This window comes from Lygodium microphyllum, chromosome 23 (assembly GCF_053477565.2).
Source record: "Lygodium microphyllum isolate KBCC chromosome 23, Lygodium_microphyllum_v1.1.10, whole genome shotgun sequence".
NCBI lineage: Eukaryota > Viridiplantae > Streptophyta > Polypodiopsida > Schizaeales > Lygodiaceae > Lygodium > Lygodium microphyllum.
Window position 1 is genome coordinate 11,429,498 of NC_141157.1, and position 141,963 is coordinate 11,571,460.

General features: G+C 40.8%; 1 protein-coding gene across 2 annotated transcripts; it reads left to right on the forward strand.

Annotated features, from left to right (window-relative positions):
- The first annotated feature begins 54,892 nt into the window (after positions 1 to 54,892).
- On the forward strand, positions 54,893 to 121,607 carry LOC148015881 (vacuolar protein sorting-associated protein 35B-like). Of its 2 annotated transcripts, XM_087664673.1 has the most exons (22): positions 54,893 to 55,215; positions 94,051 to 94,147; positions 94,239 to 94,362; positions 94,642 to 94,827; positions 110,852 to 110,939; positions 111,183 to 111,239; positions 111,455 to 111,544; positions 111,641 to 111,763; positions 111,909 to 111,983; positions 112,148 to 112,207; positions 112,927 to 113,043; positions 113,152 to 113,391; positions 113,483 to 113,551; positions 114,755 to 114,844; positions 115,220 to 115,309; positions 115,395 to 115,478; positions 116,007 to 116,075; positions 116,189 to 116,269; positions 116,813 to 116,920; positions 117,005 to 117,108; positions 120,917 to 121,030; positions 121,179 to 121,607. In XM_087664673.1, the coding sequence occupies exons 1-22, from the start codon at positions 55,102 to 55,104 to the stop codon at positions 121,387 to 121,389; spliced, it is 2,391 nt and encodes a 796-aa protein (XP_087520799.1). In that variant the 5' UTR covers positions 54,893 to 55,101; the 3' UTR covers positions 121,390 to 121,607. The 2 variants fall into 2 exon arrangements, with proteins under 2 accessions (XP_087520799.1, XP_087520800.1); XM_087664674.1 differs by lacking the exons at positions 54,893 to 55,215; positions 94,051 to 94,147; positions 94,239 to 94,362 and having other exon boundaries at positions 94,814 to 94,832.
- The last annotated feature ends 20,356 nt before the right edge of the window (positions 121,608 to 141,963 follow it).

Below are 141,963 nucleotides of genomic sequence, written 5' to 3' on the forward strand. Positions count from 1 at the left end.
CCTACCGCGGTACTCGTACTGGGCGTGCTCGTCGTAAATGCTCACCAGCTGTGCTGAATAGCATCTGGGAATACGTTCAAATCGAGCTCCTCATTAGACCGATGGTCTGAGCTCTCTTCAGTCATGGTCGAGTTCTCGCGCTCCACTAAGCTGTCAATCAGATTGAATAGACTTGACAGATCCACGTCGTTGGCTCCCCTTGCTTGGTCCTACTTTGCGCTTTGATGGTTTGTCTATGTCTTAGTTCGCTCTTGCTCCTTGAGTGGTTTTATCTGAGTGAGTTCCTTGACTTATTGAATACAGTCCTCAATTTATGATCACTCAGTGTGTGTCGTTCTCGTGCACTTGTGGTCAATCAGGCTTTCAGCTTTCTTATGTGTACTTCAAGTGCGGAATTCAATGTGAGTGCATCAAACAATCTCTATATGCTTACGCCCTCTTGTCTCGTCTCAGGCCTGATAAGCTTCGTCGCTCAAGTCCTGGCCGTTCTAGCGGATTCTAGGGTCTGCGCTGCTTCTTGCTGTTTACTCGGGGGTCGATCACAGGTCCTATGATTGGATTTCCGTTCTCAACATGTCAGGTCGCTGGAGAGTGCTCTAGCATTGTCCCACTATCCCTTGGTCGTGACTCCTATGTCAAGAACTGCCTACAAGGCGTTCGCTATGTTGTCCTGGAGCGGGTTGCACTTCTAGTCGATCGCGGGGGTCAATTTTTGATGTTTTATTTTTTCTGCCTAAGGGAGTGTCCGATTCTGAGAATTGGATGTCCGATTTACCAGTGGTCCGATTCTCAGAATGGACCAGGTGGGTCCGATTTTGAGCTGTCCGATTCTCAGAATCGGATAGGGGTCAAGTGTCCGATTTTCAAAAATTGGACAGGGATCAAGTGTCCGATTTTGAGCTGTCCCATTCTCAGAATCGGACAGGGGTCAGGTGGGTGGTCCGATTGCTGACGTGTCCTAATCCGTGGGTCCGATTCTACGAATCGGACAGGGGTGGTCCGATTTCCTATGGTCTGATTTCCAAAATCAGACAGGTTGGTCCGGGTAAGTTTGACCCTAAGATAGGCAAGAGGTGTTATCTCATCAACTTCTAATTCTAGATGTATAACCCCAACCTTTAAAGTGCAAATGTTTGAAATCTTAGGTGCACCATCAAACACAATTTAAGGTCATTCATGCAATGTTATTGTTATCACATTCAAGGTCAGGATTATTGAGTTGATTCATACTTGTGTTGCTCTTTTAATGGTGTTGCATTCTATTTAGACTAAGTGCAATATGAATACAATGTGTAGGTGTTTCTATGTGCCCTAGTTCCCCTAGATGGCTAGGGTGGCCCCTTTGTGTTCTATGGTCTCTATTTTTAGCTATCATATGTGGGCTTCCTTTGTATTGGAATGTTCATTAGCCATTTGCATTCTGTCTATGCAATTAGACCTATCTCTAGGTTTGTTTTCTTTCCAATCTAGTCATTAGAAGTTCTCTTGTTCAGCTTGTTCTCCTTGCATATTCTTGATAGTGCCTTAGTCTCTCATATGGGTTTTAACATAGTTGTTATTTCATTATTGTTGTTTTGTAGTTGTGACTCCTATTTTTCCTTGTTTTTTTTATTTGATGTGGTGACACATTGTTTTCAATCACTTGTGCATTTGACGTGTTGACACATTGTTTTCAATCACTTGTGCATTGTGCACAAGTAAGTCTTATGCAATGTTGTCTCCATACTCAATTCTAAGCACAATGCTCCCTTAGTTTGAGTATGGTTCCTTTGGCTGTAGTTGAGTAGTCTTCATGATAGTGCAACTTCCCTAGGCCTAATCATGGTTAGTTAAGAAAATGACGCTTGGTCAGAAGCATTTTGAAGGTGCTATTATGGCCTAGGGTTTTTGGAGTGTTTGTTGGCATGCAAGTCATTATAGGTTTCTAGTCACCCCAAGAAGTTTGGCTTTGAATATGGCTCTCAACAAGTCACAAGGGTTTGCTTGATGCATACAAATTTCAATTTGAAAATAGTCCATGTGACTATGTAAACTCTCTCTTTGTCGATAATGTGGCTACAATTAGTTCCCTTGCTCCTAGGTTCTTGATCCTAGAGCTCCTTTTAGTGGCATATGCTCTCCCTCAGGAAGGTGTGTTATATGCTCATGCTTAACCTCTCTAGGTGTAGAAGTAGCTATGTAGTGCTCCTTGGAACATTGCTAAGTTTGTCTTGTCCCTTTGTCCTAAAACACAAGATTGAAACAATTGACCCTTTTCTTGTTCCAAGTTCTACCCCTTGGGTGTGGCTTGTGCATAGTTCTAGGGTTAATGGTTTTACTTTCTTAGAGTTCTACAAGGGGGCAAGTGTGGGGCAAGTGTCCTACTAGATTTTTGGTTGCAAAGTAGTTTCTAGGTCTAAGATGATACTCCTTGTTAGATGGATTCTTTCATAAGGTTGTAGTGTTTCCTCCCCTTATGTTCCCACCAAGAGTCAGTGTATACACAATAAATATTATCCTCAATGTCCTGACTGCAATTCCAATGCCTTAAGTGTATGTGGCAACTAGATTTCCAAATCCTCCTATTGGTACTAAGGCTTTGTAGGTCTTGCAATTCATGATGATCTCTTTTGTTGTTCTTGAACCTTGTGACAATGGGTTATACCAACATGCCTTTAGAGTTTTTGCATGGCTTAAGTTGTTTTCTTTTGCCTTGTCTAATTTGCAATCCCATGGTTCATAGAGTGCCCTTAACACATAAATATCTTGAGGGTTTAGTTGGATTATAGTATCTTCTACCATTCCTTTATATGTGGGTTCTGTCCTCTTTAGATCATTAGGTTTAGTAGATAGGTTTTTATTGTGTTTGATTCTAGACACTTCTTCATACCTTAGGTATAATATCTTTCACTAAGCACAATTACTCCCCCAATTATTTGTGTTATGTTGTTGGTTCTTGTACTAGATTCTAGTATGGTTCACACTCACTAGCTCATTTGGCCCTTTGACTTTAATCTGTACTCACTGATTGTGGTATGCTCATTACGATGCATTGGATTCCTCAAGTGATGCCTATTCAACCCTTGATAGACCTACTAGCCTAGTGTTTGATGTGGCCTCTTGAGAGTTTAGTGTATTTAGTTACTCTTACATTCATGTCCTCAATGACTCATGGTCCTCGATTGGATCTTTTGATCAATCCACATGGGGCCTAGGTGCATTCAATTTCACAATGATTTTCACATGAAGGCCATAGTCTAAGAGGTTGAGGTGTTATGTGTGATGACAACCAAGTTCTTTATGTGGAGGATTTTTATTTTGGCTTTTAATCTAGATTAAGCCCCTTAAACTAAGGTCTTGTGATTATTAGCTCAATCATTGGGCACCATCAAAATGATACTTGGTGATTAGAGCAAGTTGATGTATTGGTCTTATGGAAACAAGTTGAGCTTGTGGGAGTGCCTTTATCCCAACATCTCTTTTCAAGCTTGAATGAGTTATGACACTCCTAGGAATGCAAGGTGTTCCAATTGCATGAGCACCAATTCTTCACTAAGTGAAAGGGATCTTGTAGCAATAAGATGTCCCTTGGGGTAATCCTACAAGTGTTCTCTGTTGAGTGTTGAAATGACTTGTTTTTTGGCTGATTTTTGTTGTTTTTGAGAGCTGAATGGTTGATTTTATGGGATGATTGATTGATTTGGAAGTGGTTTGAGAGTGTTTTAGATGATAATGATTGTGTTTTGGAAGTTCATGATGTTTGTTGGTGGTTCTGTGATGTTCTGATAGGTTCTAAATGGTTCTGTATACCTTTTGTTTTGTTCTGATTGTCTTCTGTAAGGAGGGAAGGAGTATTCATTGATGAAGAATGAGATATTGTGAAAGCTTATTGAATGGTTTGTGAGAGTTTGGAATGATTTGAGAGTGAGTTATGAGGTTTTGATAACCTTCTGTAGGTCTTCTGTAGAGCTTCTGTAGACTGTTCTGTACTGTAGATGTTCTGGTACTGTTCTGTAGACTGTTCTGTATGCTTCTGTAAGTGTTCTGTGAAATGTATGTGTGACTTTGGGAAAGTTTTCTAGCCTTGGAAAGAGGTGAATACAAGTGCAAAAGAGCTGAAGGAAGTGGAAGAAGTAGCTGCTGAAGACTCAAGAGACGACTAGAGTGAAGTGACAGTAGTGAGCTGTGAAGAGACACTGTAGTGGCTCTGGTGACTCTTCATATCAGACATACCTCTTGGGAGGGGTATCCACGACCTAAGAGTGATTATTGAGAGTGATTTTTGAGAGATTGTAGTGAGGATATGATGTATTATTGATAGAGTGAGATAGAAAGAGTCAGAGATAGCCAATTCTACTCAAATAGAGTGATTGTATATGAGAGATTGAGAGAAAAGACTATGAAGATATTGAAGATGAATACTATGTGATGTATTTCCATTCTAAGATGGTGTATTCCTTTGCTTTCTTTGTTCTATTGATGGATTTTGTGAAGATATTGAAGAATATGGTTGATTCTATTAAAAACCGTGGGAGATTTACATGATGCTGCATGAAGATTTGTTGTGCCTGGTATTCTTTTCTTCATTGTGATCATATGAAACATGATAAACAAGCTTGTTGATGTTACAAGATAGATTTTCTTGCAAGAGAATTCCTTTTTCTTTGGTGTTCCTCTTGGGGCTCCATGTTTTTGGTGCGCAGCCGAGGAATCTTGGCATCAACAAGCACCAGAAGAGGCTGAAAATGAAGGAAATGGCGTTGCCAAGAAGAGAAGAATTCAATGGATGTTTGTAAAATTCCTTCTTACATTGAAGAGTTGGAATTTCTCATAATCAAAGCCACTTTCCACAAGAAGTTCATCCCACAATGGCGGAAACACATCACCATCATGATGCATGCTCTAGGTGGTGGACAGTTTCCTCTTCCTGTTGAAGCAGCAGAAACTTGCATCTTGGTGGCAAACTGTTTGGGAACAAACTGAAGAGCAGAAACAGAGAGAATGAACATCCATGGAAGATTTGGCATTCATTGAGAAGTTTCCAGACAACATCAAGTGGGAGATTGTGAAGAAGCTTCAGGAGTCTTGGTCTGTAGAGGTTCACAAAGACAAGAAGGAAAAGAGTTGGAATTTGTTTGTGGATGCTCAACAGCAAGATACATGGGATGCTTGGTGTACTGATAATCTTCTGTTTGTTCAATTAGCAACCCACTGGAAGTTGGTAGACAGAGTGTTTTTCACAACCTACACTGTTGAAACCATCAGAAGCTGGCATTACTATGATGATGGCACCACCACCATGCTCAGACGTATGCATTTTGACACCTTCAGAACCGAATACCTTCCTCTGTGCAGTGGCATGAAAGTAGAATTCAGGGACGTTGAAAAGAAAGAAGTAGAAGAAATGTTGGCAAGAGAGTCCTACAGAGACTGAGGCCTTCTGTTAACCCTCTGTGGAGCACTAACAACATAGTGGAGCCAACCCCCTGATGAATGATGCAATAAAAAGGCAAGCGTTAGAACGAGTCCAGAGGTACGTGAGAAGAGAAAAAGCAAAAATCAAGGCTGAGAACGAGCTAGCAGCAGAAGCCGCCTTTGACGCCCTTGCGGAACTCTTTACAAAAGTCCCAATGGCACATCAAGCCCTTCCTCCTCCTGTTGGAGGTCCACTTCCAAGCCAGATCCGTCCTGGAAATATTGATGACAGACCAGCAAATGTAGTCCCATTGCCAGTCTTTAAGAGAGAGTACAATGAAGACCCCGATCTTCATGTAGCAGAGTTTATGGTAGCGTGTGTGGCTAACAATGCCAGAACCCCTGAGCATTGGTTAGCAATATTCCCCGCCACTTTCAAGGGCGCCGCATTTCAGTGGTATGAGAGACAAGCAGCAGGAACTTTTGGCACATGGGACGACCTGAAGTTGGCCTTCCTCACTAAATTCAGGCGTGAAGGTTTTGAAGAGCGGATGAGAGAGGAATTTATGAACCTAAGTCAATCCTCTGGAGAAAGAGCAGAAGCTTATGTCTCACGAATGGAATCCATCCTGAAGAGATGGACTAACCATAATCTAGATGATGGCATTCAGAAGGGAGTATTTCTCAGAGGATTACAACCAGAAGTCCGTAAGTTTGTGGAGCTGCAAAGACCAGCCACCCTACAAGCTGCAACAGAAGGTGCAAGACTGTACGATGAAGTGGAAGCTCGATTAGCAATGAATACAGGAAGAGGAGTCCTACCTCCTCTGATGCCAGGAATAATGTACCCACCAAATGCAGTCCCAGGGACTGTTCCCTACCCCTACCAACAGATGCCCTCGGTATCACAGTACAGTGCACCAAATCCACAGTGGCCACAATCCATGCCTCAAATGATGGCTCAACCACAACAACAATGGTCCCAACCAATTTCCTCAATGACAAATCAACAGCAACAGTGGAATCCTACCAACTGGAGCCAACAGCCAACAGTTCAAACAGGAGCTCTGAATCAGAACCAGAACAGAGACCCCTCTGTACCAGCCCAACCCGTTTATGCAGTAATTACAGAGACTCCTCAAAACCCTCCTGCCAGTACATCCGGAGGAGAAAGCTTGAAGGATTATTTATCCAACTCAGTTGCAAACATTAAAAAGGAGTTGATGGATGTGATTACAGGGCAACTACAGACATTGAAAGTGAACACAGCGAGTATATCCAACGTTGCAGGAGCAGGAAGAGATGTGATGTGGTCAAACACTTGGTGTGGTAAGTGTCATCAAGCAGGCCATTTAGCCACTGAATGTACACGAAAACCAACTATTCTTGGAGCCTTCTGTTCCTACTATTTGCGGAAGAACCATACAAAGGACATTTGCTCTCTGAAGGAGATGCATGATAGGAGAAGGAAGGAGGAAGACACAAGATTCAACCTGCTGGAATCCAAAATGACAACACAAGATATTGGACCCAAGCCTAGAGAGTTTGGTCCTAATTTCAGACCCAGAAGATTTCCCTCCCAAAGTTACAGAGGAAGACAGTCTGGCGGTAGTCAGAGATCAGAAGTGGAGTGTTACAGATGCGGAGAAAGGGGACACATCTCACCAAATTGTCCAAATCCTCGAAGGTCAATGGATTACAAGCCCTTATGCAGTCGATGCAAAGGAGAAGGCCACACTGCAAAAGACTGTCCAAGCCCAGCCCCAGTGAAAAACAGTGCTACTGATAGTCCGGCCAAGGCCCAAGAGCCTACCTCCAATTTGGTGGAATTGGAAGTTGCTGCTATCACGCGTGCAAAGCAGAAGGAACCACCTGTCCAGAAAGAGAATAACCCTCCTGCCAGAACAGTGAAGTTCAATCTTCCACCAGAAGAACAGAACAGAACAGAGCCTAACAGTGCCGTACAGAGCCCTACAGTGCCACAGAGAGTTACAGAGACAGTTACAGAGACAGGACCAGAGGTCCAAGATACAGAAGAGGAGGAAGTGCCACAAGTGGCAAAAGAAGCTCCTGTAATTCCTCTGATGGAAGAAAGAGGGAAAATGAAAATGGGTGTTGCCCCATTCCCTAACCGATTAGAGAAGCCAGTGGATCCTATTAAGGAATACGATCTAGTTAGAGATCTAGATACCTTTAGACCAAACCTCACATTTCGACAATTATTGATGTTGTCTCCCAATTGCTGGAAAAGATTCAAAAGTATACTGACAAAAAGACGTGGTTTAAGGATTGCTCCCTCAACAGTGACAAAGTCCAACAAGGCTCCAGAGCCTGTAAAAGAAGTGGATGTGGCTAATGCTTTCCTAGATCCAGGTACTCCAGAGACTGGCGTATGGATAGAAGGCTGCTTCATTGCAAACGCACTGATTGATGGTGGTTCATCAGTAAACATTATGACGGATGTGACAATGAAGGATCTAGGCCTACAAGGTGTGCAACCCACCCAATGGCTCATCAGACTGGCGGATCAGAGTAGAATCAAGCCTTTGGGCATTCTCCCATATGTGAAGACTACAATGGCTGGAAAAGATTATTGGCTAACCTATCTGGTGGTGAAGCCAAACTCTTATGGTACATCCTATCCCTTGTTACTGGGCAGACCATGGCTTTTTGAAGCCCGAGCAAGGACGGATTGGTTTAAAGGAACTTTGACCTTGGGTAGAGGACCCAACAAAGTGGTGCTGAAACTGTATGGTTCTCAAAAAGGATATGGATCCACCTCCTTGGAATTCTCTTCTGATTCCCCTAACGAGGCTATAGATGGAACGTCAGCAGACGAAGATGCTGTCAAACAGATCCTTCCCAAGAAAACAGTGGCACATTCCTTAACAGTGGAAACTGTAAGCCGACTTCCAAAAGATGCAAAGCCATTATCAATGGGTGAATACTTCCTGCCTGAACCAGAAATGACTTCGGAAATCACTTCTGACAGTGAGATAGAAGCATGGATGTACTGCTCTCCCTGTTACATGGCCATAGCGGAAACAGAGACAGAGACAGGAGAGGAACCAGAGAATCTATTCTTCGGTTACAGAGCTCCTACAGAAACAGAAGCAGAAACAGAGACAGAAACAGAAGCAGAAACAGAGACAGAAACAGAAGAGGTTGGGTTTGATATGGACGAAGAAGGTTATGAAAGTGATCCGGAAGAATCTATTCCACCTGAAGAGGATACATTTGAGGAAGAAGTTCCAGAAGCATCAGAAGCCGATGAGCTCATGCTATGGGACAGAATGGCGATGGTACCATTCGGTCTGGTAAATGGATCTGCTCATATGCAAAACCTTTATAAGAAATGGATTAAGAAGAACAAGCCGTCTTTTGAGAGTGGCTCCTGCCGTCCTAACCTATCCTTGCCAAAGAAAGATGATGATGATGCACCGTGCCAACAAGCACCAGTCCCACAAACCCAACAGGCATCAAAGGGCCCCTGTTATGTGACGTTCTTGGATGTGTCATCTTCAGAAGAGGAGTCTTCAAGCCAAGAGGTAATTAGTTTTGAAACCAAACCCGAAACAGCTCTAATCCCATTTCAACATCTCAAAGAGCAACCTAGGTCTCCACCAAAAGAAGAAGTGGGTTCTAATGGGACATCAGAAGAGGACACCACTCCCTTGAAGGAGTCGGATCTCTACCCAGAAGCAGTCCGCGGGACCTTCATCCGTGAAGTAGAAGGTGAAAGGCAGTTAACCTTTGTGGATGCAGAAGGCACTGAACGCCACTTGAAGGTGGGTAGCAGCCTCCCAGAAGAGGAGTTGTCAACCTTGTACAACTTGTTGAAAGAAAATTTGGACGTGTTTGCATGGTCCTACAAAGACCTAAAGGGGATTGATCCCACAATATGTCAACATCATATTGACTTGGAGCCTGATGCCAAGCCAGTACGACAACGACAGAGGCAAATGAACCCGAATTATTCCACATTGGTGAAAGCGGAGCTGCTGAAGCTTCTAGAAGCCGAGTTCATTTATCCAGTGGCAAATAGTGAATGGGTTTCGCCCATCGTGGTTGTACCCAAGAAGAATGGCAAATTGCGAATATGTGTGGATTTTCAAAAGCTTAATTCCAAGACGAAGAAGGATCATTTTCCTATCCCTTTCACAGACCAACTGTTGGACACAGTGGCAGGACATGAACTTTATTCTCTTTTGGATGGATTCAGTGGATACAACCAAGTCCAAATCGCAGAAGTAGACCAGTCCAAAACAACCTTCACCACAGAATGGGGGACCTACGCTTACCGAGTGATGCCATTTGGGCTCTGCAATGCCCCTGCTACTTTCCAAGGAGTCATGATGGCTGCATTTCAAAATCATCTGCATGACTTTATTGAGGTATATTTAGATGACTTCTGTGTCTATAGCTTGATCAGTGAACACTGGGGACATTTGGAACAATGCTTTGATCGATGCCGGGAGTATGGGATTTCCCTCAACCCCGACAAATGCATCTTTGGGGTCTCTTCTGGAGTTCTGTTGGGCCACATTGTCTCTGCACAAGGGATATCAACAGACCCTGCAAAGATCGAAAAGATTGCAGCTTTGCAAGCACCCACCAACCTCAAACAGTTGAGGGGATTCCTAGGCCATGTGGGTTACTACAGAAGGTTTATAGCCCATTTTGCGACAAAGGCAACTTCCTTGCACAAGCTCCTGAGGAAAGATGCAGAGTTTACTTGGACAGAAGAATGTGACAAAGCCTTCCACACTCTGAAGCAGTGTCTGATTGAGGCACCCATTCTGCAACCTCCTGATTGGACGAAACAGTTCCATGTACACACTGATGCATCAATTGAAGGTTTAGGTGCTGTCCTCTGCCAAAAGGGCTCCTCGAAGTTGGATCAATCGATCTATTATGCAAGCCGAAAAGTCACTGATAGGGAACGGAACTATACAGTGACCGAGCTGGAGTGCTTGGCAATGGTGTTTGCCCTGGAGAAGTTTCGCCATTACCTCCTATCTACCCATTTTAAATTTTATGTGGATCATGAGGCCCTGTCCTTCTTGATGAACAAAGCAGATGTGAAAGGACGAATTATGAGATGGCTCCTTTTATTCCAGGAGTTCGACTTTGAGGTGATTACTAAGCCTGGTCGTTCCCATGTTCTGGCTGATCATCTGTCGCGTATCCCACAAACTGCAGATGAGGAGCAGGATGATCCAGACCTCCCTGATGCTTCCCTATTCTTGGTAGAAACTGTCACTCCCTGGTATGCAGACATTGCCAATCTGCTGGCAACCCAACAGTACCCGCCTGGTATTTCTAGTCGGGAAAGGAAGAAGCTCATGCTAGAATCAGCTCCCTACACCCTGCTAGGCGGTGCACTGTACAAGAAAGGCAAAGATGAAGTGCTCAGAAGATTTGTTGCAGGAGATGAGATTGGGATTGTTCTGAAGGCTTGCCACGACGAGCCATGTGGAGGTCACTTTGCAGGAGAAGCTACAGCCAGGAAGGCTCTGCTAGCAGGATATTGGTGGCCTACCATCCACAAAGATTCCTATGATTACTGTAAAAGATGTGATGCTTGTCAAAGAATGGGGAAACCCACGAGGACAAGTGCCATGCCACTGCAACCTATCCTTCCCTTAAAGCCGTTTGAGAAGTGGGGCATTGACTTCGTAGGTCCGATCGACCCTCCCACCAGAAGGAAACAGAACCGATACATCCTCGTATGTACGGATTATGTCACAAAGTGGTGTGAAGCTAAAGCCCTTAAGCGGGACGATGGTAACAGCGTGGCCCTGTTCATGTACGAGAATATTATCACCCGTTTTGGTAGTCCCTTAGAGCTGGTAAGTGACAGAGGCACTCATTTCCTCAACAAAGTCATGGAAGAGTTGACAGAGTTGTATAAGATCCGCCATCACAAGTCCACTCCTTATTACCCCAGAGCCAACGGCCAAGTCGCAGTCACGAATCGCATCCTGTGCTCGATTCTGACAAGAACGATTGCCGCACATCGTCGTGATTGGGACAATCGACTTACAGAGGCCCTCTGGGCGTACAGAACCTCCCATAAAGCAGCAACGGGACAGACACCTTTCCAGTTGGTGTATGGTACAGAAGTAGTTTTTCCTGTTGAACTGGAACTACCCTCTTTGAGAGTGGCTATCAAAGAGTGTTTGGGGAACGATGATTCACTGCAACGCCGTCTTCTGCACTTGGAATGTTTGGACGAAATTCACAGGATGGCTCTACAGTGCATGGAAGCCACGCAAGCTTGACGTAAGGCTTACCATGACAGTTTCATCAAGCACAAGGAGTTCAAAGAAGGTGATTTGGTCCTAGCCTATGATTCACGCTTTGGCAAGTTTCCTGGCAAGCTTCAACAGCGGTGGATGGGCCCCTATAAGGTACTTGCAGTCAACCCTAATGGCTCTATCCAAGTACAGACCGTTGATGCCTCTGATGATCCCTTTCTGATCAATGGATATCGCCTGAAGAAGTACTTCCCTCCTTGGGGATCTTGACAATTACGAATACTTGATCCTTTCCCTCGTTGGCGCGGCACTGTACTTCTTATGATGCTACTTCTGATAGCCGTTCTTCAGTCACTCCTGATGAAGTGGACGCAACCCTCTGTCCCCTTAAACCCCCCTTCCAGCCTTGATCTCTTATCCTCTATTTTCCACCAGCGACAGTGGCGAGGTTGGTTTTGACACATGGTTTTTCTACCATTCCCTTGCTCAATATTGAAAAAAAAACAAAACATATCGGTCATGGGAGAAAAGGACTTAGGTCCCTGTCATGCCGACCTATTCTTCGAGAAAAGGTGGAAACACCCTCGGGAATAGGGGAAAATAAGAAAAAGAAAAAAACAAAGAAGAAGAAAAAAAGAAAAACAAATCTGTTATGAGAGAAAAGGAAGCAATTCCCTATCATAGCAGGCCTCGTTCCAAGAAAAGGTGATAAACACCCTTGGGCGAGAAGCTGGCTGTGGAAAAGGTGGTAACACCCAGCAGTCCAGAAAGGGATTCATTAATTGATATCCCTAGGATCCAATTCCGAAGCTGCCTCCCTTGGTACGCTGTGTCCTGGGCCTCTCTGTAAAGTGACTACCTGTCCTCTAGCAGATGACATGTCCTATTCAACACAATGTTCGATTTGATGGCTACCTCCCTGGGTACGCCTCTTCAACAACTGATGACGCGATCTTCATCGACAAACAATCGAGTGTTGTGAGCTTTCATCCTAACCGGATGGGGATGTGAGTATGGGTTGCCCTCTTATAACTATCAACAGAGAGTGAGACAGAGGGTGGGGTGAGAGACCAGTCTTTTCCCTTCAAATCAAATGAGAGGTGAGAAGTGTGAATGAAGTGTTGCACGCACGGGATGGGCCTCTCAAAGTACGAAGCACAATTTGTTTCTGTGCACTGCACCATAAGGCTCCCTTGCCTTCCTTCTTGCACCGTATGCCGGCACAGGGCGGGATGCACAGTTGCACCATCAAACGCGCACAAGGCATACAACCTTTACACAAGCGACTGTGAGGATTACATCAATGGGTTTCAGGAAAAGGCTGCTCTCCTGTATTTATCAATAGAGCGTGAGACAGAGGGTGGGTTGAGTTTGACTGGAGTTTCTTCAATCACTTACCGAGAGGTGAGATTGAGGGACGTTACGACACTTGGAGTCAGGTATGTTCCCGTTTCCCTGTGCACCCACGAGATGGGTTTTTGCCGTCATCACAAGACACATCACCCTGTTCTGTACACTGCACTGTAAGGCTCCCTTGCCTTCCTTCTTGCACTTATGCCAGACGGGTTGGATGCACTACTGCACCATCAACTGTGCACCTTGGCATACTCCTTTTGCACCATTCCCCCTTGTCGATTCCTCAACCGGGTATGCGATATGGGTTTTAATCATTCTTCCGCGAGTGATATTAGTCATGGGGCGAGTGACTGTTCTTTCATTTCATTTGAGTGACTGTGAGTTGAGTGTAGTATCCCTCATCATCGACGAATTTCCTGTGATTCCTTCCATCAGCTACCTCCCTGGGTGCTGCCGTGTGGTCCCTGCCATGACGGACATGTGCCGAGAAGATGTCTTGGTCCCTCCAGCACCGACAACAACACTGGACGTGCCATCGATACTCAACCTTGATTCTTGACGAAACGGGCCAAGTTTTTCTAACCCTACACTTTGGTTTCTTCATGCCGGTCATGTTTTAAGTGTGGGAAAGTTAGTGGATGGTCTGTGGCGTGGTCCTAGGTCCCTGTTGTTCGGGTAACCCTATCCATTAAGGTTTTAAGTGTGGGGACGCGTCCCTGCGCGTCTCCCGGACATACTTTTCTGCATCTGCCTTAACATGTTCATGCATGAACGCCTTGCCTTGCTTTTACCCTAATGAGATCCCTTCCCACCCTTCCGGTTATGTTCCACCCACCCTTGGGGCTGTTCCCCTGCAGTTTTCCTTCATTCCTTGATTTTGAGGTCCTGCCATGTGAATGTACCCTACGTTTACCAAAATCCAAATCCAACCTTATAGCCCTGTTCCTCCCATTGAACGGTCCATTTTTCCTTTTTACCTACCCTTATTCCGGTGCACGGTTTTTGAGTTATTAAATTTTGAAGCATTTTACGCAATTTAGACAGTTTTCCATGTGAACGCACTTTTCTTGCTTCGAAACCGTGATCTGATGTCCTAGCCCTGACCACCACTTTTCCCCTGATATTTTTCCTTTTTATTCTGCATCATTCCGATACACGGTTTGTCCAATATTAATTTTCCGGGTTTTTAAGACTTTTTCATGCGTATTTTTGACATTTTTCCATGTGAACCTGCCCTATTTGTATCGGAATTCCAATTTGATTTGACAGCCGTGTCCCCTGTGCCTTCCCCTCCCTTTTTCCTTTTTCCTCTACCCTTTTTCGACTTTCATATTTTTACTTATTCATTTTTAAATGAGTTTTCGAGAGTATTTTTGGAGTTTTTCACATGTGAACCCCTCTTACTCCCACCGGAACTGCGGTTTAACATGATAACCATGTGCCACCCCTTCCTTCAGACATTTTTCCTTCTCACTGCATGTCATTCCGGTGAACGGTTCGTCCGATATTAATTTCTGCTCCCATTTTTGGGTTTGTTTTTTGGGTTTTTCCCATGTGAACACGTCTTATCTCAGTCGGAATCCTGTTTTGATGTGATAGGATTGTCGGGCACATCTTTCTGCACAGTTTTTCTTTTTTTTGCACGTCATTCCGATGCACGGATCTTTCGATATTAATTTTTAATTGTGTTTTTTAGTTTATTTTTTGTGTTTTTTGCACGTGACCGCCCTTTACCCCTCCCGGAACCCCCGTCCCATATTTTCCTTGTTTTCCCCCTGTTGTCCTGCCCACTTTTTGTTTTTACGCTATTTCGTTTTGATGTCCGGATTGGGAGTTATTAATTTTTCTTTATTTTTACGTTTTTTCTCGCGCCCGTTTTGCGCGTGCACGCGCCCTTTTTCGCTTTTCCGAGTCTCCACGCGCCCCGGTCGTGTCCGCGTCACCCGTCCTGTCATCCCAGCGCCATTTCACTCCCGTCACGGCAAATTTTTTTACCCCGCCCCGCACACGAGCACGGAACGGGGGTACGCGCCCTTGCCCCCCACCCCTTCCCCCCACCTGCCCATCCCCACGGCCCCCCCATGGGCCCCCACCCCTTTCCCCTAACTGCCCACCCCTTCCCCCCAACCGCCCGTTTCTTTCTCTCTCTCTCTCTCTCTTTCTTTCTCTCCTCTCTCTCTCTCTCCTTCCTCCCCCCCCGACGTCCGTGCTTCTCCTTCCCTCCTTTCTTCTCTTCTCCACCTCCTCCCTCCTGCGTGCCCAGCCCCTCCTTCTCCACCTCCTCCCTCCTGCGTGCCCAGCCTCTCCTTCTCCCCTCCTCCTCCTGCCTACGCCCTCCCGCAGTCCCTTCTTCCCCCCCCGCCATCTCCTGCCAGCGCCCTCCCGCAGCCCCTTCTTCCCCCCCCGCCATCTCCTGCCAGCGCCCTCCCGCAGCCCCTTCTTCCCCCCCCCCCCGCCATCTCCCGCCTTCCTCCTCTTCGCCCCTTCTCCCCCCAGCCCGCCGCCCGCCAGCCCCCCGACCCCCCGTCGTTTCCTTCCCTACCCCCCCCCGGCGGCGTGTCCTCCCCCCCTGCCATCTCCCGCCTTCCTCCTCTTCGCTCCTTCTCCCCCCAGCCCGCCACCCGCCAACCCCCCGACCCCCCGCTGTTTCCTTCCCTACCCCCCCCCCCCCCCCTCGGCGGCGTGTCCTCCCCCCCTTGCCATCTCCCGCCTTCCTCCTCTTCGCCCCTTCTCCCCCCAGCCCGCCGCCCGCCAGCCCCCCGACCCCCCGCCGTTTCCTTCCCTACCCCCCCCCCCCCCCGGTGGCGTGTCCTCCTCCCCCCGCCATCTCCGTCTCCTCCTTCCCCAGCCCGCCTTTTTCCCTCCCTCCTCCTCCTCCTCCTCCTTCCTTTCTTTTCCCCTCCTCCTCGTAGCCGCCGCCACTGGACGGAGTCGCCGCCGTAGCCATCGGACATCGCCACCCTGCTGCCAGGAGTCGCTTCGCCGCCGCCGCATCTGCCACCTCCACCACCTCCTCTCCCCACCACCACCACTACCCTTAACTGCCTCCACTAACCCTATTCTAGTTAGTACACTAACCCTAGTTAGTTTCAACCTAACTAACCTAACTAAGAACACTAATCCTAGTTAGTTTCAACCTAACTAACCTAACTAAGAACACTAACCCTAGTTAGTTCAAACCTAACTAACCTAACCTAACTTAGTTGACTAACCTAACTTAGTTGACTAACCCCAACCTAGTTAACTTAACTTAGTTAACTAACCTAACTTAGTTGACTAACCTAGCCTAGTTGACTAACCTAAGCAACCTTGACTAACTTGACTTGACTTGGGCAGACTAACATGACTTCCCCTCACTAACCAGACTTAACTGACTTATGCCTCACTGACTTATCTGATTAATGTGATTTAGGTGGCTTTATTAATCACTACATTACTTTTTCCATAAAAAAATTTCAGAAAAATTTCTAAAATTTCCTTTTGCCTTTTGCCAATTTTTGGGAATTTGTCTGCTGGACATTACCCACCCCACAATTTCTGAAAATTAAATATTTCCTCATTTAACCCCCAAATTGCCAATAAATGTAAAAAATTCATTTAAAAATAGTTAAAAATTCTTAAAAAATTCTCAAAAATTCCCCTCACCTCCCTTCATCATTTTCCATTTATTCCACCATAAATAATCACACCTTAACACAAAATAAAAAATATAAATATATAAAATAAAAAATAAAAAATAAATAAAAAATAAAAAATAAAAAACTAACAAGTATAAAATTAAAATAAACAACCAACACCAACCAAATCCACACATCCGCTAAGGTGTTGTCATTGTTGTTTCATCAGTGATCTTTACTTTTCCTTTACTGGATTCACTTCTTTTGGTGGACTCTTCCGTGCGCATTTCTGCATTACATACACACCCCTTCCAGGTATTTATTTTATGTGCTTTATTTATTTTTATTTTCCCCCTTAATCACAAATTAATTGTTAAAATGAACCCTTTAATTCACCCACAGTTTCCACGCACATTCGCGCTAAACACACATACTTTTTAAATTAAAAATAACCAGCCGTTCACTTAGCACGCGCTACGTGCGCTACAGATGCACTATAAATTTTTTAATTCAAATAAACCAGCCGTCACATGAGCACGCGCTGGCAAAAAAGCGCTCCACATCACCTTAATTTGTAAATAATGAATTGCATTTAGAGACCCAGTCGGAAATCGAATAACTGCACCGCTTCACCTAATAATTGGTAATTTAAATTTATAATAAGGAACCGCCGTTTTCTTGTTAAGGTTTATCACCTAATAAAAATTCACCCATTTTTAATAATTGATTAAAATCAACCCTTTATTAAATTAATTCCCCCTCACTGCACTTAATTCCCCTTTTTAATGAAGCATTTCGTGGGATGGGTTTGCGCAGTCCTTAGAGTTATTTTCCATGGTTCAGTCTTGATTTATCACAGATATAGTCTTGATATGTGTAGGATGTGGTTTTATTTTGGTTTCCTGTCTTAGTTACGGTTACGGGTACGGTATGCAGTTTTTTTCTTTTGTTGCCTGATACGGGGTTCAGGGTGTTTGTCTGATGCATCGCATGAAGCTTTCGGTCGCATTTGTCTCAAGGTCATGTCAAATTTTTTCTAGGATGTGGTTTGCTTGGGGTTAGTAGGTCGAGTCACGTTTTATTGGTAATTCTCTTATCCTTGGTTTTTTGTCTGTTGCTTTGCAGGCATTCTCCTTGATTGTCTGTGTTTGTGGTGTGTGTGTAACCATCTGAATGGCGCCTTCTCATGCTCCTCCCCCTATCCAGTACGTCCCATTAGTTAGTAGGGATTACTCTTCCCTACTTACTTTTGAGCCTCTCACGAAGGCGGGACTTGCTGCTTTTGTGGCCACTCCTTTTCCATTGCTTCCAGAGGATCCGTCGTTATGTGATGAGTTCCTGGCCTCTTACAACAAGAAGACAGGACTAGTCCAAGGCATGTCTATGACTTTGACATCTCGAGGCTTAGGGAAGGCTCTATCTTTACCCTTCAAAGGAGAACCTTTTGTGACCACTCGTCAGCTCTTCTCTAATGAAGAGATTCTCAAGCTGTTGCAGAAGCAGACAAGGGAAATCCTTGATGTTAAGAAGGTGATAAACTCTTCAGGAGTTTCCTTTTCTATGATCACTGATCCCGTATGGAAGACGATGTGTCAGTTCCTTCAGGACAGGTTTATGCCTGCCAAAATGCCATCCCACTATTTGTCCAAAGAGCTTTTCACAGCTTCCAGGATGGTGTTGAAAGGAGTTGCTATTGATTGGAGCACTTACCTCCTTACTAAAATGGATCAGCATTTTGTTAAAGTCACGAGAGGTAATGTTACCAATGTTACATACGGATCATATTTGTCTGCCTTCTTGACCTATTCAGGTTTACAGAAGACTGTGCCTCCACCTCCTCCATCAGATCCAGTATCTCCTCCTCCACCTTCAGAAGAGTCAGCACCCATTGACATTGAGGATGATGATTCTCCGCCTCCCCTGGTCATACAACGCAAACGCTTGAAGAGGGTAGCGGATAAAGCCCCTGTTGTACTTCCCTCAGTGCCTATCCCTGCTACTTCTGGCAGTGAACTCCCTGGGTATCTCACTTGCAATAACCTGTTCAGAGCACATCGCGAAGGATCCTTGGAGATCTCAGTTCCTTCCCTGAACAGTCTCGTTTCAGGAGATGCCATTCCTTTCCTCTGCAAGGATATTCAAAGTTCCATTGAGTTGTCAGTGACAGCCTGTGTTCAACAGCTGTACGCATCTTTCTATGAAGAGCTCATGAAGTCCAAAGACCAGTTGCATAAGGCAACATCTGAGTTAGCTTCTGCTAAGGATACCCTAGCAGATTTATTTAAGCAAATGGAACAACAAACCCAACTGGTTGCCACTCAAAGCGATGAGATTTCTTCATTGAAGACCCAGTTACTAGAGGCTCAATCATAGGTTACTAGCCTTTCAGAGGAGAAGGAGAGGATGTCCAGCGAAGCAAAAGAATTCCAAGTTCTTTTAGATGACAAACTGTTAGCTTTACAGATGGCTAATGACACAGTGGCCAACCAAGCCTCCCAAATCCAGCAGTTGCAAGATCAGCTTGCAAAGTCCCGCTATGTTCCTCCAAGCCCTCCTGTTCCATTAATTCCTTCTCTTTCACAGCAGGACTCGGCTGCCCTACAGAGATAGGCTACTTTGTGCCCTCTATTCCAAGATAAAGTGGAAAGATTGCAGTCCAGAATGGACTTGTTATGGTCTACCTTTGAACAGTTTCAGGAATATGTCTTACCTGACCATTCTTTCTTTGTCCACTACCACTTACAGAAGTTGGTTTTCTATATGAAGCTTTCCACGATGGATTTACCTTTTCCAGAGGATGGCTGGAGTGGGGCTTGGTCTGCTGAGTTGTTGACAGAGGTAGTCAGAATGGTCTTTGAAGATTCTGTCACGTCAGATACCATGTTGATGTCATACATGTATCTCCGAGGAGATTTGTTAATTCCAGATGAGGTAGATATGGCATGGTATGTGGGGGGATGTGGTCTTATAGGCTGTTTTATATGTCAATCATTTGGAGTTGCGCATAGCTGATATGTTCCAGAGTTATTCCTCCAAAGTAGCTGATTGTCAGGATAATTCGTGGCATCCCATGATTGATTCGGTGGTCCTAAATCAAAGACAAAACACAGCTCCTACCTTTGTCCAGAGTACTAACCAACTGAGGATGGATCTCTTAACCTATCTTTCCAAACATAATCCATTTGATGCTACCTTCTTTGATGCCTATCATAGACGATCTCTTTTAGGACCTTCTGTTCCTACCCTCCTCTATTACCAACAAATGGCTCACCGCTATGCTATATATTTTTCCCTTTGTCAATCTAATTCCACAATTATTTTACCTCTTCTTTTCCAACCTTCAAATTTCCCTCAAATTCCTATTTTCACTTACTGTTCCTTTATTGAGGATAGGGTATTTTCCCCTTCTCCACCCTGTTCTTCACCCCTCATTAATGTACCCTCCACATTTCCTATTTATCAGTTAACACCGTTCCTTAGTGATTCCTTACAAATTTCTGCAACTCCTTCTTTAACCTTTTCTTCCTTTTATGATTTTTCCTATCCTTCCCTTCATCCACTTTCCCTTATTCCATTACCCTCTCCTAGCTCTTCCATATCTCAACCACCTCAGTTGGTTAGTGACTGTGACGGGTTTGATAATCAGATTTCCAGAAGAAGGGGATGGAGTTTGGATGATTGCCTTACAGGACCACAGATTAATTGGCCCATAATTCCAGGAGAATGGACAGCTTCTAGTCAAGCTTATCAAAACTATGTTCATTTTGCCCAACAGTATTCACAGTCTGCAGATCCCTCAGTGAGATTAACTGCTCACTTTGCTTGGTACCTGGCGTATATGCATAGGCACTCTCATACTGATTTAAAGCCTATTCCAAAGTTGTGCATGAATGTCAATGTTAGCATTGATTCCCAGCAGCTGGAGATACTGTATTTTCATGCCCTCTGTTTGCCTAGCAGATACCTGGTCCTGTTGGAAAGGATGTGCTGTCTCCAATTTTTTCAAAATCCTCCTAAAAACTTTATAGATGAATCCTTATCTATGGATCGATTCCGACAACATCAATCTTTTAAGAGGGATCATCTTCATTGATACCTTTCCAATGTATCGTGGAAGCTTTTTAATGAAAAACTCTCTTTTTGAAGGAGTCATTCAGATGGTTGTGTTGTGTATTAGTGTTTGTGTTGTGAGTTCCTTTATGTCAAACGAACGTGGTGGTTTCCTATTGGATTTTGTGTACGAGCTATGTTTTGGAGATTTGTAGAGATGGGGTCGTGGTTGGAGGGTTGAAGCTGATGCTGATGAAGAAGAAGAAAACTTTTATATCCTTTACAAATTTGTTGTGATTTTTTTAGTTTGATAAGAGGTGTTAATGTATAAAGAGTTTCCTTTCTTTGTATTTTTTATATCAGAAACAGGTTATAAGTTGGGGTCGTGGTGGATGGATTATTTTTGAGAAGATATTGAAGATCAAAGTTGAGCTTTTCCATGAACTTGTATTCCCTTTTTCCTGGGTCGCGAGGACGCTTCCTTATTAAGTGTGGGGATATGTTGAGTGTTGAAATGACTTGTTTTTTGGCTGATTTTTGTTGTTTTTGAGAGCTGAATGGTTGATTTTATGGGATGATTGATTGATTTGGAAGTGGTTTGAGAGTGTTTTAGATGATAATGATTGTGTTTTGGAAGTTCATGATGTTTGTTGGTGGTTCTATGATGTTCTGATAGGTTCTGAATGGTTCTGTATACCTTCTGTTTTGTTCTGTTTTGGTCTGTTTTGTTCTGATTGTCTTCTGTAAGGAGGGAAGGAGTATTCATTAATGAAGAATGAGATATTGTGAAAGCTTATTGAATGGTTTGTGAGAGTTTGGAATGATTTGAGAGTGAGTTATGAGGTTTTGATAACCTTCTGTAGGTCTTCTGTAGAGCTTCTGTAGACTGTTCTGTCTCTGTTCTGTTCTGTACTGTAGATGTTCTGGTACTGTTCTGTAAACTGTTCTGTATGCTTCTGTAAGTGTTCTATGGAATGTATGTGTGACTTTGGGAAAGTTTTCTAGCCTTGGAAAGAGGTGAATACAAGTGCAAAAGAGCTGAAGGAAGTGGAAGAAGTAGCTGTTGAAGACTCAAGAGAAGACTAGAGTGAAGTGACAGTAGTGAGCTGTGAAGAGACATTGTAGTGGCTCTGGTGACTCTTCATATCAGACATACCTCTTGGGAGGGGTATCCACGACCTAAGAGTGATTATTGAGAGTGATTTTTGAGAGATTGTAGTGAGGATATGATGTATTATTGATAGAGTGAGATAGAGAGAGTCAGAGATAGCCAATTCTACTCAAACAGAGTGATTGTATATGAGAGATTGAGAGAAAAGACTATGAAGATATTGAAGATGAATACTATGTGATGTATTTCCATTCTAAGATGGTGTATTCCTTTGCTTTCTTTGTTCTATTGATGGATTTTGTGAAGATATTGAAGAATATGGTTGATTCTATTAAAAACCGTGGGAGATTTACATGATGCTGCATGAAGATTTGTTGTGCCTGGTATTCTTTTCTTCATTGTGATCATATGAAACATGATAAACAAGCTTGTTGATGTTACAAGATAGATTTTCTTGCAAGAGAATTCCTTTTTCTTTGGTGTTCCTCTCGGGGCTCCATTCTCATTACTAACTTCTTGAGAGCTTGAACCCAAGAGTACATGGCCTTTCCAAGTACAAAGTTTTTAGTCCAAGAAAGTACTCTTATAGTTCTAGTGTGGTGAGATTTTCTAGTGGCCTTCCAAATGGTGCAGGGCCAAGAATCCTAGAAAATGTAGGGCAAGATAAAATGATCCTTGGAGTATTGCACAAGCAATATCCTAAGTGATTGCAAATCAAGCCATGGTAGCCTTTATCTTGGCTAGATCAAGGCTAATGCTCTTTTTTTAAGCTAGACTACTCATGTGAAGCAACAAGACATTCCACTTGTGCGTGGAGAGTTGGGTTCCTAGTTTGATGTCCTTAGTGTGGAAATACATCATTTAGTACCCTTGATGGTTTGGACAATGTCTCTCAAGGGCTATGGGAGCTCTCGCTCTACCGCCAAGACCCACTAACCACTTATTGTTTCATGCATTTCAAGCGAAGTGCAATGGCTACCTCTCACATAGCCGTGCACATTCTCACACCTAGAAGTGTTGTGAGCTTACCTTCATGCCCAATCGAGTTGCCTCCTCCCATGAGATCTCTGATAGCTCCACGATCCAAGGTACAAGCTCCAAGCTCCAAGCTCCATTGCCATGTACAAGACAAGACAAGAGAATAGAAGAGAAGACGAAGAGAGGAGAAGGTGGAGAGCTTCTCCACTACGATCCCTCACCCTCATACACTCACTCTCTCACACTCCCAAGCACAAGCAAGAATAAGAAGAATAAGCAGATGAGAGCTAGTTTTGGCCACACACAAGAATGAGCTTCTTCATTCAGTTTTTGCTTTTCTTATATGCCCTACTCCTCTTGGACACCCATCCCTTTTTTACATGACCGACCATTTTAGCCTAGGTCCTCTTTCCCTATTCCCTTCCTATTTACATTGTTCCTTCACCCATGGCCATCTAGATTTACAAATTGTGTAGGGGGAGCTTGGCACTCTTTTACAAAAACTTAGGGTGCACTTTTATATTTAAGATACGTATTTCCCCTTTTTTTCTTGCCCTAGACTTTTAAATTTATTTCTTGTGCTTTTGACCCTTTTCCTCCTATTTTTCCATTGGGTCGCCCTTTTCTGCTTTGTCCTACCTCTTTTTGATTTTCTTTTGCTTTCTTTTCACTTTCTTTACACTGGGTTAACATTACCCCCCTCCTAGTCGAGTCCAGTCCAATAGCACTTATTGGTGAGAGCTTGGGTGGTTGAAGGGTTGCCAAGTGGGTTGAGGATGGGGCTCGGTGGAGATTGGTCATGGAAATCAAGCGTAAAAAAATGGATGAGAGGTTGCAGCATCCCCGAGGATAAATTGAGTGGGTGATGGGGGCTTCCGAGGTCAGTGGTTGATCATGGTTGTCAAATGTGCCTGAAAAGTAAAAGGAAGTATGTTACCTAGGGATGTGTCAACCTCACTATGTAGTGTATGGTGTCCATGACAGTGAAGCTGAGTGTTGGATCGATGAACCTTAGGCAAGTCCATGGTGTTATCCCACACTTGAGGGCCCAATTCATGTACAAGAGGAGGTACTATGGGTGTGACTTAGGGAGACAAGTCTAACCTTAGGTGACTGTAAACTTCGTAGGTGTGTCTTGCCCTTGATATGCCTTGAGTGTGAAGTGGGGCAAGGGGTTAGGGATATAATTGTCTCTAGGTGGAATGTCTGTGGATGTCTAATGGTATTTGAGAATTTCATTTCTTCCTCTTTCTGTGCTTTGTCATTTGTCCTTTTTTTTGCTTTCTTTCTTTCTTTTTCTCTTCTCTTTTCTCTATTTTTTAAATTTTTTGTTTAATTATTTTTTAACATTTAATACATTAGAAGGGATCACTCTAGACATCATCCCTATGCTCTTCAGGAGCTACACTATGAGGGGGCCTAAGGGACTTGGTAAGAAAGGGCCTACTCTGCAAGTAGCCTTTTATGTTAATACATACATTTAGGGGTGTCATTGATAGGAAGGGGTGGCTGTACTTGTTGAGGCGGTTGTCGTTCATATCTTCAAGGATGGCCATACAAAAGGAAGGTAGGAGAGCAGTCCTCATCATGAGGTGGGCCATCATGCATCTATCAATTCCTACAATTAGATTTAAAAAATAGTGGTGGTATAAGGCCCCTTCCATTATGGGCTTTTGCTTGAGAAAAATCCTAAGTGCCCTAAGATAGTTACATGTAGTAATAAAGGTGGGGTCGGGATAGGATGAAAACTTGTTGAGGAAGTACGTGATAGATGGGCAAATGTCCCATGCGGTAAAGTTTAGACACTCCTTTGGGCTCCCTGCATTTACATTATAGATCCTTGGGAAATCATACCTACCATGCACGTACGGATTATAATCTACCCCTATTCTCTGCAAATATAGCATGTAGGTGGGATCATTGTGCTCTCCTGATATGTTATTGCAAAAGGCCATCCAAGAATCAAGGTTGGAGTCCTAGATACATCGCTGCCATTTTGATTGGGCTTCGTATCCACTGACGGTCTTTGGAATCTCCCAAGCCTTGTCTTGCCAATAGTCCACAGGCTCTCTCTGTCTCCTTGTACAATGTCTTCCTCTTTCCTCTATCCATCTGTTCCCTAGTCGTTAGGTGAGCCTGATCACCTACTCCACCACTCTTAGAGACAAGACTCTATCTATGGAGCAAGGGTAATGGAATGAGAATTTGAATGGTTGGCGTTTGTTCTCCCATTGCTCCCAAATAGACAGTTTTTTGGCCTAGTTTATAGGATAACATTCCTCTCTTTGTGGGATTTGGACCTTAGGAACTTGTTATGGCTTTGCTTGGATTATCCTTTTTGCTAGCTCCACCTACTCTCTTCACTTGTGCTTCCTTTTCACAATCCTCTTAGGGGTGGCCTCCTCACCCTGCTCTTCTATTTGTGCTTACACTTACTATGATGGGCTCAGCTCACATGGTTTCTCTTCTTCATCTTGGCCTTGCTCGAAGTCTACCCTTCTTTTCTTGGTGATTCCATTGGAGCTACAATGGTGGATGGTTGAGCTTGTTGTTCTAGCTCTCCAAATCCTAATTCTTCTAGCTCCTTTGTCGAGAGCTCGTATTGTCGTTATTACTCTGTGCTTAAGCTAGTACTCTCTTTTGTGCCTTTTCATAGAGACCGTATCTCAAGGCTCTCCTTATGATTTCCAACTTCCTTCTCAGCCCTTATATTGTACCCTTGCCTTTGGCCTAGGTCACATGCAAGACCATATACAAGAAGGCTTGTTGTTGGACTTCCAGACCTACATCCACTGCTTCTGACCTTACCAATGCCATGATTCGTTCACTTTCTACCAAGACAAGGCATTTAGCAAGGTCCTTGAGCCTTCCAGCGGACTTTTCCTTCCAAGCCCTAGCCTTTTCCTCCATCCTTTCTATGCCCTAATTATGGCATTGTGACAGTGTCACTACCACCTATTCCTGCTCCTTCCAAATCCCAAACATATCCTCTTTTTGTTGTTTGAGGTGGTTCAGTTGCTCTGCCATTCGTTCTTGCTCTAGGAGGGCCACATGGAGTTAGTTTTTCACATTTATGAGCCTTTTGGCTGACACCTCATCACTCTGTGCCTTGGCCTCTTGTAGTTCTTTAAGCAGCCGTTCCTTTTGTCGCTTCTCCTTACGAAACTCTGCATAGGCCTTGGTCCTTCCTCTTTTCAGCTACTTTGCGGGCTCATCTCCGATTTTCTTCAATTGTTTGAGGTACTCTTACATCTCCTTGTTCTATTGCAAGAGGACTAAAAAGTCCTCCTCCAACATCATCTATTCTTCCCTTTCCTCACCTTTTGGGCTCTTTTACATCCTTCTCCTCCTCTGTCCTTTCCAATCGCTTTTTGGCTTCAAACTCCTTCCTTAGGTCACTTCCCTTCCTCTACTAGGGGCGACGATTTGTCATATTTTTTTGAGTTAGTAATGAGAGAATGCTTCTCTTTGTATTTCCAACTCTGCCATTGATGCCTTCCTCTCTTCCTTCACTCTCTCAAATTATAGCCCAATAGCTCCTGGATATATTCATCATACTATGCCAACCCTAGCATGGCCGAGGGTATGGATATAATTAAGGCTTATACTTTGGCGTTCTTCGGGTCTTTTCTTGATTCTACGTCCACAAGGGCAGGTCTCTTCATCCCTAGCACTAGGAGTCCTCCTTGTGTTTCTTCTTTCTTCACACTTCCTCCGACCTTCTTTATTCTTCTCTTGTCTTTTTCGCACGTATTCCTCCTCTTCTTCCTACTTCTTCTTTTGTTTCTCCTCTAGCTCTTGATTTCTTCTGCAGAACTTCTAAGGCTTTGCCATCTTTTGTTTTAGTTTCCTTCTTCTTGCCCGAGATTTTGAACATGATTTTTCCCTTCTCCCCCTAGCTCGATGGGACTGAACCCTCCTCACCTTGCTCATTAATTGTCCTTTCACTTGAACCCTTTTGTTGCCACTATACTTGGAGTTGAGCTCCTTCTTCATTGCACCTCACTCTATTTTTTTCTTTCTATGGCTTGCTAGCTTCTTCCTCTCCCACATTTCTCACTTTTGGAGACTTTGACAGGATTTTTGTGACTGGGGAGAGGTGCTACTCTTGAATTGAGATCTCTCCAGTGTCTCCCCTACTTCTTCTTCCCTTTCGATCTCTCCCAAATCTTCTTGGATTATGAACATCGGTACCCCTCCAAAGCTTATCATGGATGCTTTCAATGCAGGTATTTTTACATCTAATTTAATCATTGTGGCTAGCGACTCATCTCTTTTGCAGGTCTTTGGCTCGATGACAATGCCTTGGTTGACAATTCAATCATTTTACAGATTATATTGTATCGGTGACTAGAGAAAAGGGCATGCATCATCTTTACTTGTAACTAGATGGTGAGAGGTCAGGGATGTCTGCTAACTAATCCCATCATTGGTATGCACCTTTGTCTTCAACATCTTCAACATGCCATAAACATCCCTCTTCAATCTCTTTCCCTATGTGTTTGCCAAACCTAATGCCTTCTGCACTAGTTCAGGGCTAAGTGCAACTTCTATCCTTTTGAGTGAGCCTCCTTGCCTAACAGTTACTATACCATTGTTCTTTCTTGCATTGAAAGTTCTCAGGAACTCAGTGCATGTGTTGTAGTCAACTTTTTGGCCGCTCTTCTCTATGTATGTGTGGATATTGCATTGATCGACTATTTGCTTCACTATGCCTTCCTTGGTCTCCAGCTCTTCCAAATTGTTGATGATGTAGTATTTTAGCTAGTTGTAGGCTTGTGTCTCAATAGCCAATCGGTACCTATTGTGCTCTTCCTCCAAGAATGGAAGTTATCCTACCACCTCGAGTTCCTGTTATGGCACAACAACTTACAATTAGCTCATTTGAGAGTACCTTTTGCATTTTTAAAAAATATATTAAGAACAAACACTATGGAATGGCATGATGTTCTAGTATGGAATGATAATTTTTGTTTTGCTTCAAGCAGTCCACACATTTCAAGCACAAATTCCATAAAAAAATTTCATGAAGTACAAGTGCACTTTATCCATCCTTTTTTTGCTTTTGAAGTTTGGTTTGAAGTTCTTAAGTTCAAGTCATGTTTTCTTTTCCACCTTACCCCCTCTCCCCTGGGAACGATGAAGATCCTTCCTAGGATTGGAGGATCAAGGATTAAGAATGTTAAGCACCTACTTGTTGTGCGATATTTCTTCATGAGCTAACCATAGAACTATGGATTATACTCTAAGTGGGTGTGGCGGTAAATTTTTTAGGTCTAGTGCCTATGTGTGTAATGTAGGTCAAAACATCAGTTAGGAAGTCACCAAAGTTCATCCTACTAGCGATGTGCAGTTCTTCCTCAATCAAGAGTCGATCCAAATAGGGATGGGCCATAACATGCTCTTCTAAAGGTTGATTATGCATGATGGCCAATACTCTAAATGAGGTAGGAGCCACATAGGTTGGATCATACTTGGAGGCTTTGATTACACATCTCTCCTCGGCATTGGTCATAATTTGGCAGCCTTCTTGCTCCCATTGGAGATGGAGAGCATACCATTTGCAAAAAGGAAGAGTGAGAGTCATCTTACTATCTTAGCTCTTCTAGTTTCTGGGTTGTTGTAGAGACTTTGCTTTTGCTATAGAAGGTGAGCAATCAATGTGTTTATGAGAGCTTGCTCTCGAGAGATCTCATTTGGCAATTAGGTCCTCCACCACCTCGAGAATCTTGACAAACATGAATTCATATTCCTCTGAAGTGCATGGCAAGGAGTGTACTTCTATTGCTAATGGCTTGTCAAGGAGGTCTAAATCCAATCATTCATAGCTCTTAGCAAACATGGTGAAGGTGCCATCCAAGCATTTGATGTAGGTGACCAGGTCCTCCCCCATATTCAAAGCTAGGTCTGAGGCCAAAGTAAGGATAGATCTCCACTTATAGGGGGTCTAAGCACCTACAAGGGGTTGGGGTTTAGTTGGACTAGGTAACTTAGCTATTGATGACTGCTTCATGGGCTAGTCTCAGTGGGGTATCTACGAGTAGCCACTTGTGCAATGGGTTGGACTTGTGGCTTAGGCAATGTGCTACTTTTTGCTTGTGGAGCAATTGGGATAGTAGAAGTGTCAGGTTGAGTCAGTCCAAATGCAACAAGTTGCAATTTTGGTCAGTAGACCTATTGAGGCTCAATGGATTTGGTTCCTTTTGGGTCGGTTCGTTTCTCATACCTAGCAGGCTTGCAGTCTCATGGAGATGTACTGGAAGGCAGCTGCGGCTGAGGGACATGTGTGCCACTTGTGGTCTTGGGTAACCAACTCCAATTATTACCTTCATAGTAGCCTTGAGCATGCAATAGAACTTTGGGCGCCCATCACGAGGCTTGACCATTAGTCGACTTCTATAGCGCTAACTTGGTCTCCTAAGACTAGGGGGTGAGGTTTTGGGATTATGAGTTCGTGCGGGTTGGGTTCTAGGTGACTGCAATTGCCATTTGGGTACCCATTTCAGCTGCTACTCAGTGGACTTGGATGCATTTATTGGTGGTTGTGGCCGGTTTGTTATGGTGGGTTAGCATAAGTCACGAACCCCCTCCTTAGGCTTGGTACTAAGTTGCTCTATTATTGGCACTACGGCCTTAGATAGAGCCATGTTGCCCTTGTTGAAAGCCATCAGTAGTAGCCGAACATTACTAATGGTAAGGTGAATACACTATGAGTAATAGTCGACATTGCTGTGTGCATGTTTCTTGAATGCACGTCCTAATAGCGATTCCTTACTAGCAGTCTTGGTGTTAGACAACACATAGAAGATCATTGGTAGGATTTTAGTCTCAATGGGAACCACTACCTTGTACTTTCCCAACTATGAATAAGACTACCCCCCAAATGGGCTAAGTTTAGCATTAGTAGGTTGCAATTGGGGCTGGCCAATGAGGGTCCAATGATTGTGTGTAAGGATATTACAGTCAAGTCCCTCATCAATGAGCGCATCAAAGGCATGTGTCCTATGGCTAGTGATCAATATACTCAAGTATGCAGGTGCTAGTGCTTCCTCATCCTCATCCTCTATCTTAGTGATGGTGGCTACTCATACGCTCACAGGTGGGTCCAGCATCAGAGGCTTGTGTAATGGGTATGTTGGAGGGTAGTACGAGGTGACTGCCATTAAAGAAGCTTATGCTCTCTCTCTCTAGAGTCTCGAGCTCTACATTGCTAGTTTGACTAATGTTGCAAACCTTGAAAGGTCCCAATCCCCTGAAGTTCATCTTTTGCTAATGGCCCTTCATAGAGTACATGAGCACTAGGTAACCCTACTCGAAGTTGCATTGTTTGACATGTTTGTCAAACTAGCTATTATGTCTTTCCTTTTTGCAGATCAGTGCATGGGTTGCCAAGAGTTAGGTTTTAGAGAGGTGTTCTAATTCCACCAAGAGTTCCATCCATGCTTCTTTTCCATCCCATCTCTCTTGTATTGCCACTGTCAAGCTTGGAACAAAGAACTCTACTGGCAAGATTACTTTGATCCTGTATGTCAACTTGAATAGTGTCTGCCCTCCTACGACCGTCTTATAAGATGTCCTATAAAGCCATAGTGCTGCCATGAGCTTATTGTCCCAATCAATGCGCAAGGTGGAGGCTATCTTAGTCAAGACATTTACTAGGATTGTAATCGTAGATTTCGCTTGACCGTTAGCTTTAGGATTATATGGCGAGAATTTCCTATGGATGATCAAGAAGGTGGATAGTAAATGGGCAATCACTTCATTAATAAAGTGTGTGCCTTGAGCACTAACTAATTCGATGGTGCAATCAAATCGCGAGATCACCTGCTCCCAAAGGAACCTCGCCACCACAATTATGTACTTCGCCTATGAGTACTACACTGTAGGACTAATCAACCCAATGAAATCGATCCCCCACTTTTCAAAGGGTTGATCATGCTAGTACCTAGGTCAACTCCATCTTATCCATATGAATGGGGACTATGGTTCTCTGGCACTTATCGCAATGCTTCACGAACTTAGGTTCATTACGGAATAGGGTGGGCCATCACAGCTAAGATTGCAACACCTTACATGCTATAATGTCTCCACTGAAGTGCCCTCTAGTAGCAATGCCACATGCACTTCAGCAAGTACATCATGTATCTTGTGCTTACACATGCATCTTCGTAATAACCCATCCTTTCCTAGTCTATAGAGCTAGCTGACTATTAACCAATAGGGCTGAACCTTAAGGATAAGGCAGTTTAGTCTACCCTTCTCTATAGGTCTCTCAGGCAATCCATGCTCTAGGATTTTGACTATATCATTTGCCCAATGTGGTGTTAGATCGGCCCTAAACAGGTCTCTCTCAATAGACATGCTAAAAAGGTGTGCATTTGGTCGGTCGTCTACAATGCCTTGGTCAACAACTTTTCCTGTGGATATGCAAGATATATGGTTTGCCATGTGGTGTGGCTTACCCTTGCATACAACCACAAAGAAGTCAAACTCTAGAAGCAAAAGTAGCCATCTAGCTATGTGTCCTGTGTTGAGAAATAGACAAATGATGTATGCTCCAGGAAGAGCTTCCCTGAATCCCATATGCATAATGAGGAAAGTGGAACAACCCAAACTCTATAAAGCATTGTACTTGACTATCACTTTCATATGAAATGAATACAATGTCATGATGCTTTGTACTTTCGGTTAAGTGTCTTGACATTGTCAATCCTACACAAGATTGTGTTTATGAGTCCAAGCTTCCATCTTGGAACCTAATTCACTTGTGTAACAATTTGTCTCTACTTGTCCATGTCATTATGAGTTTGGTCTTCATCTTTCATCCACCATAGCTTGTGTCATGCTCTAGATCCGCATCTTGTCACATGGTATCAAAGCCCAGTCAAGCATGGATTAGCTTATCTCCATCTATTCCCGGCTTAGGTTGAGTGTTGGATCTCATCTCCAACTTCATTTGCAATTCTACCTTCAATAAAGCTTCCATGGTAGCCATAGCCAACATTACCCTATCAAATTGAAGCTTTTATATCTCTCTCCACATGCCAAATTTCTCTGGACTTCCTTCTAGAGAAGTGTTTTCTTGCTTCTAGAGCTCCTCCCTTGCACCTCAATCATTGACATTGGACAACTACTACCTCAGCATTGTCTATTTTTGAAGTTACTGCCATATTTGTATCTGTGGACAGCAACACCCACCTGACTTGGAGGAGTTGTATCTCCACATAGAGGCCATATCTCTCCAAGGTCTCTTATAGGAAAACCTCTGTGAACTCCAGGCACTTCTACATGGCACATTACAATGAGACATTGGCCCCCCAACTACTCAGCATTGCAAAAATTAGACGACGTTGACTGATCTGCGCTTGCCTGGTTTCGTTCAAACAATCGACTCTCCTTCCACGCAATGCGATTTTCTCCAAGATCATAGGGCTTCTATAGAGCTTGAAGAGAGCTACATTTCCATTAAAAAACTTTTAGAAATGATCCACTGTAGCTCATAGGGCTTCTTGGATTAGGAGTTGTATCATTTGCTAGTTAACTGAAGTTTAGCAACATGGCAGAGCTTGAGCAAATAGCTAAATTTAATGGTGAAGGATTTCATGCCTAGAAGGAAAAGACCATGTATCACTTGATGTGAAAGGGCTTATGGGACCTGTTTGAAGATGATGCAAATAGCAAGGGGGAAGATGATGAAGACGGGTTCATTGAAGAAGACCAGCTCAAAACCAAAGAATGGAAGAAAATGAATAATAAGGCACTAGGCATCATTGCCTGGGGACAAAGTGATTATGTACTACTTCATATATCTGGCATTAGAAATGCTAGAACCGCTTGGGAGGAATTTGACAGAATGTTTGGTACCCAAGCAAAGAACTCAAAAGTAAAATTACTCATGCAGTTTTATAAACTAGACATCAAAGATAGTGCTTTTATGACCACACACATTAACAAGTTCAAGAGCTTGAAAACCCAACTTGCAACTCTTAAGAAGAATATTGATGAATATGAAGCAATAGCCGTACTGCTTGCAAGTGTAAACAAGGATCCATGAGAATCTTGTGTCCACTCTAAGTAATGTTTCTAGTCTCTCACTCAAAGATATAGAACACTCACTGCATGATGGAGAAAGCAAATTTAGAAGCAAATATGTAAAAGAGACTAGCTCAAGGGAAAATCTTCTATACACCAAAGGAGCTACTAGACCCAAAGGAAGAGGTCGAGGATTCAACACCAGCAACAGAAGTCGAATGCAATGTCATTATTGTGGTAAGATTGGCCATATTCCCAGTGAGTGTTTTCACGAAAAAAGAGCACAACATATGCAGAATGACCACCACCAAGGTCAATTCATGAATGAAGAATAAGAAAAAGATACTTCCGCTACCATCAACAACTCTAACAGATTGTTCTAAGGAATTTGGTTCCCATAGTGGATGTTAAAACCCTACCAAGATACAAAGTTTCAAGTCTTAACCTGATTGGGCTGCCAAAGACCTAGTCTTCTGGTCCATGTACACATGCAGGGGGGTAAAAGCCAACAAGGGTAGAGACTCATCATTTGAGGGGGGGTGTTGAGAAATAGACAAATGATGTATACTCCAAGAAGAGCTACCCTGAATCCCATATGCACAATGAAGAAAGTGGAACAACACCAAACTCTATAAAGCATTGTACTTGACTATCACTTTCATATGAAATGAATACAATGTCATGATGCTTTGTACTTTCAGTTAAGTGTCTTGTCATTGTCAATCCTACACAAGATTGTGTTTATGAGTCCAAGCTTCCATCTTGGAACCTAATTCACTTGTGTAACAATTTGTCTCTACTTGTCCATGTCATTATGAGTTTGGTCTTCATATGTCATCCACCATAGCTTGTTTCATGCTCTAGATCCGCATCTTGTCACATCCTGTAGCTCAAGGCTTGTTTACTAAAAAAAGTAAAGCTTGATGGTCAACGAAGAAGGTAAAGGTTGTAACTAAAAGATAGTGATAGAGCTTCTTCACTGTGAATACCATAAGAGCCTTCTTTAGTTCATCATAAGTGTGTTGGAATTCCTCGATCTACTCAAATACAATCAACAATTTATAAAGGGATCTAACAATCAATACGTAGTTTAGAATGAATCGCCAATATAGTACCCTATGTGCCCCAGGAAATACTTAATTCCCTTATAGTTTGTGGGTCGTGGTAAATCGATAATGACTCTGACTTTGGAGAAGTAAGTGGCAATGCCATTCTTAGACATCATGTGCCCTAGAATACATCCATGTTTTACCCAGAACTGGCACTTTAGGGGATTCAAGGAGAGATTACATAGCCTATATTTCTTAAAGATTGCATGAAGTTTATCTAGGTATTCCCTCCAATTGGAGTGGACACATACATCGTCAATGAATACCTCTGATTCTCGCCTAAGCACGTGTTTGAAGATGGTGCACATGAGGCATTGAAAGATAGCTGGTGCATTTGTCAACCCAAATGGCATGACTAATATGCTCCATTCAGTTGCAAATGTTGTCTTATGTCTGTCATCAAGGTGTACCTGCACCTAGTTGTAGATTGAGAAGCCATCTAGGAAACTGTAGGCTTCCTTTCCCGCTACTCTTTCAAGCATGTGTTTTGTGTAGGGCAATGGATAATTGTCCCTCTTAGTCACATCATTGATCTTTTTATAATTCACACACACTCGAATCTTCCCATTCTTCTTCGGGACAATCACTATAGGTGACACCCAATCCATGTACTCAATTTTGTTGATGAATCTAGCCATCTCAACAACTTATCTATCTCCTCACTAATGGCATGTGTATGCTTCGGATTCATCGAGTATGGTCGTCGCTTAACTGGCGTTGCATTAGGAGTCATAGGGATATTATGAGTCAACCCTCAGATCTACTCCTTTTAGTTCATTTAAGGACCAAGCAAATGCATCTATATACTCTCATAGGAGAGCAACGAGATCAGCTTCCTCTTGCTTAGTTAGGTCCTTGGCTATGAATATGGGTCAAGGCTTTTCACCTTCCCTTGCTAAGTTGGCCTCTTTAACCTTAATGGGCCCTTCTATCGGTTCATTTGTCTATCTTTGTCTCTTTAACTCCTAGCAATATCACTACTATGTCAACCTATTTGAACTTCGTGAAGCACTTTGGTAGATCCTAGGGCTTCCTTTGCTCTTCGACTTCTCACCCCTTTGATTGCCTCTTCTTTCCTCCTTCAACCGCTTGTGCCTTAGATGGACCGATAGGTCTCCTTTGGTGTGTTTGGTCTTAGGTGGTCGAGGTATCTCTAGATCACTCTTGGAGCTCACTTTCAATTTCAATTTAGACTCACAACCCTCATTAGAAGAAGGAGATTCCCCTAGTCGAGGTATCTCTAGATCACTCTTGGAGCTCACTTTCAATTTCAATTTAGACTCACAACCCTCACTAGAAGAAGGAGATTCCTCTGGTGGTCACAGCTTCGAGGCCTATTCAATTCTAAATAGTGATGTAGTACTTGGTTAAACTAATCCTACTTGCTCATAGTCTATTACAGTTCATATCTGCTCAATCACACAGTTGACCATATCATACTCTATTATATCAGTCTATTTCTTACTTTCCTCATTCGTAGAGTAGCAGTCTTCATACTCGTTGTCCAAATCATCATATTCTGACTGCTCATCATCTCCTAAGCTTCTTCTCTCATCCTTCTTTTTATCCATGAATAGTGTCCAATTGTATAATAGGTTCAAGTCATGCACTTTGGTCCATTGCCACTTCGACTCATCCATGAGGTCCTTGAGGGGTTTGAGGTTGGCATCTAGGTTACTAGCTAGCTCTCTCATCAAGTATTCAAGAATTCCCTAGAGTTCGAGTCTGTTAGATGAGACGCGAAAGGGCACATGCATTGATTGACTACTAGAGCTCCTAGCCATCATGCAGATTGGTACTAATGGTGAGATCCTACTCTTCAATAAAGCTGAGATGGTGTGACTTTGTGGGACTCGCCGGCTGCTTTGGTAGCTTACTTATAACCCTCCTCATCATCTGAGAATGGAAAATTGATGATCGCTAGCACATACATCCAATCCTGCTCATCCTTGGGGTAAGGGATATACTTTGTTAGTGGCTCGTATAAATTGTTGACTTGTGAGTCTCCTTTCAAGATAGTGGAGATGGCATCTAGGTCAACCAGCATGGTCTACCAAGTGTCAATCTCGACTCTTATATCTTTCGATATGTTGCCCAAGAATATTAGACCATTGCTCCAATCTTCTATCACTCATGTGCCTTGCATCTAGGGTCGACCTAGCAAGATATCATAGTCCACTCCCTTCATGACTCTGAAGTTCACTGAAATATGGACTCCAACTATCTTCAAGGGCCAGTATTTTAGTACTTCAAATGGTCTAACCTTCATTCCATTAGCCAGTGTGACATTAACCTAGCGTTCTCCATAGATGGATTACTCCAAGCCTACAGAACTGTATGGCTAAGCACACTAACTTCAAGTCCTGTATCTATAATTTGCTTCCTTATAGCATCTCCTAATGCATTGACATGTAAAACCTCATACATTTCTATGCCTTTCCAAAATGCATTCACGTGCAAAGACTTAGGCACTGAGTTTAGGGTTAAGCTCAATATGTGTGTTACTGTATTGCGGTCATGCAAGTTGGTCACTCTAAGCTTCTTAAGTCTTTCTACCCATAGCTTCAACACTTGTAATAATGTGGTTTTTGCCTAAATATCTCTCCCAAAGGTAGAATCACAAGGGGGCTGATATCAATATCATGAGCAGGTTGCCAACCACTTACTTCTTATTAGGCTCTATGCCCTTTTTCTAATGATCTCGACCAGTCTGCCTACCTGTGGCATCTAGGCTTCATTTATGCAGTGCTACATGGGGTAAGGATGCGTCTCTCAATCTTAGCCATGTTGGTGAGACTAGTATGCTCACGCTAGAGAGCTCATCGATCTCATCTTCTATGATAGGTTCAATATCTTTGAGGTGCTCTTAGGCTTCTCTCACCCTTTCCTTGACCTTATCCACTACTTCCAACTAGTGCCTTCGGTTGGGACACTCCCCAATCTTAGCCTCCCCTTTTCTATCATCTTAGGAGTAGATGTTTTTGTTTTTGCATCCATGACTTGCTTCCAATTGGGTAATATGGTGGCACTATCTATATCTGTCTTAAGCATTTTCTTCATCTCATCCCTCTTTCTCCTATGGCTCTTCTTCCCTATTGAAGCTGCGTCAATGTTGCTAGGTCTGGGTAATGAGATACCAGCCTGCTTCATTTGTGCTCGGATCATGATGTTCAATGGAACCAAGGTTGCCTCATCATGAAGTGTCTCGACTCTAAACAGCCCCAAGGGTACCAATGGCACGATTGCTGAACTAGTGGAAGGTTTTCACCTAGAGCACTTGGCATAGAAGTGTGTGATCTCACACTCTAGACATCTCAAATCAGCTTTATCTCAATTGGCTTACTCCCTTTCGAGGCAACGAAATGAGATATGTCCTAGGTAACCACAAGTCCAACACACGATGGATTCTTGGTGTTGTCCTCCTAGGCCTCTACCTCTTCCCTTGCCTAACGCCATCACCGGCATTGATCTAAAATCCATAAAGATGGGGCTACCCTCTTCATCGTACGAGACATGAGGGTTCACATATACTTCATCTCATTTGGCTCCTCTATGTAATGTATCGGAGCGTCGCTTGGTGGATGGGTCACGATGGATCCAAGTGATCTAGGTATCCCTATAGGGTTGTGTCCATCCTAGGGACAGCTAGCTTTGAGTCATTGGGTACTGGGAGAGCTAATGGAGCTCCCCTTCCAAAGTTCAGTGGCCTATTCCCTAGGTAATATAGCTAATTATACTATTGTGGGTATGGAAATCCTCTTGGCAAATTGGAACACATCGCATCATGTCCAAAGCTATCGCAATTAGAGCATGGTCTTGACCTATAATACAAGCACTCAGCTAGGAGGTGAATTTCTCCACAATGTATGCATTGTGGGGTCGTGTGGGCCTCTTAATCATCTCTTGAAGCTTAGCCAACTCTAGCTTCATGTTTGCCAACTCCAATTGGCTCTAGTCGACACTCTTTCCCTTGTCTTGTGTGCTCTTGCTAGATCTCTTGCTAATGGTTGTAGCTCTCTCTAAGGATCTAGAGGCAGTTCCATCTTGGATCGTAATTCTTGAGCTTCTCTCCTTGAGCAGGTTATCCACACACATGGCTTCTTCAAAGACCCTAGCTAGCCCATCCCTTTACATGACATGCCATTTTAGCCTAGGTTCTCTTTCTATATTCCCTTCCTATATACATTGTTCTTTCACCCATACGCGTCTACATTTACAATTTGCACAGGAGGGATCCTGGTGCTCTTTTACAATAATTTAGGATGTGCTTTTATATCTAAGATGCATCTTTTCCCTTTTGCACTTGCCCTGGACTTTTAAATTTGCTTCTTGCACTATTGGCCCTTTTCCTCCTGTTTTTTTGTTGGGCTGCCCTTTTTCGCTTTGCCCTACATCTTTTTTATTTTCTTTTGCTTTTTTTGCACTGGGGTTAACAAGGGCTTGGACATTGCTACTTCTTCCTTAGCCCCAATATCACTAGTTCTAAAGATAGATTTGGGGTCAAGTAATACATTGCATGTGGGGTTACAAAACAAGGCATACCCACCCTAAATGAATTATTTGTGTCATTTCTCCTAGGAGTTCTCTACCAAGCTATGAGGGCCTCCATGTCAAACTTAGAGAGATAATCTCAGCTCTTTTAATCTCAAAATGACTATCATGTCAAGTCAAGGGTCTCGAAGCACTACGCTCAAGTGATTGTAGTGCCTAAGAATGTAATTAAGAGTGTCTTTTGTTCTTGTTGTCGACCTTTTGAGCCCGATGAGTCTTGTAGCTCTTTTACTTACTAGATTGATAGCTTGTAGTCATAAGCTCTAAGTAGGACTCCTCCAATGAGTGCTAATCTTAATGGCAACAAGCTATCCAGAGCACTATGTGCTAGGTCAAAATGCCTAAAGGTTGAGTGGGGGCCTTATATGTGCCATGGGTAATAGGTCACTACTTTAGCCTCTTGCTCATGCCCATGGGATGCTCATCCATGAGTCTTATGTTTAAATCTCCTTGTCCCCGTCCCAACAAGTCCAATGTCAATTTGTGTGAAAGTGTTAGATTATCAAGTCATTCTAGTGCAAGCCTTGTCTAGCTATAATCAACCTTGTTTATGTCTCTCCTTAGGAATTAGGACTTGCCCATGTGACATTTTGCTACGTTACCCCTTTAATTATATTGTCGTAGCTTCTAGATGCTCATGTTTCCTTAATTCAAGCACGGTTTTCCTTTTCCCACCTATTGCACTGGTAATCCCAACTATAATGAAACCTCCCCAAGGCCTAAATGCAGCTTAGTTGAGACATTGATTAAGTGCAATGTCTAGGATGTGAGTGTGACCTAGGGTTTCCTAATGATGTGTAACTAAGTGAAAATTAAAATGGCTCCAAGTGGTCATCTTCAAAGCCCCATGGCTCCTAGTAGGGCTCTTTATAAGGTAGTTGGAGGCAATATGATTCCACATTATATGCTTTAGCAATAGTTCATGGTTTTAAGAATGAACTTGAGCTTCCACATGTAAATTTAGACATTAATAGCCTATAGTCCCCACTAGGCTCCTTTTGCAACCAATAGTGTGATTTAGTGGGAGCCCCATGAGATGTTGGTTTCTTGTATTTGGATAGTGAAAGAATTTATAGTCCAGCATCGGAAGCAAGGGTTAAGTGTGTTATATGATGGTCCTCGAGAGACTTACTTCTATTTGGCTCTTGATTCATGCATAAATGTTTAGACTGCATCAACTATCATGAAAGTGAATGAAAGCTAGTGCACATGCCCTTGTTGAGCTATGAGTTTTTCTTACCAATAGAAGATGTTACAAGTTGCATGGGTCTTGCACCCAATTCTAAAAATAATATTGCAATCAGTTGCATGACTACCGACATTGACAAAAAATTATTGTGTGCCTTGTGCCTTTTACTTAATTTGCACTTCCCTTGCTTTTTCTACCTTTGTTCATCTTTGCCAATTTACTCTACCATTTTTTTACCTTTCTACCTTTCCGTTTTATGATTAATAGGTTGTATGCCAACATTGTTTAGGTCAAGATATCGATTAGAAAATCACCTAAACCTATTCTATCAGCAATGTGAAGCTCTTTATCACTAATGATATAGTCCAAATGAGGGTGGAGCATAATGTTCTCCTCCAAGTTTGGGTCAAGGTAAGTACCCAAAGTGATATAAGGCGACATAGTTTGAGTCATATTCTATAGTTTTGATAGCACAACATTGTTCAACATTAGTCATAATTAGAAAATCAACCCTTTCCATTGTACATGTAATGTGAAACATTTCTACAAGAAAGTGAACTGGGATTTTACAAGACAATCTAGATTGGCAAGACCTTTTGGTATCATTTCTATGCAACTACATTTAAAGGAGGTTATGAGGTGACTTGTAATAGCTTATTCCCATGATATTTGAGTAGCGATTAACTCTTTGAGAACTAAGGGTTTCTTGATGAAGATGGACTCAAATTCCTCACATGAGGAGGATAAGAGACCTCACAACCTCGCCCTTATTTTGATCTAGGAGGCCTAAATTAAGCCTATCATCACTACAATCAAACAAGGTGAAGGTGTTGTCAATGTGCCTAATGCTTATGATGATATACTCACCTCTATTGATGGCTATGTCAACCATTAGTTACAGAATGGTTGGCCTCTCGTGAGAGGGTTTGAAGACAAGAGGCACATCTGGTTAGGTGTGCCTGATTTGGTTTATGTGAGTAGTTGAGTTGGTAATGGGAAAAAATGACATTGTCATGTGGCAAAGGTGGCTTTTCACCACTAGGGGAAACAATGGGATGTGAAGGCTCAGGTAGTGTCTCACTATTCTCATAGTGCATAACATGATATGTTGGTTTTATAAAGCTTTATACTCGAGTCTATGATTTGTGTTTTTGTCAAGCTTTCTTATGGGCTATCTATTGCAGGTGTAGTGGTGAGGTTAGGTATTTTGATAGATGGTTTCTTCCACTGTATCAACTCATGTTGAGTGGGTGGAGCCTTATGCTTTCGTGATTGTTTCTTTGACCTTTTTGTGGTTTTCGCAATGGTTGGCTCTGTGATTGATATCCATTATTTGTAGGTAATGGTGTCATTATAGCCTTTGTGGGGACCAATGACTATGGTAACTTTGGCAATCATAGGCAAAAATTACATACATAATGGCCTGGCATATGTAGCAATGCCTTTGGGATCCATCTACCTTGGGAATGGTTACAAATATGACACTTCTTATTTGAACAATGGGAGGAAAATTTCCTTGGTCATTTACCTTGAGTGTTAACTTTATGAATTTGGATTCATCCTTGGGAACCCACTTGATTATTCTTATTTAGTTTAGCCACTATGCTAATATGTGGTGGTTTGCTTACACTTGGAGTAGTTGAATGAGTAGGGTTTTACCCCCTCTCCCCTTAAGGGTTGTGCTACGTTAGATTAAGCTTGTCACCTACTCCAAAGAAACAAGCGTGCCCTTGCTGCAAGCCATGATGACTTTTACATTGGGAAGCTCTAGGTGTATGCATTGCATATCATAATCAACTATGGACTCGGCTTGTGATTATCACTTTTCCAACTTTTCCACAATAGGAAATACATAAAAGATGGTGGGTACGCTTTCAATCTTGATAGTCAACAACACTTTTCATTTTCCCAATGAAGTGTAAGGAGTATCCCCATATGGATTGACATTGGTAGTAGTTGCATGATGAGCTGAGGTCATTTGATATTGATATAATCATCATATGTCATGACATCACAATCAACACCCTTGTTAATCAAGGCACCAATCATGTCTTCTTTCTTTGTTATGAGCTTGACCCTAAGTTAGTTTGCTAGTATAGGGTCAACATCTTTAGGATCAAGTTTTGTAATTTTCAAAGCACTTACAACAATAGATGGTAGCATCATTGGAGGTTCAGGTAATAGATGTGCGTGTGGATAATACTTTTTAATGCAACTACATTGAGAAAGTTGACATCTTCTCCCTCGAGAGTCTCAAGCTCCACATTGTTGATTTTACTAATTTGGCATACTTAGAAGGGGCCGAGACCTTTGAATTTCATCTTCTATTTATGGCATGTAATGGAATAGAGCAACATTAGGTCACCCTTTTCAAAGTCCCTCTATTCGATGTTATTATCAAACTAGACTTTTTGTTTGGCCTTTGTGTAGATAAGGGCATGTGTTTCCAATAGCTATGTTTTAGATAGTCATTCAAGTTTCATCAAGCGGCTAGTCTAAGCTTCTCGACCATCTCATTATTCTTACACAACCACCCTTAAGCTCAAGACAAAGGATTCCATTGGCATTATGGCATCGATACCATATGTTAATTTGAATTGGGTTTTGACTAGTTGTCATTTTGTAAGTTTTTTTAGAGGCCCACACTGCTATTATAAGCTCGTTGTCTCTATCCTTCAAGATCTTACAATTGTTTTCATTGGCATGCTAATTAGGAACTTGTTCATTGCTTCTTGTTGGCCATTTCAAGCAATGATTTTTGGTGAATGACCATGAATGTGGACAATAAATGCGAAATCAATTCATTGATAAAATGTGTGCCCTAGTCACTCATTCACTATCTCAAAGTGATAGCCAAATCTAGAGATTACCTACTCCCACAATAACTTCATTGTTGTCCTGGTATGATTCTTGTGAGTGGCCCTTGTCTCGGCCCATTTTGTTAAGTAATCAGTGGCTACAATGATATACTTAGCTTATGAGTACTAGGCTACAAGACTTATAGGCCCCATAAAATTGATTCCCCACTTCCAAAGGTCATCAGGCTATCATTGGTATGAGCTTCATTATTTTATCCTTATGCATTGGCACTTTCATGTGGTGGCATTCATCTAAATGTTTCATTAAATTTTGTAACATTGTGAAAGAGGGTGGGCCATCATAAGTCAAACTTAAAGATTTTGTGAGTTGTATAGTCTCCATCAAAGTGTCCTCTTGTGACTCTAAAATGTTATCCTATCAAAAGTTTGTGCATCTCATGCTCACAAACACATCTTTTTGACAAGTTGTATTGGCCTAGCTGGTACAATTAATTACCTAGCAATTAGTCTCAATAGGGTTACACTTTGAGAATAAGGTGATGAAGGTGAGCCTTCTCTTTTGGGCAATTCTATATTCCTTTTTCGAGAACTTCTATTATGTTATCTACCTAATACAAGGGTAAGATTGCTTTATATGGATCTTCTTCTTGAGAGATTTTAAATGTGTATATTGAGAAAATCATTTGTAATACCATTTTTTGTTGATTCTCAATCAGGTACTCGAGATAAGTGATGGGCCATATAGTGCTATTTTCCTTTTCTCATAATCAGTAAGAAATCAAATTCAAGCAATAGTAATAGCCATTAGGCTATGCATCCAAATGCACAAGGCTTGTTTATCAAGCAAGGCAAAGCCTAATGATCGATGAAAAATGTGAATGGTATCACTAGTAAGTAGTGGCAAAACTTCTTCAACAATCACCATTGCCAAGCCCTCTCACTTAGTAGTGGAGTAGTTCATTTCCATGTCTATGAGCTATCCATTGGTGAAGCTCATTACGGATAGTCCAATTTATGTTCTTCATGCTAGCATAGTATATCTACCGCAATAAACTTCCATGCATCAATGTGCACATAAAAGGTTACATTCCTTTGAGGCTCATAAAATTGGAGATGATGTTAGAGCCTCTTCAATATCTTATAAGCAAGTTGGGATTCTTAAGTGCACTTGAAAACAATCAATAACTTACATAGTGGTTGAGTGATTAGTGCATAATTCAATAGAAATTGTCGATAGTATCCCACATGAACAAGAAACCATTGAACTCCCTTCTATTTCATTGGTGGTGACCTATCAATGATAACCTTGACTTTGCTCTCATCTAGAAGGGCCCAATTGTGTTAAAATTTTAGGTCATATACCTTGTTCCACTTTTATTTTCACGAGTCCAAGAGTTCCTCGAGAAGTTTCAAGTTTGCATTAGAATTGTCTTGCAATTCTCTCTTCAAAAACTCTAAGATTCTCATCAACTCTAGTTTGTTTGTAGGCACTCAATAGGTCAAGCAAGGCATTATGTTTGCATTTCATGCCAACATGTAGATCAAGACTGATGACAGGAAGTGTTTGAGTTATCCACCTCCCTCTCTTGCTTTCTTGCATTGCTTATCAATCAATTGCTTGTTTATAGTCATCCTCATTATTTGAGAAGGGCAAGTCAATGGTTGTAAGGATGTGCATCTAATCTCACCCACCATTTGGAAAGGGATCTACTTTGTGAGCAGTCCATAATTTGGCATGGTTTTAGAATCACCCTTCAGCATAGCCAAGATGGCATCTAGGTCAACAGCTGAGGTCTTTCATGTATCCATCTCAACTCTAACTACCTTTCTTCAACTGCCAATGAACATCAAGCCATTGCCCCAATCCTCAATTGTGTGTGCGTTCCTCATCCATGGTCTACCCTTAATCAACTCCCTCCATGACTATAAAGTTCGTTGAGAATTGGATACTCGTGATCTTAATTGGCCAATCCTTCGGTACCTCAAAAGGTTTAACTTTCATTTTGTTGGACAATGTGAGATTAAAGCAAGCCATTTTCACAAGCAAGTTATCCCAAGCCTAAAAACAACACAGTTGAGGATGTTAACCCCTATCCCAATGTCAATAATTCCCTTTCTAGTTGTGTTGCCCAATTCTACAAGAGGGAGGACTACATGCATATCTATTCCTTCCTAAAAGTCATTAATTTATAGAGTTCCTGATGTGGGGTTTAGGTTTAGGCCTAGTGTATATGTTTCAATATTGTGTTCTTGACTTCTATTTCTAGTTGCACTAGTCCTTCTATCCATTCCTTCAACACTTTCCAAAGCACAGGGCTCTATTTCAATAGTAATTGTCTGAGTGGTAGGGAGACAAATATTGAGGTTAGTGTGGCAAGTAGGTTAACATCAAACCATTCATTCCTACCCCTTCTAATGATCTATCTCTATTACCCAAAACCTGATCGTCGATATGGAGTTGTACCACCGCTTGGCTCTTGCTCAAGTTCTTTAGGCATTTGATTTTTCTTGATCCAATGTTGATCCAATGTGTGTGAGGGATGAAGGTAGGCTCATACTCAAGAGCTCATGTAGTTCATTTTCCATTATGGTTTCTGCATTGTAGAGATGTGCTTGCGCTTCTCTCACTCAACTTCTAATAGTGTCTACTATTTCCAATTGTTGTTTCAAGTTAGGATACTCTCTAACCTTCGCATTCCCTTTTTCTTCATCTTTGGAGCAAATGTTTCTACCTCCACATCATGGAACTTTTTTCACTTAATGTTGTGGCATTGTCTATTTTGACGATGGATTTTGCTTTAGCTCTCTTATTCTTCTTCTTCTTATTCTTCTTCCCTATCAATTATATGTTTTTGGTCCTAGCACTTAGATGTTGGCTAGCCTTGCTTGGGCTTTAGTCATTACATTCAGAGGTATTGGGGTGGTATCATCTTGTGCTTCCACACTGAAAAGTCTAAGTGGCACTGAAGGCACAAGTACTCAACTAGTGGAGGGTTTTTGTCTAGGATAATTAGTGTATAAATGCACTACACCACAATCTAGACATTTTAAATCTGTCTCGACTTTGCTAGTTCCTTCTTTCTTTGGAGAACTTTATGAAATATGTCCTTGTTGGCCACAATTCTAACATGTGAGAGGTTCCTAGGCTCCCTCATCCCTCAACCTTTTCCTCTGCCCAAATTCATCAAATCAATGAGATGAGAGGTTCCTGGGCTACCCTTGTCCCTCAACCTTTTCCTCTACCCAAAGCTATCATCAGAACTAGTCTAAAATCCATGAGGAGAGGATACTCTTCTTTGTCATAAGTGACATACAAGTTCATGTAAGGTTCTTCTTCCAGTGGCTCTTCCACAGAGTGTATGGGTGCATCACTAGATGGATGGGTGATGATGGGCCCACCAATTTGGCTTTGAGCATACCGTGGTTGTTCGTTAGCGAGGACAAAGTAGACCCTTCTAATACAATGTAAGTGACATTCTAGAACCTTACAAGTCATCACATTTAATTAGTTGTGCCCCAAGAGATATAATAGGACTGAATAATATCCCTCAAGGTGTTTATTTTGCTACTATCCTAAAAGGAGCCTAACACGCATGCATGGAAGGGATTTATTTAGAAAGCATGGTAAAAACTTGGACGGTTAGATTTAAGATGCTCAATGATGTTACTTCCAACCTCTCGTCAAGTTTCAAGTGCTATTTCTATGTATCATAGGCTTTAGAGCTTTGAATATCTAAAGTTCTTCTATATGGCAATGTCTTGAAAGCACAACCTTGTGAGTATAGTTGTCTCCTCTTGAGTTTAAATGCCATTAGACTCAGGTACTTGGTTGTTGGTGATTAGGGCAAGGGTGAGATAGATAGAGGATACCCTTAAGATGGGAAACCCTATTTGGTACCAAGATAAGCCTTACAAATAGGTTATGGATGCGTTGGTTCTCAATGTCCAATGAGAGAAAAGCCATTGATCCCATTCCCAATGTTTATGTACATGCTTTTAATTGAGTTAACTATCAAGATACTCGATTGACTCTTGGCTTTTCTCCATCGATCCCAATTAATAATCAAGTTGCCTCTTGTAGTCTCTTATAAGTCTTCCCTACTTTCAACACTCTTCCCATGGGAGTATGGTGTAGGCCAAGCTTCAAGATCAGGGTAGTCATCCCGTCTAGGTGCAAGTGCATTTGAACCTTTAGGGCTCCAATGTGATAAGGTGTGTGGTGCATGGGCTATGAGTACAAGGGTTGTGGTGAGTGTATGTGTCTCTTTGTGCCTAGCCATGGAAGCTTAGGTGGGTACATGTGCACTTGAGGGCATAGGGCCCAAGTGAGTGATTGTCATGTAATGAGGTGGTATTGTGGAGGATAATTGATCAACTAGCCAACTCAAAGAGTCATGTGCATTTCTAACCTATGTTCGATCAATATTAAATGTGAGTAGAGAGGTGGGCCATCCAATGAAAAAAGCCAACAATAAAGAGTATGCCAATACACACCACTCCTACTGGCCCAAGCATGTGCTCTATGTGAGTGTCTGGGGACAAAGGACACCTAGTGTGCAAGGGCCTTGTGGTACGAGAGGAGTGAGGCATGATGATTGTCCAAGTAGTGGGCTAAGCCTTTTATGGCAAGGTCCCTTGGTTAATGATCTAATCCTTTTTTTCCATGGTCATGATGTCCACATGCTCACTTGTGATCCTATCTAAGATCTAATATAAGTTTGGGGTGCCCAACTTGAAACATAGGCCATGTGTTGACCATCTAAGTAAGTGCAACCAATCAACATTTGATGTGACCAATATTAATCCACCACTAAGTACTTAATGGGTATAATTTCTTAGGTAAGTGACTTAATTATGCTTCATTTGTAACTTTCCTCTAAAGTGTCCATTCAATTGTTCCTTAAGCTTTTGATCAAATGATCCTCAAGGCCAAGAATCAATTCCAAAACTTGTTATGATGTTAATTGAACTGAATATTTTACAAATGCTTAAAGAGCTCCTTGGGCCCATTAAACTCATCCAATACTGTAAGAAATTCTACAAGAGGTTACCCCAACTTCTAACCCTCAAGGATTGCCTACTACAAAACCTATTCATTGCTTTAGGACACATTCTTGGAATTCTTTAGGTATCATTGCTTTTCCTTACTTTTGTATCCTACTTTTATTAGGGCTCTTATTATTGTTGATGCTCTCATTTTCTCATGACAATTTTCAACAATTGTCTAGTTAGAACAATCACATTATCATGCATTTCTAGAACAACCTCACCCCTTTTGAAATGAAAATTCACATCTTTAGGTGACACGCACACTAATGGTCATAGTGGAAAAGCTCCTTATTGACCCTTGCCTTGATACTTGGATTGATTCCATGTTAGTCTATCAAGAAACCTCTTGGGTCCCCAAAATCCGCTACGTGCCAAATTTAATTATGACATGACGAACCATTGCTGCGAACCATTGTTGGTTATTGCATTCTATAGGTGGTTGCATAACACATGCAAGTTGAGCACCTCAAACGTTTTGGTTATAGCAACAACTAATTGTCTCTTGACATGTTTATCATAAGTCTGGAAAAATTTTCCCTTCTTTCTTGCATTTGACACTCCCATATCCCTCAACTTGTCCATGATCTATTTATCCAACTTACAAGTCTCCTTCTTCTTTGAATGTTACTTTTGACTTGAAAGTTTTATGCTTGATCTTTCAACTTTTTGCCTTTTTATTTTTCTTCTTTTTATCCTCATCATTTGAATCCTTAGAATCCTCGTTTAACTTGGAATATGAATCGTCACTATCATCCTTTATGTCATCCTCAAAATCAAAATCAATATTGAACTTCTAGAGTTAACACAAATATAGATGTGGGTTTGTCGATGCAAATATAATATAGAAGCAGTCATAAGTCTTTTTCATAGTTCATAAATATGTCTACTTTACCAACTACTAGCCTAATCCCTTGTATTCTATAACAAATATTGGTTAGTACTTACACGAGTCAATTATTAAAGAAACAATTGATTGAAAATGCCCTTACGTAGAATATGATTGCATTATGGTACTATAATAAGTTATCCATTGTAGAACTAATTTAGCTTCCATCATCAATATATATAATCAACCTAAACATAATTCGATATTTTAACTTACAACTCCTCAGCTCCTGCCAATACACATTGTATCCAACATAGGCAACATGCTAGATATTAGTTGTAAGTTTTTTTAATCAAAAGTATTAGGCAAATATCAACTTGAGGGAGAGTCATGGGATAGATATCCACTATTGATGCTATTCATGTACTGACTATTGGTCAAATATAAACCTAAGATGCTAGATACACAACATCATTAGCCATAAGTAAGAGAGGCAATATGAAAGTAACGATAGTCTCTTCCATAGAAGCATCGTGAGAAACTAATTTGAAATAAATGATAAAAGCCATATATACACCACATGGCTTCCAAATTAAAACTGCATGAGTTGAATACATACAAAACAAATTCTAACCCTTTCACATGATACAAGTATTAGGAATTCAGTAATCACAACAACATCTTTCCACTACCATATTCCCCAAGAAAGTAGGATCACAAGTACAAACTAGTTCGCTTAATCTCATAGAAATTTTCTTCAAGTTGATGTGATCATAAGCAAAGGATAAAGAACTAATTCAATTCAATATCATTGCCTTTTTTTCTTGAAATTCTAGAGGAATCTATAGCCAATATCACAAAATAATATCAAACAATGTGCAACACATTGGACATAAAACAATAAGGAAAGGCAAGGGAATATCTGAAAGGGAAACTTCACCAATATTGGTATTGTAGATGAGTGCAACTTTAGGGCAACTTTATTATAGTACATGCAAGACAATCAAAAGCACTTGCACATATCAAAAGATCAAAGAATATAAGTAATTAGCTTCTTCAAGGCTTGGATTGCTCACAAAACCTAGATGAGCACATACGAAAGACTTTTCATACGGTTGAGCTATATGTTTTCCAAACTAGATATTTCATATGACTATTTCTATCATTGCATGTACATGGCTTTGTGGAGAGAGAGAGAGAGAGAGAGAGAGAGAGAGAGAGAGAGAGAGAGCTACACATATCAAAAAATCAAAGAATATAAGTAATTAGCTTCATCAAGGCTTGGATTGCTTTCAAAACCTTGCTGAGCACATATGAAAAACTTTTCATATGGTTGAGCTATATGTTTTCCAAACTAGATATTCAATATGACTATATTGTATCATTGCATTTACATGGCTTTGTGGATGGAGAGAGAGAGAGAGAGAGAGAGAGAGAGAGAGAGAGAGAGAGAGAGAGAGAGAGAGAGAGAGAGAGAATGTGTGTGTGTGTGCGTGTGTGTGTGTGCACGTGTAGGGAAGAGAGTGGGTGTTAAAAACATGTAAGGAAAATTATAGATGTATAATAATAGGAACCCTTATTATAGAAATTCTAAAATTGACATGGATGGAAACAAAATTCACCAAAATGCTCCTAATTTTTGAGAGATTTTGCAAAGTACCCCTCAATTTTCAAAATTAACAAAGATACCCCCTTATTTGGTCAAAATTCCAAATATCCTCGTCAAAATTTGCAATATTCTCAACCTACCAATTTGCTTAATACCACATATTTTGCAACTTTTAATGAGGATAATATTGTTTCATTAAAAAAAAGACTATAACATGATGGCTTTTAATGGTCTTTTACATAAATAGGTATAAAAGGCTTATGTTTTATGGAGATAATTGTCATTATTCTCAAGCTCATTCAATGATGATTATTGTATGAGACACTCAATAATAGGTTATGCATGACCCTCTTACATGTGGCATAATAGGCATCAAGACTCCTCGTGGTGAGCTACTAGGCTAGATAGGATATATCTTGACAATGGAGCACGGTGGCTTGGACTTTTCTTCATTTTTACAAATGAATAACAGTTTCAAAGGCAAACATGACTCTATATGAGGTACCCATAACACAAATACTACTACCTAGAATCTATAAAAATCCAATAATATAAATTTATCTAACCACATCAAACTATGTAGGTAGATGTTCAAGCTATATATTCAAAACTACATGAACACATAATATCAAATCGACCACTATTCCATTGATCCACAACATCACATGTACCTAATAACAAACTAGATAGAATGGCAAATCTCATTGGGCAAAGACCATCAACATACATTGATTGCTTATACCTCTTGGGACAAGTACTCAAACATTAACCTAAGAAAAAAAACTATCTCTAATGATAGCAACATTCCTTAAAGAAGAGCAAAGTCTAGCAAACCAACAAGATTTCAAACTTCTAATAATACTAAAGCACCAATCTTAGCCACTACGAATGCTGCCACCAGCATAAGCACAACTATATCATTAAGCACCAACTCCAAGTGACACCTACCAACATATTCAAAAGCGACAACACAAATAAATAAGACCAAGCACTTTATCTACAACATTAGATGCAAAGAAAGATGAAAAGGTCCACATAGGCCATACGATGAATATTAAAAGAAAACTCTAGCAGCACATACAAAACTTGTTAGAAAAATTAAAAAAGACATCCAAACCTACCAACCATTGGAAGATATTTTTGTGGTCAATATTGAGACACAACCAGTAGCATAGAGAAGGGTAGGAACTTAGAGCAAGATACGATCTTGAAAAAGAATGCAACTACTATAGGCTATCACAACCTATATGGATACCCAACAAGATGTAAAAAATATTACTTTTGGAAGAGAAGACACTTGATTTAGCATAGTAATACATTGTACACGATCTATTTTATACTTTCCAATGCCAATTTTATAAGTATAATTCTTCCACTTTCTACATGATCCATGCCTTCAAAAAATACATTTTTAAGTAGATTCATCATTTATTGAGCTCCAATCAAATATTCAATAACCTTTAACAAAATTGCTAATTTTTCAACATCCATTAACAAAATACCCTACCTTCATTTGATGTTAACTATTTTATAGAAGTTTCATAATTCCAAAACATATGTTTCTATTCACCTTGTATTTCTTAGCAACAAAAAGAAAAGTGCTCTTTTCCAAATGATTCAAAACCAAACATGTGGTTGCCCGTGCCAACCTAGTTTTTCCAATTGCATACAAGTAGTGAATCTCTTTATTTCTCTCTAGCTACAAAATCCAACTTTCCCAAATAAGTGGAAAAAGAAAATGCTAAAACTATAAGTTGGAGAGGAGAGTTGAGAAGTGAGATGAGACTTTCTTTTTTAATAGAGTTTGGCGACCAATGGATTTACAAACCTCCCTACTCTCCCAAGCACTATGAGTGCTTCCTCTAGCATTTCACCATCCTTCTCCCATTCAACAAGCTAACCAGGTGAAAGTGCATACTCTTGAATGGAAATGGGAAGTATCAATGCCTACAACACTCGAGAGGGGGTGGCCTAGGTGACATTGTAGCATTGGTGTCATGGCAAGGTAGCCATAACCAAGCAGCGTGGTCGAAGGGTGATGACTCAGGTGCACAATGTGAGGAGGGGAGGTATCAAGTGAGGGTAGATGAGTGGGGGCAGCTAAGGTGATATTGAGGCACACACATGGATAGTGACTGATGGCTAGGATGACAACATAGAAGTCACAATGAGAGATGATTGAGAGTCAAGAGGAGATTTGAGAATCAAATTAGACACAAGACAATAGTCAAGAAGTCGAGATAATAATTGTGGCATCCAAGTGAGTTGATTTTATTTATGCTTGTTAGTCATTCCATTCAATTAGCCATTATAAGGCTCATTGGTTGTTCTTCATTTTTAAAAATTTTGCGCCATTCAATGAGCCTTTGTAGGGCTTATTTATCATAAAATAATATTGTTTGATTAGCCTTCATAAGGTCCATTAGTCATTCAATTAGCCTTAGATTTCCCTTGAGCCACTTTGTGTGTGTGCGTGTGTGCGTGCGTGCGTGCAAGCATTAACACCAACAAATACTTACATTAACATTAGTAAATGAATGGCTAGACACTGATGCTATGAGCATACTTAGTCATTCGATTAATCTTTATAAGGGTTATTCATTCTGTTTGTTTAGCCTTTATAAGGCTTACTAGTAAATTTTTAAAAATTTGCAATATATTTTTAAATGAATTGCTAAATGATTGTCCAATTAGCCTTTACAAGGCATATTAATCATAACATAAAACTATAGACTTATTAGGCATCTTTAAAAGTTTTGTGAATTAAATTACCTTTATTTCTAAACGATCATTCTCATTTTTATTTATCTTTTTTCTCATTGATTTCCAATATACATATATTTTTCCTAATTAAAGCTTAGAGGATAAGAAAAAAACACAATGCTTTTGTTTTAAAAAACAATACGATGAGGTTTAGGAGTGTCCATCATGGAAGAGCATATATGGCCACCCATCATCGATGGAGGAGGTTGAAGACTAGATGTATCACCAAGTGAAATCCCTTCGTCGACTCATAGCTTACTCCACTACATCTTTATTAGCTCCAATCTCCATCTAAGAAATAGTTATTTTGTATATGCAGTTGCTCATTAGAAGAGCCAAACATACTATGTGCTCTCATATGCTCGTCATCAAAGAGGGGCATTAGACCTTGAGATGGATTGTCATTTGCCATGTTAATTAGATCGTTGTCTACCATGTTATTTAGATTATTGATAAGTACACCTCTTCACAAAATGGATAATTATAAAAATTAGTTAGCTAGTAATTTGTTATGTATACAATGGCATCATGCATTATTGTACCTTCACATTAATAGAGGTTTTCTTCGGCTTAGACCAATGATGTGGCAAAGCACACCCAACCATCCCACCTCGGGTTAGAGTTCATGGAGATGTTTGTGAGGGTGAGAAACGTCGTAGGCGCACACGTGTTCAAGAGGGCTAGGGAGAAGGAAACATCTGTTGTGTTCGTAGATGAGATAGACATCATGGGCCATCAATACGCCACTAGCATTTTGAGGGTCAACCTTGAGAGAGAGTAGACCCTCAATCAACCACTCTCTGATATAGATGTGTTCACATGCAACATGACATGCACGAGAATGGATCCGACGATAGATTTACCATGTGACGCAACTTTAATGCCATGGGATAACATGTTGACCATGGACAAAAGTGAGTTAGACTAACCACATAATGTGCTTGGATGTCATGAGACAACGATGTGTGACAGCATGGTGAAAGTAGCATGGTATATTGAGCAAACTTGGTATGGATGCTTTTTGGCTTTTTGGGGATGCCTATCCCTTTGGTTAATGGCAAAGTGAGGGATGTGAGACAATGGTATGGTTGCTCTCACCATTAGATGACAACATAGATGCTTTTGATGCCTTTTGGTTGATGATGAGATGGAATGAATACCTTCATGTGAAAGTTTTGGTTAAATATCACAAACATTGAGTCAAAAAAACTAGTTATACTTCATCTTCTAGGGTAGGGCACACGAGACATGAGCACTCAAGTGGCCCTTAGTAGGTAGGTGTAGTCCACAACAATAATGATGTTCTTGTGGGCTAGTTATTAAATACGTTTCATTGGTTGTTAAATATGTAATTATCTAATTGCCTAGTTATTTATCATTGATTAATTTGTTTTTAAATTATTAGTTGTTATTTAATCACTTCACAGTTATTTAGTTATAGTTGAATATTGATTAGAGTTATTCTTAAGCAATAGTTATAATTATTAATTAAGTAGCTATTTAATTATAGTTGGATATTGGTTAGAGGTGTTCTTAGGTACTAGTTAGTTATAATAATTAATGGATTATTTACTAATAGTTTAAGACGTGAAATAATGATTTTTGAGCTTAGAACTAATTTGGTTTGGTTGTTAGGTTTTGTGTCATTGTTTTAGGCTTGACTGCAGTAATGCAAACTGCAATTTTCATAAATACAATCTTTCACAAGGTTAGTATCTACTTTTTTTTTTGGAAAAATTAATAGTAAAAAAGTACAAAGACGGGGAATGGAACCTTCCCCCATAATTATGAAACAACAAAAATACTTGTGCTAGCTCTTCAATATGTTGCTTGCATAGCATATTCGTATGCTTTTTTGTATTATTGCTATGCTTTTATGAAGTTATAAGTGAATGCTTAATGATAAAAATAGTCAAATATCAAAGCCAATGCATCTATGAACTTTCTAAGTTTTGGTTTCATGTTGTGTAAGGTTCTCTTCATCAATATGACGCTTAAGTATCTTGAGCCTCATTGCACTTGTCAACCTAGTTTTGCCGTCAGCAATATGACGCTTAAGTAGCTTGAGCCTCATTGCATGTGTCAACCTAGTTTAGTAGCATATGCCCTAATGGCGATGCTAGTGACCTATGGGCAGGGCAAAAAGGAAGTCAGTGGGAAGAACGTGAGCGTACTGCGGGTGTTCACATGGAGAGCTGACGTAAGCGAGGGCTGTCCTTAGCGTTGCGGCGATTCCGAACGCTCTTTTTCCTTTGCTTCCTTCCTTTTCTTGTTTACAGTTCACACGAGAGGCGTCTTGCCCTTTCGAGGGTCTAGATCGGAGAGAGGAGTCCGAAGGGGAAACCCTACCTCTGTCTGTGCAGTTATTCTGAACCTTCAGAGCTGACCATGCAAAGCTCCGCTATCATGGATGGGGTCACCACTGCAGAGGAGCAGGAGAAATGGCTTGCCGATGCCTTAGCGTTGGTTCAACATCACGCTTTTTACATGCATCGTGCTCTGGTATGCGCAAATCCTCGTCTCGGTACACAATAATTAAGAGGGTTTAGGATCACCATGTAATTAGCTGTGACAATCTGAAATATCTGTCAGATGCATGATCTGTTCCATATTGAAGGTTCGCGATAGTGACCGCTCAATTGATTTGGGGAAGTGTCCGATCGCTCACTGCGGGTAGACTTAGTTTCCCACTTCACACTATTTTTACACTTGGATTCCGTGTGCTATCATCCACTGCACTGTAGGGTCTGGAAGGCGGCCATTAGGATGTATTGTACTCCGATGCTGTTAGAATTGTGATCGAGCTGCAAGCTGCGATCATTTGATTGCCATGAACTCTGACATGTCGTGGTACTGGTTGTGAAAGATATTATATAATGCTCCATTCTTCTCCTGTTGGCATCATTGGTGTTGTCAGGTCGGCAAGCTACATGTGTGCTATCTAAAACAGGTGGGCTGTTATATTGGACATACTGTTTTATATATGAGAGTCAAACTTTCAATATAAGCCGTTACTCATACCTCCATGTTTTTGGGATCTCTATAATCCTATTAGGTAGCTAGTCACATCTATACAAGGCCAAGTCAGGTGGGGTCCATGAAATACACTGTTTGGTGTGGTTAAAGTGACATTGTTCGCTTACTCTTGTCTATTTGAGTGGCACACATGCTAAAAGTAGCACTTATTGCCTTGTATGGCACAAACCTCCACAACAAATGATACAAAACACCTTGAGGGTTACACATCCAGTGTACTGCATGCTCCCTTGGGTTTGTAGCTTACAGTCAGATAGGACTGGACACCCCGGTTCTGCAGATGAGACAAGGAAAGTTTCGTTATGTCAGTAGGAGGAACTTCCTTGTTCCTTTCTGGCAGCCTACCCATCTCATAGTGGATGCATCAAGGGTTTCATGTTCAAATTTGCATACATTTTCACTCTCCCATCCAATGTTATAACAAGATGCAATGCTGCCAATGTGACAAGAGCACTGGCTTAAATAGAAAGTAGCAGGCTGTGCTAGATGCCCTTATGATGCAGCTATTCATCATAAGTGTTTGGTATATGTTGTTTAATAGTTGAATTGTTGTTAGGGGCCCTAGTTAAGGCTTTGGCATGTCCAAGGGTCTTGTGCTGTTCAACTCTTATGTGAGTTGTCTTTCCATTTCCTTGCCAATTGGCATACATAAATGTGCTGGGATTTGCAAATTAGTTTTTGAAAATGGAAGCAAGCTCAAATGTTTAAATTATTAAAGGGACTTATTGACGTTAAGGCCTTTCTATTGTTTTAGAGACTTGCTGAACAAAGTTGCCAGTTTTTTTTGGAATTATGTAGATTTATATCCCTAGTTGTGAGTACTACTTAGAGTCAATGTAAAGTTTTAGGCAAAGGAATTAGATCACATAGGCTTATATTTGAAAACTATAAAATACAATATGAATCAATGTTACATAGACTTTTTGCAAATTACAAGCTAGGGTTAGGATTTAGCAATCCTATGCTAAAGTGCTATTTTGTACAAGAACATTGGGGGGGTAAAAGTAACATGTGGCAAAGCCAATGATGATCATGGTGATGGCAATGTAGTGTGAAAAGTGTGATAATGGGAGTTGAGGGAGTGACTGGCCATGATTCCCATGTACAGATTTTTGAGTTAGTTTTCCCACCAAAGTTTTGAAATCTTGTCCTTTTCAATTATTTTCTAAGTACGTGTTTTGGGGTTTTTATGATATGCAAAGAAATTAACTAGGAATATGTGATTTACTTGGGCTAAAATCTTTGGTAGCTTAATACCCCCTCTTAGGCTCAAATGAGAATCCAAGGGGAGAAAGAAGCAATCTCTTTGCTTGGTGGAACATGTCCCACCCCAAAGAGACCAAGGCATTGGATAAAGGATGTTGAAATGGATTGTCCTAAGCTTTAATGTGATCATGAAAGGCCATGATTATCATCTTTTGGGTCTTCTTTTCTTGTTCTTTTCCTTTGATGGATCATATAGAAGGAAGAATGGTGGTTGTTCGAGATGTGTTGTGAGCAGATTGCCCACACGTCTTCGTGCAATGAGCTAAACGGATAGATGCCTGCGTTTTCAATCACTTGGAGGACTTATGTTGGTATTCATTCTTTGAAGTGATCAAATCACACAAACACAATGCTAACACTAATGCTATCACGGGGATGTGAATTTTTTGATGCTTTGCTTAGGATTTGATTTAGTTATTAATTAAAATGTGTAGATGTGAGGTACTCATGTGTTGTGCAAGACAACGAATTCACAATGATGGGCCAAGGACTCTGAGATATCAATTGGTGTCAAAGGCAAAAGTTGTCAATTATATTGGATATGTACTAAGTGGTGCATGGTGTCAATTTTGACCTAGGACATTATTTTGACCAATATGTGTTAGTGGTGACACCAAGAACTATACATTAATTGATAAATTAATACTAGTTCAAGGGTCAATTCATACACAGGACCACTTGGGAGTCTAAATGAACTAACCAATTTAATTGTGGATTAGTGTTGCTAATTTTCTGGGTAGGGACAAAGAGTGGTTAAGCTAAAAATACTTTACACTCTGATTAGCTCTTTATAACAGACCCAAACCATGCAAATTACCAAAAATACCATTAAATGGGGAGCAATACTAGAGAATTTGCGTCCTATATGCAAAACCCTAATTTGTGAGGATTCTTCCATATCTATAATTGGATAGGTTGCCCATGATTTAGCTTGAATTTGTGTGTAGGTTTTTCACTCCCGCATGTAGATTTCAGCCATCAGCCTTCCATTCAAGCGCTATCCAGCACAAGTGGTTGCTACCATGTGATCACCATCTTCTCCAGTACTTGGTGTCTCCATCCTTGCTATTGCTTTGCTGCTTGGGAGCCTCACATTGCTGTGTTTTCTGCTGCCAATTGTTGCTTGTAGTTTCCTCGTCATCGACACGTGGATCAACTTGCATTTACAACTCCAAACTTGGAAATAGACAGATCTCCACTTGGCGATTGTATCAACTTGCGATTTTGTTGCTATTGTAGCCTCCTGCATCATTGTTCACTTTCTTTGCTATCCTCTAGGTCTTCTATTGCCTTGGTGATTAGTGTTTTGTAGTTTCTCTCTTTGATATCTTCGACTAGTGGTTACAGCACTCGGGATCCGTCTTTGGTGGACGTCACACTCAAAACACTTTTCCACTTTGCCCTTCAACATTTTGTACACTCCCATATTCATTTACAACATTCATTCACTTCAAAGTTCTCTTTTCTCTCTCTTTCTCTATTTGTGTTTACTCTTGTGTTTGAGTTTTGAGTTTTGCGTTTAGGGTTTGAGTCTTGCATTTCATTGTCTAATTTTTTTAATGTCAGTTGTGGTCGTACTTTTTGCGTTTTCTCAATGCAAACCCTTGTATAGCTAAATTAACTTTTAGAATTATTAATTCTGAAAAATTAATTAAATGGTTGAGAAATGCATTTAGAAGATTGTAGCTTGAAAATACTTGCCCATTGAAATGAGGGAAAGGTCGTTAGAGGCTGGTGGAGCTTTACGTCAACATTGGAAAAGCCGAAGGGAGGGGGGGAAGAGGCTAAACTATTGCAAATGCCTATTGTAGAAGATGTTCCAGCCATTGGTGGTTGTTGAAGAGCTGCCCTTAGTTGATTAGGAGGCCATTGGAGGTAGCTGACAACCCTTGAGGTGACTAATTTTTGGGCCCACAGGGGTAGGTGTTTGCATGTGGGGCTTCTATTGATGGTGGGCTATAGTCACTCAGCCATTCATAGTAGGACAACATTAAATTTCGGCCAAATTTTTGCGATAAAACTTCAAAATTTCCCTTTCTCTTCAGTTTCCTCTCTATTTTTTTAGGCAATTTAGAGCTTTCCTAAAGAGATCTTAGCTATATTCAGTGTCACGGGGACATGAAATTTGAATGCTTTGCTTAGTATTTGATTAATTTAACAATCGAATGTGTAAATGTGAGATGCACATTTGATGTGCAAGCAAGTTATTTCATGGTAGTGGGCAAGCCAACACCAAAGGCGAAATTTGTAACAAGTAGTGTTTGTCAGGTTCTAGGTGGTTTTTGGTGGGCTAGAACACTTTAATTAGCCATTAGTGTTCGTGGTGACATTGGAGACTTGGCAGTAATTAACTAATTAATGCCAATGTAAGGCTAATAAGTGCTTCGAGATACTTGGTGGAAAATCGGCTCAACTAATTTAATTGTTGGCTGATTAGATTAGCTTTTTAGACACATAAATAATTAATTTAATGGGTTGGATGATGTTGGAAATTTAGTTTAGAAGGCTGCCACTTTGCAAAACTTGCCCATGCAAGATTGGAAAAGCTGAATCAGGGTTGAAGGGAGAATGAAATCTCGCTTTTGCATTTTGGAGCTCTTGGGAAGAGGCGTTGGACTATTGTTGCTTGCTTTGGGTCCATTTCCTAGCCATAGGAGACCATTTTGGTGAAGGTGATTGCATATTCTTGACTAGGGAAAGTTGGTGATTGTGGTTGATGCACATTCTCTCGAAGATTATAGCCTTTGATACTCCCTTTGCTATTGGTGAATGTGTTTGGGATTGGAAAATCGGGTCAATAGCTCAATTTCATCAAATTCTCGTGACAAATCTTTGAATTTTCTCTCTCTTTCTCTAGCCATCTCCTAGCTTTGCCCCAAGTTTTACAACAATTAGCCATTGAAGGTGGAGATTTTGATGAATCTCTACTGTAAATACTAATTTATAGCAGAAATTAGGGTTTGACAGCCACCTAAGGAGGCCTGCCCAGATTTGAAGGCTTTGGACTTGAATTTTCCAAGTTGAAATCAATGTATTTCAGCAGGATTCAAGAGGCCAGCCAGCTAGCATTGAGTTTAGGGCTAATTTTCTGAAGGAGCACAAGTGAAGACTAATTCCCTTGCAAATCAAGGGGCAAATTGATTTGAAGGCTTGTTGGTCATTTATGACAACAAGAGGCACTTGGATTAGTGGAGGAGTTTAAAGAACCTCAGTTATACTACATCCCATTTGCTATATAAGTTAAAAAGTACCGCAAGGGACACCAAGTTTTGGGACTATGTCGGTTGTCCAAAATTAAGTGGTAAAGTGTCCTTGCTAGGATTAAGTGTTAATTAGGTGATTACCACCATTTCGAAGGAACGTTGGTTTCATTTGGTCATAGGAGGGTGCAATTGAAGAATGTCTATTGTTAGACCCTAATAGGGTTTACCAACCACCTTGGGAAGAGTGTGCTTCTACTTTAGTAATACAAATTAATAAAATATTGCAAGAGGCACCTGTTTTTGGGGTCAATAGGGTGTCCATTATTTAAGATTAAGTGGCAAAGTGTTTGTTTTCAGATTTGTTTATTTTATATTTTGTTATAATTAGTGCTTAAGTAGGTTATTTATCACTCTTGCCAAGAAGGAAGGTTGGTTTCATGGTTCCATTATCGAGATATCATCAATTCCCTTGAATTGGTGGGCATGTGGCACTTGATTGGAAGTCAGAAGCCATGCTTTAGTGTTGAATTTATAATCAACTGGGCATTATAGCAAGAATTTCGTTCCATTATCGAGATATCATCAATTCCTTTGAATTGGTGGGCATGTGGCACTTGATTGGAAGTCAGAAGCCATGCTTTAGTGTTAAATTTATAATCAACTGAGCATTATAGCAAGAATTTCTTGATACAATGAGATGGAAACAAGCAGTGGTGATGCCTCTTAGTTTGAAAATTTGAAAAATGTAGGGGAAATGTGTTAGAGATTTGTCATCCCCTGGACATGCATTTTTCTTAGTTAGACTGTGTACATACGTATTTTTCCAGCCGGGCAGTCATTTGAGAGTGTTTTGGGTGTGCAAAGTAGGTTTACCATTTGTCAGTGCCACATTAGCAGTCTGATAGGTAGGGTGCAGTCGGACTGCCTCGTGACAGTCCAGTCGGACTGCAGTACAGTTGGCTAGTTTTGCAGTCGGCTGCATTTAATGGAGCCGACCTAACAGTTTTTTTTCGTATTTTCAACAGGCTATAAATAGCTTGACACCAACACACTCCTATACTTGCAGGTGCAGGTTTTAGGGCAGAGATCGAGCAGATTGTAGTAGACTTTGAGGTGTCTAGCAGGGAGACATTGTGGAGGTCGATATACGTAGACATATGGATTGCACTCGTGTATATATTTGCATTCCTTTGTATTTAACATACTTCGTACAACGAATCTTCTTGTTTTAGGGCAGAGATCGAGCGGATTGCAACAGACTTTGAGGTGTCTAGTAGGGAGACATTGTGGAGGTCGAGATACGTAGAGATATGGATTGTACTCATGTATATATCTGCATTCCCTCTCTCTCTCTCTCTCTCTCTCTCTTTTCTCTCCTCTTTGTGTTCACCCTACTCTCTTAGTCTTGGTCCCACACTCTTGCATTGCTACACTTTGACAAAATGCAATGCCTAATCTTGGACAAGACACTTAGTATGGGCAGCAAGCTGCAAAAGCTGGTGCAGGCTAAAATATGGGTCCTTCTAGGCGTGTTGAAGCTGATGACTAGTAAGAGGAAGAGGAATTTGATGACCGATTTAAGGATTGGCTAAGGATAGTAGTCGAAATATTTGTGCAATTGGCAAACGATCCTCAATTTATGCGCTTTTTGAATGGGCAGCAAAGGCAAGAAGAAGGAATCATTTTCAAGAGCTTCGGAAAAACAAGATGCACCGAAGGAAGAGCCAATGCAACAACATGATGTTTTAAATGTGGGTAATGAGCATTAGCAAAGGATGCTAGTGGAGTGATTGATGCATATGCAAGGACAACTTGGAACTACTAATCCTATGCTTTTTGGATAGTAAGGTATTCATGCTAATGTGGGTCACTTGGGGTACTTTGGTGGTGGTTCGGATTTTCCAAGCAATGGTTGGTAACACTTCAGCCATGGGAATGCAAGGACCAACTCTATTTGGTATTCAGCTACCTATGCATGGTATGCAAGGGGTTATGGCAAGTGGAATGAAAAACCCAATGTATAGCAATGTTGGCATGATGCCGGGGCACGAAGTGGACATGTTTACAATACATGGGATACATAGAATGTACATTTGCAAGGCATGTATGGGACACATGGATGATATGCGGTGTATATTTTCAAGTCATGCAAGAGAAGTACATTTGCCTAAGATACATGTGCTTTGCAATGGATGCATGTATCGGGTGGTACATTATTGCTATGAGGCATTGTTTATGCTAAGTTTATGCATTACTTTGCCTTGGTGGTTAGAACAATGTTGGATTTTCGTATGTGAATGTAGCCATTCAGGTTCTTATAGTAGTTGTGTGGTTCATTTGTGTGAATTGTAAGTAGTGAGACTAGAATTTCAGACATGTAGAGGATATGAGCATGATCAAGTAATAGGTGCACATGTTGTTTGATTATGATGCCATCATGTATTTCTAGTAGTAGCAATGGACACTTTTGACAAATTGTAGTGCAATCAAGGGCGATTGTAAGGATTTCAAGGCGAGGTGTATCATGGGGATGTGAAATTTTTGATGCTTTGCTTAATATTTCATTTGGTTGTTAATTAAATGTGTAGATATGAGATACATGTGTGTCGTGCATGACAATTAAATCACAATGTGGGCCAATTAATTACCTTGAGATATTTAGTTGGTGTTAAAGGCAAAAGTTTCCAGTAAGTTATACTACATAGGTACTAGATGGTGCCTCGTATTAGTTTTAGCCTAGGGCATTTATTTGACTAATAAATGTTAGTGGTGATTGTAATGATCCCTTGGGATCCAACCTACATGTGAGACATGATGCAAGCTAAACTCACAATGAAAGGGATTGGATATTTGAATCACCTTCTAGCCATAGAGCCAAACAGGCTCACCCTTAAGCTTGGGAGCTAGCAACACTCCAGGTTATGACCACATCCCAAGGGTTGGTGTCCCATACCAATAGCCCATACCGTCGCGGTGTATGGATGAATTTGCCAACGGGCCAAGAGTCCAAGAGTGGCGATCACACATTGAATGTGGACAATAGGGCTTTGTGTCCTATAAATAGGACTTGGATGTTCTAACACTGGTGTCCTTAGTGCATTTGCACTAAGTCACTTTATAACCATTGTGACCAATGCTACTAGGGTCCATGTGGATGTACAATTATAATATATTTTGTTCTTGAGTCAATATATTTTAGGAAATGGAGAAAACAATTACTTAAGTTGAATATGACAAATTTTCAATAAATTACAGCCATGGAATGTAAAAGTAATAGAGACAAGATTAAGGGTTGAAGATGGAGAACCTCCCTAGAAGGAACGTATTTTACTCAATCCAAGTCCTTTAGGGAAGAACTTAGCTATAATCAACTAGAGAGTGAGTTGAAGTAGTTATCACTCTCACAAGATTATGTAAGATGTATATGCATACATACATCACTTATTATGCAATAAAAACAAGTGATTTCTTTATAAGATGAGAATAGAAAGAGGAAAAATTAGCCTTTCTCTATCAATGAACAACAACACATCGATATAAAATGAAAGAAGAGCTTGAGAAGGAAGGAATGTAATGAATTTACAAGTATGCTGTCTTGTAAAAAAGTAGTTAAAGGAGGGATTACAGAGGTATTCAATGATGGAAGAGTAGAGGATGATGATGTAGATAGATGGGGCCAACTCTAGGCTATCTTTAGCTATTTTGCAAGAGTGTACAACCAAGAAAATTGACTTAGAATGGGAAAAAAGAAGCTCTCTTTATAGGAGAAAGGGGAGAGCTAGTGCCAAAAAGGGAAGTGGAGTAGCACAAGACAAGTGTCCAACCACATTTCATGAGGTGTGACAAGTGGTAGGATACTTGGAAGCTTGTGTGGTGTGTGTGTGTGTGACAAGCATCTTGACGCTTGTCTCTTCTGTATGGTATTTCTTTTTGGGCTAAGTACGGCCAAGAATAAAAACAACTAAATTTAGTAAGTATTGCCATAACACAAAACTTAGTATTTTTTAAATATCATACTTATTTTTTAGGACGAGCATTTTTTGACTAATTTGAGAGTCTTAAAATTTAGGGGTCTCTTAATTTCCTAAAATTTAGGGATCCCCTAGTATGGGCATCATATGAAAGCTCTTTACGAGTATATTAGAAAAATAGTGCGAAGATTTTCATATGAGTTTTCTATGCAAAGATATGTACACTTCAAGCTTTTAGACTTTATATGCACCTTGTACAAACATTTCGTGATTATGCCATCTTGCTGATTGTAGCTGTTTTTTCACTTCAATGAAGTAATCATTTCTGTGTGTGAGCTTGACCCGAATATGCTGAGTTCTAGTCGCAAGTGCCCAATCAGATCACATAGGTGAAAGTATGTACTATCTTTTCTTTAATCCACTATATGGGTCCCACCATAACCCGTGACTACTTGTCAGTGCCTAACTCTAATACACTTTTCTTTATATCTAGAAAAAGCAAAAAAATTTAACAAACAAGTAAATATGAAAAATAATAAAAAGGATATGAATTCTTTTTCTATTGTGTTATAATAACTTTTCACAAACCTTAGTTAGAGATATTAAATCTTTTAATTTTCTTACACCTCCTGTCATTCATCACTTACATTGTTCTAGAGCAGGACTTGTTGGAGACAGGGAGCTAGTACTAGTGCCCACATAGCCTATGACTTATTGTTGTATTTGACTGTCTCATGTCTTAGATTCCATTTCCCAAGCTTTCTTTTGAGTTATTCTTTGCAGTGTTTCTCTTTTCTTTTGTAGTCTTTCTTCTTTCTTATGTCATGTAGTCTATTATAGTAGATTCTCATGCTTCCGTTGGTGCGCCCACTTCTGAAAGCTACTGCTTAACCATGCTCATGCCCTCTACATGTCTAAAATTCCAATCACTTAACTAAGCTATAATCCACATGAATCACAACCACATGTCAAAACCAAAGGTAGCATATCCACATGCCAAAAACCATGTTTGGACTATACCAAGGAAAAGTAATGCAAAATCGAGCATAAACAATGCTGTAAATTGGGTTTAGGGTCTTGGCACCATTTTCATTTTGGTGGACCGGTGAATTGGATCTACCTGTTTGCACACCATACTACAATGATTAGTATGCTCAATAGTGATCTTTTATGTTGAAATACTAGTAGCACAAAGCATCTTGAATGAAGATGGATATGATTTTTAGTGTAGAAATACTATTAGCATAGAGTACCTTGAATGAATCCAAAGTACAAATAAGCTAGTGCATAACTAGGGAAGTGCTATATTCTAAGTCTTCATTGCGTGTTGGGCAATACTTAAGACTCTTTGCTCCACTAAGCTTGAATGAGCCCCATCCAATGGTGGCTTCAATTGAAATTGATTGAGGTAAAGCTACAATAGCCAAGGATGATATGCCAGGTCATGCTTGTCCATCCATTTGCATCTATGGGTAAATGACTCTAAAATTTCACTAAGTAGCACTTGGAAACTTTACCTCTAACCTTCCTATCCATAAGATCCGTTCTAGGTTCGAGGCCTCTTGCCCTTAGGATCAGCCATGTCCTTAGAATTTTCAGATTGTTGCCTGTAGGAACCCCAGATGCACTACCAAACATCCTAGTTTGCATGTCAGATACCATATTAATGTGAGCATAGATAGGATTTTGCATACCATTTGCATATTAGGATACATTTGTCCAAGCTTTCTATGCATTCCTATTGGTTGTGCACCGAATACATTTGTGCGCCATGCATACCAAAAGAAGCGGTACCATGATCAGCCATATCATGAAACATGGATTTAGAGTAACCTAGATGTGCCACATATTGGGGCATACCTTGCTGTCTAAACGACAAAGTATATGCATACCAAAATTCTTATGATTTTGTTGTCCTTGACCCAAAGCAAACATTTGTACGTGTTGCTTTGATGCATTGAGTGCATTATGAGGCTATACCACATCCAATTTTGGTGTTACTTGCTGTCCTAAAGCATCAATAGGTGTTTTTTCCTTTTTGGCCTTGCTTCCCTTCTTTGGTGACTGCATAAATCCAGCAAAGCATGGTTCTTTGGTGAGGTGAGACAAAGTACGTGATGCTGCTGCTATTAGTTGAGCCTTGAGTTGAGCGTTTGAATCCTCTTCTTCCTGCCGATTTTTAGAATCATGATGCATTGTACTTCCAACCTCATGACCAAGTGAGAATTTGCAGCATGTTCCCATGTTGAGAGCCCATTCCAAGTTTGGACATGTTGCAATATCAAAGTGAGATTATGAGAAGGTGTGCACAAGAGGGAGAGAGAGTTGAAGTACAAGAAGAAGATCTTGTTTAATGAGTTGTTCACAAGTACAACTAGTACACTCTCTCTACATTTGAGAGTGACCTCTAGGTTGTCTAAATAGCCTTTGGATGGCTAGAGTTAGGGTTGCCTCCTGTCCTCTAGTCCACTCACACCCAACTATCCTTATCCACCCTTGCATACATAGGGTTCACATGCCTATCTCTCAACACCCCCCTTCAATGCCAGAGTGGCATTGGATTACAAGATATGTTAATGTCCACTCCCTCCAAACCAAATGGGATGCTTTTATAAATCAGGCTACAAGAGTGCTTATAGGTAGAGGGTTTCTAGATTTAGAAGAGTCGATCATTAGGTGTTTTGGAGATAAACTTAGCCTCCAATTCCTTTGGTACTTAGGGGGTGGTAGAGCATTTATTGGTGATATACCCTATCTTCTTACATTTGTTACATTTCATCTTGTCAGGATATATTTTTCAATAGTTGCCTACAAGATGTTCCTTTTTATTGCAAAAGGAGCATTTATGGAGAGAATATGAACCAAGAGTTGCTCATGGGTTGTTAAAGTAGATGCTTTACTAGTGCTGCCTTCTTTTTGATTTCTTTTTTCCTTATCCAAACAAGATTGGATGGTGTTTTCCAAGGTTGGATTAGGGATATTTGTTAAAGTAGTTACAAGGTTCGGAATACACTTTTTACAAATTTCAAGAGAATTGCAATAGCATCTTCATCATGAATTGGAGCTTGAATTGAGGATAGCTGTGCCTTGAGCCCTTTCATGTGTGAGATGAACTTACCCAAGTCTTCTCCTTGCTTATACTCCAGGCTAAAGAATTCGATATTAAGGAAAATTTTAGAGTTCTTTCCTCTAGTCTGATAAAGCTTTCCAAGCTCATCCCATTTCTCCTTGGCAATGGAGAGTTGGTCAATGTGATGAGTCATGGATTCATACAGATGAAGCATGATTATGGCTTAGGCTCTTTCACCATCTTCTGTATCAAGTGGGTTTAATGGGTCAATAACTTTGGTCCCTTTGATGAAAGGCCAATAGCCCTGCTCCATCATTTTATACTTCTAATACGTGCCATGGATGAAAGTCTTTTCCATTGAACTTACAGATGTGAGATCTAACATCGGCATAGGCCATGGCCATGATAGGAAGGTTTTACTGATTGCACTAGGCAATGGCAATGTCTAGTCCTTTACACAACGGTAGCAGGCTCAAATGTGATGTTCTACAAGATGAGATAAGGGATGAGGACAATAGTCTGTGTTCATAACTTACACATAGCCTTATAATGATAAAAAATATAATGATACTTAGGCACTTACTAATTCATTTTTAAAGGACTACAACTTTTCAAATTTCTGAAAATAATCAATAGGACGTGCTAGACAAATTTATCATTAGTACTATGAAGCACTCATTGCGAAGCATAGGTAAAGCACTTGTCATTAACTCGATTGTAATCGGCTTGAGAAGTCACCTTTGGTTGAGGATGCTGTTTAGAGCTTACAACTATGCAACACACTCCACAGGACTTAAATCAGTGATTAAATTCATTGATGATTACTTCTATGAGTGGAAGAAATTCAAAAAACCAAGCTTTCAAGCTTGGGCTATGGCTGCCATAGAAAACCACAGTTAGGGTTTTGTCTATTATGAGCTATAGAGAGGGAATTTCTCTGAACCCTCTTGGGTGTAGATAGCTCACTTATGGAGCTACAAATGCCCCATGGAGCTTGCCCACATTGCCTTTTCCGTAGCGGGTGGCAACCTGCTGAACATCACATTGTCAAAAATGGCACCTTTTCTGCATTTGCTGCAATGCGAGCCTGCTGCGCTTCCAATGTCCAAGTTTGACGTGCCAGGATGTTGCGCCATGGGCTAGAGAATGTATCTTTAGAAGAGATCTTGAGCTGAAATGCTCTCTTTTGCTCTCCCCTAGTCCTCCATCAGAGGTGGGTATGGCAGGCACCTATGGACATGAAGAGGCATTATGAGAAAATAGCATGCTCTTGTGCACTTAGTGGGAAATGAAGGTGAAGGAAGCTTGTTGGATCGGTGTTGGCTCTGATACCATGTTGCAATATTAGAGTGAGATCATGACGTGTGCACAAGAGGGAGAGAGAGCTCAAGTACAAGAAAAAGATATTGTTTAATGAGTTTGTTCACAAGTACAATTGCTACACTCTCTTTGCAATTGAGAATGATCTCTAGGCTGTTTAAATAGCCTCTGGATGGCTAGGGTTAGGGGTTCCCCTTTCCCTTCAGTCCATTCACACCTAGCTACCCTTATCGACCCTTGTGTACATAGGGTTGATTTGCCTCTCTCTCAATAGGACATTGCATTATTTCCATTGTCTTGAGATTTTCAAGAGAGTAATGCATCATAATGTGATTCTTCATAACTTGAAGAAGCCACCCTTGCTGAATTTTATCGTAGCTGAGATCAATTTTAGCAAAATGCTTCCAATCTTGACTTGCAGTCAGGTGTGTTAGGTCCATCTACTCAAGAGAGTTGATGTATCCTCGCAATGGAATGATGGGTGATGAAACCAACATTGTGTTTTAAAGAAGGGTGATGGAACCTTGAATTACACTAATCACAACAAGAAATAAATGCATAAGAAAATAATCAAACTAAATTTCAGTATTTTACCCCTTTGGACTGAATTGCCCTCAAGAAATTGAGATGAGCTGACACCAATCAGTCCCAAAAACATTTGTGTCCCTTGTGGTATTACTTTTCAAAGGCTAAATTCTCTAGAAATTGATGGGCCACACCACAAACTTAAGGAATACATCCAACATGACAATCCTTAGTAAATGAAGCACAACCCCATGCAGCTGTGCAAGCACTTGCGATTCTTTGTAAACAAGAACACTGAAATTCAATTTGCTCCTTGATTCTACATTGTAGGGAGCCCAAATGGAATCTTCTCTAGTTGTGTGCAAATCAGTCATGTTGTCAACCACCAAATCTAGCCATGTTGTCAACCACCAAATCTCAAGGATTTTGTTTACATCAGCAACAATTCTCAATCATTGAGGCATGCATGTATGCATCCCAATGCAACCGTGCAAACCTTAATCCTTGCTAGTTATAGATTGGGATCCACAAATTCCCAATTAGCAACACCTCAAGTCTAAATTGAGGCTCAAATATTCAATTTCCTTCACTAAATTGCACATGCATCAGTCATAGAGGGGAGAGAATATGCAGAAGAGAGACTAATTTTCTTCCCTAAAAATGCTTTGAACAGCAGTTGCCAGCAGCTAGGATGCATTCAATGTCATGAGGACGTGAAAATTTGATGCTTTGCTTATGTTTAATTGCACATTTGATTAAAAGATTAATCAAATGTGCAATTAAAAGATGTACATGTATTGCACATGTGAGGTGCAAGCTACTTTTTCATAGTTGAAGGCCAAAGGACCCTGTGAAAAAGATGGGTGTCAAAGGCAAAAGTTGTAACAAGTTACACTTGTTAGATTCTAGGTGAATTTTGGTGTTAGTTTGCCCTTGGGACCATTAATTGGCCATTAAGTGCCGGTGGTGACACTAGAGACTAGGCATTAATTAATGGATTAATGCTTGTCTAAGGGTCAATTAATGCATGGGACCACTTTGGGTTGCAAATGGCCTAGCCAATTAATTTTTGGATGGGCAAGGTCAATTTTTTGGGCATGGATTAAGGGTTGAATTAATTAATTCTGAAAATTAATTAAATGGCTGGAAATTGCTGAAAATTGATTAAGAAAGTTGCCACTTTGCAAAACTTCCCCATGCAAGTGGGGGAAAGGCTAAATAGGGCTGAAGGGAGAGGGAAATCTCGTTTTTTTCATTTTTTGGAGCTGTTGGAAAGAGGTGTTGGACTGTTGCTGCCAGCTTTTGGGGCCATTTCCCAGCCATTGGAGACCATCTTGGTGATGGAGATTGCATATTCTTGACCTTGGGAAGCTGGCAATTGCTGCTGATGCACTTTCTCCTGAAGATCACAGTCTTTGATACTCCTATTGTTGTTGATGCATCCGTTTGGGGCTGGTACAGTAGGGTGATAAATTCTTCGCGACAAATCTCAGAATTTTCTCTCTCTATAGCCTTCTCTCATCTCCTTCAGCCTATGCTCAGCCATTCTCAGCAATTCTTAATTATTCCGAGGAGATCTCAGCCATTTTTGGTAGGCTGATTTGTAATTTCTGTAGTAAACCCTAATTTACAGCAGAAATTAGGGTTTAGCAGCCACCTTGGGATCTGTGCGAGAGATTGAAGGCTCAAGGGACTGAAATTAGCAACTGATAATTGAAGATTATCAAGGGATTTCAGGGGCCAGCCCATCCCAAATTGATTTGGGGCAGCATTTGGCCAGCCAAGGGTCAAATTGGAGAAGAAGTCCTTGGTGAATCAGTTTGGCAAATGACCCAAAAGGCTTGCTGGTCATTTATGACAGCAAGAGCAATTGGTTAGTAGGAGGAGATTGAAGAATCTCAAGTTGTACTCCTTCCAATTGAATGAAAGCTAAAGAAATACCGCAAGGGGTGCCAATTTTGGGGCCAACTGGGCAAGAAGGAAGGCTGGTTTCATTCAATGCTGTCATCTCTCCCAAAATGTTGTTGCTAGCCCTTGTTAATACTCAAAATTAGGTCGCCTATTGTTGAACATCCTTTAATTGTTCTTGCTTATTGCTGTGTATAAGGGTTTTGCAGTTGTCTGATGCCTGAATTTAGTAGATCAGGTCACCCTGCTGCTATGGTGCTACAGCTACTATGGATTATAGTAATCAGAAAACGTGTTTTGTCCTAGTGAAACACGAAGTTTCGAAATATGTGAAACGTTTCATTTCATTTGGCGAAATAGGGTCACAAAATGAAAGAATATTTGCGAAATGAAAATTTTAAAAAGGTTTTCCTTTATTAGAAAGAACATGGAGGCTGTTTTTCTTTTACAATTAGCATTTTTTCTACCCTCCTTGCATGCCCAATCATCTCCTCCATCTTTTTATACTTTGTTTCATTTCGCAAAACAAGGTCACAAAATGAAAAAGTTATTTAAAGAGTTTATTTTATAAAAAGAACACATGGGCTGTTTTTCTATGACAACCCACATTTTTTCTATGTCCTCTTCCTTGTACACACTATCATCTCCTCCATCTCCACCTCATCTCTTCCATACACTCCTCCACCTCCTCTCTACCGTGGGCCTCTTATCTCAAACATTTTGATTTGTGAGTCATGAATGCTAATTTGGAAATCAACAGGTGAAATGGATGTTTTGGTTTTAGGCTTTTAACTTTTTGACCCTACGGTCTAGGTGGAATGAATGTTTTCATTTTATAGATATGTTTTTTCTCTCTAATAATACTAGATATGGATCTTTAATGAAATGAAACACGAAACGAAACCTCAAAACCTTGAAACACGAAACTATGAGAGTATGTGTAACGGAAGAGAAACACGAACACAAAGAACAACACACACACACACACACACACACACACACACACACACACACACACGAGGAAAGAATACTACACTGACTAAAGAAGAATGTTGATACAATGATAATGGATTGTGTAATGAAAGAGACCTAACTGTCCTAAGGGGAAGGAGAGAGAGAAGGATTGCAGAAGAAGAGGGAGAGGAGAGAGAAAGGCAAGAAGAAGAGAGAGAAAGAGGGAGAAAGGAAGAAGAAGAGGAAGAAGAAGAAGAAGCCATGGAAGCTTGAGAAGGCGAAAAGAGAGTTTCTTGATAATTTCTGTCACACCTCAAAATACCCTCTTACACCTTATATACCGTCAGTGTAACTGGTATGTTCCCATGCCATGTTTTTGTGATCCCCATTCATTACAAACCATCCGGTCTTATAAAGTTTTTGTCCTAAAAAACAAGGGATGTAGTCATGGACTGTAAGGGTGTGCTGTAGGAAATCAGCTATAACTTTGTGTGGGAAACTCCGTATGGGATAGTTGAGGTGTCTTTACGGAGCCCATGAGATGTACCTTCAGCACATGTGGGTGGGGCAAGGCTGGAATCAGGTCATGACCAAAACTGGTACAAAATAAAGGGCTGTCCAGGAATTACTAGTGTGCTGTCCCAGATGGTATGGCTGGAGAAAAACAGCCATAACTTCCACTAGGAAACTCCGATCGGGGCAAGTAAGGTGTTGGCACGGAGCCCTCGAGGTGTACTTTCAGCCCATGTATGGAGGATGGGGCTGATAATGGACTAGGACCAAATTTGGTACAAAACAGGTGGCTGTCTAGATGCAGACTGCAGCCCAGGACAGGTGTCATGGTTAAGTTTCAGCCAATACGGCCTCCTTGAGGTGTGGAAATTCATCCAATATAGATGTTGGGCGCCAAGAGGCTTCCTCTATCGGTAGGCCTTGCCATTTGATCAGGTATTCATGTATGGAACGGGTGCGTAGTTGCTTTTCACGTTGCCCAATGACCGCTTCAGGAATGTACTGAATAAGGCCCTCCTCATCTATGGGTTGTAACTCCTCTACATGATCTTTGGGAGTGCCAATGAAAGGTTTCAATTGGCTCACATGGAAGACATCATGGATCTTAGTGGTGGGAGGGAGTTGGAGACGGTAAGCCAAGTCCCCAACCTTCTTAATGATCTTGTAGGGCCCATAGTAACGGTGTGCCAACTTGTTGCAAGAACCGTCCTTTAGTGTGGCATAACGGGACTTGGGGACTTTGAGGAGTACCAATTCACCCTCTTAAAAGTCAAGGGGTCTTCTTTTTGCATCAGCATGGAGCTTCATGTGCTCTTGAGCCCTTTTGAGGTTTACCTTGCATTGTTGAAGTAGAGCTTGCATGCGGTCCAACTCTTCTTTTCCAAGGGGGTTGAGCTTTTCATTGAAGATCACGGTAGGAAGCGGCACCCGATAATCATACAATGCTTCGAAGGGAGAGACTCCAATGCTCGAATGAGTGGAGTTGTTGTAAGAAAATTCAGCCAAGTGCAGCCATACGTCCCAAGAATTCTGTACATCATGACAAAAACGTCGCAAATAAGTTTCAAGCCACTTATTGACTCTCTCGGTCTGCCCATCCGTTTGGGAATGATATGCTGTGGACGGAGCCAATTTGGTCCCCATGGAGTTGAAAATTGTCTGCCAAAACTGACTCATAAATTTGGTGTCCCGGTCATGTACTATGACTTGGGGTAAGCCATGCAACTTAAAAACATGCTCCATAAACTGAGTGGCAACTTGGGATGCTGTAAACTGGGATTTTGTAGGGATGAAATGGGCTGCTTTAGTGAGTCGGTCAACTACCACATATATGCTATCCCAACCCTTCTTGGTTGTAGGTAAACTAGTGATGAAATCCATGGTAATGTGGGTCCATTTTCCTTCGGGGATAGGTAAAGGTTGCAACAATCCACCCGGTTTAAGAGTGCTTTCTTTATTTTGTTGGCAAGGCACACATCTAGACACAAAGTCTTTAACATCCCGCCATAGGTCTTTCCAATGGAAGCTCTTTGAAACTTGGTCATATGTTTTGAAGACCCCTAAATGGCCAGCAATCGATGAAGAATGCATCTCTTCAAGGATCCTTTGGGTGAAGGGAGAGGCATGGGGAATCACAATACGGCCATGGATCCAAATGAGGCCATTGTGGAGCTGACATTGGGAATTGTCATCCATGACACCTTGCTGTAATTTCTGGAAAAGAGGGCTGAATTCAGCATCAAGCAAGTATGCCTCTTGGAGCTCTTCAATCCAATCATGGTGGAGTTCAGTGATGGATGAAACCTTGCATGCCCACATGCGAGAGAGTGCATCAGCCACTACATTGTCCTTGCCACGGGTGTGGGTAATCTCAAAGTCATAGTTTTGTAGGGTAGCCACCCATCTACGTTGTTTGGGAGTAAGGTTGGGCTGAGTCAAGAAGTATTTGAGCACACGGTGGTCACTTTTTACCTTAAATCTGCTGCCATACAAGTAGTGATGTCACTTTTTGATAGCATGAATGACTACCAACATCTCCTGATCATAGACATACAACTCTCTCTCTTTATCATCCAATTTTCGGCTCTCAAATGCTATTACCCTGTGTTCTTGCAGCAAGACTGCACCAATACCCCGTCCACTAGCATCACACTGGATGGCAAAATCCTTTGAAAAGTCGGGGCATACGAGGATGGGGGACTGAAGTGAGCAAGTCTTTCAGCTGCTGAAAACTGCGGTCAGCCATGTCATCCCATAGGAAAGCCTCTTTTTTTAGCTTGTCTGTTAACGGGGCTGCAATTGTGGCATAATGGCGAATAAATCTCCGATAAAAGAGGAGAGGCGAAGAAAACCACGCAAGGAGATAGTAGTAGTGGGGGTGGGCCACTCGCGGACACATTGCACTTTCTTAGGATCAACTTGGATGCCTTTTTCACTAACGATGTGTCCTAAGTACTCAACCTCTGTTTGTATGAAGACACACTTGCTTTCTTTGGCAAATAGCCAGTGCTCTCTCAGTACATCAAGAATTTGCCTGACATGCTTCAAATGCTCATGCAGTGACTTGCTGTAAATGAGTATATCATCAAAGAATACCAACATAAACTGGAAAAGCCATGGCTTCAATATCTTGTTCATTAAGCTCTGAAATGTGGAAGGTGCATTAGTGAGCCCAAATGGCATGACAAGGAAATGGTACAAGCCACGGTCAGTCCGAAAGGCTGTTTTGACTCCATCACCCATTCTCATTCTGATTTGGTGGTAACCGGATTGCAAATCAATCTTGGTGAAGTAGTGTGCTCCCTTGAGTTCATCAAGCAAGTCATCAATTCGAGGGATGGGGTATCTATTTTTGACGGTGATCTTATTGAGATCACGGTAGTCAATGTACAACCGGAAAGATCCGTCCTTTTTCTTAACCAATAGAACCGGGGAGGCATAAGGGGAAGAGCTAGGCTCTATGAATCCCATCTCATTGAGTTCCTTGGCTTGCTTTGCTACTTCCTCTCTCTCACATTTAGAGAGTCGATATGGGGGTGATGGGCTTGGCATGGGGCTCCAAGTCAATCGGGTGATCCACCGATCTCTGAGGGGGAAGGGTAGTGGGGGGCTGAAATAGGTCCTCATATTCAGCCAAAAGCACTTTTAGTGCTGTATTTTGCTTTCCCAAGGTGTGTTGGTCATCATTATCCTTATGCAAATGCAAGACAAAGATTTGGGAGTGTTTCTTGAATTCTTTTTTGAGTTGTCTTGCTGTTATAAGCTGAAAATCTGCATTTTCTTTGATTCCCTCCAAGTGTACAAGCTGCCCATGTATTACAAACTCCATATACAGCTGAGAGAAGTCCATAGAGATTTTTCCCAACTGCTGAAGCCAATCACATCCCAAAACAACATCCACGGGGCCCATATCAAGGGTAATTAAGTCCACCTTTGCTGTGTAATTTTCAGCCAGCATAAGAGACACTTGTGTGCATACATGGGGGCTCACTTCCTCATTTCCATTGGCCACTTGAACCTAAAGAGGTTGCTGTAATTCAGTGGGAACCCATGTCAAACGGCCAAGAGTCGATTTATTCACAAAACTGTGCGTGCTGCCACTATCTATGAGGATGTATACACTCTTGCCATCAATGTTACCATGCACTCGTAGGGTGTTCGGGCTCCTAGAGCCAGTCCATGCATCCATGGAGATCGAGCAAGCTGATATAGTGGTGAATGAGGGGTGCCAAGGGTCATTTCCAAGCATGTCATCAATGGGGCAGCCACCGGGGTCAAAAGGGAACCCGTCCGGTGAGTCATAAAACTGATTGGTATCAATATCCTCCTCATATTCAGTATTTTCAGCAAGTTTCATCATTGGAGAGTTGTCATGCATGTCCTCTTCCAGCTTGCACTATCTTCCAGCACGTACATGCTATTAAACTTGACAGTGGCATTCTTAAAGGGGCATTTGGATGCATGATCAGTCGTGTACTTATCCCCGCATTTAAAGCACAAGCCTTTCACTCATATTCAGCATTTTCAGCAAGTTTCATCATTGGAGAGTTGTCATGCATGTCCTCTTCCAGCTTGCACTATCTTCCAGCACGTACATGCTATTAAACTTGACAGTGGCATTCTTAAAGGGGCATTTGGATGCATGATCAGTCGTATACTTATCCCCGCATTTAAAGCACAAGCCTTTGGCTTTTCTATCCTTGACAACTTCGGGAGGAATGAATTTTTGACCGTTAGGACTGAAGCCATTCCTTATTTTATTTTCAGCATACTTTGGGTCACTTTTGGAGGGTGGTGCTGTCCCAAAACTGCCATATTTCATTTCAGCATTAAAAGTGGGGTAAGTAGGAATTTTGGGGCTACCATTCTTGCATTGTTGCTGTGATAATTATTAGCATATGGGGGTTACCTGATAGGGTATCTTTGCTGTCTTGCAATGGGCTGCCTGCCCTCATTGCGGCGGTATTTTCGACCATAGCGTTCGGCCAATTCTATGGCTGCAAACAGGGTGGCTGGCTTTTGAGCCATTACATCAGCTGAGAGATGTGCATCTAGCCTATAAATGTATTTATGCAATTTGGCCTCATCACTGACTGCCTCAACATATATGGATAGGTTCATAAATTGGTTGGTGTACTCCCTCACTGTGAGATTTCGCTGATCAAACTGATACCATTGCCTAGCCAAGCGTTCTTTTTCCACCGGGGAGACAAAAACTTGGATCATATGCATCTTGAACTCTTCCCAATCACGAAACTGCTGATTTTCTCTTTGAACGAATCTCCACCATGTGTGGGCAAAACCTTTTAAATGAAGGGAGGCAAAAATGATATTTGCCTCATCGGTACGGGGGTAGATGAGAAAATAGGCTTCCAATTTAGAGGTCCATTCCTCTAGTTTAGTTGGGGATGAGGACTGCCCATTGAATTTAGTAAACACAATCTTGTCACACAGCTCATTTGGGCCTGGCTGCCCATGAATGCCATGTGCCATATGCTGCCTATATATGCCTTGCTGTCCAATCCCCGGCTGTCCAAAATTCCCATGGGGGCCATGCTGCCCGTGCATTACATGAGGACCAAATTGCCCATTAAGACCTTGCTGTCCAAAATGTCCATGCTGCCCATTGCCATATGCATGCTGCCCATTGCCATGTGCATGCTGCCCATGCACTCCGTGCATTTCATGCTGCCCAAGATTTGCATTGGAGCCATTTCCTTGAGTGTGCAAGTAGCTTCCGTTATAGGGGAGTTGGGGTGCCAAGGATGGGCTTGAAAGATTCGTAACGGGGGAGGGAAGGAGGGGCCCATCATGTCGAGTGGAGGGCTCACTCGTCTCATAAGTGCTATGGGGAATGCCATGGGTACCACCGAGACCTTGTGGGCTACGCCCGGTCTCCAAGGGGGGAGGGCAGTTAGCCTCACGGGGAGGGACATACTCCTTGGGTCGATCCGAGGGGGGGGGCAATGGCGGGGATGAGGGCGCTCATGCGCTCTATGAGTAAGTCCATCTTGACCATCATCTTGGAATGACGGTGATCTTGGCGGGTTTTCATCTCCCTGTGGCGTTGCTCCATCTCTCGATATCGTTCAGCATGACGGGTCTCATGTTGGCATAAGGTTTGGTTGAGCGGAGATAAGCGGTCTATCTCGGGGGCACCCTCTTCAAACATGTTTTCACGATCATCCTGGGCTGAGCTAGGATCGTTCATTGAGGCAAGGGAGTCCCTTATTTCACGTTGAAATTCCTCTTGGGCCTTTGCTTTACCCTTGTGGCCTGCCATCCTAAGTGCAGTCCACCAGACCCCTTGTTACAGAAATGACGATAACTTGAGCTAGGGAACTCCGATCGCCAAACTTTCTGATTCAAATGAAAGCCCTCGATCCCCTCTACGAGGCTATGTAAAAATATCTCCGATAGTAAATGATCAGGGCTTTGCTGTAATCACTTTTTGTGGGCTGACTATGTAGGATTGCTGCCTGTCCCACAGTACCTCTGGGCACAAAACTGAGTGTATCTCCCAAACCGTAGGGCGGAATGGGGAGGTTTTTAGTTCAAATTGAAGGGGAAGATGCCCTCTTCGAATCAAGCTATAGAGCCCACGCTTAGTCACACAAGAAGGCTATGCTGTAATTAACTTTTGCGGGCTGATTGTGTAGGACTGTTGCCTGTCCCACAGTACCTCTGAGAACAAAACTGAGTGTATCTCCCAAACCGTAAGGCGGAATGGGGAGATATTTAGTTCAAATCGAAGGGGAAGATGCCCTCTTCGAATCAAGCTATAGAGCCCGTGCTCAGTCACACAAGAAGGCTTTGTTATAATCAACTTTTGCGGGCTGACTGTGTAGGACTGGTTGTTTGCATAACTGCATACCCTGCCCTTCTTGCATTGCATCCACCATACATTACCAAGTAGTTCGTGACATTACCAATGCATGTAGGGGCTTGTAGACTCAAATGATCAGGCTTCGGGCTATTCCATCAAATGTATCTGCACTTGCAATAATTCTTTGGGCTCCGGATCATCTGGAGGTGGGCAAAGTTCCCCCCGGGCCGGGTTGTGCACCCCTTCAGGGTCTTTGATGGCAAAGGGGGGTCACTCCTCTTTTGTCTTGCCACCTCACCTGGCATCGGGCTTTTCCTCACCCGGAATATACATGGCAGACATTTATTAATTAAACACCTAGCATGAGATGCATTTCAGGAATCAAAATTTTGGGCTTTTCATGAAGTGCATGGAATTGGAATGGGGAATAGGGATAGAGAGCTTACCGACAGTGACTCATTGCCTACTCACCTTTATACAATGGATTTTTTTTATCACTTCTTAGCTCAGTCAATTCACAAGAAGCCAAATGGGTTATGGGTAAGCAAAAATATAATCACAATGAAGCTTCAGCACGAGTAAAATCCATTTCAGTACTATAAGATCAAAGGGAAATGACTGGGATTAATACTCAGCATGCATTCAATGTCTGGGACTCCTATTATCTACTTGGACTCATACATTCTCTCAAACAAGTGGATGGGGTTCAACAAGAGGCTTAAACGGAGAGAATGAGAGCAAAGAATCGGTTACCTTGAGTCTTTTGGAGAAGAAGACAGCCACTAATGCCACCTCAGTCCTTCATGAGAGCTCCACTTTAATCCTACATGCTCCATAGCTCCAAAATGGTTGTGCTCCGTCAAGAAAGGGTGAAGTCAAGCTTAGGGCAGGATGGCTCAGGACCTTTCCATGAAGAGTTCTTGCTGAAGTTGAAGTTCTACTCCATAGCCATGGCTGGCCACAAGTGCATGCCTTCAAATCTTGCTTGTAATCCTCTTCCTGTGCTTCTTGATGGTTGAAATCTTGAGCTAGGTTGAAGAGGGACTCCCGGGAACCAAGAAGAGACCAAAATCTTCAAGATTTTTGAGCTTGATGCCAAGGTTTCATGGCTGCCATGGTCTGCATCAGACCAGGGTTTCTTGAAGTGAAAAGGGGAGTCCAAGGGCTGAGGAAGATGCCTCTAATACTGCCCAAGAAGGTTGCCAAGAGCCAGGAGTGAGGTCAGGAAGGAGAGGAGGGTTGGGAGGGGCTGTCCAGCAGGCCAGGAAGCAGCCCGTTTTTCGCCGCAAATTTCGGGGCTGCTCCTGGGTGCTACGGGCAGGGTAGATCAGGGTTGTTGCTGCTCAATATGATGCTCCAGCTAAGGGGAAAGCCTTGGGACAAGCCATTCTTGCTAAGGAAGAGGGGAGGAGCAAGATTTTTGAGGTTCTTGGGCTGGAGCTTCCATGGCAGCTTGGGGGAAAGAGGAGAGAGAAGGTCTTCTTGAAAAGTAACTGAGTTTTTAGCCTTCTCTAATTGTGCTACCTTCCTTTTTGCCCAAAACCCTAAAAAACTTGCATGAAAATTAGTGACGACCTGTCAAATTTGTTTGCCCGCCTCCAGATTTGTCCATGGTTCTTGGGAAAGCTCCAAGAAAGGCTGCCACAGTCTTCAAGAGGGCTGACAGCCTGCTTGAGTACTCGTGTGTACCTGTGAAAGAGATGTAACTGGAGTTTTCTAACTGTGGGAAACTGGGAGAGCCCTAAATCTATGGGGAAAGAGAAGGATCAAGGACAAAGCTCTGATACCACTTGTAATGAAAGAGACCTAACTGTCCTAACTAAGGGGAAGGAGAGAGAGGACTGCAGAAGAAGAGGGAGAGGAGAGAGAAATGCAAGAAGAAGAGAGAGAAAGAGGGAGGAAGGAAGAAGAAGAGGAAGAAGAAGAAGCCATGGAAGCTTGAGAAGGTGAAAAGAAAGTTTCTTGATAATTTCTGTCATACCTCAAAATACCCTCTTACACCTTATATACCGTCAGTGTGACTGGTATGTTCCCATGCCATGTTCCCGTGATCCCTGTTCATTACAGATTGATCAGTCCTTGCATGCAACCCAAAGCTTCAGTTAGGGCACTAGATTAAGCTAATGATGATGGTAGCACCAAGCATGGAGAGTCAAAGTATCGGAATGTGCACTTGCAAAGGGAAAATTAAAGTGTGTGTTTTTGGCAAGTGGGGGGTGCAACTATAAATAGCATAAGCACAAAAAATCTGGCTGACTTGATCCAGGAGAGGCCATAAATACTGGCCGAGCATTATTAATGCTGGTCACACAAAAAGAAATGCTAGAAAAAACAAGGAACACCCTAGAAAAATCCCAGATGGCAATGACAATGCATGGGAGGTGTAGACAGACTGTGGAAGGCAGTAACTAGCCTAGAAATGCACACAAGAAGTTGACAAACAAAGAAAAAGCACCTAAACTACTAGAGCTCGTGTCTCCTCGTCAAACTTTGACAAGAGCTCACAACTAGGAGATGACAAATTGACATGACTAACAGAGGCATGCTAACAATTCCTCTTAGATCTCGGGAATGTTTGAAGACCCAACAACCTCACGTGATGAAGCATAGAAGCCTTGGGCGAAGGCTTTGTGAAGAGATCAGCTGCGTTGTCCTCAGTAAGACAATAGCCCACTGCCAACTCGGAATCCACGATTTGCTCTCGAACATAGTGGTACTGAATCTTGATGTGCTTCATGGGAGCATGAAACATAGGGTTCTTGGCCAGAGTTGGAGCACTCTGGTTATCCACACATAACTCTGTAGGTCTTGGCTAAGGAAAGCCAATCTCTACCAACATGTGGGGAAGCCAAACCGCCTCTATAGTTGTAGAACATAAGGCATGACACTCAGCCTTTGTAGAAGAAAGGGCTACAATAGGCTGTTTCTTGCTGCTCTATGAGATAACTCTCGATCCAAGGGAGAAGGCATAACTTACAGTGAACCTTTGTGCATCCACATCACCTAGCCAATCAAAATTGCTCCAACCAGAGAGAAACTCTCTCTCCATACATGATCCTATAGAATTGAGTCCTTTACAAATAACCCAGAACGTGCAAGGCCGCACTCCAACACTCCTAAGTAGGAGTTGTCATGAAAGAAGACAATATAGCCACAACAAAGAAACTATCCAGCCGAGTGTGAATAAGCTAGATGAGGGAGTTAACAAGACACTCGTAACGAGTGGCATTTGTAAGGGGAACTCCAATTGTGCCTATGTTGGGAAACAAAGATGCCCTATGCCATTTGATAAATCTCCAAGCCAAGGAAGAAGTGAAGGATTCCCTAGATTTGATAAATCTCTTGGGATCTTGTCCAAAGAACGGTACCTATAGAAGTATCCTCTATTATCATTGTATCTTGTGTAAAGATCACACATGTACTATTATAAGGATATGTATTTTTGAAATTTCACTTAACATGTGGATTAAATTTTAATCACATGGTTAAGTAAATGTTACACATGTGAGGTGTAACTCGGGTTAGAGTAAATTTACGAGCCCAGAAATCACGGGATATCAAAGGCAAAAGTTACTATAAGTTATGTTGCATAGGTACTTGGTGGTATTTGGTGCTAGTTGTTAGCCTAGGTCATTCATTTGGCCATAACTGTCAGTTTGTGACACTAAAGAAGTGGCGTGTAATGATACCTAACACCAATTTGATGGTCAAAGATAGTGCAGAGATACTCGGGAATGGAAATAACCTAGCCAATTTGATTATTGGCAAATCAGATTATTTTTTAGGACACTGATATTAGATTAAATTTCAGTATCTAAAGATTGAAAAGTAATATTTAATTATGGATAGTGGTGATAAAACAATTTGAGAAGGTTGCTACTTGTCAAAAATGCCCACACAAGATTGAAAAACGTCTTTAGAGGTTGGAGAGAGGCATTTTAGTGCATTCAACCTGCAAGAGAGAGGGAGGAGATACTGTTGGTCTGATCTACAGCCATTGGAGGACCTTCTGAGGTAGCCAGGGGCAACAAAAGACCAATCAGCAGCAGGTGACAAAATCTATACACTGTTGAGACAGGGCAACAGCAACAAATGATTGATTTTTTTTATTTCTTCGTGAAGAAAGTCTAAATTTTCTCTCTCCTTCACATTCTCTCTCATCTTCTAGTCTTTTCTACAGCCTTGCTTCGAAGATTATAGCATTGAGATCACCAAAGTTGAGAAACTTCAGATTTCTCTATTGTAAACCCTAATCTATATCAGAAATTAGGATTAAGCAGCAGCGTTGGGAAGCATGTCAGAATTTGGAAGCTCCAAGACTTAGATTCAATAGGGTTGAAGATGTTTTTAGTCGAATTCAAGTGGAGGGACCAACAAATCAATGAATTTGGGGCATTTTCCAACTCCATCAAAGCGAGTAAAGAGCTAATTGATTGCTTAACAAAGGGGAAAATCAAATTAAAGACTTGTTGGTCATTTTAGATAGCAAGGGGAGTTGGAATACCGAAAGAGATTGGAAAATTTCCATTGTACATAAATTTTTTTTTCAATCAAGGTAAAGAAATACCGAAAGGAGCGCTAGTTTTGGGGCCAACAGGATGTCCATTATCCAAGATTGTGAGTTAATTTGCATTTCTTAGTTTTTAATAAATGTTGTTGCTATAACTAAGTTGTAATCAGGGAATTACCACCCATCCACGAAAGGAAGGTTGGTTTCAGGTACCAAGCTATGTAAGACCATGAACAGGTAACATGTTAAAACCTAAATCCAGTACATAGAGAACTTTAGCTGAAGAAGAGTGCTTGCCAGGCAGTAAAGGAAAAGTCCCTACTTCTCAAATATGAACTATAGAGTTGTCACCAATGGTGATTGAGTCCCCTTTGGCACTCATGTCCTGAAGCCAATCCTGTGTATGGGTCATGTGAGAAGAAGCCCCATTGTCAATCAACCAAGGCTTCTCTTAAGTAGAAGAAACAAGGGCTATATGCTCCTCGCAAATACATGCACAAAGACAGACTCTATCGTTGCTGGGGTAGTCTTTGAAGAATCATTCAAATCCTTCTCCTTAGGCTTCAAATGGGGGTATTTTTGCCAACACTTTCCCTCGGGATAAGTGCCCTTCCCACAATGTGTACTTGGGCTTCTTCTCCTTCTCTTCCTTCTTGTCCTTGGTCTGTGGCTTCTTTTTCTTCTCTCCACTTGTATGTGCAATAAATGCCTTGGTGGAGCTAGAACTATGGGCCTCAACCTCTCTGAGTCGCTCTTCATGCTCCAAGACAAGCGATGAAAGCTCCTCCTATAAAAGCGTATTGCGGGTCCTTGATATGATAAGGCTGGTGTAGAAGACATTGAATTGAGAAGATGGCAGCCGAGTCAAAAGGATCATAGCTATGTCTTCAGAGGATACCATTCAACCAAGAGAGGCAAGCTCACCTCTTATGTCCTCTATCTTTTGATGTGCTCTTCATGGAGAAGAAATCATTAAGACTGAGCATTCACAACTTCTTCTCCAGGGAAATCTTGAGGGCAAATGTATTGTGCTGATACAAAGATGCAAGTTTCTTCCACACTTACGCCGCGATTATCAAGGTGTGAATCTGCACAAGGATAGAATGCTACAAACTCATAAAGAGAAAAGATTGGGGCTTAAGAGTTGAGCCGATTCCACAAGGCTACATGGTCCATAGAAGTTCCATTTGTGAGATCCTACGGGAGATGAAATCTGAAACAAGAGCCTAAAGATTGAAGGTGCTGAGAGTATGCACTCCACCTTACGTGACTGTGACATTAATGTGACATTAAAAGTGATATTTAATGTCACGTTAAGATCATAAATATGGAATGTGACATTAAAAGTGACATTTAATGTGACATTGAGGTAAATCTATGGAAACATGCACGAGAATGACTGTCCGGGCTCTTGGGCGCCCGAACAGGGTTAAGGGGAGCCTAGAGAGTAAGAGAGTCCAAGAATAGTAGGACTCCAGAGAAGTGGACGGTTAGCAAAGGAATACGGGTGAGAGGTGCCAGCACTTATCTAGGCGTGGTTGGGAGGAGAAGAATCACTCGTGCTCATGATCTTTTTCATTGTTTTCCCTTTGTCTTTCCGAATCCATCTTTCATTGGTATCAGAGCCTATGGTTCAACGGCCAGATCCGTCGTTCGTCAGATCGTCAGTCGTTTGTCAGATCGTCAGTCGTCCGCCAGGTCGTTAGTTCTTCGTAAGGTCGCGTGAGTACTGGCCGAAAAGAGGCGCCGTGAAAACGCGACGGGCCGTGAAAAAAAAAAAGTGAGACGTGCCACGTCACATAAATGTGACACGTTACGGGCAGGAAAAAGGTTTAGGCGAAACGACCAGGCGTGGGGTCGCGAGGAAACGTGATACGACTGCAGTAAACGAAGGCGAAATGTGAAACGTGACTTTGTCACAACTGCTGTTAGTGAAACGTGACTTTGTCACGACTGCTGTGAGATGGACATGACACGACTGTTGTCATGACTGCTGTGAGAGGGACAGAAGAATGTCATACATGACTGAAGTCAGGAAATTGAATTTCCAGCATGACTGCTTTACTGCTCTAATCTGGGAAGATAAAATTTTTTCATTACTCTTCGGGCTTCTTTCCAAACCAGCAACCACCGCTTGCCATTAAAATCAGGGAAGTACTTTACTTTGTATGCAAATTTCTTATTTTTGCTTTCCAATTCCAGTGTATTAATGGCAGAAAAAGGGAAAGAAAGGGTAATGGAAAGCTCTAGTTCTGGGGACCAACCTATGGTAGATCCCCATGAACCAGAAATACAAGAAGAACAATGGGAAGAATTTTTTGCTACGCGAGAACAATTCGATGATCTTACAGCTCGTGTGCAAACTCAGGGGGTTCAAATGGAATTTTTAACTCAAACACTTACTGAAATAAAATCTCAATTAACTTTATTATTGGAAAGAGATAAAAATAAGATAAAAATCTCAGATGTCCCATCTTGATCGAAAGATTTAGATGTGACTATGCGAGATCCTAAGGAACCCCAACCTTACCATAAATTGAGGGATAATCCAGTTCTAAAGGATATGAAACCACCTCAATTTTACGGGGAGGAAAAAGATAGGAATAAAGACACAATCTTTAATTTCCTCCAAAAATGGGAAGATTTACATAAATTAAAAAATACCCCACCACATCTCCAAGCACTGGAGGCTAGTTTAACTTTGGGGCCCAAAGCATATAAGTGGTGGCGAACTTTAAAGGAGGCGAATAAAATACCTGAAACTTGGGCTCAATTTGAATCCGTCTTTTTGAAAGAATTTCTTTTTGAAAATGAAATGGAAAGAAATTGGGAAGATTGGGATTATGTCAGACAAAAGGAAAGACCCCTGCTAACATATCTGGAGGAATATCGTGAGATAATCCTCAAACTGGAAGGAATAGATGAATTCCAAAAAACAAGAGGATTCATTAGGGGACTAGATAAAGCCTGTAAAAAGGAAGTAAAACGGAGTTTACCTAAGACGCTGGAAGAAGCAATTAAATTTGCATTAATTTATGAAGATAGTATGCGTTCAGGTACACTCACTAATCTCACTGATACGGAGCCCAAGTCTAAGGAATTGGAAACCTCAAAATTTGCGGGCAAATTTAAAAGGAAAATGCCATTTTTTAAGGGTAAAAAACAACCTTTTGAAAAGAAACCATATATGAGGCCAAAGTTAAGTCCTGATGACTTTGATAAGGCCAAAAAAGAAAAGTTGTGTTTCAATCGCCTATCCCCTAACCATGCTGCTTGGAATTGCGCTCAAAAGAAAAAAGGGGAAGACAAAGAAAAGGATAAGGACAAGGGCAAGGGAAAAGAAAAACAAATCCATGTAGTGCAGACCTTAGAATTAAAGGGCCATGAAAAGTATAAATCTTTAGAGGTCTTGCACATGGATGTACAACATAAGTGTTGTATGTCAACTTCTATGTGGCAGCCTACTTTCGGGCCACATGATTTACTTAGAGTACATGGATTGATAGCTGGAAAAAGGGTTAGAGTCATGATTGATGACTCTGCCACACATAATTTTATAAATTATGCACTTGTCAAAAAATTGAAACTTCCCCAACAAAACAGTGAGCATCAATATGTTGTTCGTATGATGCAAGGCCAAGACAATAAAATATGGGATACAATGGTATCCAATTTGGAAATTGAGATTCAAGGATATAAAGATAAGCTTGATTTCCAAATAATGAACATGGAAAGAGCTGATATTGCTCTAGGGAGGGAGTGGCTATGGGGATTGGAACCATCCTTAAAACGTAGCTATCACCATAATACACTGGAATTTGAAAGGGATGGTAAGACTTTTGTCATTCAAGGTGAACATGAAGTATCTGATAATCCTTTGCTGTGTTCTACTGAAGTTCAGAAGCTGATAAAGAAGGAAGTTTGTGAGGTATATATGCTATGGTCTCTTCCTGTACATAATACTTTTACTTTCTGTAATATAAAGCAACAATTTTCTTATGTTTGTGAGTTGAATGTTAATAATGAATTGAATAGTTTGTTAGATGACTTTAAAGATGTGTTTCCTTCTGTTAGATAGGGGTGATATAAATCACCCAATTGATATAAATAAGGATACACACCCAATTTTAAAACCACTGTATAGGTTAAGTGAAACATAGCATCAAGAAGTTGAAAGACAAATTAAGGATTACCTGGATAAAGGGTTTATTCAACCCAGTAATTCACCTTGGGCTTCACCAATTTTATTGGTAAAGAAAAAAGATGGTTCTATGCGACTTTGTGTTGATTATAGAGCACTTAATAAAATAACGGTGAAGAATGAAATTCCTATGCCCAGAATGGAAGATCTTTTTGATCAATTGCAAGGGGCAAAATTCTTCACAAAGATAGATTTAAGATCTGGCTATCACCAAATAAGAATTAAGGCACAAGATGTTTCCAAGACAGCATTTCGTACTAGATACGGGCATTATGATTTTTTGGTGATGCCTTTTGGCCTCACTAATGCACCAGCTACCTTTATGAAGGTGATGAATAGTGTTTTACAGCCCTATCTAGGACATTTTGTAGTAGTCTTCTTGGATGATATCTTGATCTTTAGTAAATCAAGAGAAGAACATTTGGAACACTTACAATTAGTATTCCAAGTGTTAAGAACACATTCCCTTTATGCGAAGAGAACTAAATATGAATTCTTTGCAGAAGAGGTCAAATATTTGGGGCATATTATCTCGAAAGAGGAAATCAACATGGATCCGGAAAAAGTAAGGGCAATTATTGAATGGCCACCTCCAAGGAACCTGGAAGAGCTGCAGATCTTCCTAGGTTTATCTGGATTTTATCGTAGATTCATTCGAGATTATGCCAAAATAGCTGTTCCAATGACAGACCAACTTAAAGGGAAAGGGAAAAGTTTTAATTGGGGAACAGATCAAAATGAAAGTTTTCAAAAACTTAAGGTAACTATTGCTACAGCTCCAGTATTATTAATAGTGGATCCCAATAAAGCATTTGTGGTTGAAGGTGATGCCAGTGATAAGGCGATAGGCGCGGTCTTATTACAAGAAGGTCGACCAGTTGCTTTTGAAAGCAAGAAATTAGATTGTGCAAAACAGAATTATTCTGTTTATGAGAGGGAGCTGTATGCAATAGTACATGCAATGAAGAAATGGAGGCACTATTTGTATGGTGTCAAACTTTTGATTTTATCGGATCATGAAAGCATTAAGTGGCTTAATGATCAACCGGATTTACACGGGCGTAAAGCCAGATGGGCCAAACTCCTCCAAGAGTTCGACTATGAGATAAGATATAGAAAAGGAAAGTATAATATAGTAGCTGATGCACTTAGCAGAATGCCCATCATTAATGAATTGAGTTTTACTCAGTTCACTTCCAACTTGCTTGAATCTTTAAAAGGGAAATGCCAGGTTGATCCCGCATACTCCAACATATGGGAAGCAATAAAAAATGGGGATCCAAATGAAAGTGCTTCTACTGAGGAAGGAATATTTGAGGATGTTCAACAAGGAAATGGAGTATCAGGGGTTGCTCAAACTGGATTCAAGTGGAAGAATTTTACCATTGATAATGGTTATTTACTCTACAAGGGTAGGGTATGTGTCCCGAAAGATACATAAATAAGGCGCTAGATACTATTTGAGTGTCATGATACCCCTAGTGCGGGACATCCAGGAGTTAATAAGACTTATAGTCTTATTAAAAGGCAGTTCTATTGGCCTGGAATGAATAAGGACGTCCTTGACTATGTAGTCAAATGTAATAAATGCCAGGTTAATAAAGCTGAAAGATTAAAAATGGGAGGACTTCTCCATCCACTAGAAATTCCTTCGAGAAAATGGGAGAGTATCTCCATGGATTTTATTGTTGCTTTACCTAGAACACAGAAGGGGCACGATTCTGTGTGGGTAATTGTGGATAGGTTAACCAAAATGGCTAGGTTCATTCCAACTTCAACTGATGTTAAAACACCAGAATTGGCTAGATTGTTCGTAGAGAACATATACCGATTGTATAGCCTTCCGGCAAACATAGTTTCTGATCGGGATAGAAAATTTGATAGCCATTTTTGGCGTGCGGTATTTAGGAAATTGGATACTAAACTTAGCATGAGTACGGCGGATTACCCGCAAACAGATGGGTAAACTGAAAGGGTTAACCAAATTCTTGAAGATATGCTTAGGGCATATGTAAGTAAAAGGCAAACTAATTGGGAAGAGTATTTACCGATAGCAGAGTTTGCATATAATAGTGCCAAGCACTCTTCCACTGGATATAGTCCATTTATGTTAATGTATGGGTTTCAGCCCAAAGCTCCTTTTGCAGTAGGACTGCATAAGGAAAAGGTTCAGGCAGCTAAAGACTTTTTGGAGGATATGAATAGTATGTTAAAATTTGCTCAAGAAAATATTAAAAAAGCTCAAAATCGAGCTAGAGCATATGTAGATCCTCACCAAAGAGACATCTCCTTTGAAGAAGGAGAATTGGTCTATCTTAAGGTGCCTGAACAAACTAGAGTAAATTAAGGAAGAAGCTGGGTGATTTGGATAATCTAATCTTAAATGATGCTATTGAGGAGCTATTCTATGACCAATCTAATCCACATGAACCAGAAAAAATATTAAATGTTCGTAATCGACGAACAAGGAATACTATTTATCAGGAATGTTTGGTTAAGTGGAAAGATTGTTCAGAAGAAAGCTCAACATGGGAGCGAGTTAGTATCTTAAAGAAAAGGTTTCCCGATTTACAGTTAGACCTTCCAAGTATCGTTTTCGAGGACGAAACCGATTCTTAAGGGGAAGGAAATGTGACATTAATGTGACATTAAAAGTGATATTTAATGTCATGTTAAGGTCATAAATATGGAATGTGACATTAAAAGTGACATTTAATGTGACATTGAGGTAAATCTAGGGAAACATGTATGAGAATGACCGTCCGGGCTCTTGGGCGCCCGAACGGGGTTAAGGGGAGCCTAGAGAGTAAGAGAGTCCAAGAATAGTAGGACTCTAGAGAAGTGGACGGCTGGCAAAGGAATACGGGTGAGAGGTGCCAGCACTTATCTAGGCGTGGTTGGGAGAAGAAGAATCACTCGTGCTCAGGATCTTTTTCATTGTTTTCCCTCTGTCTTTCCGAATCCATCTTTCAGTGACCACAACGAATAGTTCAAACCGTTTAGTTTTTCTTCTTTGGGTAATGAAGGTAAGACAAGCTCTTGTACCGAAGGTATCAAGGATGACATCTTCACTAAGGATGGAGCCTTTTGTGAAAGATGAATAGAAGGGGGCCGAGTGCGAATGGGGAACTCCTCATGCCAACCATAATCGTGATAATCGCGTCTCTGCTCAAAAGAGTATTTGGAAAGAAGCTCCTTCTCTGGTTCATTAAAGCTCATGATTTGGTAAGACATCTTCGAATTTGTAATCACTAGAAAGCTGCATTTGATAGAAAAACAATTGTCGCTTGTTACTAGGAGACTAGGACTTGCCCAAAAACTGTCATTCACAGTATTCGTATCGTGAACCAATGGCTACTTTTGCGGTTGCTAAAAACGAAGGCCAATTATTAAAAAAGAGTAACTACTACATAAATAGCAGAAAGCTATTGCCAAGGTGGAGAAGTTGTCGTCTATTGAAATATGTTGACGCCTATAATTGTAACAAACCTTTTGTACATCAATTGTTACCAAGATATATTGGCCCAATGATTTCAAATTAATTTGATGCTCATGTACTTTGAAAGGTGACTTGTATTATTCAAGTGTTTCAAAATATGATTAAATGTTTATCTTTCTATTTACGGCTAGCCAATTGTCAGAACACCCTATAAGTATACCTTGGTCGTCGTTGATGAGGTGCCTAAGAGAAATTAAAAGTTTAATCGGGTGGTTAGATTGATCGAAAAGCTTAAATGACCAAGACTTTTACACTGAGATAGTCACATTGACTAGAAGCCTATATAATAAGTGGTTTTAGAAAGTGAAACTAGATGCTCATGATTGAACAAACAAACCATGAACCAGTGAATCTATATAATGAAGCTCTTCAAAATCTAAATTTGGCAACTCCTAAATTTTAGGAGGTTACTATTTTGGAAGTTGCTCAAATGGAAATTCTATTCGCGTTAAAGGCTTCAAAATTTCACAAGGAACAATTTTGTCTTTAATAGCTATCTCAAATCCTTAACCGTTTTAGAGATTTTTAGAGTAGAAGCTTTGGAAGCTTTTTTCTCTAGAAAAATGATATGTGACATCTAGAAGAGATTACATGCCATTTTGAACAAAGAAGTGTTTCTACACTTGTCATTTTCAGCAAACACATGTCATTTGTAGGCTCTACTTTTCACTTTTGAGCACTCAAGCTTCACACCTGTATATTGGAGGTCTCTCTCTTCATTTCAAACAAGCTTTCATGCTGAAATTTCAGCCACATGCTTTGTACTTTCCTATCTATCTCTCATACAAGAAACACTTACTACTTAGCTTGATCTAATCCAAGTACTAAAGAAGAAAATCAAGGTGGTGCTCAGAGTTTGCAGAAATTAGGGTTTCAAAATCCTAATTTTCAGATTTGTAGCAAATCAGCTCTTTTGTATATGGTTTAGATAGTTGGTGTTCGTGCTTTTGTTTCAATAATTCTTGAAAAGGGGGAGGGGTCGGTTTCCCCTCTTAACATAGTGTCGACTCTTCTCTCTCTCACCCTCTCTCCTCTCGCTCTCTCTCTCTCTCCCCTAATTTTCATGGTGAGAATTAATCAAGTTGATTAAGTTCAAAGTATTGTTATTCTCACGTTCTTCCTCGCACTTACAATAGCAGGGACTGAAGATTAGCAAAAATGCAAAGTTGGGTTTTGGTCAAAACACAAAAGTTGATGCCACCTAATGCAAAAAAGTTGTCGCCTAATCCTTGGAGAGTGTCATTTGGTTGCCTTGTGTGAAAATGGGCAGTGGACCACCTGTTTGGGTTATAGAAGCAATAACTGGAGGCGGAAAATCTGCGTTTTGGAATTTTGGGCTGCTCCTTTGCGACGAAAACTTGCGCTTTGAAGAAATCTCCAAAGTGTGTCCTCATTTAGGGGATGATACCATATGAGAGTGTGCAACAGAAGAGAAACACACACACACACACACACAGAAGAATATTGCATTGACTGAATAAGAATGCTAATACAATGATGATGGACTGATTAGTTCCTACACGTAGTCCAAAGCGTTAGTGAGGGCACTGGATTAGGTTGATAATGATGGCAGCGCCAAGCATGGAGAGTCGGAGTGTGTACTTGCAAAGGGAAGATTGAAGATTGAAGAGTGTATATATCTACCAAGTGGGGGGTGTTTCTATAAATACCAGGAGCACCAAAAAACTGGCTGACTTGATCCAAGAGAGGCCATAAATGCTGGCGGATCAAGATTAAATGCTAGTCGCATAGAAAGAAATGCCAAAAAAAATAGGGAACCCTCCAAAAAAATCCTAGATGGCAATGACAATGTTTGTAGGTGTAGGTAGACTGTGGAAGGCAGTAATTGGCCTAGTAATGCTCATAGGAAGCCAACAAATAAAGAAAATCCACCTAAAATGCCAGAGCTCTTATGTCTCTATCAGACTTTGATAGGAGCTCACAATCAGGAGATGATAGATTGATATGACTAACATAGGCAAGCTAATAGAAACAGGATGAAATGTTTTTGGTGACTATGCTGTGGATTGACCCAAATTGATCTTTGTACTCTTAGATTTGCCCAAAATGACTGCGCCACCTTGCATGACTTTCTAAATGGCTGAATGCCAAGTTTCAAACCTGCCTATGCAAAATTTAGCTTCTAAACTGAGTAAATTCATGGTCTTGCCTTAACTTTGGCCATGCGCAACCCCAATTTAAATTCCTAACCTTTTTGAACTTGAAAGTGTTTAAACTTTCCACAAATCTTAGTTAGAGACATTAACCAATTAATTCCGTGACCCCCATGACACCAAAAGTCATTTCCAAGGGGCTATTATTCGATGTCCTTGACAAAGATCTTGAGCTAGGTACTCCATTGGCACCAGTCCACTACAACTTCTACCAATGTCCCCCTTGCCCAAGCTAGGATTGTTTCTCATCATGGTGACTCACATTCAACTTAGGATTGTTTGTCATCACGGTGAGTCACATTCAACTTATTCTCTCACATGCCATAACACTTGTGCACATCTTAAGTGTCCCAAGAGCATTAAGTTAAAAATTCACATCCTCATGACATTTGAGACATCAAAAGTTAGTCCATGTGTCGTCTTCTAAACTATAGTGGCCCCCCACTCATCCCCCCTCCCTCCCTCCTTCCCCATGTGCCCCCTCGGTGCCCTTGTATAATGTATTGTCAGTCAGAAATGTAGATCTTGATATGCAAGTTAGAACTGGGCTTGTCCTTATTGGTGTTATAGCTCAAAGTGGTTATCGTGTGCATTTCTTGATGAAGTACTTAAAGTAACCTGCTCTGTTATTTAATTGTCTGTGCAGAATACCTTGCTGACTTTAACAGATCAAAACTTATCTGACGTAATCATGAAAATGTTGAATTTGTTCTTTCTCATTTTGGTTGCAAGTCATGTTTGGTTTATTTAGGGAAGCTTGCTTGTGCTTCGATTATATGCAGAAATGAAAATGACTTAGGCTCTGATATTTCAATCTTTAATGTAAAAGATGGTCTCATACCTTTTGCTTGTGGTGATGCAGGATAACAACAACTTACGAGATGCATTGAAATTTTCTGCTCAGATGCTCTCGGAATTGAGAACATCAAAGTTGTCTCCCCAGAAATATTATGAGCTCTGTATCCACCAAAGATATATTAAAGTAGGTTTTAATAAATTTGAAAGGCAAGCTGGAACTTCTCAAATACCTTGACGGACTAATGATACTAGATATGAGGACATTTGATGAGTTACGTATGCTAGAAGTTTTCTTCAGGGAAGAAACTAAAAGGGGATGCACAAATGCATACCTTTATGAACTCGTCCAACATGCTGGAAACATATTACCTAGATTGTGAGTCTGTGGCTAAATTTCAAGTATTCTTAGGAAATATATGTCAGTCAGGATTTGATATAAATGATACATCAACCCTTTGCATATAACTATTTAGTTGAAGATCATGTGCTGTTAGAGGTATATAACCTTCTTAGGCCTCCTTTTGCCCCTACAATGTAGATTATGAAATTCTACTTATGCAGATAGATGTCTAATGTTCTGGAAAACGTGATTATATTAGCCTGTTTCTTTAGGTAGTTGTTGCCTCGTTAATATTTGTTTTTGGTCTGTTTACAGGTATTTACTTTGTACAGTGGGCTCTGTATACATAAAGTCAAAGGAGGCACCTGCAAAAGAAGTATTGAAAGATCTGGTGGAAATGTGTCGTGGTATACAACACCCAATTCGTGGATTGTTTTTAAGAAGCTACCTGTCTCAAGTTAGCAAAGACAAGTTACCAGATGCAGGCTCAGAATTCGAAGGGTAAAGTAAAGTGCACATTACCTTTACACTCTTTCAAATATTTCCGATACACACCTTTTTTGTGGCTGAAGCAAAATCTATGTGTTCCAAGCCAACAAGGATGAATCACCAAAGCTGCTGTGGAGTTTAAATGCTGAGTTAAGTACATGTTGTTTGTATATTGTGCTAGCTTAGATCATGCTGTATCATGATATGATCTAAAGGGATGCATGTGCTGTTTGTTTATTGAACAGTTGAGGCTTAGGAGTCTAATAGTCATGAGGTGGCCAGCCATGTATTTGACTGTGTCCCTATGTGATAACCTTTTGTGTGTTTTAGCATGTTTCTGTGTGAATGCACCCTAGGCATTTTTTGAGGGTCAAGGTGTTAGGTACATTCTAAAACTCATAAGATCTTCTGTTTGCTGTTATAGCAATCAAGGTGTTTAAATCTATCATGCACTTGATGCATTCTGTTATGGCACTTTGATTAGCAATTGTAATTCACCCATTAGATGCTCTTCCTCTCAGTAGTGCCGTGTTTGATCAGCTGCTTTGCTAGAGATTGTGCACATTAGTAGCCAAGTTTTTAGTATATTTGTATGTTTGAATGGCTTAAAAGCATTTCGAGGGGTCAAGGTGTGAAGATATGCTAGGGTTTGCATTGAGGAAAGATATAATATACGACCACAACTGAAACACTAAGACTCAGATAGTGACGTGCAAAACTCAAATCCTAAACGCAAAATGCAAAACTTCAAATATAGACAGAGAAAGAAGAGAACTCTAAAGTGAGTGAATCAATGCAAGAAATGAATGTAAGAGTGTATAGAATGCTCAAGGGTAGAGTAGGGAGTGTCGGAGTGTGACGTTCACCAAAGATAAATCCTGAATGCTGTAACTAGTAGTTGGAGAGTGGGAAAGAGCAAAATGCTGATCATCGAGGTAGTAGTCAGCTGGGCGACAACAGAGAAAGGTGTCTGATGATTGAAACTGGCAAGGCAAGGTGGGTTTGAATGGTAGTTTGGGCAGCCTGTCTATTTATAGACGTGGAAGGATCGTTTCAAATTAGGGATTTGCATGTGGGATACAGAAACTCTCTAGAACTGCTTCTTGTTTAGTGAAACTTCTGGTAATTTACTGTTTTGGGGCTGTTTTAAAGAGCTAATCAGCTGGTAATGAATTTTTAGCTCAACACAAGGAATTAGTCATATGTAGAATCGATAGTGTCTTATACTTGCTTTCGTATCTGTGAAGCCATTTGACTTGATTGTATACTTGGTTTATTACCTCTCTGGCAATCTCCTTAGTAGTGATACTTTGTTTACCTCATTTGTCTTCTTCAGTAGTCTTCTCTCTCTTTAGCTCACTTGCCTATCATAACATATCTTACTCAGCTCCTCCTCTTTGAAACTGTGAGGCATGTTTGAGGTTTTAGCAAGATAGCCTATTAGTAGTTGGGGAGTCGTTTCTAGGTATTATTATTCATCATAACTTTGAAGCCATTTTTGCATGTATTTGTTGGCAACAAGTGAGATTATCATGGCTTCTTAGGGTCACTTTATTCTAGGGGGAAAATCTAGGGCTAGTTGACCAATTACGCTTGGGCATTTCTCATTTGAGTGACTAGTTTGTCAAAATGACTGATTTGCCTATTCCTTGTGCTAGGGAAGATTTGTAGGAGTTGAGCCCAATCTGTTACTCTTTTTAAGTGTCCTATAAGGCATTTCTTGTACAATGGCCATTACAATTTTCTGAGATTGTCTCCTATGGCTGTTCATGTTCAGCACTAATATTAGGGTCTGCACTCAAGATATAATTATGGTGCACTCAGATATAATGAGAATTTCCTCAGATTGTGTTTTATGGTTGTTTGCTGTCTTCATCTCTATAGTTCCCCCCCTCACCACCACCCCACCCCCACCCCCACCCCCACCCCCACCCCCTCCCTCGTGCCTCCCCTTCCCCCAATTGTTGGCCATACATGGCTCCACATGAGTTGCACATACCTACTCTGTTGTATGGCTTTGTGGATACAGATTCCACCACAAGCCTTAAGGAGATCATATTTTATACCTCTTGCTCCCATTTCCCCTCCTTAATATGGGTAGGTCACCTTTGGTACTTGCTTAGAGGACTATGTTTCACTCCCTCCACCGTTGTGCTAGTTCTAGATACCTTTTGTGGCACTCTTGGTAGACGTTCCTTCTTCTTTGGATTCTCCACTAGGCCTTTATTCAAATTCTTTGCATTTCCTCTCTTTTTCAAATGGAAATTTAGAGGGGGTTCCTCCTCAGCATTGGCACCTAGCACCTATAGATTCTCTAGGCTGGATCCTTGGATTTTCAGATATGTTTGTTGGCTATGCCTTTGCATCTTGTCCAACATGGAGATGGGGATAGTGCTCTCTTCCTTGATGCCTAGGAGCAGATATGCCTTTATCTTTTTACCAAGAGGGAGATGGAGGAGTTGGCTTCTTTCCAAGGATGAGTTTTGGGCACCTTCAAGTACCACCTTGGCTATTGTTCTTTCTTGTAGGTTTCAGCTTGGTGGAGCTCTATAAGTGCCTCTTTTCCTTATTTTTTGTGGGAAGTGGCAGAGTGCATTTTGCTCCCATCTTGGCTACTGATGTCATCTTTAACAATGAAACATGAATGTTTCCATAGGATACTCATAGAGATGAATACATTGGGACATGTGAGCCTTGTCCAAATGTTGGTTGGGCATAGCAAAATGACCACAAGCCCCACTAGATAATGCCATGGTAGCAAACCGTGGAACCAACTTATCCATGCTCGGTAATGGTTGGGTGGTATTCCTAGGCCGTGAAAATCCTAAAAGTGTGTGGATGGAAGGACTAGCCTCCATCATGGGTACACCACCTAGTTGAGGGAAGGAAGGAGACCTAAAGGTGTATCTAAAGGTGAAGGACCCTTCGGAGTGATATGAGATAACATGTGAGATGTACTTAATGAAGATGGAAAGGAAGGTCTAGTGGAAGTAGAGGGTGGGAGATTAAATGGATTGGTTGATGCAGTTGTTGGAAATGATTTTGGTTCCTTTTAAAATGAGGATGGTTCATCTATTTCAAAATGACCTTGAGAAGGAAAAATTAAAGGAAGAGAAGGGAGAGAACTTACAGGTGTTTGAATTAATCGTTTGTACTCATCATCTTTCTTTGAGTTCATGAACAAAAGTCTATCTTCTCCAGGACATATGAACCAATAGCATGATTGTATAGTCCCCTCTTCATGAGAATCACCTAGATCTTGCTGGAGGAGGAAGTAGACTCAAAAGATGGAGAAGTGTAGTATTGCATACTTGACATATGAGTGAATGAAGGTGGAGATGTAAACGACATAGATGAAAGAGGTAGAGATGGAGATGAAAGTGGTAAAGAGATGAAGGGTTTGTACTCCATGCGAGTTTCCATGTTAGGATGGCTAGTCATTTGTGGAGCTTTTGTTCTTTGCACAAAATCATTAGACTAGTGCACCAAATCTAAAGGGGAAAACTTAGATTTAACTTTAATTTGTTATTGAGCCCAATACATGAGGATGAAGTCGGATTTGACTCTTGAAATCTCGTAGGGTGTGTGGACTCCATGGTAGTCTATTGTTTCTCTAGCGATGTTGGAAGTGGTAGAGCAGCTTGTTGAACCCACTGTGACTCATTTCTTGATGGATTTGGTTAGGGAGAATGAAGTAGTGATGTCATGCTTGAAGTCATCTTACGGTCTTGTTGTTCCTACTTGTGAAGGGCTTTCAGATCAAAGGCCTAGATCTCTTCAGAGAGATCCTAGCTTTGATACCACGTAAATAAATATCCTAATATAGAAACACAAATACAATTGTATGACAAAGCACAAATTGAAGAGAACACAATTAGGGTTAGGGTAACTCCGAGATAATGAACACATTGAATAGTGTGAGTTGAATGAATCTGTATAATATAATGCTCATGTAGCAAACACACTATGCAATGAACAATTATTGTACCTCGAGCTCTCGTGTTTTGAGGACCGTGGTAGAGGTAATGAGCTGGAGAGTGTGTCGTATGTCGTACTTTGATGGATCCCAAAACGCAACAAGGTCGTGAAGAAATACTCTGACACATAAACACAAATAATAATCATACGTCAAAACACAGATTGATAAAAGAACACAGTTAGGGTTAGGGTATTTCAGAGACAATGAACACAGAATATAACCGAAGTGATATAACTGCTGAATATACAATGCTCATGTAGCAAACACACTATGTAGTGAATGAATACTGAAGCTCGAACTCTTGTATCTCAAGGTTCAGGGCAGGGGTAATGAGCTAGAGAGTGTGTCGTACTTTGAACGGATCCTGAATCGCAGCAAGGCAGTCTTCGGATGTCGAACACCAGCAAATGCAGTAGTGAGAAGTTGGATTTGATGCAGACAGCAGTGAGGAGAGAGAAATTCTAAAAACACAGACTGTAGGAGAGAGAAAGACAAAGAACAGAGGTAGGACAGAGAAAGACTAAAAACGCAGACAAGACAGCTTGTAGGAGAGAGAAAATTGCCAAACGCAGGCTGAACAACCTAGTGACAGCTTGTAGAAGCTAGGCGACAGTTGGAGGAGAGAAAACTGTCAAACGCAGGTTGCAGATAATGTGGCAGGTAGTACGACAGCAAGGTTGTGCAGTAACAACAGGCCCCTGGCTGGGATCAGCTCCAAATTGCGAGAAGAGGGCTATAAATCATGCACCAACTGATGTAGATAGACAGCTTTGGCTGAGATATCCTTTGTGAACCAGATGTGGGCAGCAAGTTGAAACACTTGAAATCTACAAAAACGAGATTAAGGTTTGAATGGAGGGTAGCATATGTATTTATAGAAAATTGGGGCCCTTCCAAGTGGGTTTGTGCTTATGGGACATAGAAACTCTCTAGGGTCGCATTTCTTTTAAATAAATAAGGTTTTTAAATTAATTAAGCAAGTTTTAGGGCTATTTAAATAAAGCTAATGCATTTTTAGCTCAACATCCCCTCTCAGGCCCAACAATGGCGCCACGAGAAAGATCTTTTACCCCAAGGCGTACACCCCAAAGCAGCCAGAGCATTGGACAAAGGGTGCGCGTTGGCTGCCCAGTGGCCTACTAAGATTACAGAGGCGATGGTTATCTTACCAAGTGAGCCTAAGTGATCACTTCAGAGAGGACAAGGCATCGGACAAAGGGTGCACGTCGGTTGCCCAGTGGCCTACCAAGCCCTACAAAGGCGGATGGAATTAGCTATGCACTTTTTTTGTTGTTATTTTTACGGTTATTTTTTTAAAATTTACCATTAAGTGGGGGTTCAAATCAGAATTCATCCTATTGAGTCTGTATGCGATAGTGCCTAGCTCAACCTGCTCTCTAGAAAAATGGAAGTGGACTCTCACATGTTGCATCCGTGGTGTAATGATCGGAGGAATAGGAGTCCCCTCTGAAGTTGCAGTAGATGTAGATTCCCCTTGGAGGATAAAGAAAGATCATCCCCCTCTGAATCCCACTTTGAGGTAGATAAGGAATCCAAAAACTCATGGATTACGGACTCCAAAATGTTTGAGGATGAAGGAAGTGCCGACGGTCGTGCCAAAGAAGGCATCTGGGGTGGTGAAGAACTCCCGGAGGTGGCCTCTTGAACCTGGGTAGGCGACGGTGAAGGGTGGGGCTCAGACTGAGCAGTGAGTGGGCAACAGTCACTGCTTCTCAATAGAGTAGATTGTGAAGGAGATGTGGGCCGTTGAAGCCACTGTACCCAGAAGTAGGTCGGGGAAACCTCCGCTCAGTGGGGTGGTCTCCAGGAGGGATTATCACTTAATAAGGTCTTAGAGCCTTTGTGTGCTCGAAGGGACTTAGTGTTCGTCGGTTGTGGCTTATTGTTTTGAGGATAATACTCTGACAACCAATGGTGAATGATCTCTGTGGCCCAGAAAGAAGAGGTGGCACAAGGAGTGCCTGGTGGAAGACGCGTATACTTTGGAAGGGTGGGGAGCAAAGGTTGATGTCAACAGTCATTGGTGGAATGACCGTTCTTGTCGGAGTAGGAACATCCAGTAGAAGGGCAATTTGTCGGTGGAGACGCCATGGTACTGGTGTGGCAAATTGGAGAAGGAAGGGTGGGAGAGAGAAAAAGAATATCTCCCAATGCGTAGCAAAAATGATAAAGAAATCAATTTTTGATGCCAAATCCGCCACTGGTCTTTGTCTTCTTTGATGAGGAGGATCTTTGTGGGAAAACACAGCCAAGGAAGGCTAGATTTGATGTAGACGACAGTGCAGGAGAGAGAAATACTAAACGTAGGTGAGGAGAGAGAGACAAAATGCAGGCTGCAGGAGAGAGGAAGACTAAAAACGCAGGAAAAACCATCAGTAGCAATTAGTAAGCTGAAATCAGCTCCGAACAGTGTGTGGTAGGTTGGAAACATGCACCAGACTGTTATAGACAGCAATGGCCAGCTTGGACCACGATGTCCTCTGCGTCTAGGGTGTGGGCAGCAAGCTGAAATACCTGAAATATGCAAAATTGAGATTACTTTCCGAATGGAGAGTAATCAGCAACAGTCGCTTTGCTGTAAACAGCTGCAAACTGCGGGCAAAAGGCTGGAAATAGGCGCTGGACTGTAGATGACAGCAAGGGACAGTTGAGACAGCGATGTCCTCTGCGAAAGGGGTATGGGCAGCAAGCTGAAAATACTTGAAATTGTAAAAACGAGATATTGATGGAGTGGAAGAAGAGAAGTGGATGTTGAACCTGCCACCGGTCTTTGCCGTCACTGGAGTGGAGGATCTTTGCCAATGTTTGAGTAGATCCAGCTCTGATACCATGTCAAAAGATGACGTACCAGCGAGACAGATGGGTTTGCGGGGAGGAACACAAAGTGAACTCGGCAAACATGGAGAAGAGAAGAGAAGAGAGAATAAACTTTGATGAATGGAATGATGAATATCTGAATCATGGAGTGAATGTGATACAAGGGAACAAGGGTGCCATAGCACAAGGAAGATGATGAAGACAACCACGAACCACGAACTACAATGTCCTCATGAAGGGGTGTGAGGGCAGTGGAGAGGTTGGAGAGAAGAGGTGATGGATTGAATGAATTAGCTGTGAAGAATGAGAGTGAGAGTGGCCTATAAATAGGCACAGTCAGTCTAGGATGGTGCCCCTTTTTGGGGCTGCAAACCCTAAACACAAAAACACAAAAACGCAAACTGCAGGTGAAGGGTTTCTCAACAATGGTAAATTTTGACTCATTAAAATGAGTCTTATCATTGAAAACATGCTTGGCAGAAGATGAGCCGGAACCATGGAATGTCGGGAAAGTGGGATAAGATGGAGGTGAAGGGTAAGATGGTGGTGGGGGGTGTGTCGGATAGGAAGAATGAGGGGTAAAAGGTGGGTAGGTAGAAATAGGCTTGGAGTGTCCAATGAGTGCCGATTGATGCAGAGACACTGGAACATGAATGTTTCCATAAGGTGCCGATGGAGGTGGAGGCACTGGGATACGAAAGCCCTGTCCAAAGCTTGGCTGGGGCACAAGAGAATGACTAGGAGGTCCACTAGGTAATGCTATAGAGGCAAGCCATGGTACCAATTGATCCACACCTGGGAGAGACTGGGGGGGATACCCAGGCTGCAATGATTTCGAGGTGTGTGAGAAGAAGGTGGAGCACCACCCAATTGAGGAAAGGATGAGGTCCTGAAGGCGGTGCCTATGTTTCCGTAGTCCCCCGGTGCGGTGTGATGTGCAACATGAGGTTGATAGGGGAATGTAAATGGTGTAAAGGGAAGTGGAGAAGCAATGGAAGAATGTGGTGGGATGGGTGGGTTTTGAAGTTGCGGTGTGAAAGATGCAGATGCATTTAGTTCATTTTTACCTTTTAATGGTTGAAAATGAAATGATGATGCACCATGCAATGTAGAAATAAGAACACCAAATTCATTCTGATTTTGAGAAGTAAACTGAAAAGAAAGAAGATTAGAAGAAGAGGTACCTGGCTTTTTCTTATAATCCCCACGACGTGTGTTAACATACAAGAATTGGTCCTTAAGAGAACCTTTTCCGTAGTCAAGGGTTTGTACAGTGAGAGTGCACTGTAGAAGAGGGAATACGAACACGGAGGGGGAGAGAGAGAGGAAGCAAAAAATAAGGAAGAGAAATCTGCACTGACTGAAATGAATGCTGAATACAAACGGGAAGGCGGAAGGAGATTGATCAGTCCCTGCACGCAGCCCACAACGTCAGTGAGGGCACCAGATCAGGCTGATGATGATGGCAGCACCACCACGGGGGAGAAGGAGTGTCGGAATCTGCAAGAAGACAAGTGATGTGGGAAGGGGGGCTGCCTATAAATAGGCAAAAGGACAAACCCTAACCCTAACCCTAAAATGGGCGCAAACCCTAAAAATGCCCTAAAATGGGCACCCCACAACAGTGACCAAAAAGTGGCCGGGCAGCCAGTGGCTGCCCACTAAAAGAGGCCAAAAAGAAATACACATCCTAAGACAGCCAGTTGAGAGTGACTAGCCTCCCCCATCATAACACATGAGAGACATGTCAGAGCTCCTAATGTCCTCGTCTGACTCAAATTGAGGCTCACAGGCAGGAGATGACAAGGCATGACAAACATGACTGTAGCTCCTCACGATCCTGGGAATCCCCCTCTAAAACACTAGGGGCCAGGGAATCCACAGCCGCATCACCGAGATCGTCCCCCACTGAAAGGGATGGGGGGTACGAGGGAACCACCGGAGGGGAAGGTGGGGGATGGGAAGGAACCTGTGGAATAGAAGGTGCACGAGCGGGAACGGGTGTAGCAATAGTCTGCCTCAGAGGACCCTGCATCTAAGAAGGGAAATGGAGCCTGTAAAGCCCGCTCTCCTGCCAACCTGTAGATAAGACAGCTCCTGTAAAAGAATCCTCAATAACAACGGCATGCTCGGTGAAGATCACTTGTGTGCCAAGCCTCGTAAGGCCATAAATTGAGAGGAGGGGAAGGCCCAAATCCGAAACATGTAGGGCCTGTGAAAAGGAGCTCGAAGGTCGGTCGGTAAACAAAGGCAATGTGCCAACACCACTAATAGGCACCGATAAAATGTCACCAACAGTGACTGAATCCTCTGATGGATGGAGATCTAGTAACAAATCACCTCGGGAAGTCATATGACTCGAAGCACCACTGTCCACTAACCAAGGCTGCGCAGAAGACACTGCAGCCACGGAAGAAGGATCCTCCTCCAAAGCATGGATATGAAAGAACACTGACTCATGGGTAACAACTGCTGTAGAGGTAGAAGAAGGCTTCGATGTAGATCCACCCTTCACTCCCGGACGAAGGTGAGGGTATTTCTTCCAGCATTTCTCCTCGGGATGTGTCCCTTTCCCACAGTGTGGGCACTTCGGTCTCTGTGAATCTGAGTCAGAGCTTGAAGAACTGTCCTTCTTTTGAGCCTTTGACTTCTTCTTCTTCTTCTATCCTCCTGAACCAGCAACAAAGGCTCTAGTGGAGTCGGAGCCACTAGCACTGACCTCTCTGAGTCGCTCGTCATACTTCAAGACAAGCGGGGATAGCTCCTCCCATAGAAGCTGGGCACGGGTCCTCGAAATAAGAAGGCTGGTGTAGAAGACATCAAACCGAGGTGATGGCAGCTGAATCAAGAAAATCATAGCCATGTCTTCAGAAGATATCGTCCGACCGAGGGATGCAAGCTCATCCCTCATATCCTGTAATTTGTTGATGTGGTTCTTCATGGAAGGACTATCATCAATAGCGAGCATCCGCAACTTCTTTTCGAGAAATATTCGGTGGGCAAACGTCTTCTGTTGATAGAGAGACGCGAGCTTTCTCCACACGTTTGCTGTAGTCTTCAACCTGTGAACATGAACAAGGACAGAATCCTGCAAACTCAGAAAGAGGAAAGATCTGGCTCTAGAATTGAGCCGATCCCATAAGGCTGCACGATCCATAGATGTCCCATCTGCAGGATCCACCTTAGGCCGGGGAATAGGAACAGAAACAAGCTCCCAAAGATCGAAGGAGTCCAAGATACACTCCACCTTGCAGGACCATAGAGAAAAGTTGGAGCCATCCAACCGGTCCTCTTTGGGCAGCTGAGGAAGTACGGGTACCTGTACAGGGGGTACCAAAGGCTGCATCTTCAGCCCACTGGAAGGGGCTCACCGAGATACATGAATAGAAAGGGGACGGGAAAGAGGAATAGACTCCGGACAACGATCCTCATGATAGAAATCACGCCTCCGTTCAGATGAGTGTCGAGACAAAAGCTCGTCATCTGAGTCCTCAAAGCCCGTAAACTGATGAGAAGATATCTTCCAATCTGCAAAACACCAAACACCAAAGAAAACTTTGCGGATGCCGAATAATGACCAGCAGTATGGTCACCAATCACCAAAACGCAGGCGGGGGAGGCCTACAGACACCTGGAGTTGCAAAACGCAAGGTTGGCTGATGAATAGTACCAAGACAGAAGCCACCAGCACCAAAACGCAGCCTGGGAGTAGGTCGCCAGCAGGAGAAAAGCCGCCTGGAGATGGAACGACAGCCAGATCAACAAAACGCAGATTGGAGGAATGTCGCCTAGCTGTAGGAGTGGCTGCCCTGAATGAAAACGCAAGCAGGAAGTGGTGGTTGATGATGTGGCAGCCTCTAGAGGGGGCGCCTGCAGCAAAGCAAGGATGGTGTCCTCTTGGAAGGGCCGCCTTGGCTGTTGGGGAAGAGACGGCAACAAACGCAAAGATTGTGGGTGTTCTCCCGCGTAAATCTCAGCTCCGTGTACTCTCCTTCGGCTCTGATACCATGTGAGAGTGCGCTGCGGAAGAGGGAATACGAACACAGAGGGGGAGAGAGAGAGAGAGAGAGAAAGCAAAAAATAAGGAAGAGAAATCTGCACTGACTGAAATGAATGCTAAATACAAACGGGAAGGCGAAAGAGACTGATCAGTCCCTGCACGCAGCCCATAGCATCAATGAGGGCACCAGATCAGGTTGATGATGATGGCAGCACCACCAGGGGGAAGAAGGAGTGTCGGAATGTGCAAGAAGACAAGTGATCAAGTGGGGAGGGGGGCTGCCTATAAATAGGCAAAAGGAAAAACCCTAACCCTAACCCTAAAATGGGGGCAAACCCTAAAAATGCCCTAAAATGGGCGCCTCACAACAGTGACGCCGGGCAGCCAGTGGCTGCCTACTAAAAGAGGCCAAAAAGAAATACACATCCTAAGACAGCCAGTCGAGAGTGACTAGCCTCCCTCATCATAACACATGACAGACATGTCAGAGCTCCTAATGTCCTCGTCTGACTCAGACTGAGGCTCAGAGGCAGGAGATGACAAGGCATGACAAACATGACTGCTAACATGTACTCTATGTTCCTTATGATTTCTACCAGTATTTTGCAAAACAGAAGAGGTAAAAGACGAATCTAAAGTACCTTGCATTGGAGTGGATAAAAGAGGATGAAAGAATGGAACATACTCGGGATCTCTTTCTCCAACAGGGGGGCCCATCCCTGAGGGAGGTCTCGACGACCTTGCAATATCACCAGATTTATGTGCAACATCTAAAGAGAGAAATTCACGCATACCTTCATTGAGTAGCTTCTCCTAAAGGGCAATCCTTCGATTGAGCTCCTCAATCTTCTTTCGTCTAAAGTCCATGATCACATGATATTCTTTAGTGAAAAGCTCGTATAGCCTTTCTTTTGTGTTATCAGAAGTGTCTTCCACCATGTCAGAACTTTGTGGAGCAAGCTGTTCTACCCACTCTCGCTCGGTTCTAGGCATAGGTTGTTCTGGAGAATGAATTGGTGTTGATGTATTCGAAGTCATTTGAACCTATTGTTATTCTTGCTTCTTGCGGAGATCTTTAAGATCAAAGGCCTAGGTTTCTCAAAGAGTACCGGGCTCTGATACCATGTGAAGAAATACTCTCACACAGAAACACAAATAACAATTATACGACAAAACAGACTGATAAAAAAACACAGTTAGGGTTAGGGTATTTCAGAGACAGTGAACACAAAAAACTGAAGTGATATAACTGCTGAATATACAATGCTCATGCAACAAACACACTATGCAATGAATGAATATTGAACCTCGAACTCTTGTATCTCAAGGATCATCAGGGCAGGGGTAATGAGCTGGGGAGTGTGTCGTACTGTGAGCGGATCCTGAATGAGAGCAAGGCAGCCTTTGGATGTCAAACACTAGTAAACACAGCAGTGAGAAGTTGGCTTTGATGCAGACAGCAGTGAGGAGAGAGAAAGACTAAAAACACAGACTGCAAGAGAGAAAGACTAAAAATGCAGTTAGGACAGCCTGCAAGAGAGAGAAAACTGCCAAACACAAGCTGAACAGCCTAGTGACAGCCTGTAGAAGTTAGGCGACAGTTGGAGGAGAGAGAAAACTGCCAAATGCAGGCTGCAGATGATGTGGCCGGCAGTACGGCAGTAGTTCCGTGCAGGAATAGCAGTCGCCTGGCTGGGATTAGCTTCAAACTGCGAGAAGAGGGCTGGAAATCAAACGCCAACTGATGTAGACAGCAATGGACAGCTTCGGTTGAGATGTCCTCTATGAACTGGGTGTGGGCAGCAAGCTGAAACACCTAAAATCTGCAAAAATGAGATTGAGGGCTGAATGGAGGGCAGCATATGTATTTATAGAAAGTTTGGGCCCTCCCAAGTGGGTTTGTGCTTATGGGACACAGAAACTCTCTAGGATTGTGTTTCTTGTAAATAAACAAGGTTTCTTCATTAATTAAGCAAGTTTTGGGGATGTTTTAAGTAAAGCTAATTCATTTTTAGCTCAACAAAGGCAACTTTTGAAGACATAGAGTAGCAGCAGAAGGATTAAAATGCAGCCTTTTGTGTGATGTGGAGTGTTGGGCAGCTGTTGGTTAGTCAAAACACAGCTAGAGAGAGGTCGCTTGATGCCCAAACAGCTGCCAGCACAACAAATGCAGCTTGGGGCTGATCGCCAAATGCAAACACAGTAGTGTGAAGAGTTGGGTCAGTTGGCAAAGGCAATAGAGCGTGTGGACAGTGAGATGGAGGCTGGAAACAAACGCCAAAATGATGTAGACAATGTCGGGCATGTTCGGCTGAGATGTCCTCTGCGAAGGGGTTTGGGCAACGAAGCTATAGCACCTAAAACTTGCATAAACAAGATAAGGTTGAATGGAAGAGCAAGCTGTCTATTTATAGGAAATTTGGGGCCTCTTAAATTAGGGTTTACATGTGGAATACTAAAATTCTCAAAGTGCTGTTAGTTCAAAAAAATGGTTAGGATTCATTAGTAACTTGAGTTTTGGAGCTAGTTAATAAAAGCTAATGATAATTTAGCTCAATACTTAGTTGTAGTGACATGTGGCCGGGAGATAGGATAGTCTCCCCATTCTTTCATATCATAAATCAAAGAGGCTATGCTTACTAGTTTGAAGCCTGCCTTGTTAAATGAAGCAAAGGCAAACAATAGAAAATCGTACTTTGATCAGCATTTCAAACTAGTTACATATATCTTCAATAGTGCAATAGAATCAACCGTTGATGACTTGTCAGAGGTTACGCTTGACTCGTGCAGTGGGTTAGAACAAAGACAATGCACACTTCCACATTTCCACCTATATGCTTGTTAGTAGAATTCAAGCATATTAGGGTTAGAATTGCACACAAAAAGAGTTGATGCCTTGGAGTGGGAGCAGCTTTACGAGAATAGACAATTCCAAATTCCAATTAATAAAATGGCATGATCATGAAAAGTTTGTGCAATGTGCACGTATAGGTTGAAAGTTAGAATGCAGGCATCTTTGCATAGAAATATCATATATTGATTCTAGATCTGTTTTGCAACATGCTCAAAAAGAGCTTTCATATGATACCTATATTGGCAGGTGCATAAATTTTATGAGAACCCTTAAATTTTAGAAGCCTTAGATTGACCTAGAAATGCTCATCCTAAAAAATAAGGATGATATGTTAAAAGTAGAAAGTCTACGTCTTGACAATTTTAATTTTTCACTAAGTATTGTTGTTTCTATTTTGGACAGTTTTTGCTTTACATATAGATATGATGCATAGTCATAGTTTGCTAGAATTACTCAAGGCCGTAACATTTGGTCCAGTAAAAATTGTATCTCGTAGGTCAACCATTGGATGCAAGTGTCCAAGTCATTAAAAAATCACTAGCTGATGTATGATGCACTCATATCCCTTGGATGGCATATGAGTATTGTCACAAAAGATAGCCTATACTTGCATGCCATCAAAAAGCACTTGATGATGTAATGCACTTGCCAACTATTAGAAAGACTGATTAAAACACAAAGTTAGGTGCCCAAGCAAGAGTTTAAAGACTGGCCAACTATTAGAAAGATTGATTAAAACACAAAGTTAGAACCCAAGCAAGAGTTGAAAGGCATCAAATTGGCTGATGCTGCAGTTCAATACCACTTGATAATGATCAGGAATTATATGATGCTTTTCCACCCATATATTCAGCAGGGATAACCAAAAATAGTTATTCACATGTACATAAATTCTACTCAAATATGCCCTTGGCAGAATGGTGTAGAGTGACATGTATTTCTTGACATAAGGGATGAAGCCAAGACTGCATATCTTGCTTGAACAAGGAAGCTGCCTATGCATCCCAAGCATAATGTTTAGGACCATTCATCGCCCAGTGAGACAGGGTGGCCTGAGCTAAATGCTTGCATATGTTAAAGCCAGACATGATAATGATCAGGAATTATATGATACTTTTCTACCTGCATATCAGCAGGGATAACAAAAAATAGTCATTCTCATGCATATAAATTCTGCTCAAATGAGCCCATGGCAGAATGCTGTAGCATGACAATGGACATGTACTTCGTGACTAAAGGGATGAGGCCAAGGCTGCGCATCTTGCTTGAAAGAGGAAGCTGCCAATGCATCCCAAGTGTAATGCTTATGACCATTTATCATCTAGTGAGGCAAGGTGGCCTGAGCTAAATGCTTGCATATGTTAAAGCCACACATAACAAAACTGGATTGGCCCATCAAAACACACTACAAAGTCCTCCACAAAGGGCTTGATCCCTAGCCATATTGAATATTCAGAGCATAAACTGCGACCAGCCAAATAACTTCTCCATACAAGATCTAACCATGAGTTTGCTGCGAACAGCACAACATAACCTTAGCCTGTTCATGATCTAATGCAGCCAGTATGTATGCTCTAGGTCTGACCACTTTTTTAAGATCTGTAAATGTTTTTTTTTTTTTTTTCCCCCCCTTGAGTCTTCTTTGTAAGAGCATAAAATGAGATGCCAATTTGAGGAATCGTTCTTTATCCTTGGCATAACCTTTACAATTTCTCTGTATCAAGGCATAGCATGTAAAATTCCTGACATGCTTTATCTTTACTGGGAGTATAGCTTGCAAAACTTCTAACATCATTGAGAGATGTGAGCTCTAGCCATTCCATCGGTGGTTTTCTTGGATACATCACATACCATAGAAGGCAGTGTACTGTGTAGCTCAAGAAGTCCTTTGAGTAAAAATTTTAATATTGCCCCATCAGTGTGGATCTTATAGCCCATGAGGTCTTTGAACAGTATCTGCCAATAATAAAAGTGTTTTTTGTCAGTTTGGAATCTGGATACACCACATGACAGAATGTCCAGAAACTTTCAACCAGATGATGGATAGGTTTCTTGGTCAGATAGGAAATTCAGAGAACTATTTAGAAAGGCAAGACCAAATATGTTAGAATCTTTGGAAATTGTTTGTGGACTTGACATCCAGATTTATACCTAACAGAATTTTATTCCTTGAATGCTTGAACTGTGTTCAGAGTTGGACAATGTCCTCTATCTTTCTTGTTTTATTCCCTTGCATTCTACTTGTTGAATGTTCTGGCCTATGTGCTTCTCCTTGTTGCATTCTCTGTTCTCTGAATGGATTTCAAGTTATGACAGCCTGTATTTGTTGGAATGTATTTAATAATGTTCGTTTGTTTGGCTACAGGGAAGGGGGGACTGTTGGGGATGCAGTGGAGTTTGTACTTCAGAATTTCACCGAAATGAACAAATTGTGGGTTCGAATGCAACACCAGGTAAGGAATCACCTTGTGAGTTGTAAGGGTCCATGCATTGCATGCTTTAAATGATTAGTAGGGGAATGGTTACCTTTTGTGGTTAGAAAGATTGGTGTGAATTTGCCTGCTTGTGCTATAGGAATGGGGAGAACACCCCATGGGGAGTGCTTCTAAACATTAGTTGTGCTCATGCAGGCAGTGTTATAATGTGGTGATCCTGTCAGTGGCAAGCTCCCAATTTGGAAGTTTTCTGGTCTGCAGGGACCTGCTCGGGAGAAAGAAAAGCGGGAGAAGGAGAGGAGTGAGCTTCGTGATCTGGTGAGAGATTCATATGCCTGTTCTTATTTCTAATGTTGGATTGGTAAGCCTGTTGTCACAAATACAGCAATGTTGGAGGTGTTTGATGTTGAGCAGTTAGTTGCTACAGTTATGATTTGACTGATTGTTGTCCTATTGAATAAAATCGAGTTTCTGCTTCAAGCTATCTGGCAGAAATGCAAGAACATCAAGCTTGATCAAATGATCTTTTTTAGGTGGGAAAGAACCTTCATGTGCTCAGCCAGCTTGAAGGTGTTGACCTTGGAATGTATAGAGATGTGGTCCTTCCTCGTGTTCTGGAGCAGGTACACTGATTTGAAACTTTATCCTTGCTGCCCGAGAGTTTTGCAAAAGAAGTGAATCTTATGCTTTTTAAGTTTTTTAATGATGTGTTTTTCCAGATAGTCAACTGCAAGGATGAGCTTGCTCAGTATTACCTCATGGACTGTATCATTCAGGTCTTTCCAGATGATTACCATCTTCAAACCTTAGAAACCCTCCTGGGAGCTTGTTCACATTTACAGGTAGATAATTTGGAAGCACTTGAGATTCTTTCATGAATGCTGGGAGATATTTGGTATATTAATACTCATGCTCAGCAATTTCTTGTGAAAGTTGAGTGGAATGAACTTAGAAAGCATATCAACCCTATTTTCTTTTTGGGTCCAGCCTACAGTAGATGTCAAAACAGTTATGTCTCAGCTTATGGAGAGGCTTTCGAATTATGCAGCATCTACCCCTCAGGTAGGCCCATGGTGGTGTTGTGCATTTTATTTTTGATCAGATCAAGTCAGACTATATAATTTACCTTTTGAATGTATAGGTGCTTGCTGAATTTCTACAAGTGGAAGCATTTTATTTTTTATCAGATCAAGTCAGACTATATAATTTACCTTTTGAATGTATAGGTGCTTGCTGAATTTCTACAAGTGGAAGCATTTTCAAAGCTAAGTGATGCAGTAGTGAAGGTAAGTTGCTCTACGTTTGGTTTTAGTTAGATGGAGGCAATGAGGGTGGACATGGGGTTCTCATTAGTCTTGTATTAAATGGCAGTTTTTGGGCCCATTGTACATTGAAGTGCTGTCTTAATCTTAAGGGTGAAAATTGTAAGTGTGTGGTAGTCTAAACCAATTTGAAAGTTTCATCAATTTTAAAACCACAAATGCTGTTTCATGTGTTCTCAAAGTAGGGGCAGTTTTTTGGCCCATTGTACATTGAATTGCTGTCTTAATCTTAAGGGTGAAAATTGTAAGTGTGTGGTACAGTCTGAACCAATTTGAAAGTTTCATCAATTTTAGACACACAAATGCTGTTTCATGTGTTCTCAAAGTAGGGGCTAAGTGACTATTGCAGCTCAAAGTTAACTTGTGGCTCAATTACAGGACTTGATCACCTATGAGACCGATAAGCTTTATGTGGCTTGTGTAACCATATTGTTACTATGAGAGCAATGTCAAGAAAGAAACTTTTTTAAAAGGCTAACGAGACTATAATTCGTACAAGAGCTTCAGAACTAGAACACAGGTGTACAATGTGTACTTACATGTGTGTATGGTTGTCTATACTGCCTAGCCAGTATGCAAGGTCAAATGAGAATGAAAGTTGTATGTATTCTGGGAAGCCTGTTAAGTGTGTAGTTATAACTGATGTATATCCGGATGTCTATAAGCTGTAGTTTTTGTTACAGGTAATAGAGTCTCAGCCTGACATGCCCTTGGTTGGTGCTGTAAGTCTTCATGTCTCTCTGCTTACTTTTACTCTCCGAGTGCATGTGGACCGGTTGGATTATGTTGATCAAGTGCTGGTATGTCTAGTCAAGCTTGAAACAACAAGTTTCTTGCTCTCTAAATTATGCAGTGGGCTTTAGACTCCATTCTGTATTTAAGAATTTGCAGTCGTCCACATTTTACAGGGTGCATGTGTTAAAAAGCTTGAGGGAGTTGGCAAGGTGAAGGATAATAAGGCAACAAAGCAGATTGTTGCCCTCTTGAGTGCTCCTTTAGAGAAATATAACAATGTAGTAACTGTTTTGACGTTAACAAATTATCCCAAGGTCATGGAACATCTTGACTATGGGACAAATAAGGTCATGGCAGTTGTCATTATCCAGAGTATCATGAAAAACAATACATTTATTACAGAAGCAGACAAGGTAAACCAAAGTTGAATTCTGAATACAAACCATTTTGCCATCTGAATTCATGCAAATGTCTGTATCATGTTTTAATACTTGCTGAAGTCAGGTTGAGGCATTGTTTGAGCTGCTTAAAGAGATTATAAAGGACAGTGAAGGTGCTCCTCCACTTGATGAGGTGAGCTTCTGCCACATCTTTTGCATAGACCTTGCATAGGAACACTTGCAAAGCAGTAGGTTGTTCATTACTCAGTGAGAGGTGGTGAAACCATGATTCTTGCACAAATTTTAACAAATTCAAAGCACTTCTTACTTCTCTTGAAGAGATGCAGGCATTTGCACTGTCTTTTTTATTTTATTGGCAGGGCCTTAGAACAACAGGCTCTTTAAAGGAAACCAGAAACAGCCTGCATCCTTGGAATGCAGGCTGTAATACTACTGTTTGTTTGCTTGTATATACACAGACTCGTCATGGTGTTAGGTTGATATTGACGAAAACAATGTCATTGGATGTGTGCTTCACATAGATGACAGCATTTGACAGCATGTGCACGTGTTTGATATCTGCTGGTGATCATGAAAAGTGTGTCTTGTGTTAATGCATAGAATGTGAGTTTTGTGTATGCATGGGACACTATTCTTCGAATTCGTCTAGCTCATCTGCCCTTTCAGGTTGCGAACGGGCTAATAAAGTGCACAAGGAATATGAAATCCTAAGAAACAAATTCAAACCACTTCTTACTTCTTTTGAAGAGATGCAGACATTTGCACTCTCTTTTATTTTATTAGCAGGCCTTAAAACAATAGGCTCTTCAAAGGAAACCAGAAACAGACACATCTTTGCGGAGCGTTTCTGGGTTTAAGAATGCAGGCTGTAGTATTACTGTTTATTTTCTTGTATTTACACAAAATTGTCATGGTGTTAGGTTGACATTGACGAAAGTAAGGTCATTGGATGTGTGCTTGGCATAGGTGACAGCATTTGTCAGCATGTGCACTATTCTTTGCATTTCGTCTTTCGGGCTGCTAACATGGCAGACGAACAATGTGAAGAGATGAGGGCCAATAAAGTGCACAAGGAATGTGAAGTCTTTAAAAGAAACCTGAATGCTTGGATAAATGGAATGAGAATGGAAGAATAGATATAACCATCTCTGTGTATTGGACTATGTTTGGTTTTAGCCCTTTATAATGCAAATCTCCTATTGTACTTTGAGGTACCTATGGAAGGCATTGATGACTGTTCAAGCTTATTCCACAGTTCAAATGTTGTTCCTTTTTTTGTGCTTACAATTTTTTTGAAGTTCAATGCTTTGATGTTTGCAGATGTAAGATCTCTGCTATCCTTTGTTCTTTGGACTTACTGTTATGTTTGTGCCAGCTTGATGAGGAAGACTTCAAGGAGGAGCAAAATTTAGTGGCTCGGCTTGTACACATGCTTGTGAACAAGGACAACGATGAAATGTTTAGAGTGAGTTGTGCATTTTGACAACAATGAATTATTCAGAATGGCGACCACGTGCACTCTCTAAATGAACAGTTTACACGTGAAGTTGCTCTTTCATGATATGTGTGAAGAGCAAGTCAGACCCACGCATCAGATCCTTATATTATTCATGGGCATTGTTTTGTATTCTTTCCAAGTCAATGTGCTTTGTTACTCCCAATCATTATAATCATCTTTCCATTTGTGTGCAAAAATCCCCTTTTTTTTTTTGTTTTGTTCCTTTTTTTTTGTTGGGGGGAGGGGGGGTAGTGTGTTGGAACAAACTATTTGCGGGTGTTCAAAAAGATCACCAATGTTTGGAGATGGGCTGCATGCTAACAGAAACTAGAATTTCTTCAGATACTTACTACTGCCAGGAAGCATTTTCTGAAAGGTGGTCCAAAGCGGCTAGGCTTTACTCTTCCACCACTCATCTTCTCTGCATTGAAGGTACTTCAAAGCATTTCTCAGATCTATGATGAGAATTTCCAAAATTGTGACAAATTTGTGAAAAAATGTGTTGCATGAAATGCAGCTAGTCAGATTGTTACAGCAAGGTGATTGTGAAGTGGAGGAAGGTGCAGTCTCATCTCAAAAGGTCTTCCAGTTTTTGCATCAGGTTTGTAGATTTGATCATGGCTCAAGTAGTAAAATCTACAGAGATTATCTTGTTTGCATGAGCTCTTGTAGGGTTTGTTGTTATAATCCTGCTTATGCCACAATTTAGGCACAATTTAAAGGTAAAATTTTGGGTGAAGCTCCGATGCAAGACCTTTTCAAGGTATTCTGATCTTGACTTCAATGGTTGAGTTTGAAGATGCAATGTTCAATATGTTGCTACGACTATCTGGTTGTTTGTAGTATAAGGCCCAGGATTGAACCCGCTTTAAGTTCCAAAGGAAAACAAGTTCAACATTACACTCTTTATGACAATAATCTGATCTTGATTTCATCCCTACCAGATGCATTTTGTATGTGCCTGGCTGGCAATGAAGTAAACATGTTGAGGGGGTGATTGTTTTGATCCTCTGAAGTATTAGAACAAGTTATATAGAGAAATGTTGCAGAGCTGAAGGGGTTGAATTTCAATCTGCTTTATTAGTTCACTCACAATCTCACGAGTTTAAAAATTGTCATGTGCCTGCAGACTGTGGAAGCACTTTCATCAGTACCTGCTCCTGAGCTTGCACTGCGTTTGTATTTGCAGTGTGCAGAGGTAAAAACATTTGGAGTTTTCACTGCATAGGTTGCCCAGATATTACTGAAGTTGCAAAGGTCCACTGCAAATTGCACTACTTTCTGATTGTATTCCTCGTAAATTTATGCCAGGCTGCTAATGATTGTGATCTGGAGCCAGTTGCATACGAGTTTTTCACCCAAGCATTTGTACTTTATGAGGAAGAAATTGCTGTAAGTTCATAGAGATCATTGTTAGTACTGTCTATTTGTGAGCTCTATTTAGAACAGAAAGGAAAGTGAGGTTCTGAAAACATATTTCACTCAATTTTTCATCATATCTAGTGGACCCTTCTGAAAGTTCAAAGCTTAGGATCTCTCTTTGCAAGTGGAATGAAGCTATAAAGAGTTTTCAAGTTTTGAACTCTCAGAAAGCAACTGCATCCTGATGAGATATTCAGATTAAAGGAAGGTTCTTTTCAACTTTGTACACCTTTCCTCATCTTTGCTGGGCATTGTAATTGTATTGAAGCACTTGGTATTGCTAAAACTCAACAGTAATGAACATTGTTAAGTTTCGAGAGATGCCAACTGCAGCCTGGAATGGCATCTGCACATTAGGTGGTTATTTGTGTCAGTGTCCTGTGAAGAATGTCTTTTCTGATTCTTTGAATACTCATTTGTGCATTGGGAGACTTTTTCTAACAGGCAGAAACGCTATTAAGGAATGATATTCAAGGAAACTAAAATATGGAAGCTGTGCTTGCCTTTCAACAGGACTCTAAGGCTCAGGTTACTGCAATACACTTGATAATTGGTACTTTGCAAAGGATGAATGTCTTTGGAGTTGAGAACAGAGATACACTCACGCATAAAGCAACCGGGGTGAGTTCCCCTGCATCTTTTGGCTGATTGACTACAGTAGAGAGAACTCTGAAGACTAGACTAAGGCCTGTCATTGACTTGCAGTACTCAGCAAAACTGCTGAAAAAACCAGATCAGTGTAGAGCAGTTTATGCATGCTCACACTTATTTTGGGTTGAAGCTGAAGGAGGTGTTCGGGATGGTGAAAGGTATTCATTAATCTTTTACTCCCTTTTTGACTTTTGGGATGAAAATACAATTTGAATGTAATAAGCTGATGTGAAGTGAGGTCAGTTTCAAGTGTGTTAATGTACTGCCAATCCTCTAATCGGCCCCAGACACTCAAATCAGGCACAGGCTTCAATGGCCCAGAGGCCACAAAAAGTTTTGTTCTTCACCATATGCCTCTTCAATTAAACCCATGGGTACACGTGTGCATGCGCAGTGCCCATGATGTACATGTGCACATGCATGGGCACATGCACAGAGGCATAATTTAGCGGAGAGATCTCAAATTGTTTATTCAAAATAAATGTTTGTGCTCATGCACAGAGACAGAATTTAGTGGAGAGATCTCAAATTGTTTATTCACAATAAATGTTTGTGCACATCCACAGAGACTGAATTTAGCAGAGAGATCTCAAATTGTTTCTTCAACAACAATAAATTTTCATATAGTAGTCACTTGGGGAGTAGTGGCATGGGACCATGTCCAACTTTTGGTTACAAGGAATTCTATTGAGGTGGAAGATGAAGGAGAGTTTGGGGTGGTGAAAGGTACTACAGTCCTCTTATCTTCCAAAAGCATCCAAACTGGGCACAAGCTCAAATTGCCTAAAGTTCTTGAACCTTATTCCCCATGTCCCTCACTGATATAAATGAAGTGGGTACACCAGTTACATAGAGCATGAGCTCATTGTGACTTTGGGTAATGAGGAATTCTAGCAGGGTAGGATTTGAGATATTTTCCAATCGGTACTCTTCTGACCCTTCTGTATGAGTATGAATGATAGATCAGAAAAAATTGGCCAGACTTTTCTAGCTTTTTTGCTCAGCCACTTAGTTGGAAATTGATAGTTATTGAGGACATGTTACAATTAATTTATGAATGTTCTTACATTTAGCATTTGGAATTTTCAGGCCATTGACAAATTCTGTTATTAGTTGAAACTTTTTATTAGACAGTTGATAGACAGTTGTGGAAGAATCATTGATAAATTCTGTTGTTCAATGATCCTTTTAGTAAATACTTTCAATTTATCTAGTGATTGTATTTATCATTAGATGCTGGTCTGCATTCATGGCTCTTTTGGGCCAAGCTTGCATTCAGCAACAATCTTAATTCCTGGGGCATGATGCTAGTTTAAGTTTGAGGTTAAGAACTTATGTGTCATGTGTTAACTGTCCTCATAAAGAATCACAAGTCAATACAGTTTTTTATATTATCTGAAAACATGGTGACTATTTGTGCGCATGCATGAGTGTGTGAGACACAGATGCTGATGGTTCAGACTTTGTAGCACAACCTTATACTGATGCTCTCGTTGTCCTATCATCATCTTGGGTAAATTACGAGGGCTTAGTTGGGAATATGGGCAAATACTGAGATACATTTTGGGAATTTTGGCCAACATGGAGTGGTAATAGTAGGAGTATGAGTTTTGACTGGCAATCTTTGAACGCTGTATTTTGGGAATTCCCACCAAAAGCAGGCTTGAGGGATATTTTCATAATTTCACTTGTTTAACAAGGCAAATCACATAGTAGGTTTGTGAGATACCCTTTAAGATGGAATGCTTTGCTCTAAATAATCTCTGATTCAGAAGTTTCATGGCTAACACATATGGTTGTCCTTCCTCCATCAAACTGATTATGAGCTCGAAATAAAATAATGGTGGAACTCTGTGACAGGAGGGCAATATTCATATGCCTTCCGCTGTTCAAGAACCTCAGAGCTTGCTTATATGTAAGATGCAGTTGACACAAAAGGTTATATGAATTCTTTCTCAGCAGTCTGTAAACAGTATGGATTGGCAATGCGTTACATGCATTTTGGAGCAAGATTTCTCAGGATCTTTTGAGCTTGTCCACTGCTGGACACACGTTTTAATCGGCTGATTGGGATACACAGCCTGACACATCAGCAAGTAGGCCTTTCTCTTTGCAGGTCATGTCTGCAAAAACAGTTTCTTAGCATGTTGTTCCTCTTCTCAGATAATGCTAATGCCTTATGGCATGTCACAGAGCATCTGACATACGCATCATGAATCCCTCCCCCATTCTGGTTGGGGAGAACACTTCTTTCAGCTGTACTCTGTGAGAGTGCACAACAGAAGCAAAAACAAGAAAGACACAAGGCATGGACACAACACGATTAACAGCGAACAGGAAAGGTGGAAAAAACTGATTGTAAAGAAAGTGGAAGTATGAGTACCAACAGGATTACTGGCACTTGATGACCAGCCACAATGTCTCCAGTCTCCTCTCGCCAAGGATGCCAGGCGATGCCAATTTGATGATAGGAGGGGTGGAAGCTTACAAATAGCTAGCAGTGGGAGAGAGCCAAGAGGATCAGGTCAGCCAGTATTCAGGCCCCCAATAATCAGCAGGTTGGCCATAAATGCAGCCACCCAGTGGAATTATAAGCTGCCCAGCTGCCCACTAAAGCCTTGCTTACAGATTGTGCAATTGTGTAGGAGGGGTGGAAGCTTACAAATAGCTAGCAGTGGGAGAGAGCCAAGAGGATCAGGTCAGCCAGTATTCAGGCCCCCAATAATCAGCAGGTTGGCCATAAATGCTGCCACCCAGTGGAATTATAAGCTGCCCAGCTGCCCACTAAAGCCTTGCTTACAGATTGTGCAATTGTGTAGGGGCAATCTATCTTCATTTGTGTTGTGGCTTTTTAAAATTTTCAGTGCTGAACGTTGACTTCTAGTGCCCTTTGTTTATGAAGGCCCTTTCACTGTCTGCTAATATTTGGGGTGGGAACTATGCTCTAAATACAGACCAGACACAAGATAGGATTGGCTTTCCTGAAAATCCTTGTTCACACATGCTGGGCCTTTGTCGTGACCCAAGCTAAGTATCCCTCATGTTGCCTCACTATCACTGTCTCAGTTGTACCATGGAAGACTATCCTGAGGACTCGCGAAACCTAGGCTGTCAAGTCTGTCTCACCTCTGGCTCTTGTGGGTGAGACAAGCTACTGGTGGGAAGTCAATGTCTTCTAGCTTATGTCCAAACAAGGTGAACATGTGTGAAATGTTGGTATTTATAGGTGTGAATTGTGGGTAGATTAAACGCTGGCAATCTCATTATTGTATTTTATCACAAAGGTTTACATGGTCTGACAGTTTCTGGTGCTTATGTAACTATTTACATCCTCGTGCCCAAGCAGGGACTTGGAGTTCCTAGTTTTTTTGTCAGCAAATATTTTGGCATCATCTCTTTCACTTATTTTCAATCTCAACTAGGCTGCTTGTGTCTGCACACTGAGCATGCATCTGTACTTGTGTGTGGGCACATGCCTGTTCCCGGTGAGTTGGTGATCCATGCCACATGCGGTAGTGGATTACTGGGTTCCTAAAATGCTCAAAAGGACTTCTCAAGGAATAGGATTGCCCCTTAGAGTTAGTCTTGAACACTGTTGTTTGGGTGCAAAAGCTCCATTTGAAGCTCAGGAGGTTCTTGCTAGCATCATGATATTACCAGTTGCAGATCATATAACAGCAAGTTTTTCCTATCAGAGTTGTGCCTACTGGCTTGATACCAACAGCTCCATGGTAGAAATCTAACTGGCACTTTCAGGTGCATGGTTGTCTAATGGGATTCTGCTCTGTTGCCTATTTAAAAAATGCTCTTTCTATCATCTGGGTACATCATCTAACCTTGTGATTGTGGGGGAAGAAAGGAATTTATATTCAAGAGTATCTTTGAGGAAAACAATTGGTTTCATTTATTTTGATAATTTGTTGTGCCCATGATGTGGGCTAATTTGTTGCTTGTTTGGTTCTTCAGGGTACTTCTGTGCCTAAAACGGGCCTTGAGAATAGCTAATGCTGCTCAACAAATGGCAAGTGTAACAAAGGGAAGTGGTGGTCCAGTTACACTATTTGTGGAGATATTGAACAAGTATGCTTATCTGCATGAAAGTACACCTGTATTTCTCTGCATGAATTTCCAAATATTTTGTGTTGTGTAATACATGCTGTATCCAATCTAGCTTTTAAAGTATCTTCTCCACTGATGATGTCGGTATGCTTTGCCTTGTTTGTGGCAGGTACTTGTACTATTTTGAACATGACAACCAACACATAACAGCCAAGGTCATTCAGGGTCTTATTGAACTAATTGTCACAGAAATGCAGAGTGAAAATGCAGCCCAAGACTCCCTTGTAGATGCTTTTTTTTCAAGTACACTGCGTTACATTCAGTTCCAAAAACAGAAGGGCGACAGTGTGGCAGAGCGATATACTGCAATTGAAGTGTGATCCATTTGCCATGTAATTGCATCTTTCATGCATAGCATTCTTTGAGACAAGTTCTATCTACCTGTAGCCTTTGCTTGTGAAGTGGCACGCTTGTAGGTGACATCAATTTTTGGGATGCTTCTTTCAATGTTCGAGTGCAAGATGAGGATGTATTCTTTGTAGCATTGAGAGCCTTGGTATTAATATTGATTCACAAGGGTTATCACTTGTGGACACGAGTAGTGGTTTATGCTTCTAATGATCCAATTCCAGATAACATTGTTCTCTTCAGTTGTCTTCTTTGCCAGCAGTCTGAATCTACAACTCTGTCTCTAATGTGAATTGCCATCCTGAAACTAGTGCCATTAATTATTCAATGGCATACCCTAACCAACCAAGTTACATCGTGAAGTTGAATAATCACTCAAAGTTTACACAGGCACATTTGATGGTGTCCGATTAGTACTGTCTGATACTAGCATGGTACTAATCGAACTAATAAATCTTTGACCTATGTCCGATTAAAAAAAGTTTACATATAATTTGTGTAGTTGACAATCTTGGACTTAAAACATACATTTAGAAGCTTTATTTTAAAGCAAATGCTAAAGAGTTGAAATTTGAGGGATAGAGGAAAGGTAGAGAGGTTAAGGAAATAGAGATAGCGTGAGGGAGTCGAGCTTGAGATGTCAAGAGTGCTTGAGGGAGTATAGTGTAGGAAGCTCAAACAAGTTGATATTAGAAAGAATGAACAATATGGGGAAGGGCGAGAGATTTTTATAGAGCGTTTTAGGATTTAGAATTGAGAGAGAGAGAGAGAGAGAGAGAGAGAGAGAGAGAGAGAGAGAGAGAATGGGTATAGGTATGCGTAGGTTGTGTATTGTTGGGTTTGGGGAGTTTAAATTTGAATGTGTAAATGATGAGAGAGAAGGGGACTACATTGTGTACACACACACAAAGTTGAAGTGCTGGAGAGAAGAGGAGAGTTGGAACCTAGATGGTAGAGAAGTGAGTTGGTTGAAAACATGCAAAAAATGGTTAAAGATTGATCATTTTGATCTTGGCTTTGGCATATTTGATTAGTGCAATGCACCCATTGGATGCCTTTGGATGGAATTGGACAGGTCGTCTGAGACAGTACATATAGGACAAGTCAATTTGTCCAGCGGATGTGGACAACCTTGAGTTTACATTACCAAGTTAATACCTCTAATATAATATAAATTCTAGAATCACCAACTAGAGAGTTTTGGAAATGATATTTACATAGTATTGTGTGGCTTTTCTAAGTGTAATATTGTAGTGCCTAGACATCACTTGTGATGGTCCAAGGTAGTTAATTGTGCTTAAAACATAGGTACCTAAATCCTGACAAGATGCTTGAAAACCTGTTGGCTAGATGCACATTAATGTAAGAAATTGAGTCTTGAGCATGTAAAATGTTTAACCAATGTGATGGGTGTATAGTGTAATTGGTAGAATCCCTTAAGTTTCGGCATAAGGTTAAGTTTTGGAGGCAATCTTGGTCTTTGCCTTCCCTTTGCAATGTATCCAATTGCCTTGCATGAGTTGTGATGCTCCCTTTCAATTCACACTATTCTCTATTGTATGCTATTTATGAGAGTTGGTGTATTGCGACTCTTATGTTCCTTTTTTTATGTAGTTGATGCTCATATCCAAAGACTTTCTTGCTTAAGTTCCATAGTACTAGTAGCACAACATAATATGAATTGGACTTCTAAACAAGTCTCAAAGTTCAAAGCAAGTCTTTCACTCTATCTAGATTTGGGCTTCTAAAAGGACAACTTGTTACATTCAATTGCTCATAACCATTTCTAGCTTTTGCCAAACCAAGTCAAGCTCAACCTTTGCCTTGCAAGGTGAATTTGACTCAAATCTTTATATGCAGCCTTGAATGATCATCATATTGTAGGCTTCAAAAAGTCAAAACATTTTTTTTGCTAGAGCAGCTTGTCAAGATATATTCTTCTAGTTGTACTACTTTGATGCATGTGCCATTAACCAAGTGATAAGGGGTTGTTTACTATTAAGTTTACATGAGCCCAAGTTGTTCTAACATTGTAACTATTTCATCTATAGAGAATGAAAAGGTCTAGTTAGCATTATTCATGGATTGAAATTTGTTATTTGTGGGTAGTAGTTGTAAATCAACGAAATCACTATCGAGCAAAGTGAAGGTGTCATGATTGTTCTTGGAGGATCTACCCAAGTTTTAACTTGCAAGTGTCTTAGCTTTGACCTTGTTATCTTTAAGCTTTTACAAAGTATATTTGATATTGACTTAGTAATATAACTATTCTATGTAAATTTAGGGCTTTATTGGTGATAAACATTTTCAAATATAGCCAATGGAGGGTATATTCATTGAGACTTTTAAGATTGCAAAAATGGCCAAAACTCTCATATTCAAATTGTGCTACTTTAAAATTGCATGTCAAAGAGAGAATAACATATTTGTGACGGCTCAAAGGAACATGTGCTCATAATTGGGATTTTTGAAGCATTGATGACTTGAACCTTGCCATCAACCCACAAAGAGTTGCACCTAGGTTGCACATTGTGACTTTGTGGCTTGTGCTATCTCTACATTGTAGTTATCGATAGCCATGGGACCCTTGGCATCACCTCATTCACATCTTAGTGTGGTTTTCCATTGCCTCCTTGTTAATATGAATCAAGTTCTCAAAGTTGCATATGCTATACGTTTTGATGAGCTTTAATGGTTCAAAATGAAACTCCAATGGCTTATGGATGATGGATGGAGAATGATATCAAATGGTGTCCCTATGTTGTGAAGTCAAGGTGGTCTATGTACCCCATGGAGTTTATAAGTATGGAAGTTGCTATAACATATGTGAGGTACATTTGGCTTGCAGAATGTAATGACCTCTTATGAAAGCAAAAGATATGATAAAACATATTTTGAGGTTTTTATACATTTTAGCAACAAATTTTCCACATGATTTGTCATTGGTTCTTAGACTTGATATAATATCCATGAAGGTTTCTGATGTACTATGTTGTTGGTTCTCTTAGAATCATGAGCCATAATAATAGCATTATATTTGCACTCATTATATGATGTTAAGGGTTATCTGGAAGTGAACAGAAAAGGTAAAAGTGAAATTGGAACACTCTAGATGCATATATGATGCCCACCCCACTTTGAATGTTGATTGTGTCATATAAACCTTTAAGGTGGTCAAATGAGCACTCTATTCATGAAGACTTGCCATGAGCTTAAATCAAAATAACGCTTGATATATGATCTCAAAGAGCAGAGCAACTTGGAGGATGTATTTGTTGAGAATAGCAAATGATGCTTGATATGTATGCCCATAGAGGTTGGATGTGTGCCCAAAAGAGGCTTGCCCATAAGTGGCTTTGTATGGAAGATAGATATATGATGTATGCTCTAGGAAGAGATGCCCTGAATCCCATATGCACAGTGAGGAGAGTGGAACAACCCAACTACTATAAAGAATCGTACTTGACTATCGCTTTTAAGATGAGTAGTGCAATATCATGATGCTTTGCACTTTCAGTTAGTGTCATTGTTATTGTTAGTCTCTTACACAAGATTGTGTTTATGAGTTCAATCTTCCATCTTGGAACCTAATTCACTTGTGTAACAGTTAGTTCATGTCACTAATCTTCCAACCTCCATAGCTACCATGCTCTAGATCTGTCTTTTAACACGGTATCAGAGCTCAATCAAGCAAGGCTCAGCTCTTCTCTCACTCTTCTCAACTTTGCTCAACCTCAAGTCAGCTCAATTTGAATGCATGACTTTCATTTCTCACTTGAACTCATACTCACTGTTTGGCAGCCATAGCCAAGACTGAACCTATAGCACTTGGAGCTCTTGGATCCCCTCAACCAAAGCCTATCTCAACTAGCTCTCTTCTAGAGACATGTTCTCTTGCTCAGGGCACAACTGCTTGGCACGTCAGAGCTCAACATTGGCTGCTCTATACACTAGCATTACGAAAATTGGAGAGCACTGCATGTTCTGCGTCGTTTTCAGTCCGTACGATTGTTCTCCTTGCACGCGATGTAATCCTCCCTACAACCATAGGGCTTTTAAGGCTCCATACCCAATCTCTCTCCCCATAAAATATCTCAAAGAAATTCTTCTCCTACAAGCTGCACCAGAAGGAAAACCAATAGAGTTTCTTGCAAACCTTAATAGGGAAGCCATAGCTTCCTCATGTTAAGCTTAAAAATCTCTTCACTTTCTCACCTCTCTTAGCTCAAAGAAGTCCATGCTACTTTGATTCACTGAGTCACTTAGTTCCCAGCAAAGCATCGCTCCAAATCACCAAGAGGAATCAAACATCAAGCAACAACAGCATCAAGAATCAAGCTAGTATCTTTTGATATTGCATAGTGGGTTTTGAAACTACCGTTGCTTGTGGTATTTAGCACATTCAAGAATCAACTCATTGCTGGTTATTCCCAGTCGTTGGATATTGATTCCTAGTCATGTCAATGACAAACAAGAATAATTTTATGTGGATACCTTTCATGAAGATTTTTGAAGACATTCCAGCTACCTTGGTCATCATATAAGACTCAAAGTTGGTGGTACCTTTGCTTGAGGGGGACAAGAAGAGCAAAGTCAAAGTCAAAGAAGTTGCAAGCAAAGTGAAGAGCGAAAAAGCAAGCGAAATAAAGAACAAGATGTATTATCTCAAGAGAAAATCCAATGTAATGTCAAGCCATGAGTCAAAGCCATATGAAATCCCAAAGTTCTATGTATCCAAAGCTAATGTAGTGATGTGCTATCAAGTCATGAAGCCAAAAGAAAAATGTATCCATCTTGTATGCCCAAAGAAATATGATGACCTCACAAAGCCAAATGGAATTCCAAAAACTATGTATCCCAAGATCTATGTACATAGTGGATCTTTAATTCCCGTAGTGGATCTTGTTTCCCATAGTGGATATAAAAGCCTTTACCAAAGATGTAAAGTTTCAAGCTTTAACTTGACTAGGCTGCCTATGAGCTAGTCTCTCGGGCCATGTCATCATGTAGTGGGGGCAAAAGCCAGCAAGTGTAGGAACTCATCATTTGAGGGGGGGTGTTGAGAATAGCAAATCATGCTTGATATGTGTGTCCATAGAGGCTGGATGTGTGCCTAAAAGTGGCTTGCCCATAAGTGGCTTTGTATGGAAGATAGACATATGATGTATGCTCTAAGAAGAGACGTCTTGAATCCCATATGCACAGTGAGGAGAGTGGAACAACCCAACTACTATAAAGCATTGTACTTGACTATCACTTTCAAGATGAGTAATGCAATATCATGATGCTTTGTACTTTCAGTTAATGTCATTGTCATTGTCAGTCTCTTACACAAGATTGTGTTTATGAGTCCAAGCTTCCATCTTGGGACCTAATTCACTTGTGTAACAATTAGTTCATGTCATTATGAATCTAGTTTACATCTTCCAACCTCCATAGCTGCCATGCTCTAGATCTGTTTAACAATATTGACATTGCTTGTTCAAACATTGCAAATAATAAGTTTTCTATGAAAGATTTGTGGTAACAAATCATGGAAAGGCTACAAACAAGCTTATACTTGTAGGTAAACCAAATATAATAATTGTGGCACAAAGGTCCATCCACAACATTGTGCCTTTACGAATCTCAAAGCATCCCTTGGCTCGATTGTGAACCATTGAACATCTAGGATGAATGTCCAAATTGTATCGTAGTTCATCCTTGCGAAATCTCCCTTGTGCCTTGCCAAATTAGGTCATTGCTTTGCAAACCTAATCTTCCAATTGGTTGCAATCAATGGCACTATCATTTCATGTCCTTTCAAATGACAACCTGGTGACCTTGACATGTCATCTTTTTTAGACACTTGGATCTTCATACATTCAACATTGGTCCATAGATCTAGCATGTGTAGTGACATGTCTTGCATAGCAATAAAACATAACACACATACTCGAGAACAAGAGATAATGATAAACTATTGGACCATAGATGGAATACATTTAGATTTGTGCCATCCTTTTATCATCAAATTTGCTCACAATCATAAGGTCTCTATCTCATTAAGTAGAAGTTGAAGATAAAACATCCATATTTTTGACCTTATAGCAACCAAGAATTAGCTAGATAAAAGGTAGATGACCCTTCTTATTGATTAGCCACCATTGGATATAGTAGTTTACTGTGACCATTGGCCAAACACTTTATGTAGTTATGTCTTGGCCCACCATTGCATTATCACAATCTTGTGGCATGGCATTTGAAGCATGCTCCTTTAAGAGCATTAGCCAAAGCAATGAGACTCATTGATAAATATTAATGATATTTACATGAAACAAGATTAAGTGAAAAGCTAAAAGCTAAAAGCCTAAATAAAGGTTATGATGATTTTGTCACTCTATCTATTAGTCAATTCTCATTTCAATAGAGAAAGAAAATCCTTTTGTTGGATGTTCTTAATCCCTATTGGCTTGCTCTTTAAGGGCATCAAGCTTAGGGTCATTGTTTCTCAAAGAAGACCTCACTCATCTCATCCATTGCCCTAGTTTGATTACATATATTGTAGCTCATTTCCTAGTTAGAAGATGAGTAACATTTTTGGAAAACCATTCAGGATACTCTCCACTTCTAAATAGTTATAGTCTAATCACAAGTCCCTATGTAAGTCTCCTTCCTCCGCATTTGATTGGTTCCAAGACTCTAACCTTTATCCTAAAGTCAAAATCCCTAAAGCAGTGACCACTATACTTTTTAGAGCATGTGTAAAAAAACTTTTCTTATTGAAGTGCAAGCGATTGGTCCATCTTATTGATTAGTCATGTTATGCAACCAAATGACAATATTAATACACATGCAATAATGCAACAAGAAGTTGGTGCCTTAATGCCCAGGTGCATTCATTGCATGGACACCATTGTTTGAGCAAGATTTGCATCACAACCAAGCACTTAAGACTTCTTAGAACCATATGTGCTTGAGAAAATGTAGATTAAACTAGAACCTAAGTTAGGATAAAATGTAGGTTTGATTCCAAATTTCTAGATCTTACAACACATATATTGCACATGTGACATGTTTAAAAAAGTGATATTGTGTGAGGGTGGAAAGAGAGCAAGTGGCATTGAAAAGTCATGTTTGGAAACTTTTAAGGTTTGCCAAGAATCATGTGATTTCATTCAACACCCATTTGATAAGGTGTGTGTTTCATGTTTTCATTGGGTTGACCATTATGGATTGTTTTAAGGGGTACCCCATAAATTTTGGTATGTTTGTTGTTATTCAATTTTGTGGTTGCATTTGAAAAGAGTTGCCATTAATTTTTACCATTTTGAAACTTTTAGTGCCATCGTGTTGCAAGATGGGAAGACTATACCATTTAACATTTTTATGAAAGTGATTGCAAAAAATTCTTTAAATATTAGGCTATGCCATTAGTATATGCATTGAAATTGATATCTCAAAAGTAGCATTGAAATGAATTCAAAATGACAAACATTTTCACAACTATAATGGAATTTTGCAATGTGCAAAACAAGAAGTGTAGAGAATAATTTTTTTAAAGCAAGTATCTAGCTCTTACAAGGTCCATATTCTTGCTATAAGTGTCTATTATTCTTTCAATCATGGAGCATTCATATAGCATATCAAAGACCAACTAAATCACCCAAACCACTTGAAACAATATGTAAGAGTACTCAATGAATTGAAGAGAGAAAATTATATCCAAATACATTTGAGACAATGTCTAATACATGATAATAAAAAGATGAGTAATAGATGAGATAAATAATAAAACTATGATATAACTAATCCATAAGCACTAGAATGATGATGTACATGAGAGGGTACAAACAAAATGATACAAATTGATCAGTCAAAGATTATATCAAGCATAGAAGAATGAGATCATATCGTCTTGTGTAGTGGCTTATGGGTCCAATCATGCAACAAGAAATAAAAATAGCTTATAACTCTTGAATAAAATATAAGATCGATCCATGAGAATAGTACAACAATTATAAACCCCTAATATGTCCTCGTAGAGATAGACTCTTGACACGTTATTGAAGCCCACCTCATGCCCCATGCTCCTTCATCCTCTTTTTTGGATGACATATGGACCCAAACTACAAAAAATAGTGACAATAATCAATATTAGAGGAAATGAATAGAATAAAATAATGAATTATAAATCTAAACTAATAAAATAAACAAAATTAAGTATAATAAAAGCATTGCAAATCTAAAAGTTAGTTTCAAAGGAGCCTTACATCCAAAACTTAATTCATCGTTTAGTGCCACACATACAAATCCCAAGATACGATGCCAATCATGTCACAACTCACACACATATATAATGTGTCCTTTTTCTACTTCCACTTCTCAAGATTTTCCTTTATATGTCTTTTTATCTTATTCAAATAGTCCTAATGAAGTTGCCTAAGCTTTCCTAAGCCCTTATTGTAGGTGGTGCCTCCATAGTATGATGGGTTGGGTGTTTCCACATACATGTCTACATAAAATCATGGGAAAACCTAGCATTGTGGATAGGCTATGGAAAGTCCTCATGTAGGGTGTGTATGATATGCTCTTTTAATTGGGTGTCCTAGTCTCTCCATTCTCCAAAGATGTTATGCTTATACTTGCACAAGAAGAACATGAGTATACTTGCATGAAGAGCTCATGTTTAGACTTGCATGAGCTTCTCATGCTTATACTTGCATGAGAAGCGCATGCATCCTACAAATGACTCTCTTGTCCTCATCATCCATGATCAAATGACATGTATGGTTCTCTCTCCTATATGACCAACTAGGAGTCCTATGCAACCTACTCTTTCAAGGCGTAGTACTCTTTAACTGGGAGGGAGCATCACTTTGGGTTAGGCTTTGTGTACAGCTAGCACCATGCATGGCAGGACTACTATCATGGGGGTAAGGGTGCTCGTGGGGATGTGCATCATGTGGGGGGAATTAGATGGAGTCCAAGCAAGATGTAATAAGATTTTTTAATAAAGTAGTCATGAGACCATGAAGATGCTTTAGCAATAAGACCCACAACACCATTCTCATATGGGGCTGGCTAGTATACTACCCCCCAAACTTCATGAATCGAGGTGAGAGGGCTAGGCTAAGGGAACTAGTATAAGGGGTTGGTGAAATAGTTGTTGATGAGTGAAACTAGTGTGGGTTATTATAGTTGATGGTTATTTGAATCCCCTAAGGTATACTTCCAATAAAAGTTATGGTCTCCATAAGGGTTGGGCCTAACTAACTGTGCAAGTAGATCAATGATGTGTAATTGAGAGGTGGGTCTAACATGAAGAGATCTAAGGCTCCCTAAGCATGTCCCACACTCAACAACCTAATCGTGCAAGGGGGTGGGTGCAACTGTGGTGGTATCAAGGGTAATAGGTCTAAAAAGCAAGCCTAGGGTGTCCTTCTCTTGATGTACCCTGGGTTGTGACATGGGAGAAGGGCTAGTCGGTTTAAAAATGGAGCCAACCAGCTAAGGTCATTGACTATTTCTGACTTGAGGATCCCTAAAAAATGTTGATGCATGCTTTTGCTCTAAGGTGCAGCTTTTTCTTTGCCTTTCTTTTTTTTTTTTTCCTTCATCATTCTCAAGGAGTGGACATAATGTTGAGAGAGCCATGACCCATTCAAAAAATACTATTTTACTTCCAATTGTATATGAGTGAAGGTTCTAAGCAATGATGAAGTGAAATATAATGGCCACATCAAGCTTGACTTGGGTTGTTTTAAACTCCTCAATGGGTTGGTCTAACTCCTCTTCAAGCTTAGCACATTGAACAATATCTTAGATCCATACTAGGTTGAAGACATGCCATTTTAAACATTTTATTGACATGCTTAGGGCTAGTTTGGAGAAGTGGTTGTTTCTATTATGGGATGGGTTATTTCCTAGTTAGTGCTACATGACGCACTTGGGGTTGCTCCTCAGATGGCTCTAAGGGTGTGGGCGGTTTTATTTCCCAGGGATCATCAATAGCGGTGATATGGTCACATTCTTCTCTTTGAAGAGCAATGCTAACATTGTTGAACAGAGCATATTCTATGGTAGACAACTTCCTTTTTAGACTCTCAATACCTTCCTCCTTCACTAGTGTAAATCACTTGCCATTATAATGCCACAAGCCTAGGGGAAGTTGTCTCCATTAATTGTGGTTGGTATGGAAATGATATAGCTATTTGCTAAGCCCAAAAGAGACTAGCCTATCCAAAACCTTTAGAAAGAAATTCTTATCTAGCCAATCAAGTGTCATCATATGGAAGTGAAGTACCTTAGCATTACTTCCACCAAATGGTCAAAACCCATGACACCTAGGGGTGACATAAATCCATCACAAATCCCAAATCACCCTAGCCCAATAATCACATAGTTGCCAACCAATCCACTATGTGCAAGAATAATTGAAAGATCGAGTCTACATAAATCTTTATGTCGCTTATGGAAAATGCCATCTATAAACTAGCTATAATAATGGTGCTTGGGTGAGGATGAGGCAGTGGATTAATCCATCCAAGATTTCTTATTGCCATTTTGATCAACCTAAGCATATAGTATCTTGTTTCTTAGGAAAGGAGAAGCAAAATAAGGAAGAACAACACTAAACAATGATGATAGAAATGTGGTATCAATGCCCGAAGCAAAAAGCATCCAGTAGTAAGGAAAATGTGCCCTCAGTATCCTTGAGTCTATTTGACACTCTAGATAAGGTTTTTGGATCCTTGAGCTTATCTAAGGCCCCTTGTATCCTTGAGCCTATTTGAAATTGAGACCTTGGATCAGAATATTGGATCCATTTCCTTGAACACAATGACTAGAGCTCAAACAAAATGGGTAGGAATTAGCTTTCCATGACCTTCAATGATTAACGGTTTCTTAATGGGAGGAAGAATTGTAATAAATAGTCAAATAGATGAGTTCTCAACATCAATGTGAAAAGTGAGAGCATGATTATGATAATCCTATCAAGCTTGTCATAGAAGCAAACTACACCAAATATGGAGGAAGCAAAAAGTGCCCAACTAGGAGAGTAACCTAATGCAAAGCACAAACCTAAAGCAATTGATAAATTAAAACTTTGGGTAAGGATGTGTAATATCAATTTTGGAATCAAGAAGTAAAGTTGGACTTGGATGCTCAAAAAATGTCAAGCATAGGACCAAAATTAACTACTATCAAGCCTAGTATTTTTGGGCAACCTAGCCCTCAAGTCGAGGAAAAGTACGGATGGCATCCTCACAAGAACTAAGTTGGATGACTCAAAAAACCAAAGAAAATAGGATCAAAGACGTGGATCCTAGAATGATCATGATATTGGCCTTCACAAATGTTTCAATGCTAATACATGTATTATTCAAATAACACTCTCTATTATGGAGAATATATAAGTCTTGGAATAAAAGGATCCTATGAGCTAGTGACCGTAAAAGTAGCTTTCCAAGAGTCAAACTTAAAAACATGCATTTCATGCTTAGTACTCAATAAGACCCTAGGAGCTTTAGGAGCAAATACCTTCTAGGAAGGAGTCAAGAAACATGGTGTATTACAAGTGTTGCCCCTAGGTGATGTCATCATAAATTGGTGCTATGTCATTAATTGTATAGTACTTCAAGCATGGGGGAGCCCACCAATTGCAAGCATACACTTCCATCTAATTGTGATTGATGATTCAAGAGTAAAACATGTTGTAGTCCTCAAGGATTGCCTAGTCAAGGTTGGAGGAGTGCGATTCTCCATTAACAATGAGAAAGGCATGGAGTATGATCTCCTCATAGGAAGACCTTGCATGGGAAACACAAGGTAATAGAGATTTAATGTAATGGACTATTGTTTTTCACAAATTGTATGAATGCAATTCGCATAATGATGGAAACCCGAAAGACCTTAAAGTCAACCTTGATGCCAACCTTATAATGCTCAAATGTGATAGACAATGCTTCACTAGCAATAGACTGCTAAATGAGTACATCCCTTCCCCTAAAAATGTGAGAGATTGGATGCAAGTGCGTGCAACCATCAATCTTTCCTTCTTGGAATTGGATGGGTATAGGTAGCCAAGCGAGACGCTAAGTGCCAAAGAGGAAATAAGGATTACAAATCAAGTAGAGATTGAATCCATATACTTTGTGCTAGTCTACATGATGCTAAACTCTTCAAAAAATAATACAATTTTGGGGATTCCTTATGAGACACCATTATATTGATGTGAGTTGATTGTACCATTGAAGTTCCTATGAGGAAGACTAAAACACCTTTAAAAACTTGAAAGCCAATTAAAAGGGACAACATGGCATTGACATCCATAATAGCCTATTAACCCTACAAAGAAAGTGACTTGACTTCACTGACCTATTAGCCTTATAGCTCAATATTTACAGGCATAATATATAATGTCAATACACATATTATCTAGCTCAAAATGGGCTAAGGCTAGGGCAACTTAAAAGGATGATGCCAGAACCAAAGCTAAGTTATTAGGCAAGTAGGTCATATCACAATTGGGCTACACCATTGAGATTGTGAGTGATCAAAGGACTCATTTCCTTAATAAAGCGATTGAACATCTTATATCATATTTATGGCCATTCACAAGAGTGTTCTCCTTATTATCCTATCCTCAAGCCAAATCCCAAGAAAAGTCCATAAATAAGATGTTAATTGATGTCCTCATACAGTCAGCTTTAGCCACTTGAAGTGGGATAATAAGCTTAGGGCATCATTATAGGCATATCAAATGACTTACAAGATTTTAATAAGACAAACCACATTTCAACTGGCATATGGCATACATGTCACAATGTTTACTAAGTGTTGAATCTATAGTTTATGGATGGTAGTGTAGGAATTATTTAAGGATAATGAAACTTGGACCAAGTGTATAATAGAGAAAAAAAGGTTATTGAAAACCTCCTTGTTGGCTATGAATTCTTTTAATCCATGAAATTACATGATTGAGACTTAATGCAACAAGCGTGTTATGCATGGGACTTCAAGAAAGGCAACACAAGAAAAAAATTGTAAGGAGTAGGACCTTTCTAGGTTCATGTCATCAAGCTAAATGAGCATTCTAGAGCTAAAAACTTTATGGATGAGAGGACATAAGCAAAAAATGCGTTTTAAGGACTAGGACCTTTCTAGGTTCATGTCATCAAGTTGAATGAGCATTGTGAGGGCATTTGCTACTTCAATGGTAGATGCATCACAAAATAATGTCTTGAAAATCCATAATATATCCACAATATGAGTTACTTATACCCTTATAAAACATTGTTGTTCAAGTATTGAATATCACAAATATAGATTCGAAAAATAAAGAGCTAGTCTTCCACATAACACTGAGATCCTACTTCCAATGTTGATGTGGAATCCAAATGGTCAAGATTCTTGCCTACAACTCCACCTTAGCCAATGAGTAAGCTCTCAAAATGCAAAATGCTAACAATTCCAAATAGTCAAATAGCAATCTAGATATAGCAGATACAAAACTACACCAACATGCTCTAAAAAACCTAAACTTGTTATTGGATTAAAACAAACTTAAAGAAAAGAACTATAATATATGTGGGAGGAGAACTAACCTAGCAAATTGATCAACCAATGCTCTCCTACTTTCAACAAATTGATGCCATGATTAATATGCCAACATGTGTCTATGACCTAATAGATATAGAAGCTTTAAGTTTATTATTGATGACATAGGAAGAGCATGAATGCATAATCATCCATCATTATGCAATGATATGGATAGACTCATTAGAATCGTTAGCCCAACTTGCTAGGCTCATCCCATGATATCACATTGGCCTCTACCAAACCATCATAGAGGAGATATAGGACTTTTAATAGTAGGCCAAAGAGTGAAATCCCATTCGTGCAAGAATGTTGCACTGTGACAACCTCCTAGACAAGTCAAAATTTGTACCATGACAATCTCAAAGACCCATTAAGACTTCAGAATCCTACCCCACCTATATGGCTCCTTCATCACTTCAAATAATGGCTACTATGCATACATTTTTCTTACTGATTATTTGCAACACAACCCTCTACTTAATAAAGTCCTAATTGAAGAGGCATTACATGTAGCTAATAGGTTAGGAATAGGAGACACAACTTGGGATGTTATATATCATATCCCATATCTTACCATTTTGTCACATGCTTTGAATTGTTATGTTATGCTTTAGTATAACCCACATTTCTGTGAAGGGCTTCTTCTTAGGCTAGGTGATATGACAACATATATAGCCACTAACTAACAACCATTTTGTTCAATAAATATGACATTCTTACCTATGCACCATTCAATTTCTTAAAAATCACACATACCAACAAGGATGCACGACACCCCACAATGCTAGGGAGCATTACATATTTACTAATTGGGGGGCTATCAACAAGGTTTTTTAACCTATGACAATTAAAAAAGATTGTTTGAATGTAATGTCTACAAAAGTTGTCCTCAAATGAGCCCTTTTTTTGCCTATGTGTAGATGGTTAGACTAGGAAAGTTGCTTGAGAAGGCAAAGAGAAAGTTCTAGTTCACCATTATCCCTATGAGCATGAAGAACTCGACATCAGCCCCAACATTATGCACTTTAGAGACCTAAAGTTGCACAATCTCAAGACATGTATAAAATGGTGGAAATTAATCCCAAGGTCAAGGAATTATTGAAGAATGTATGTGGCCTTAGCCAAAGTGTATAGCTTGTGGGAGGAGAAATTGACCACTAGATTTTTTAGATCCCATAGAGATACCACAAAGATCGAAAGTGTAGTTGTCTATTCTTTGCAAGGATGGTTCGATCCCATCTTGTTAAGTAATAGTATTGTGGAGAATGTGCTAGGAATTATGAGGTAAAATCAATAGTAGACAAGGGACATAAGGTCATATTAGTCATTGAACACTTACAAAGCCCCCTACCATCAATGAAGTTGGATTGTTGATACAAACCATATAGAATGATGAGATTTGACTCAAAACACAAGTCTACTTATAGGTAACATTGTGAGGCAAAATCTAAATAACTACTAGTTAGTTCAAAATTATAAGAGCTAATAGTGGACTCTAGAAACTCTTCTCCCAAGAGAAGAAAAGGCGAATAAGTGATTATTAACTTTCATTAACCCAAATTATCAAGGACACCTTAAGTGATCCTTATCCATCCTCATTAATAATATAGCACCCAATGTCATCTAAATAAGTAAAGCACTAGACTAACCACAAAAAAGACCCCTAGAAAAGGCAAGAAGAAGGGCCAAAAAGAAATAAACATCACATTCAAGGAAGAAGGAAGAGACAAAGAAAAGGAACATGAAAATTTTGGAGGATCTATGGGACAAATAAAGAGAATTGGTTCTCGATAAGAACTTGAACTTTGAGCAGCCTTGAAGCAATCACACAAAGAACATGAAGCTACACAAAAATAAAAGGGCCAAAGAATAAGAAGATTATGAAATGACCATAATATTATTCTATGAAGAATTGTTTGGAAATGAAAGAGCCACACTACAACATGAATGTAAAGAAAGCTTGCAATGAGCCAAGGAGTGACAAGTGGAAACTTTAGGGAAAGGGAAGGAGAAAGTGTGTGAGGAGACTCCATCATCAACTACAATCTAGCACTCAAGGTCCTTGAGCTCATTCAAGGCCAAATAGCAATAATAAAGAAGTCTCTTCTGAAGATAGAGCTATTGGAAAAATGAAAATCAATTAATGAAGTTAAATTAAAAGACCACTTGAAACAATGGCTAAAATAAAAAGTAGCCCCTCCAAGTAGTCCATCAAAGGGAGCGATTCTACTCTAGAGGACCTACCTCAAGATCCTTAAGAAAATAAAGATAAGATAGTCAAAGAATGATAGGATGCCAAAGGCTACTAGATGAGTAGAAGGCTTAGTATCATGCCAATAGAAATAAAGCAACGAGGGAGATCTTAGAAGCTACTTGAGGAACACAAGGACTAAAGGAGACATTGGAGGCAGTTCTCAATTTGGTCCTATAAGTCATGAAGTTGTTGAGATGAGTTCTTCAAGAACTCCAAGTGTGTAGTTTTTTCCACCTCATACTTCATTTACATCTCGGATACCTTGTTCCTTGTCCTACTTTAGCTCCTCACATAAATGTTCTAAAGTGCTAAGACTACCTAGAGTGCATGGTATCTTGCTTGTGCATCCATCTATCGCAATGGCAGACTCTGTACGTCATTGCTTTTCCTTACAAGTTATTGCTATGATGATATATGCAACCTACTCACCCTTCAACTCAGTGATCTTCATCTGAATAGATTGGAGAGTGGGCATAAGTATCTAGAAATCTTTTGGGCCACCCATAAATTGATCCTCTATAGCTTTCTCTTTTCCTTCACTAGATCTCCCTACTCTCTTTCCAAGTTCTTCCTCAACTCTTTATGTAGTGGAGGCTTCTTTTTTCCTTCATTTCCTTCTCATAACATTCTCACAATGCTATGGCCATGTCCTCCTCCTCCTTTTGGAGAGCTTCCTTCATCAAGTATAATTCCTTTAGAGACTCCTTACTGGTTCCATAGAGTTCTCACCAATATTTCTCCTTCTTGCTACCCTTATCGTCCTTTTTATTATGTGGTTGCTTGGGGCTAGGCTCATCTTCCTCTCTTGGTCTTTTGTTTATCTTGTGATTAGACTTGTCCCCTTCTTGGGCTACTTGTGACAATTCATGACGCTCATCTTTATTGATGGCTTGTCCTTTTGATTGGGTAGGATTTCCTAGATGCCACCTTTGCACTACTTAAAGTATATTCATGAAGGGTGCCTAATTATGGACCACTCACTATGTGCATACCTTGCCTAGAGGATGAGCATGATTGGATGCGTGTTCTTGCAACAATCAACTTACCATTATTGGATGAGGAGGAAGAATACAAGACAGTCAAGGAAGAAAGAAATCCAAGCAAGATTGCGAATGGGAATCAAGTCTTGAGAGAAGCCTTGACCATAGTACCTTTATGCATGATGGTGGTTAGGATAGACAATGGAGTGACCCCTAGCATGAGTTTACAAGCATGGACTTGCATGATGGAGCTAATTAAAGTTCTCGAGTTTCTTAGAGGGGCTTTGAAAAACAATTTGATAGTAGTGCTAGAACCCCTAGAAGAACTCATGAAAATCCACAAATTGAAATGGAGGAAGGTGCATGACATAAGACAAATACCTCTATATTCTCCTTAATAAAGAAGAAGCTCTAGCTTGGCAAGCAATGCATCAACAGTGAGTCGTCCACAAAAGGAGATACTAGCAATGAGCTTAACAATGACATACCCAAGGAAGAAGCATCACTTGTAAAATAAATCTTGTTTGATCCTAATACCAATGCTAAACTGAACGAGTCTAGCACAACACTCACCAAGGAAGCAAGGTTAGAATCCAACCTTGAAGAAGAGAAACTGGTACCACCTACCTATCTTAGGATCATGATAACCACCGTGACTTGGGAATACATCCTTGATGCACCCATCAACAAGGGATCTAAATATAATATCTTGATGTATGAGGCTTGGATGTGAATAGGGCAACCTCACAATTAATCCCAAAACCTAACCCATCAAGGGATGAAATATGCAACTTATTTGGAAAGTGTGAGGTAATGCTAGGCATCAAGACTAAAGCATCCCCATGATTTTCTATGTGCTACCACATGGAGGAGGAGTTGGGAACAAACAATATTAGGTAGAACCTTTAAGTATCAAACCAAGTGCAATAGTGATTATGACACTCAGTGCATACACTTAGCCCTTCCTAGCATGGAAATCATCATAGCTTTCAACAAGGGCAATCTTGTTGCTACCATTTAGAGCACATCATTGGTGACTTTGAGAGAATCATGGGGTAAAGGCCAATGGTCTATAGTTGCATAAGCACCCCTTGTATATATACACACATGTATTTTGCAAGGTGATGACCATTTTCCCTTCAAATTTTGCTCTTTATGTTCTTATTTTAGGGGTTAGAATTCCTTTTTACACATCTCTATATTGTATGTATTGCAGACATATTTATCATTTTTTTCTTTTATTTGTTAGCCTTCCCTAGTTGCCTCACAACTAATAGAAATTCCTAGAACTAGCTGCTTAGGAGGCTAGGAGGATAGGATCACTAAGGCTACCTCTAAGACAGATCTTTGTATACCCGACAATGTCTTCATAGAAGGTGGAAAACTACTCAAACCTCCCCAAACATACCTAACCTAATCGTAGGACTTCATGCCTTGACTATCGTTCCCCAACAAGGAAAGGAACATCCCAAATATACATACACATCTTGCTTAAGGAAAAGGAACTCGAAAAGGAAAGATGCCACTTACAAAGCTTCCACGCAACAATTTTCTCCCTCCAGATGCTTCTTCAAACCTATTTAGTGCAACACTAAATTAAAGAACTATCAAACACAGTTGTAGAGCAACTAGACACATGGCTCTCTTGGCCTAATGAAGTAAATCATTTCACTAAAAAAGAAGTAGTCCTCTTGGCCCCTTAGAGTGGTACTAGACATGTAACAAGATGCTCCATTCCAAGGAGAAAATAGTGCTCCTAGCCCTAAACTAGATGCATCAAATTATGATCCATAACTCCTTGCATATATAGCAAGAGTTGTATGCATAACATGTCATCTAATGAGTCTATGGGTCAAAGATAATAATGTAAATGGATTTCGGCTGCTTTATGCATTGCCCAAACTAGCCACCGCCTGATGTATAAAGCATGTTCAGATAAGAGTCCCCATAATCAACTAGGTCCCATCGCATTATCAAGAGATATAACAAAGCTAGGACCATAATTGAAAAAGAGGTATTTCTCATAAGCATAAGTCACTAATAAATCCACAAATTGGTTCCAATATCATGGAACCAAATGAAGATACACTATTTCAAACTTGACGATCAGGTCTATAACAACACGATTATACATTTAAAGGATGGGATTGCATACCGCGTACATCCCATTTAGTTCATTTAATATCAACCAGGAATCCCCATTTACTAACAATTAGCGAATACCTCCTCTCTTAGCAATGTTCAGTCCCATTATCAGGGCTTTATATTATGCCATATTATTAGTAAATCCTACACTAAGGTAGGCAACCAATTTGATCTTGACTCTGCACCAGGGATCTCTAATGACTACCCCGATGCTTCTTTTCTTATTGGAATCCCTGTACGCTCCATCAAAATACAATGTATAGGTCCATAAAGGGTTTACACTACCAGTCATTGTCAATATCTCTATTCGTAACTATGATGATAAAAATTTAGCATATTTAGAGGGCGAGCCAAAGGCTCCATCCACCTTTTTCATTGAAACCTATAGGGATACTTGTTCAGATACTCAAGTAGTGATGGCAGAAGACCTTAATTTCCTAAACAAATGTCTCATCTTCTTGCTCAATCACCTTATAACATTTGCTCTATCAAACCACCCTTTCCTAATAATATCTTTGTTCCAAGTATGGGTGCTACAAATGGGGGATTAGCTGCCCCATCAATCGGTTTGACCTCTCGTGTAGGTTTCAAATCATCATGGCATAAACTTGCAAGGCCATTCATCTCATTAGTATGCCTATAGATAATAAGGCTTAATATTGTTAAGATTAATCTTATTCTTAAATTCCACCCCTTGTAAATTTGCCAATAATGCGGTGGACTTATTTTTATCCATTCTAACTATTCTATAGGAACCATCCCACTTAGGATCTAATTTTCCATAAAAAAGCTCCCTATGCACATTGTAGTATAGGACCAATTGTCCTTTTTTAAAGGTATACTTTTGCACTTTCACGTCATGAAGCTATTTCATACAATGCTTGGCCATCTCTTGATATAATAAACTCTAAAGTTTAAGCTCATCGAGATGTGTTAAGGCCATAAAGTGTTCAAAAAGTGCATCTTTATCCCCTTGAGAATGGTTGATCATGAATCTTATTGTAGGTAACTTGATCTCAACGAATAATACATACTCCTCTCTGCATACTAGTTTGAACAGGGTGTGGCCATCCAATAGCTTGTTTAAAGGTCGTGTTATATGCCCATACAACCATATACAATTTCCTATCCCAATCTTGTTTCTTTTTTGAAATGATCTTTGATAGGATTTCAATAACCTGCTTATTGGTGCTTTCAACTTACCCATGCACCTATGGATTGTAAGATGTCATTTTATTATGCTTAATCTGCTAGGGTTGAGTCAAGATTTTGATCACCTTATTCAAGAAATACATCCCATGGTTCCACACGAACTCTTTTGGGGAAGCTAGCAGTCTCCTTTGCATCATTCTTCCTTTTCGCTTGTGCTTCTGACCATTTCATGAAATAGTCAGCCGTTACTATGATATACCTCTTTTATGTAGGTGATGATAGGGTAATTGAACCTACAAAGTCAATGCTCCATGTCTCAAAGAATAATAAAGCCATGATAGGAGTTAGTGGACGCTTACAATTCTATTTATTATCATGTCTCTAGCATATATCACATCTCTTTACATATGCAAATGCATCTTGAAAGATGA

Excerpts from the sequence above, each read along its gene's own strand:
- LOC148015881 (XM_087664673.1), top strand. The coding sequence starts at position 55,102 with ATGCAAAGCTCCGCTATCATGGATGGGGTCACCACTGCAGAGGAGCAG. Across the intron at positions 110,940-111,182 it reads GGGTTCGAATGCAACACCAG|GGACCTGCTCGGGAGAAAGA; the intron begins GTAAGGAATCAC and ends TCTGGTCTGCAG. Across the intron at positions 112,208-112,926 it reads TAAGTGATGCAGTAGTGAAG|GTAATAGAGTCTCAGCCTGA; the intron begins GTAAGTTGCTCT and ends TTTTTGTTACAG.